General features: G+C 37.9%; 1 protein-coding gene across 2 annotated transcripts; it reads left to right on the top strand.

The window, feature by feature from the left end:
* The first annotated feature begins 18,520 nt into the window (after window positions 1–18,520).
* On the top strand, window positions 18,521–98,617 carry LOC120307701 (bifunctional heparan sulfate N-deacetylase/N-sulfotransferase 3). 2 transcript variants are annotated; one of them, XM_039342722.1, is made up of 14 exons: window positions 18,521–18,833; window positions 23,703–24,821; window positions 50,298–50,385; window positions 55,986–56,140; window positions 60,108–60,293; window positions 64,047–64,175; window positions 83,861–84,043; window positions 85,362–85,458; window positions 86,895–87,018; window positions 88,720–88,894; window positions 89,618–89,788; window positions 92,248–92,357; window positions 95,163–95,265; window positions 96,132–98,617. In XM_039342722.1, the coding sequence occupies exons 2-14, from the start codon at window positions 23,850–23,852 to the stop codon at window positions 96,249–96,251; spliced, it is 2,613 nt and encodes an 870-aa protein (XP_039198656.1). In that variant the 5' UTR covers window positions 18,521–18,833; window positions 23,703–23,849; the 3' UTR covers window positions 96,252–98,617. The 2 variants fall into 2 exon arrangements, with proteins under 2 accessions (XP_039198656.1, XP_039198655.1); XM_039342721.1 differs by lacking the exon at window positions 96,132–98,617 and having other exon boundaries at window positions 95,163–95,889.
* The last annotated feature ends 45,562 nt before the right edge of the window (window positions 98,618–144,179 follow it).

Consider the following 144,179-nt stretch of genomic DNA (forward strand, 5'->3'; position numbering starts at 1 on the left):
TATGCATGGCTGTAAAGAGTTACAGCCAATCACGGTTCAGAGTTCCTCTTTGTCCATAGTCTTAGCCTATAATCCAGGTGGGGCTCTCACCAAATGGTCAGATTAGAGGGGCACCCCATCACTTTATCAACTTTGATTGCTGTTATAAATTCAAGCAAACACCAGAGAAGGGTCCTATTTTATTTTTATCTCTTTTTGTCTTTTGTGCATTGAAACAGAGTTTTGCGTTCCAAAACAAATCCTGTAATACAAATATGAGCAAAGAAAATTGGGTTAGATTGCTTTGAGATGCAATTTCTCTATTTAAAGAGTAATTGGAATTTTTAGAGATAGTTTTTATTTTAATTGGCTGCTTTATACCTTGGCTTTTATTTATTTATATGTTTCTTTTCCTTTTGTTATTATTTATTAATGTATTCTAATGAAATTCTTTTCTTTGTACTTTTTTTAAAAAAAATCCAGTGATCAGCCCAGGAAATTATCATTATTGGAAGGATTAAAATGATAATGGATTGATAAATTTTTCTGTCCCAGTTTTCACAGCTCAGTAATAAGCAAAATAAGCAAATAGAGCAGGGGTGTCAAACTCAATTTCATTGAGGGCCGCATCAGCATTGCGGTTGCCCTCAGGGGGCCAGGTGGGTGTGGCCAGGGTGGGTGCGGCCTACTGGATGGGTGTGGATGGCATGGGTGTGGCTTACTCAGTGGGCATGGCCAGCTCTACACCGTTCGCATCAAGGGTGCCTGTGGGGGCCTGGGCAGGAGTGGGACAGATTGAGGGTTCTGGCAGAAGGGGGTGGGACCAGGGCAAGTGCCAAGGCATGGTCCACTGGAGGAGCCCCACTGTTCCTCTCAGGCCATGCGGGGGGGGGGCTTATGGAGCGAAGACTGAATGTGTTTTAGCATAGATGGCCACCACAAAATTGTACATTGGCTCCCGGCTGGCCTGGGCCAGGGCCAAGGCAGCGGGGGCCGTTCCCTCACTGTTTCCAGGATGGCTTCGCAGGCCACATGAAACCACTTCATGGGCCTCATCCAGCCCCCGGGCCTTATGTCTGACATGTCTGAAATAGAGTATTCCAGACCAGAGCTCGCCTTTCTTTAAAAGTAAAATTTATTGTTTTTTTCTTTACTAAAGATGCAGTATGATTGCCTTAGTGCATGAGAATCACAAACAAAAAATTAAATATCATTACTTCACTTCTTTATGTTTAAGAGCCATAACCTCCCCCCCCCAATCTGATAGAAGTTTATGATATGCGGCTGGGTCACAAGGTGGAAAGACTAATTGAGTTTTCTTTCAGGGATGGGGGCAGGCAGATTTTTAAGATTAACTTTAAACTTTCTAAATTATTTTAGTTCCAATGTAACCTTAAAAAACTGACATGTCAAGAAAGGTGAAGCAAGCAAACAGGGCAGAACATTCATGTGGGAATACCTACAGTGCATCAGAGAATTGGTTTATGTATCAGATTGTAAGTCATTTCATACTTATTCAAGGCTAACTGCCTCATGCTTCTCAGAAAGCATATCGAATTGTAAAATTTAAAAAATGCAGAGGTTTGGCTAGCATCATGGTTGAACACAAATAGCAACAAATCCAGGTACACTGGGGAAATGGTACCGTTAGTCATGCAAGGCATTGGTTAAAATTAAAAGCTCAGTGAGAAGAATAAAACAAAAATGCTGAGAAAGTGAAGTTGATCAGATGTTTTCAGAATTACAAATGTGTACAGTGCTTATGTCATGTGATTGTTCTCCTATACTTTATCTTTCCTAGTTTCTAAAATATGTCATTTTTACTGCACCTGTTTCATTAACCAGCTAGGTAATGTCACCAATACTAGTGAGTGTGGAGTTTGTTCCTTGTTTAAAGACAGTGAGCATCCATTTTACTGGAAGATGTTGTATAGGCAGTCCGCTTCCTTTCCTAGTGTTCTGGATTACTACAGAACATTTGTGCTCCTTTAAATAATCTTATTGCCCAACTTCTCTTGTAGGAAGACAGAAATGCAAGGCTATAGAAAAACAATCCACAGTAACCAAGTAGTCCATTATTAAAGTAACAACCCAACCTCCCACAAAAAGTCCGCCTATACAATGTCTTATAACAACGGGGATACCCATGCAACTTGATCAAAACAAATGTCTGACCACTCAGCTCACTACAGCACAATCAACACAAGCTGTAAAAAAGATAACACTAACATACATGATAAATATGTCATGTATGCTAGTGTTATCTTTTTGCAGCCACACAGCATCATTGTAGCACACAACCCAACTAATGCATTCCAAAACGTAAGTAACCCAAAGGTCCCAGTAGCCCAAGAAGAAAAAACACCTTCAGTATACAGAATAAAGGCTGTAATAGCCATGATTTAGACCCGCGTTTCTCAATGTTTGTGTGACGGGGTTGCCGTCACACAAACGTGCCGCGCATGCGCGGCACGGCGCGCATGTGCGACGCCACCCCCATGCACAGCGTGCATGTGCGGTGTCGCCCCCATGTGTGGCGCGCATGCGCGGCAGCGCCCCCATGCATGGCGCGCGTGGGCGGCGCCGCCCCCTGAGGGGGGAAAATGGCAGATCGCATTGTTTGGCGACCCCCGTAAAATGGTCGATCGACCCCAAATGGGGTTGCGACCCATAGGTTGAGAACCGCTGATTTAGACAATCAAGGAGAAAACTAGCAGAGTACATTCATGGACACCAACCTGCAGTGAAATGACACAGGGAAAACTCCTTAAACATACAAGACAGACTCAACCACAGTTTCAACTGGGAAAGTGTGGGCTTTCTAGACCAAGCCAAATCCAAAATCATTAAACTTGTTATGCAGACAAATCAGCCATCAACAGACGCTTAGAAATAGCCCTATTTACACTTCATTTAAAAGAGACAAGAAACTAAGAAGGAAACAAATTCCACAACATGTCCTCTCCAGTACCCAACACCTAGATAAACTGGGATTAACGCCAGTCAAAAAATCAAGCAGAAAACAATACTCTAGTCAAAGAACTACCCAGGAGAAAACTACACCCACGCTAACACTGGCAGGGGAAGCTACAGTATATAAACAGAGCAAACTACACACTCACTAGCACTGATGATGTTACCTAGTTGGGTAATGAAATGTCTGCAAGAAAACAACCAAGCTTAGCGAGCACCAAGGATGCCACAATTCAGCCCTGTGCTACCCCTCTTCTGCTGTTATTAGATCTTGCAGTTGCAATATGGGAACTGCTGATTTAAACCTCACAAAGATAAAGATCAGGTGGTCTATTTTGGAGAGAGTTCACTGTGATTTCAAAGTTATTTTGCCCCAGTTTCTTTTCTAAATATTTATAACATAGCAGAACAGGGAGATGTGATTTTGTTTATCTCTGGTGTACTGATTTTCTACATGCATGTTGTTTTTAAAATTTAATGTCTGACATCCATTTTGATACAGTTATGATTTATACTGTACAATCTCAATTATTCACACCATACTGTGTACATAGTAAAACTGTTTTCATTTGGAGATCATTTTTTGAGGATTGGGAGGTCACATATATTCAGCTTTGGGAAATATGTATATGTCCTGCATCATAGAGCAAATATTGTTTATTAAATTGGAAATGTTGCCCTTGTCAGTTAACTTGAAATAGCAATTCTTTCAAAGTGTGGCTGCTTTCTATAAGTTGAATTGCAGATCTAAGATACGTCTTTCACTTTTGAGATAATATGCCTCATACTTCATACTCATAAGTATGAATTCTATTACTCATGACTCAGGCTTATCCCACAAAAGACAAACAATAAAGACTGTTGATGCTGCCCAATGGGGGGATTTTTCCCCCACAGTTTGTTTTTTTATTTAAATGATTTGCAGTAATCAGAACAGATTTTAAATCTGAATTCATCCATGAATTTTACATTCAGGAGATAAAAAAAATATTTATTACAAATACTAGTACAATTTAAAATACTCAAAGAGTATCTGGTTAAAGATTCTAGTATAAAATAAAATCTATGTTAAAATCATAATTTGGCAGTCTCTCACTGGCAGGTAAACAACATCACAGACTAAGCAATAATGTAATATTAATCCTTAAATTGTAAAAACCTATAGTTGTGAGGTACTAAAATATAACAGGGTAATATCATCAAAAGATTTGGTGCATTAATTGTATAAAGTTGATATAATGAATTATTCATCAAGTTCCCATGAATCTTTAGTGCCCCTGTGCAGAATCTAGCTACTTTACTATGTCGATCCATTCGTCCTCAAGTAACCACTGAAGATAAAGCGTGTCAGAATGGCCGAGATACCTATTAATTATCGAGAAAATAATTTTTGTTCAAATGTCACAGAGACAGTCTTTCAGCTAATGATATATCCCTTTATATTTGCCATCTAAGGCGGCTGAGGGACCAAATGACATCACACAAGTGAAAAGGCTTTCCAATGATTCACTATCTTTAACTGGCTAGAGATAACTCGTAGGGGTGACATTATACTTAATAGAATCTGGAGCCAGAAACAACGGAGCTTTCTCTAACTCCACTTGCCTCTCTATGTGCTTACCCTTTGTCTCAGGGTTTGTTCTGCCTGATCATAGTCCAACTTGCGTATTGAGGATGGAGACAAGCCTAGTTTAGTAAGGTTGGATTCAACAACCTTGATCCATGACAAGACAAATGTATCTTGGAGAATTATTAGTGCAAGGCCTTGAGGAAAGAAATTAAGTTTTAGCCAAACATTTAAAGACGCTATAAAGATTCTTTCTTCAACTTTTATCAATTCTGTCTCCAGGCGTAGGAGTGTGTTTGAAACACAACAAAGCTTTCTCATAAGATGGATTCCCCAACTGCATCCCCAGAAAATGGCCACAAATTCTTATGGGGGATGGGGATTCTGCTGAAATAATTGGCAAAGGTGATTCAGCAGTCGGTTATCGTCCAGAGACAGAAACGTTCAGGGGGTGTTACAACAATAAAAGACATCTTTCTGTCAATAGAAGTCTAACAAGGCAGTTGACAATTTTAAAAGATTCTAAAAAAAGCTAAATATATGAAATAATTCAGGCATGATTATTATTGGACCTGGAAAAATACTGCAGGGCCTCCCTATTTTTTAATTTTTCCAGGCAGCCATTATTGTCTATTGATTTATGTTTCAGACTCAGGCTGCAAAGAAGAAAGCAAAAGGCCTAGATAGACAGATAGAAGTATGCCTGGGAATGGATGAGGAAGGAAGCTGAAAATAAACTTAATGTGAGAGAAGAGGTTGGAAAAAAAGAATTTCACATATATCTAAAGATGACAGTGCGAAAAGTGGTGAGTGTAATTTAGCTGACAGGTGGTGAAAACATATCTTATGCAAATGGTGCTTGATAGTTAACAGTAGGCAGCATTGTGATAATGGACTTTAATGCCATGGTATCTTATATTTGCTAGGCTGGATGACTGATATCTCTGTAGAATTTCCAGTAAGGAAAGAACAAAGCAAGATACCAAGTTCCAGAAGATGTAATGCAGGACTTGCCAATTGATCTCAAAGGTTTTTTTATAAGAGATATAACAGTATTATGAATATCAAAAGACCCCTGCTCTACTTCAACAAAGAGTATACCAGAACAGATCACTTCAGTAGACTTATCTGCCTCACAAATACAGGTTTCTGTAGCTGAATAAAGCAAAGCAGCATACATCTCTTCCACAGTCTGCTATTTTACTTTGTGAAGTTTTCACAGGAAAACTTCACTCAATTCTCTGTCCAATGGAATTCAAAGATCAGCACAGCATCAGAACATTAATTTTGCAAGCTACAATGAAACCTATGCTGTTTGGAATATTTAGAGGTATTGAAATGGAATCCAGCAACACCAAGTGCAGATTCTAGAGAATTTAAGATAACCTTAACCTGAGGCTTTAAATATTATTTTTAGTTTAAGGATTCAGGGCATAGAAATCATTGGTAAAATGGATATGAATCTCAAAACAGCTTGACTAATCTCTTTAGTAATGGATGAGAGTGCTGGAAATGGGAATGAAAAACTTTGTCAGAGATGTTGCAGGGAAGAATGGAAATTTGTATTCCTGTCAAATGTGGGTCTAAACTAAATATTGTTCAGATATAGCTATAGTAAAACTTCTTCAACTTGAAGCTCAAACACTTCCAGAATAATTCAGACCAATCAAGATAATATCAGTAAATTTTTTCAGCATAAAACCAGGAATTTTAATATCAAAACACAGGAGTTTATAATATTTTACACATTACTGAATGTAACCTACTTTTGATACAATAATCTATATGTTTTTAGGTTTTTTCAAACTCGGAATATAGATTTTTGCCACACATAAGATGTTATTAGGATGATACCATTGGCCATGAAAGATAATCGGAGATCAGCTTATAATTCTTGAGCCAGATATTACTGTCAACCATTCTAGCCCTCTATATAACAGATTCCTTAGAGTTGCATATCAATTTAGGTAGAAAATAATCTGGCTGCCATCAGATTAAAAACGGTTTTGCACGCTCAAACTGTTTCTACTTAGCTCAACTGACAGATGTGGTGTTTTCCCAGTTTCTATTTTAGTGACATTTTCAATTTGTTATTTATATTTTAGTGAGCTGGGGGGGTATAAAATGAAGTTCGATATTTAATCTAGATACTACATTTAATATTCCAGTCAGGAGGGAGTCAAGTAACATTAATATAAATGAATAAGATTCCACTACAAGGGCAGACAGTTCAAGTGATTGTTCTTTATATAAACTGGAAAAATGATGCAGGCTCTTTTGGAGGGAAAAGAGGCAGAGTGAATTGAGAGGATGGATGTTTAGATTGAATCCTAATCCCAACCCTTTATATTTTGCCTTTCTGTCTTGCTGTTGTTTAATTGCAAACAAATTAACAGAACTCTATAAAACTTGAGGGTTGGTTGAGAGAAGAAAAAAAGTATTGTTTCATTAAAACATTAATATGTTGTTTAACAAACGATGGGATAAAATAATCACCAATATATGAAACATTTGCATTTGTCTCGTGACATAAAAGGTGTATGACATTCAAGATCAATCTGTGTTTGCAAATAATAAACCATAATATTTCAAATAAACACTGTATCACATATATCATTATGGGAAAGGCGCACAAAGTTTTCTTTTAGAAGCCGTATCTCTTCTTTTCTGACTTCCTTCTGAAAGCACTTGTTGGTAATACATTTTGTTTATTACATGTATATTGGTAGACTTGGTGTTGCTATTTTCAGCAGAAAATAATGCACGAAATCTCCCAGAGCCTTAATATATATGTGATAAACAGACAGACAGATGCGGGCAGGTAGGCAGACAGACATATAATTGAAACTTGCCACTATGTGATTGACACTTGCCAGTATTCTCCAAAGAAGAAAAATTAAGCCTTCTGTGGGCTATCCCTATGCTAAATCTTGCTTTGACCTTTTTATGGAATCAACAAAAATATCTTTGTTCACATATCATGCTAAACTAAAAGACATCATTATCAAACCAGAACAGCTTGGTTCACATATTGCACTCAGCTAAAAGCAATTATGGTTTATTATCAGGAGTGAAGATTATCATTTATATGATTCTATAACAATCATCAGGGAGGAAATAATGTTTATATTGTATGCGATCATGAAAGAGCCCCTGTTACAACATGGTATATTTTCAATCACATACACTGTGCTAATCTCTGATACAATTGTTTTCTGCTTAATGTGTTATATGGCCCTAGCCACTGAGGCTTCTAAATCATATTTATACAGTACCTTAAATCACATGGCTACTGTGATTTATGTTTTAAAAAATAGTCTGATGTAATGGCTAAAGTGCTGGAGATTATGAATTCTAGGCCTCTCTTAAGCATGAAAGCCAGGTGGGTGACCCTGGGCCTGTCATTTCTCTTAACTCAACCTAACTCACAGCATTGCTGTTGTGAGGAAAATAGGAGACGGAAGGAGTACTAGCTATGTTTGCTGCATGGGATAAAAAAAAATTAACAAATGTTTATTTTTCAGTGTTCTAAGAAAATGGAAATCTTTTGAATTCAGCTTCATCAAACCGATGTAACCAGTGCTTTTTTTCTAAAAAAAAAAAAAAAAAAAGGTGCCAGAACTCACACATGTCATACAACCTGCCTTGCCTACTCCTACAAGGTTCCATCCCAAAAAGGTGCCGGAACTCCGTTCTATGAGAAAAAAAGCCCTGGATGTAACACCTCGGTGTTGTGAGTTTTTTATTTAGGTGGCCAAATATTTCTATTTAGATCAGAGATCCCCAACATTTTTGGCACCAGGGATCAGTTCCATGGAGAGAAGTTTTTCCGTGAACCAGAGGGTGCATGGTTTTGTGTACTACCTGCATCTCGCAAATGGGACTTTGCTTATTTGTGTGGATCGGTTGCTGGCATGCCGCGGCCCAGTACTGGTCCACAGACCAGGGGTTGGGAACCCTTGATTTAGATGACCAAACATTTTGGTAGAATTTTAGAAGAATACAACAAAAAGTGGTTCTGTGTCTTTATAAAATAAAGTAACTGTAATAAATTATTGCATTGTTAGAAGATATGACTAACTGGATGGTCTCCCTTGATTCAAACAACATGTGTAGGAATGAAGGGAGACCCACTTGAAGATTCAGGGGCACTGGTATGGAAACCTGCTTGGCACAAAAAGAAAGCTAGAGTTAGATTCAAAAATGGGATTTCCCTTTTCCTCTCTCTCCTTATTGCTGATTGATGATGGAACAGCTTAAAATTTTACCTAATGTGCTAAGGAGATTTTTAGAGATATTGATTGATCTAATATCCAGGACTTAGACTTATAAATGAAATGAAAATTAGCTATTAGCAGGGCTTTTTTTCTCATAGAATGCCCAGAACGGAGTTCTGGCACCTTTTTGGGATGGAACCTTGTAGGGTATGACGTGTGTGAGTTCCGGCACCTTTTTTTTTTTTTAAGAAAAAAAGCACTGGCTATTAGACTATAGTTTTGAAATGTAATATGGAAAGGGGTTTGTTACAATGAAAGACAGTTTATTAGTAAATGATGAGTTACTAGGACAAGAAATAGAATATACTTCTGAAAATGTAACTATCTGAATAATATGTGTATTTTAGACATGATAACTACTCTGTAATGAAATTAGGGAAATTTGGGTTACCTGAAGTTTAAACATTATGGTTATTAAAGCCTCCAACCCCCTCATCATCTTTGTTGCTCTTCTCTGCACTCTTTCCAGCGTCTCAACATCTTTTTTCATTGTGGTGACCAAAACTGGATGCACTATTCCAAATGTAGTCTTACCAAGACTGTACTAACACTTCACATGATCTTGATTCTATCCCTCAGTTAATGCATCCTAGGATTGCATTGGCTTTTTTGGCAGCTGCCGCATCCTGCTGGCTCATATGTAAGTGATTATCCACTAGGACTCCAAGATCCCTCTCACAGTTATTGCTATTGAACCAAGTTTCATCTAATCTGTACCTGTATATTTGGCTTTTCTTTCTTAAAACCTTACTTTTCTCTACATTGAATTTCATTTTGTTAGATAGGGCCCAGTCTTCAAGTCTGTTAAGATCAATCTGGATCTTGAGTCTATCTTCTGAGATGTTGACTATTTCTACCAGCTTGGTGTCATCTGCAAATTTGATGAGTTCCCCTTCTATTCTCTTATCTAAATCATTTATGATGATATTAAAGAGTATCGAGCCTAAACCAAAATCTTGGGGTACCTCACTGCTTCCTTCCTTCCATGTAGATGTAATTCCATTAAGGATTATACATTAAGTGCAGTTTGTCAGTCAGTTACAAATCCATCTGGTGGTGATGCTGTCTATCTGACATTTTTATAGCTTACCCAGAAATAGGTTGTGGTCTATGTTATCAAATTCCTTACTGAAATCCAAGTCCACGGCATTTTGCTATGTCCACGGCATTTTGCTAATCCACGGCATTTTGCTAATCCACTAATTTAGTCACTTTGTCACAGAACGAAATAAGATTTGTTTGGATCTATTTCTTCCCTTTTTTGAAGATGGGAATCACATCTGCTCTTTCTTAATCATCTGGTAGTTCCCCAGTGCTCTAGGATCTTTGAAAGATATCGTTCAATGGTTCTGAGATCATGTCTGCCAACTCCTTCAGAACTCTGGGATGTAATCCATCAGATCCTGGTGATTTGAACTCGTCTAGAGTGGCCTGGTGTTAGTTGGACTCCTTTTCCAATTTTTAAAATGGTTTTCACAAGGCAAAAACTAATCTTACCATATGAAAACAATCTTTGAATAATCCCAAGCATAGCCAATTGCATTAGTGTGGCAGCAAGGACAAAATGTTGGAAACATTTTCAAAATTATTGCTTGTTAAGCTACTACCTTCTTATCATTTTCAAATCAAAATATATATCGCTTTTTTCTTTCTATCAACTGCAAATATTTTTACACTCCTTTATACTTGTGAAGAAAGCTATAGAACTTCTAATTAAATACTGCCTCCTTAAGCATAACAAAGGTGCTTTAGTCAATTGACTAGGAGCCCAGTATTTTCATTTCTCTTTAATCCTTTCTCTCACATAGCACATTCCTCCAATTTCACTGCCAAGGACCTTTCAATCACACTGACATATATTCAAAACATCTCACTAAAATTAATTCACTCCCAGTTTCCACCACCCAAACTTGATAATGTATTAACTCGAGAAAACTTCTTGAAATCAAGAGCCTGGGTATAATGGCAAGAAAGACAAAATGAGAATTTTTGCTCCTTCCATAAATAACTTTTTTTTCTTAATCAGAAGGATGTATGAAATTTTGGCTGTGACTGTGTGCACACTTACCCATGAGGAAAACTGAATGCATCCAGTGGAACTTTCTTATAGCTAAACAGACATCAGGCTAAATATGTTTTCTATTGTCCCAGAATTTAGATTTAAAATAAGAAAAGACATTTTCACAAATGAAAGAGAATACAGTATATGGCTTTTTAGTTGTTGATTGGGGTGTTAATGGCTGGCTATTAAGTTGTTGATTGTTGTTTCCTTGTGCTGCCAAGCCCTCACCTGCTGATTACTAGATAAACTGGTGGTAAGTCAGCATTCCTGTTGACCAATGAGTGGCCCGTTTCCCAGGCTTCAATCACTTCCCTGATTGTTTTTGTACCTGCTCATCCAACAATCTTAGTAGCTGCAAAATTGAATATATGTCCTTGTTCACTGCGATATAAAGCTACCAATGAATTCAGGTTCTCCTTGTCAGACCGCTTGATTGTGTTCTTGCAATCTGGTAGTTATATTCCTCCCCGTCTTTCTGACATAGTCATAGGGGCAATCCATGCAGGAGATCTGGTAGATTACATTGGAAGTATCTCCCACTTCCAAGTGATCTTTACAATGCATAATCTGTCCTCATAAGGTAGCCTCCTCACTAGACCCTGCATCTTTCCACTGCTGTTTCTGATGTTTGTAAATATGGATGCTCTCCCCTCTCCTTTTTCCAATATTACTTCCTTTGACATGATTTTTTTTTCTTATAATACCATCCTAGCTCTGAGGCTACAATAATCAGAGCAACAGGGGAAAGATTTTCCTTTCATCCTTATGTTCTTCTGTAGCCTCATGGAAAGTTATCTGTAGCAAGGAAGAACTGATTGCCTAATTTCATAAAAACAAAGTAGTCATGTTCTTACATTTTTTTAAAAAAATACAATTGTTTAAAAATTAGAAGAGAAGGGAAGGGAATCTTTGTAGTACTATGAGTCAAACTGGGAAAGCAAAGGGAATCTGCTTCACCCAACCTGGATAGAAACTAAAAAAGTGCCTACTGGAAGAGATAAGGCTTGAAAGTCGCATGAAGACAAGGATGGTTCATTGGCTTAATGGCCATCTTTTGAATTGCTGCCCAGCAATCAAGATAAAGTGGGTACACAGAGCAATTGCAATGAGCTGAGAATAGAAGGAAGAGAATGTCATCTATTCCTGTATTTATAAAGTGGTGAGACGCCCATTCTGTCAATGGCCAAGCAGCAATGTGAATCTGCCTTATGTCCATTTCTGAATTCAGTTCATCTGATAGTGACCATAAAAAGCATATCTGTTGCAATATTAGCATACAGCATCTGTCAAATTTCTTTTTCAGGAAGTTCCATCTGGTCTTTCATCTAAATTTCATGCATGAAAACAGTATTATTTGCTTACACCTTTCAGAGTTATTTATTTTACATACATTTTTTACGGGCATTTTTTTCTACCTATTTTATGTTTAGTTCCTGTAAAATTTGGAAGCTGCACTGAAAGCTTTAGTTAAACAGCTTAATATCTTTATAATGACTACTATCCAGCACAAATCTGAATGCTTTTTGATTCACTGGGATTAGCTCATTCTGCAGGTTTTGGCCTTCAATTCATCATTTCATATGGCAAATATAAGATGAACAGTGCTTCATTTCTTTTCAGGATGAAACTTGTGATCTATTCCTATTACACATCTTCCAATTGTTTACAGGGGCTATTTATGCCCCATTACAAATCATCTGTTACCTACTTAGAAAATATCTATCTTTCTGGTTGAAAACATATTTATCAAAACACAAAATACAACATTAGAACACATACAATAAAATCTAAGCACCCAAGCAGGTAATAACCAGTTTATTAATTGAGAGATACTTTTTAATGGAAAAAGAATGAGTTATCCTGTTACCTAACTCACCCCTCCTCTACTTCCTTTCTCCATTTGGTCTTCTCTCTATTTAGATAGAGAAAGGTCTGTAGAGTTCTTTTATATCAGTAGAGGGAGTTATAAAACTGAAAAAAAGAACCTGAACATCCAGGGTGATAAAAATGTTTTGCAATTACTAAAAACCCTAAAACATAAAATTAAAATAATAAATAGTGAAGTAAAAAAAGGAAACAAAGGAATGTAGTACTTCATATATCATGCAATGCCCAAAGCAAGCCTTGAAGTAACCAAAATGACAGTGTGATCAAGTCAGCTTTTGCATCAAATTATTTTTTTTCATCAATTCCCTACCGTGTTTCCCCAAAAGTTAAGACCTACCACAAAAATAAGTCCTAGCTGGATTTTTGTGGGTGGGTCTAATATAAGCCCTACACCAAGAATAAGCCCTAGGGTTTTTGGGGGGGGGGGATGGAGTTTACCATTTCAGCCAGGCCTCCCGTGGATCGACAGCTGCTTCACCAGAAAGAACAGCTTCATTCTGCAGCTGAGAATGGAGCTCAGCTTCCATTTTACAGTCAGAGGTCTTTCCAGAAGGCTTCTGCAGCCAAGAACCGAGCTACAGATTGTATCCGTAGCTTGGTTCTCAGCTGCAGTGGCCTTCCGGAAAGGCCTGATTGCAAAATGCAGGCCCGAGCGCCATTCTCATCTGTAGGATGAAGCTGCTCCTTTGGCTGCAGGAGAAGTGGGCCAGCTGGGTGGGGCTGTCAGTGCCATTGCAGTGAGATAAGTGGAAAAGACATACACACACACCGAAAATAAGTCCTGGTGCCTCTTTTGGAGGTTAAAAAAAAAAAAAGACCAGATCTTAAAAAAGACACAGTTGGAATAAAATCTGGAATAAATGTACGGTTTCTATCATTCAAATGCTGTAACACTCTATCTAAAAGTTAGATGTAATTATCACAGAGTGCTGACTGATTTAATGCCAATCCAGAGGGAGTAACACAAAATTAAATATTAGCTTTTTTGCTGCTTAGATTCATATTAATTTTATAGTAATTTACTTCTAGTATCACTGATTTCAAGTGATGTGGAAAGATTTAAGGACTTTTGCTGTAGAGAGTAACCATTAATAATTAGTTATCAAAAAAGGAAAATTATGGCCTTTGCTAAATACACATACACGTGTGTGTGTGTGTGTGTGTGTGTGTGTGTGTGTGTTCTGTAAGGATCATTTTCCATGCAACCATTTTAAAACAATCATAAAAGGCTATGAAAAATGTCCATATACATAGCACCATCATTTTTACAGAGCTTTGTGGATCTAAGATGATCCATTATCATTATAGTTTAAAACAACAATGGTAGTCCAAGCGGTTGTATGATACCCGTATCTATACTCACAATGATTCTAGCTCACTGGAAATAGTTCAGCCCAGTTCTTAAGAGCTCTATTTCCATTTCCACAGTCTGTATCAAATGTACTTTGAAATTTATATTTAAATTTGGATGTATTCATTTTATTTTAATTTATCCTTATTTCAAATATTTTTTTCCATCTGCCAATTCTGTTGAAAAGCTTTCACTAGATTGTAAAGAAATTGAAGGAAAATATTCAGTGAGTCTTATGGTTTGTTGTTCAAACTGTGAGCTTTAATTAATTTCCTACAGCTAACTATTTCTTAGTATTTTGATGCTACTAATCTCCTAGGTATTGTACTTACATTAGCATTAGAGCAATAGGTAAAACTGTGCACCTGCAACTGTCTATGATTCTAACTTTGAATATGCTGAGGATATCTGTTTCACATAGGCTAGGTGGTGAGATAGAGATATTATATTATAGAAAGGTTCAATTCATTCTTATTCTTCTTATTCCCTTGTTAATAAAAATGTCAATCAGCTCTGTTTATTATATAGATCCCACTTTTTTCTGATCAAAATGCGGCATTTGATTTAATGGCTACAGTTTGTACCATCACTTGTATATGTCAACAGCTGATCAAAGCAATTTAACTAGTTTTGATAACTTCTTTGTTTTTTTTATCTGTATTAACATATAATTGTACAGTAAACTGAATCATAAAAATAACTCTCAGAGAGGGCATAATACATATGTTGTTTCTCTGCTGGTCTAAGACAGTAATAAAATTTGTACTGAACTGAGTTTACAGACAATGAAATATATATATTTCACAAGTGAAAATTGTGAATATTATTTGTAAGCAATATGTCCTCTTTCCCCCTTTTAAATATTATATATATATATATATATATATATATATATATATATATATATATATATATTATTTAAAAGGGGGAAAGAGGATATATTGCTTACAAATAATATTCACAATTTTCAGTAGGCACTTACAATACATAACAATAGGATCTTCCTGAATATTGGAGGGAGAAAAAAATAATATAGAAAATAGAACCAGTCTAGAGATGGGTAGTTTTCAAGTACAGTGGTATCTTGGTACACAACTGCTTTGAAACTCATCCAATTCCGTACTCAAAGCATTCTGACAAAAAAAATTTGTTCTGGTACTCCTTGTTTGGTACTCAACGCATAAGCTAAAATGTGCAGGTATTGACTGCCTTGTGACTCACTATAATTATTTCTTATGGGAAAAAACTGTTTGGTACTCATTGTTTTTGGTACTAATTGCATTGCCCGGAAACAATTAATGATGAATATTGAGGTACCACTGTAACTGTAAAATGGCAGTCAGCAGGATTTTCTCTCATACTGGTAGCAACTGTCTATAATCAAAATGGGAAAAATTTAGATCAGTAATTCTTAACCTTGGCAACTTTAAGATGTGTGGACTTCAATTCCCAGAATTCCTCAGCCAGACATACTGGGAATTGAAGTCCACACATCTTCGCAAGATGGAGAAACACTGGTCTAGAGCTATCCCATTCCCAAGTCTTTTATGTCCTCATAAGCCCAAATTGAATTTAATTAGTCACAGCCAATACCATTTCAACACTGGAGTCACTTGTGTATGGACAACAACTTCCTTCATCAGTTTGACCACCAATTTCTATCATACTGCAGCTTCAGGAGCAAACATACACAGCAGCAATCCTTAGTTCTGCTTTCTGCAACCAATTGAATAGCTTGATTCTGAAAGGTATCAATTGTTTTGAGAACAGAGCTACTGAAAATACTTGCACTCGGCACAGTTGTCTCTGCTATTTCAGCAACACTTGCAGAAGATACTCCGTATGGATTGACACCTAAAGGCAAGAGCTCATTTTTATTTTCTGGTATCCGTCACCTAAAGCCCAAGTGGCATGAACAAAACAAAGAAAGCCACAAGAAACATTTGTGAAAATGGAAGTTGGAAAATGAAAAAAAAAAACAAGCAAAGGAATACAGCCAATCTATTTTCCATCGAAAAGTTCAAAGAAAAAAAAAAGGAGGATGAATACATTCAAGGAGGACGAATACATTCAGGAATAGCTTGCAGAAAACAGAACGTATCATTCAATGATGTGATGTCTAATAATAAAAGGAGGAAGGGAAAACAAATATTCTATTAGTTTGACCTGCTCTGATCACCTTGCCATTTCTTATTGCTTGTGTAAATGAGCTTATCAGAATGCTTTCTTCTTTCAGTGACGTTTGTTTTATTTATTTCTATATAATACATATATTTATACCCACAGGCCATGTCATTAATATAGCAACATTCATGCCCCTAATTTAACTTACAGGGTTATATTGATAAACAAATAAAATTGTCTGAAATATACTGTTTCATATTATACTTGATGGCAATAGAGTCCATTTGTTAAGCATATATTATCCAAACCCAGTCTAGTATTTTAAATAAAGTTAATATTTTGGTGTTTGTTGTGATAAAAGGTCATAATGTGGATATGTTGTTATGCATATGTAATTTCTCTTGCAGCTCTGGTAGACTAATCCTCAGCTACTGAAAAAAACAGAGAACAATGAATTTTTTCCTCAGACAAAGTTCAGAATCAGAATGATTTTATAATATGGAAGAGAGGTCGCCCTCCTCTAAGCCCCAAATCTCATCCTCCACAATCAGCATTAAAAAAAGAGAGTTCTGCCATTTATATCTGCCATGGTGCTCTGACACTGAACTAAGAGGTCATGCAAGGACATTTTATAAAAATAAAATTGGCATTTAGCTGGTGTCACTGCCACATCCAAGGCTTACATAGGAGGGCTTGTGATACTGATTTGCATAACTCTCAAATCTGTATCTTGCCAAATTGCCAGCAATTCTGCTACATACATAAATATATAATTGAGAGTACATTGATTAAACGTGCCAGACTATGACTGAACTAAACTATGCCTCTTGAGCCATAAAGCTATAGTTAAATAACTATGTGCTGGTCATTGCTTTTTTGTAACCTGATCTCCCTCACAGGAATAAAAAGGAAAATAATAAACGGGTGGGGGGGGATAGGATTTAAAAAATGCGTTGAAAGATCATTTCCCCACTGAATTCTAGATATCAGTGTCAGACTAAATTCTAGATATCAGAAGTAAAGTCAGAAGTAAAGTCTTCATCGTGGTTCATCCAAGCAGGGAATAAATAAGCAACATGGCGACTGCTTTGGGAAGATGGTTACAGTTTATTGAAGAAGCAGAAAGATGGTTCTTGCAGGAAAGAGCAGAGAAGGGCTGAGCACATGGGTAGGTTTTTATACCCTCTAGCCTTTCGTTTGGAATAGTTTCCTGTTCCTGTGGCATGAACTATGAGGCTACTTCTGAGTGCTTTTCTTGGCCTTGATATCTGTGGTTTAATCCTATTATCATATCCTGCTTCCTTGGTGATGGGGCTAATGACTCCTAGAGTTTGGGTGGGGTCTGCAGATTTTAAGTCTCTTTGTCTTGACAAACTTTCTGATGGTTTTACATTTGCATAGGGCTGGCTCCTGTTTGGGATAGTTGGCTCCTGCTTTTAAAAATCCTTTTGAGGAAAATATATATATTTTTCTGCCCTTTTAATATTTCCTTCTCTGGGGCTCTGACTTCCCACATCAGGAATCTTTTAATTTGATTAATACAGCTTGGGAACGCTCTGGGTCTGTTAAATAGGCGTGTATATACACAAGGACCCCTTAAGGAAGGAAAAGAAACCTAATCATTTTTAGCCTTGTCATAATTCTCACACTCGGCTTAAGCAACCCGCCCTAGGATTAGTGCTGAAAAGATTCTTCTTAATACTGTTAAGTTTCTTTTCAAACTCTGCCCTTCCTCAATTCCTCTTATTTTATTTGAAGGTCCTTCTAATTGGTTCAGTTTCCGTTTCCTTGCATATTTCAAGGCGACGCGTGTCCTCTACAGTTGCTCTTTCGCTCAGTGTCCGATTATAGTTCATGATGCGCGCATTTAAACGCCATTGATTCAGAGTATTACTTATGGATTTTACCGGTAGAGAGAGGTATACATGCAGCGGAATGAAAGTCTGCTGGGACTAAACTAGCCCTGAGCAGCAGCCCCGAATCCTTTGTTTCCACGGTACTGTATTCGGGCTCTTGCATTAGAAACCGCGAAGGTTGCTCTCCCTCGCTCACCGTCCGGTTTTTGCAAAAGTCCCACGGCGAGACCAGCCACGCTTCCCCCCAACGGCGCCCAAAGCACCCGAGTCGCTCTTCTCCAAGGCCGCAGTCCCCCCCAAACGCTTATTGGTTAAGTAAGGAAAGCCCTCCACCAATGGAAAGGGGAGCTCGGCCCTCGGTGCTCTGCCCCCTTCTAGAGTGGAAGGTGTTGAGCTGCTTCCCGTCAAAAAGTCTCAGTAGAGGTGGCGGCGGCGGCGGCGGCGGCGGCGGCGGGTGGGCGGCTTTTCCGTGAAGGGGATGCGCCGCCCGCCCTTTCCTTGCCTGCGCGCTTCCCGCCCTCCCGCCCCCTTTTTCCCGGGGAAGCAAGAGCGAGGGGGCCGCTGCCGCGTCTTCTTCAAGTCCTTTCCAGCTCCGCCAGGAAGGCGGTGCGGAGCGACGAGGGCGCCGCTGTCCGCCTCTCTCTGGCCCTTTCTGGGGACGGGGAGCCCCAGGCGGAGAGGAGCGGAAGAGGGACTCCCAAGTTTGAGTGGGCAAAGAGGAGGCGCCCCCCGGGGCTTCGGTGCGCCCCTCCTGCAGGTAAGGGAGGTCCCGGAGGGGCGGCGGTTGATGCTTTCTCCACCGGCTCATCTTCAAACCTGGGTTCCCCTTCCCAGAATAAAAGTTCTTTTTAAATTTATTTTTCTATTCTTCTGTTATTCCCAGAATAAAAAGTTCTTGCGGGGGGGGGGGGGAGGCGGCTTGGTCTCCTGTACAACTGCGCTGGATGTTGCCCTGGAAGGGTTTTTGGACCTGCCGCCGGGGTTAGCCCGCCTGTGGTTCAAGGTTGTGTACCGCGATCTTGGATGCAAAATAGCTGATATGGGGGGGAGGTATATAAGTTATTATTAAGGAATACAATAATTTGCATTAAGCTTTTACTGATTAAGAAATGACTTCGTATGGCTTTTGAAGAGGAAAATCTCCCACCCACCTACACACAAACAAACGCTGTTGTTTAGCAGCTTGCAATTTCATTTTTTAAAATGTTATCTCTGTAAACATCTGCCTTCCTAGTATGGTACCGGGCCCGGTTCACTCTTGGATGGGGTTGTTTTGTTTTGGTTTTTTTGTGAGTCCTTGATGCCCTCTAGTGTTTTGTGAGATTCAGAATTGTTTCATTGGCGTGACAATCAAATGGAACTTTAATCAACCCCGGACCTTACGATGAATATCTTTAAAAAAAAAAAAATCTGAATTTCTAAACATGGTTATGTCTTCTTGTTTACATAGACTTTTTAAGTGAAACAGTAAACTTTTGCTTGCAAGTTACATGGGAGTTTTGAAGCAAGAGATGAACAGAAAATTAAATATTTTAGAAAACTATTTGATATCCAAGTATTTTAGAATATATATTAAAATTAAAGTTCATATAATGAACTTAATATGCAAAAATGAGGTGTGACTAACTGTCTTGGGCAAAAAGGCAGCCAATATATACAAATGTAGACAAAACAGTAGTAGAGAATAAATTGTTTAGCTTTCACCCATACTATTTCCACTTCTTTAGACTTAAAGAGGTGTACTTCTGATTAAAATGAAAGGAACTGAATTATTAAATGTTTTAGTAATGTCATTTGAAAAAGAATGTAATGAACAGGATACATTTCATGATAGTTATTATCTGGATGTTATTTTGAATTTTGGCTGAATTTGAGTCTTCAAGGAACTATTCTGAATTTTGTTTATTTTTTTTCAATCCTGACTTTATCATGTTGATAAATAAGTAAGGACAGCAAATATACCTAATTATCTTTCCTTCTCTTATTTTCCCCATAACAACAACCCTGTGAGGTGCCTGAACCAAAATCACTCAATTGGCTTTCATACCTAAGGCAGGCCTAGAACTTAGAGACAATGGAGTAAACTCATTTGAAAGAACAAACAGTAATTTTAAAACAGATAGAAAGTATAATACAGCTTACCTAGATATGGGAGTTGGAGGCTTCCAATCTGATTTTATTTTACTTTTTAAAATAAATATTGTCCTATTACTTTGAGGGAAAAATATATAGGGGCCTAACACTTTGTACTGCATTTTTAGGCAAGCATGACTGAAGTGTTTCTAGCAATTCCATCCACAGTTGAATAAAATATTTCAATCTAGCTCAGTGGTTCTCAACCTGTGGGTCAGGACCCCATTTGGGGTCGAATGACCATTTCACGGGGGTCGCCAAACAACGCAGTCCACCATTTTTTTTCCCCTTTTCCTTAGCTGTGCTACTCCCTTTTATTCTATTGGCTTTTGAAAGCCAATAGAATAGACTCTCTTGAATAGAGTCTAATTCTATTGGCTTTCAAAAGCCAATAGGAATTGTCCAGGCTGTCTCTGCCCTGCTGAGCCCGCCAAAAGTCCCATTCTGCAAACGGTGCTGCACCAGTTGAGTAGTCCTCGACTTACGACCGGTTGAGTAGTCCTAGACTTATGACCAGTTGGGGGGTCGCAGCATTAAAAAGATTGAGAACCACTGATCTAGCTGAAACAGTTTGCAGCTTCATAGTTGCAATCCTGTTAAGCATGTTTCAGTAAACTCGTTGGGATTGCATTCTTGGTTCCTTGGATCTAAGAGAGATTCAGAGCAAATTTTGTTGGGTCAGCATGTAGCTATGTAGGACTGAAATATTTAGGTTAACACTGTGAAATATGACATTTTTTTACGTTGCTACACTTTCAGGATATTTTGTGTAGGACTTAAACTACAGGCTTAAATACTATTTGTCTTAATTATTTATATTGTAGCTAACGCTACATAGATAAGTGAACTAAACAGCAATACAACTGCAAATATTCATAAAATTTGGTTTAGTTGGGCTATAAGGGGCTATTTGGAGAAATGTATTGTCGTCCTTTATGGAAGACTGGTTGTTCGTCCATCGAATTCGATGAGGACCTTGACATCTTGTGGATTATGGGCCATTAACGATGTATCCATAGGTGGCTAATAAGACCGATGTTAACACGGAATGTTCTGCCACATACTGAGCAAAGAAATGTAGACACTGTTACTTCAGCATTTACTGCAAATATGTACTTAGTGAAGTAGGTATTCCTTAAAAGGAGAGCTGCAGAAAAAATTCACAGGCATGAAATATAAAGCATTTTGTGGATAGTATCAGGTTTAAAAGAATAGGTCTGGGTTATGTGATTCATACCTGATGGATTCATATATGCTGGGAAATTATCAAGTATAAATATTGATTTTTTAAAAAATGTAAATAAACACACACATGTATTCAATAATATGATCACTCTGTGATTATAAATATTCCAAACAAGTAAGATCCAAATACATTTAAGTTTAAAAATACTAGAAAGAGTCCTTTTAATCTTATACTACACAATATATCAAACATTTACTTTATAATTGTATCAGATCAGAAAAGAGGACACAATCAGGCTGATATTAAGATCAATGAAACTTGATTATTTTTTGCATGAGGATTATGTAGGAGCTTTATTTTTTCCATTAAAATCAGTAGGACTTGAAAAAAAAATAATTTTCCTTATCATGTCTTAATGATGTTTATTTTGTATTAGTTTCCTAGCAACAAATGTTGCTTATCCTATTAGCTTATATTAGATGTATTATTTCACATAATTCATATATTAAGCCATACTATATCAATTATCATCCTCATAACTACATTTAATTTGTAATAATTACTGTTTATAATTTTAAAATATTAATTTTTTTTAATGTCTTTTTAAGTTGATGCATTTTACTGCCAAATAGGGCCAAACACAGTGTTGGTTTTCTTAAAAAAATGCTATTCATACACAGTGTTGGTCAGATGAGTTTTAATATCTGTGTACCATTATAGAAAATATTGTGCAATTTATCACCTTTAGTTGAAACATATTTAATTTTAGTCCAGGAAAAAGACTGTGCTTTATTTATTCAATTTACATGGTTGTCCACTCACCACTCCATTTTGGAAAGCTAACAATACTAAAAATAACTGAAAAATACTTCACTAATATAAATCCAACTAGCAGCAGTGATACATCTAATAGTTATATGCCAAGCACAATAGTTCACAAAACTCATATTGATACTTATTGGTGATTCACACAACATTCTGCTCCAGTGTCTAAGGCAGGGGTAGGCAACCTTATCTCTTTTATGACTCGTGGACTTCAACTCCCAGAATTCCTGAGCCAGCCATGCTGAGGGGAAAGGGAGAGGTTTCCAAGCTGAGCCATGCTGGCTCAGGAATTCTGGGAGTTGAAGTCCATGAGTCATAAAAGAGCCCAAGGTTGCCTATCCCTGGTCTAAGGGATGGTCCACATCCAGCATTGTTGGGACTCTCTGAATATTGGGGAAAAGCTGTTCCATAGAGCCATCATATCAAATGTAAAATCACATTCTTGGATATTGTTTGATGGGTGAAATCTGGAAGCATGCCATCCCCGTCTGATTGGACACTGGGGGGAGGGGAGTCTCTAAAGAATCTTGATCCTGTATATTCTCCCAGAGTGCTGAGAAACTTTGGATTTTAAAATACATTATCACTCTCAAGGGTCAATTTGATGGGAAAATGAGAGGAACTTCCTTTCTGGATGCAATGAACTCTGAATTCTGTCTGTCCATCCTTGTCATTTTGCCAGGTATCAAAGGTGAATATTTTTAGGAAGCCTAAAGTTCAGGATTAGAAAATCATCTGAACTTTTGTCTTCTTTTGTTTCCAAGAAAGCTCCTTCTGATTTAAAAAAAAAAAAAGTCACCAATCTTGTTTCTTGCATCACTGACTCAAAGGCCGTAGGATTCCACTAAGTCAGGTAGGCAATCTTGGCTCTTTTATGACTCGTGGACTTCAACTCCCAGAATTCCTGAGCCAGCCATACTAGCTCAGGAATTCTGGGAGTTGAAGTCCACGAGTCATAAAAGAGACAAGGTTGCCTACCCCTACACTAAGTTATACCTGCTATTGAAGAAGATTTTAATTTATTGATTTTTTAAAAAAAATATTTTGTTGTAATGCTTTAATAATTACTTTAACTATATAAATATGAATTATTTTATCTATTTTTATTATATTGATGATAATAAATTTCAGAATTTAAATTATTAAATAAAATATTGTGCCAAATTATGACATACACCAGATAATAAATAATGGTATTTGGTTTGGAATAAAAAGCTTTGTTAATTACTTGCATCAAATGAAGACAAAATTGTTTGATAAATGCCATATAGACTGCAGAAAATGGGAATTGATCCAATACATCTGGGAAGAATCAGCTTGGAGAAGACCGTTTCATGCAACAATTTTGGGAAGAAGACCATTGTAATTCAGTTCTTACTTCAGATTTAATTCCATTGTTATATTAGGTAGTTTTGAGATTATTGTGATCAATTGGTTAAGAGTGGGCGGGAAATTACTTAACTCTCTCTTTTTCCTTTCCAGAATATATTGACCCTGAATTGTACTGAAGACAGAGATACATGCTGCAATGGTGACATAAACTTCTAAAACTGCACTGGAATAAATTCTGAAACTCTTTATAATCTCAATGCACTCACAACTGGAAAGCATCTAGGCCTGACTTACAACATGACTTTTATTGTGAAACTTCATAGACATTTTCAACGAACAGTAATATTATTAGCTACATTTTGTATGGTGAGCATTGTTATTTCAGCCTATTATTTATACAATGGCTACAAACAAGAAAACGAAGTTTCTGAAATTTCTTCAGATGTTGAATGTGGGGATCTTCCAATGCTGCTATCTCCATGGAAGATGATTAAGGCCAGTGAACCATTCAGGACTGACCCTGTTGTGCTTGTATTTGTGGAAAGTCAGTACTCTGTACTTGGTCAGGATATAGTCATGGTATTAGAATCCAGCAGGTTCCAGTATCACATAGAGATTGCTTCTGGGAAAGGTGATCTTCCTGTACTGATAGATAAAAATAAAGGCAAGTATCTTCTAATAATATATGAAAATATTTCTAAATATGTAAATATGGATTCCTGGAATCGGGGCCTTCTAGATAAATACTGTGGGGAATTCAATGTAGGAATAATTGGGTTTCAAAGAAGCAGTGATAACACTTTGCAGACTTTTCAGTTAAAAGGGGCTCCTTTCCAAATCCATAGCAATGTAGGCGTAAAAGATTGTTGCATTAATCCCCATTCTCCTCTGCTCCATCTAACAAAACCATCCAAGCTTGATAAAGGGCCTTTGCTTGGAAGTGACTGGACAGTTTTCCATATAAATCATTCAGCTTACCAACCTGTTGTATTTGCAAAACTAAGAGCACCTGAAAACCTCCCTCCACCCGTTGTTAAAAATGTTCTACATGCAACAGTTATTCATGACTTGGGTCTACACGATGGAATTCAGCGAGTTCTTTTTGGTAACAATTTGAACTTCTGGCTGCACAAGCTCATCTTTATAGATGCTGTCTCATTTTTGACTGGAAAGAGACTTACATTATCCCTGGATAGATACATACTTGTAGACATTGATGACATCTTTGTTGGAAAAGAGGAAACAAGAATGAAAGCCAGTGATGTTCAGGTATGGTATGCCAGAAAGTCTCCTATGATAACGGTGATGTTATCCAAATATTTATTTATTTTTAACGCGAAACCTCTATAGTTAAATAAAGTTTTATTTAAATAGACAACTCCTTTGTGTTCAATATATTCATTTGAAATAAAATCAGTATTTTAATTAAGCCATTGTTTTGTTTTTACATCGGTTAAACCTTTTAATTTAGTAGAGCTAAAGTCTGGCCTTGGTGGGAACCAATAATAGGCTATTATTGCTCAATAGAAATCACATTAGCTTTTTTTTTCAGAATGATTAATCTTGTTGCTTCTTTTTTTTCTATTGGTGAGATATTTTGATATTTAATATCTATATATTAAACTTTGTTATTATGTACTGGATTTTTTTTAAATGAGTCATGTAGAGAAGATAAAATTATAAAGGCAGTAGATTTCCATTTTGTATTCAGGTAGTCCTTGATTTACGACCACAATTGAGCCCCATTTTTATGTTGTTAAGTGAGATATTTGTTAAGTGAGTTTTGCCTCATTTTACAACTTTTCTTGCCACAGTTGCTAAGTGAGTCATTGCAGTTGTTAGTAGCTCGGTTGTTAAGTGAATCTGGCTTCCCCATTGACTTTGCTTGTCAGAAGGTTGTAAAAGATGATCACATGACCCTGGGACACTGCAACTGTCATAAACCAGTTGCCAGGCATCAATCACGTGATCAGGGGGATGCTGCAACAATCATAAGTGTGAAAAACAGTAATAAGTCACCGTTGTACCTTTGAATGGTCACTAAATGAACAGTTGTAAGTCGAGGACTACCTGTAGTTCTATGTGCAATGAACGCATGTATGACTGCCAATAAAATGGGCTGGTGGATCATATCTGCATAACTTTTGCCCTTTCTAAGGTTGATGATATAACCATTTATAGCACGCCATTGAGGGGAGGTTTGAAGTATGTCAAAGCTTACCTATCATTCCTAATGATTCTGAGGTCTGCAGGTAATCAGGCTGAAGACACCAATTTTTTTTTTCATAAATAAATCAGAATCACATGGTGCAGTACTTTAGGATCCAGGTGGGAGATTTCTTCATTAAGTTTAATTTATTGGAGAAATAAAGGTTTGTACATGACAAATTATAGAATTCATTTTATCTTATTTTTATCCCGTTTTTATTATTTTTACAAAATAGCTCAGGGTGACAAACATCCAATACACTTTCCTTCCCCTATTTTCCCCACAACAACAACCTATGAGGTGAGCTGAGAGTGACTGGCCCAAGGTCACCTTAGGTTTTCATGCCTAAGGTGGGACTAGAATTCTCAGTCTCCTGGTTTCCAGTCTTGTGCTTTAACCACTAGACCAGGGATAGGCAACCTTGGCTCTTTTATGACTCATGGACTTTAACTCCCAGAATTCCTGAGCCAGCCATGCTGAGGGGAAAGGGAGAGGTTTCCAAGCTGAGCCATGCTGGCTCAGGAATTCTGGGAGTTGAAGTTCATGAGTCATAAAAGAGCCAAAGTTGTCTACCCCTGGTCTGGACCAAACTGGCTCTAGAATAATATATGCAAAATATTTTTTCATGGAAAGTTATAAATTAAACAAGACATGGCATACTGTACGTAAGAAGGGCATATTTTTTAATTACAGCAAACAACACATAGTTTAAGCTATTCATTACACGCTTCCTACATTATCTGTTCTCAATTTCTGCTTGGTTACTCTAAATTCAGATGTGCTTCTCAGAAAAGTTACTTTCTGTTTTTTAAAATCAGTGTTCTACTTGCTTTTTCTATGGAAAGCTTCCATATTATGAGATTGACTAATATTCTGCAAAGAGCAGACTGACTTAAAAGAAACTATTGCAGTAGACAAGTTAGTTTGGCCTAGTAGAATTCTGGTTCAAAGTATCTAGATAAGACTAAGTTGGTAAGACTCTTTGAAAATCAACAAATCCCTCTAGATATTCAACTTTCCAGAAATTATTCTGGATGGTTCAAAAAATATAGTACATGGATTTTCTCTGTAGCCATCCCCAATAAGCTAACAATTGGTTTAGCACAGCTTTTCAACTTCCTTCCCTCCTCCCATTTCATGCAGACAGATGAAATATTAAGTATGCCATATGTTGTGTTTCAGTTAAAATCTGGATTTATATGAGTAGGTGTAACCTTTAAAGAAAAGTTATTTTTCTGCACTTTAGTTCTCTTGTTTCATTAAGAAAAATTCAATCGTGAAACAGATGGCTAGGGAATAACCTATAAATCTTAAATTTAATCTAAAATCAATCTGGAATTTATCACTTTAATTATTGGGTTTGGTGCATCAGAAAGATTAGGGGTATGAAATTAAAACATAACTATTGATATTCCTTAGCTTAATCACTGAATTTTTAAAATTTGCAATTAGCAGTTAAAGAAGATATGATTATGAAACAGTACATCAGTCAATTCAATTACAAACAATATCATTTGTGACAAGTTTTAAATAGACCTTTAGTGCGTAGTATTTATTTAATAGGCTATCCAACTTGCAAACAAAATTGTGACTTAAAGTATTCTTTTAATATTAGTAGCAGTATTTGAAACTGTCATAGGCATAAGTGCTTTCTACAATGCCTATTTTCATACAAATTATTTTTCCTTTTTTTACGTTTTTCAGTTTACAGATCCTCGGGAAGAACAAATAGCTAAACCTGCAAATCCTATATAGCCTTTCCATGTTTTCTCCTGTAGAATTCAGTACAAGAAGCATAGGTGAAACATCCTTCCCCTATAATAAGCATAGGTGAAACATCCTTCCCCTATAATAATAAGTCAATAATAATAAGTCAAGCTATATTATTAGAAAACATTTACTTGTCCTTGGCTACAGTGTACCTGCAATATAATGCTCTACCTGCAGCATTATCAAATTTCTAGTTGAAATGGAAATCTTAGCATGTACATAAAAATATCCTATGAATGCAGTACATTCCTCATGGGGACTGGTTTTTCAATTATATCATCAGAGGGACTTGTGGGAAGAGAGTGGCTGATAGCTATTTATACATTAAATTTATGAAGGGACATGGTGACTGAACAAGACTCAGCTCTATAATTTTCATTCTTCAATATTCACTTTAAACTAGAACAGTGGTTCTCAACGTTTCTAATGCTGCGACCCCATAATACAGTTCCCCATGTTGTGGTGACCCCCAACCACTTATACATCACCGGGTTCCAGGGGCGTGGCCAAAGACAGGGGGAAAAAAATGGCGGACAGCCTTGTTTGGTGACCCCCGTGAAATGGTCGTTCGACCCCAAATGGGGTCCCGACCCACAGGTTGAGAACCACTGAACTAGAAGTCCTTAATAAAGTAGATTAAAACCAGTGGAAATTTTTCCATTTTGCTACATGGCCTGAGTCTGATATGAAAAACATTTAAAGATCAGTGACTTTCAATGGCAGAACTTGAGCTTGCATTTAAACAATTCATATTAAAAGAAACATGGATAGAAAAATGGCTTCCAATTTTGAACCTGACATGTTCTCTTTATTTTTATTAAAATTAATTCAATTGTTTAAATGCAAGCTCACATTCTGCCAGTGAAAGTGGCTGACTGTTAAATGATCATTTATTTTATTTATAAAAAACACAGAAATTTATAAAAGTATAAGAACCTTAAAAATGCTATAGGGTCTGCACATTGTATAAACTTTCATGATATCACTTGTTGATTGAAAATAATGAAAATTGTTAATTAAAGCAAACTTTGATTACCATTAATATGCCATTGTGGTTTAATATCTGAACAAACAACATGTTCCCAATTTTATCCAAAATAAGAAATTGAAGTTGTTATAAAAAATGTTTTTTTCTTTCATGATATAACTTCTTCCAACTAAGTGTCATGTGTGGTATGAAGTGCCCATGTGGATAGCATTGAGTTATGTTGAAATCAGTTAATATACCATCATCTGCACTAGGCCAACACTCATAGATTTGATTATCAAATGATGCAAAACCATAGTTAATTCCATGGTTTCTTATATAAACCATAACGGCTTGGTTTTACACAATATATTGAGGCCACTATGATATGGTTTATGTAATTCACTAATCCAGAGGCTCCCAACCTTTTGGGCGCCAGGGACTGGTTCCGTGGAGAAAGGTTTTTTCACGGACCAGAGGGGGCGTGGTTTCGTGTGCTGCCTGCATCCCGCGGATGGAACTTTGCTCACACGGCCAGTTTCTGGCATGCCACAGACAAGTGCCAGTCCATGGACCGGGGATTGGGAATCCCTGCAGTAAGCCAAAATCAAATAAATCACCTCATGATTTTATAAACTAAATCAATAGTATTTGTGACCTCATTTGCATTGCAAACTTAGTTATAAAAAAATCAGTAGTATTGGAAGCTAAAAAGGTATATGTGTTGGGGAGAGAATCTGACAAAGTGTGTTGTCTTTCAAGAATTTTCCTATCATTTTCAAAAAATTACTATGAAATTCTGACTTTAAGGTCATTTTTGAACACTACTGTAGAAAGTTCAGCAACTCTTATTTTACACCAGGGAATGTTGAAAAAGTAGAACAGGGAAAATATTTTTTAAAATAATATGTTCTTTTAGAGATGTTAGCAATGAATCTTTATTACTATGAATGTGGAAGTTGTCTTTAGTAGCACAATGGGACTGAGTAGTAGCACGTGGGACTGAGTAAGTCTGGCAACGTTTACGCAAATCATCTGGAAAGCAGTATTTGTACACTATATGAATACCATCTTATTAGATACTGCATTTCGTTTTACCTGTATATCAGAAGTCTGATATGAAAATAGTCTGTAACTGGGTAGGCTGCGCATATTAAATCTCTTTTCATGTCTCATTATAAGTCAGTTCATGAAAGATCAGGTTATCAGCGGTTGTTAATTATGATCTCTTAGGGGCAGAAACAGCTTCCATTTAAATGTGAAGTTGCTAAGGAATACCATTGGGAATTTGTTATTTCACTCATGTCCTGCTTACAAATCTCATATAGACATCTGGTTGGCCACTGTGGAAATAGAATGATGATTTGATCCAGCATGAATCTTCTTATATTTTTAGCAAATCAATATGCTGATACAGAACTTAAGAAATGTAATGGTCATGTGCTGAGAACAGTTAGAGGTCTTACTATAATTGCAGGTATGTGTCAGGGGAAATATCCTCCCCCGCAAAAGTGTTTGCACAAATTCCATTAATGAAATATTAAAGTAAAATAATCAGTGGTGAACAGCTACCACCTCTAATGTTAGTACTGTGGAAAAAAGGATTTGGGTTTTGTACACTATTAACTAGATAGTTGTGAATTCTGAATGTGTTAAAGGAACTAAGGATATCAGAATCAGTACATATACCTAGAATCTCTGATATTAAGAGCTTTAGATTCTTGACTAATAGAAAAATCAGAAACCAATCATTGTTAACTCAGATTATGAATTTAGATTTTCTGACAATTACTATATTATAATTTGTAAATGAAAGAGAAGGAATTCAGCTCTATATTTTACAGTTATTGTTTATCCAGTTCACGTATTTACTTTTTTTTTTTTTAGAAATTAGGATTGCTCATAAATTTGTGAAAAAAACGCAATCAACTTTGCATTGATAATAAGATATATATTCAGAATTTACCATTGTTAGTGATTCTATTAAGATCACCACGTTCATTAGGAGAAAGGTGTGGTGGAGCTATTTTTCCTATTTAGAAGATGTAGGAATATAAAATATAAATATTAAATAAAGTGGTAACAAAACCAAAATGATGTGAAAATAATACAGTTAATTCCCTATCACACTCAGGAAAAAACACACTGGAGTTGGAGAGAGAATCCATGTCTCTTTAAATTAATCTAATTATTATTCCTATTAACACAATATGCAACCCACCTAGTGGGAAACTGCACATCCTTGTTCTTTTTCATAATGTACTGTAAGAATTACTCATCATTCTTTTTTGAGCCCTGACAGGCATAATCAGATTTGTTAATGAGTTCACATTTTACAGCCTCGCACTTTAATTGGACTCTGAAATTTGTCTACCTAGAGCTACTCTAAGGTCAGGAATGTAGTATCTAAGAAAATTGAAATGATATCCCATTGGGATTTTTTAATTATCCCCTATTTTTAATGTTTAAGGTGCCCATTGTCTTACTTAGAAAGTTTCAGTTTGGCAAGACCAACTGTTGAAGGTGATACGAAGGTCAGGCTGGCACATAACTTGTGTAAATGGACATGTAAATTCCAAAACTGGATTGTTAGAATAAATAGAGAAATCTGTGTTGTTTGACAGGCGAAGTACTTTCAGCTTCTATAGATGTTCTGTTCAGAAGCCCTTAAATCCGGACTGTCTAACCTGTGACATACGGTCCACAGGCACCCCTGGACAGCTAGTAATGCAACCCCACAAGATCGTAAATTTTTATATGTGATTTATGTGCATTAACTATATTATATATTTTATATGTGGCCCAAGACAATTTTTCCTTGCTGCACCCCAGATAAGTCATAAATTTGTAGACCCGCGGCCTAAACACTTAGCTTGGTGAGAAGCTAACTACTTCAACACTGTTGAAAGCCAGAGTTATAGTATATGTGGAATATTAAGACTACATTTAGGGTATGTTCACAAAGTGAACATTTATTGACTCAAAAAATTGGCCTTGTATGTACAGTATATTTACCACATACTATTTACTACAAAATGAATTAGCTTAATGACACGTCTTTTGTTTCACTCCCATCAACAGCGGGACTCTTAAAAAATGGATATGGCCAGTTTATTTTTTCCAAATTGAAAACTAAATAAATAAAAAATCAGGAAGCAAAAGTGCATCAAATGAGCTACATATAAGTCCAGTGGTACTCCGGTGTTATTGACTTTCCTTGATCTGACTGTAAGCAATGCATTCCTTAATGTTAGACTTTCATTATAGAATTATGTAGGAAGGTATGTACTGTGACGACAGAATATATAGCAATTTTCTTTTACCCTTTGAAATTAAAAAGCTATCTGTATAAGAGAAATGTATTTGTAAAAACAACTCTTTAATTTGGAATTTAGAAATTTAGAATAAGGTACGGAATTACAGATACGCATCAGTGGATCTTCCAGAAAAATACTGTTTGAACTACCTTAGTTAAGGGCATGGTAAAAAAAAAAAAAAAACCCTCCACTATGTAACAGTTGCCAACTCTAATGTTGAGATTGTGGAGCCTCAGGGCTCTAGCACTGCACAACTAGAGCAAGCTGTGATCTTTGGATGCATTAATGGAGCAAATGTGTCAGTCAGTGCGTGCTTGTGCACTGCACAATGTGTTTGGGTTTGCTGTCTCTCTTTTTCAGCTTGCTTTCTAAAATATTTTCTCAGAAAAGAAAAAATATCCTTTGGAATTTCTATATTAAAGATACGGATACAAGTAAGTTGGCAGCTGCAAATGCAGGCCTCTCTATAAAGCAGATGTCCATATTAACCTATAGTATGTTTTGTACACATGTAAAAACTCTGTTCGCTTGGACTGTACAAAACATTGAAAAAATGTCAGACACAAGGGTGTGAGACCCAAGGATAAATTATGTCTTTGCCCACACAGAGAGCTAGGAACAATGTGTGAAGTAGTTTCAAGAGTCTTCCAAAGATTATGACTATTTTAATGTTTTGAGGAAGGCTGTTCTACTCCTGCTGACATGCTTTGTAACATACATACCACCATTCAGTGTCTGGTTTACAGAAGCTTGAGTAACAAAACTGAAAAGACGTCTTCCCTCCCTGAGATTTTGAGGCAGCTGTTGTCAATCAAAATACAAAATGACAGCATAGATTATGTGAGACAGGCCAAAAGCTTGAAAGTGTTTAGTAGTTTCATGAGGCTGGCTACTGAGAATTTCTATCTTGTAGTAGTGATTCTTAGCTACTGTAGCTAACTAAGGCCTTACTTGCATTGTATTTGGAGAAGACCACATTCAATGCATATCTAATCAGCAAGATCTTATCTGGTTCCCTTCTCTTAATTTTCTAAGTAGAGAATGAACATGCTGAACATGATTATACCTCATAAGAGTCATTCAAATCATGTGTTGGTTGCTGACTGGTGGGTTAACTTAGAATAACAGAGTTGGAAGGGACCTTGTAGGTCATCAAGTCCAGCCCCCTGCTCAAGCAGGCAACTCTATACCATTTCTAACAACTGGCTGCCCAGTCTCTTGAAAGCTTCTAGTGATGAAGCTCCCACAACCTCTGAAGGCAAGCTGTTCCATTGGTTGATTGTTCTCAGTGTCAGAAACTTTCTCCTTATTTCTAGGTTGAATCTCTCCTTGATCAGTTTCCATTCATTGTTCCTTGTCTGGCCTTATGGTGCTTTGGAAAATAGGTAGTCCCCCCTCTTCTCTATGACAGCCCTCAAATATTGGAACACTGCTATAATGTCACTTCTAGGGCTTCTCTTCACTAGATTAGCCGGCCCAGTTCTTGTCACCTTTCTCCGTATGTTTTAGCCTGCAGGCCCCTAATCATCCTTCTTGCTTTCTGTGCACTCTTTCTAGAGTCTCAACATCTTTTTATAGTGTGATGAGCAAAACTGGATGCAGTATTCTATGTGTGGCCTTACTAAGGCTTTATTGAGCAGTACTAGTACCTCATGTGATCGTGATTTAATACCTCTGTTAATGCAATTTAGGATTGCATTGGCTTTTTTGGTGCCTGGAGCACTCTGCTAGCTAATATTTCATTGATTGTCCACTAGGACTCCCAAGATCCCTCTCACAGGTACTGCTATTAAACCAGGTTTCACCTACTCTATACATCAGGGGTAGGCAACCCAAAACACTCAAAGAGCCACTTGGACCCATTTCCCACCGAAAACAAAACACTGGGAGCCGCAAAACCCTTTTGACATTTAAAATGAAGATAAGATTGCACATATCCTTTTTTATCTTTATTTTATGTGTGTGTGTGTGTGTGTGTGTGTGTGTATACACACACACATGTATATATACACACATACACACACATAATAAAGATAAAAGATATATGCAGTATTATCTTCATTTTAGATGTCAAGAGGGTCTCTGTGTGTGTCTCTCTTTCCCTCTTTCTCTCTCCCTCTCTCTCTCTCTCTCTCTCTCTCTCTCTCTCTCTCTCCCTCTCCCTCTCTCCAATCTTCTGCTCACCTGGCAAGCTGGCTTCAAGCTGTTCTCCAACAAGCTCAGGGGTAGGCAACCTTGGCTCTTTTATGACTCATGGACTTCAACTCCCAGAATTCCTGAGTCAGCATAGCTGGGCTAACTAGCTCTCTCCTGCTCTTCTTGCTTCCTGCAGAGACTCAGCAAAGGGAGGAACCCAAAAAGCTTTTCAGCTTGTCAGAGAACACTGTGAGTCTACTCTCTTTTACACACACACACACACACACATACACAGACAGAGAAGCAGGGAAGCGCAAGTGCCTCTCTCTGTCTCTGTTTCTCTCTGCAAATGGCAGAGGAGGCTGGGAGCCACAGTGGAAGGCTCAAAGAGCCGCATGCAGCTCTGGAGCCGCAGGTTGCCGACCTGTGCTATACATGTACTTTTAGTTTTTCTTGCCTAACTGTAAGACTTTACTCTTCATTGAATTTCATTGTTCGATAGGACTCAATGTTCTAGTCTGTCGAGATCCATCTAGGGCAGGAGTGTGAAACTGCTGGCCCCGGGGCCAGACGCATCATCCGGAAGCTGCACCCACCCCATTGCCAGCAATGGCAAACCTGTCCCAATATGTTGCGCGACGTCACGTGACGTCGCGAGTTTGACATGTCTGATCTAGGGTGTTGGCTATTCCTGCCAGCTCAGCGTCGTCTGCAAATTTCTGTGGCTAAGCGAAATATTTGCTAAGTGAGTTTTGCCACTATTTTACAACCTTTATTGCCACAATTAAATGAATCACTACAGTTGTTAAGTTAGGAACACAGTTGTTAGGTGAATCTGGCTTCCCCATTGACTTTTCTTGTCAGAAGGTCGCAAAAGGGGATCACGTGACCCTGGGGCATTGCACTCGTCATAAATATGAGTTAGTTGCCAAGCATCTGAGTTTTGATTACATGATCATTGGGATGCTGTAACGGTCGCATGTGTGAAAAATGGTCATAAGTCACTTTTTTCAGTGCTGAAATTAAATTGCTTATTTAATCATAATGTGTTGAATATATTGTAATTGTTATATGGCTATATCTCCACTGTACCCAATGCAATAAATCACGTAATTCAAATGCTGGGCTTATAGAACACGCTAAGCTAAAATCTAACAAACCATTGCAATATGTATAGTGTTGTATGCAACCATCACCTACTGTAGTCTTAAACCAGACCACAAAATAGCAGTTCTTATGAAAATGCTCTTACATGTCCTGGCAACACTAGTTTGTGACAGTCAAGGGAACTTTACTCTTTTGCATTCAAGAAATACAGCTTGGAAAGTGGCAATGTTGTCCTTCAGTACATGTGGCATGTATGTTTAAGTTAAGAATAATATAAGAAATTTAGCTGCCTTTATTTCTCTGAGGAGTTGGAGAAGGAAAACCAAATTTAAAAATGGCAAGACATACTTTTTAAACTGTCTTTATTGCATCTTGTTTCAGTATAGAAAATAAACCTGTACTTCTCAGGTAATAGGATTTTATTGCTACTATAGTGGTTGTAGTTGTTTTTCCAATGATGCACTGAACTATAAAAAGAAATGGAAACTTCAAGTATTTTATGGTTTGGGCAGCAGGTAGATAAAAAATAAATCCGGAGTCTTTGGCTTTATTTCCAACCAAATTTGTAAGCCATTCTATTCCTTCTGAAGTTCATCCTTCTAAGATACATCTAAGCCAGTGGGGTCGAATGACCATTTCACGGGGGTCACCAAACAACGCAGTCCGCCATTTCCCCCCCCTCCCCGTTTTCCTTAGCTGTGCTACTCCCTTTTATTCTATTGGCTTTTGAAAGCCAATAGAATAGACTCTCTTGAATAGAGTCTAATTCTGTTGGCTTTCAAAAGCCAATAGGAATTGTCCAGGCTGTCTCTGCCCTGCTGAGCCCACCAAAAGTCCCATTCTGCAAACAGTGCTGCACCAGTTGAGTAGTCCTCGACTTACGACCGGTTGAGTAGTTCTCGACTTACGACCGGTTGGGGGTCGCGACATTAAAAAGGTTGAGAACCACTGATCTAAACAAAGAAATGCCCCAACTTAGCTTCCCAAAGCTTCAATTGGAATTCCATAACTTGAAGTTCTAACATAACTATAGGACAGAAGACTGGTTCCTACCTTTTTTTTAATGGGTAGACACATTTGAAATTTTGAGAATACATTATGGAAACCATTATGAAACCAGTCTCACAAAATGGTTTCTATATAATCATGGCCAAACATTCAACAACACTAATAAGTTTCAACTAACTGCTCGTTCTACCCTTCCAGGATGTCTCTTGGTATGTAAATTTAACAAAATCCTATTTCAATTTGCAATATGTTTTGAATTTTCTATGAACAAGCCAACTTTATTTAAATTTGCTATTAGAATTCTGATTCGATGTTTTGATTCATTCAGTGGCATGTTGATACAATTTGCCACTGAATCTTTGAATGGAAGTTTCACACAGCCCTGTTATTTTTCATCCTAATTATTATTTTTTATGGGCCCACTACCCTGGATACTCAGTTTTACTTAAGTGAGATGGGTAGTGTTGAAATTTGATTAAATAAATAAATAAGTCTAGCATTTTTAATTTTCTGAGAGATCCCAAAACATTATGGGAATAAATTGAATTGAAATTAATGTATTGCTTTGTAATGTGTTAGGGCATTGTGATGACTCAGTGGTTAAGATGCTGTCAGCTGACAGCCCAGGTTCAAGACCCAACGGCTGCATGATAGGGTGAGCTCCTATCCTCATCTTGCCATGTCTCTTTTCTGCTCTTCATTTGGTCCTTCTTATAGTCCAGTTTGATCTCTCTGGTATTCAATATCTGGTATTCACTGCATCTTTTTCACTGTCCTTCAGAAATTTTTCAAGTGCCTTTTTTCTTCATGTGTTTTGCAATGTTTAATACATCATGTTCCCTGATAAACTGAGTTTGTCAACATCACTGCGAGGACGAAGGGCATGATTTATTGCCATTACTTTTCTGGTTTTCCTATCCATAGCTTCTATTTTGGCTTGAGGTCAGTCCACTATTCTAGCTGTGTATCTAACAATTGGAATTGCCCAAGTGTTAATTGCCTTGATAAGGCAAGATCTTAATGTATTCACTATTCATTTTCTTCTTGACTTTAATGTTTTTGATGTTGTCAGGCTGAAAGATGCCCAGGTATTTGTAGTGATAATCTTCATTCAGACTCTTGATGTTATTTCCATAAGGCTTCTTGATTCCTTCAATTTTCACTATTTTTCCCTTGTTGATGTTAAATATCACACATTTATCCAGTCCCATATCTTGGCTGCATTTTCGGACAGTGTTAAGCTGCAATTCCATTTTAGATGGTGCTTTTTTTTTTTTCATACAGCTTCAGATCGGCCATGTAAACAGGATAGCCTGGCAGATGTTATGTTTGATAGCCATGGCCTGACTTATTCAATATTATTGACAGGAATCGGTGCAATGACAAGCAGTAATGATGAAAGTGAGTCTTTTTGAAAGATTGTTCTCTTGATATTAATCTCTCCCAGTCTATCACCATTGACTTACAACCATGTCTTCCATTGTGCCATCGATCTTTGCACAAAGCTTCTGATGTTTTTACTGACTGCTGTTATTGCTAGATACTTGATTATTCAATCATCTGGCAAGGACTCAAATGCCTCCTTGTAATCAATCCATGCTACATTCAATTTGGTCTTCGTTCTCTTGCAGTTTTCCAGAATTATTGTGTCAATTAGAAGTTGATGTTTTCATCCTTGTCTGTTTGAGTGGTTTCCTTTCTGCTCAGATGGAAAGAGCTTGTTTTTAACTAGATGCTGTTGGGCTGCATCAGCTACCACACCAGTTAGTAATTTGAAAGTTGTTGGTAAGCAGGCAATTGGCCTAGGTTGCCTGGTGCTGGCCTTTTTGTGATTCATTATCAAGTAGGTTTTGCCAGATGTTAGCCACTCTTCAGCTTCATCTCCTTGCAGTATGTTGTTACACTGTTTGGCAACAAGTAGGTGCAGAGCAATTAGATGTTTCAACCAAAAAACCCCATGCAGTTCATCTTTACCTGGTACTGACCAATTCTTGCTCTTTCTTGCCCTTTTCTCCACCATTTCTGATGTTATTACAAGTTCTTTCATTTCAGCTTCTGTGTTTTTTTTCTCTCCTTTCCACCTTATTTATACAAGCTGTGCTTTTGTTGTACTTCTTTGGGTCATCCCACAGCTATGTGCAGAACCGCACTATTTCTTCTTCACCTGTTGTTGGCTGGTCCATTGCAGTTTTTCTGTTGATGGATTGATTGATAGAAACATTTCTTATTTCTTAAAATGAAAATTCTACCTAAAGTGTGGAATTCGAGCTTCATATCTGCCGATTTTCTTGGTTATGACTGTTATTTGCTGCTTTATTATTTCTAGTGCTTGCTTGATCTTCCTTGTCTCTAGATATTTCTTTTTTTGTTTTTGTTTGTAATTATCATTGTTAAATTTCAACATCAAACATTAAAATACAAACTAACATCAGGGTATTCTTTTGTCTTCTTGTTCTTCATCTCCTTTCCTTTCATTTCTTCTAGCTTCCTTTAATCTGATCTTGATATGCTGATTTTATTTTCCAACCATATTTTTCATTTTAGTGATGTTTGTTTTTTTTTTCATATTTGCATCAAAGATCTTCTATTTTAACTATAGCTGTACAGTTAGTTTGTTTCTTGGAGTGAGTTGGTGTTTACCTTTGATATTACAGTATTGATATCTTTCTTTCTGTTAACAAGCTTCAATGCAAGCAATCTTATTACGTTGTTTTTGTGCCGTTTTAGATGATCAGTTTTTCTTCATTTCTGTTCCTCTTGTTTTGCAGAAAACTTTGTAGAGAAGTCCTTTAATTGCAAAACAAGAAAAGGTAGAGGAAAGGATACCTGGTTTGGGAATGAAAACAGTTCACTCTGGTTTCCTCTACTACCAATTTCCCCTGTTTATATCTGCTGTCTGAGCTACTTTGGGAAGGCTTTTGATTCTTTGCCCTGGATACACCTTTGCAGTTCTTCCATTTTTATTTTTGTGAATACTTTGTGTGGTATTATAAATCAATACTGAACTTTTAGTTTCTGTTCTGCTATTTTTGTTTCTGGATATTATTTTTCTTATTGTGTTTGATTTGTTTATAGCAAACCATAATTTCTTTGTTTTCAGTATATTTGTGACAGGTAAGCAACTTTTCTTCTAGTAGTCCTGCAGTTGCTAGACCTGGTTGGTCAGCCGACAGTTCTTAATATTATGATTCATTGTACAGTCAGCCAGATATTTAGATTGGAGTTGGCATTTTTAGCCATTTATCAAGTCCTTCCCAGGAACCTGCAATAGGGGATATTTTTGTTTGATGATAGTATTCAAGTGGTGCTCCAGTTGTTTTGCAATTGAACCTAAGGTATCTTACTATATTGCACCCAAGGTGCCTGTTGTTATTATTATTCTAGTTCATTGCACAGTCAGCCAAATATTTAGATTTAGCATCTGTTCCTTTTTGTAATATTTTCACAACAATATGAAGTCACATCTGCCTGTTCTTTAGTTGTTGTTGTCCTTCCAATGCATTGAGTTCTTCCAAGAACATAGGATGTCATAATCTATCAGAATAGTGCATGTGTGTGGATCCAAGCAGTGTGGCCTTTTGCGATTAATAGATGGACATTTTGTCAATGTGCAGATTTTTTTAAAATAGAGTGGTTTGTTGGTACTCAACTGCTTTGAAACTCATCAGTTTTTCTTCATGTACTCGACACATTTTGATGTGAAAATTTTGTGCCAGTACTTATCATTCTTTTGGTACTCAATGCAAAAGCTAGAATTTGTTGGTGTCGGCTGCATTGTGACTCACTACTATCCCTTATGGGAAAAATTTGTTTGGTACTTATCATTTTTGGTATTCATCCGCACCTCCCGGAACCAATTAACAATGAGTACTGAAATACCACTGTACTGTGCAAGACATTTGGGTATGGCACCCAATCTTCTGATAACCACTTGGACTTCCACAGCCGGTTTATGCTCTAATGCAGAGGTCCCCAATCTTTTGGGCACCAGGGACCAGTTCCATGGAGAGAGGTTTTTCTACAGACTGGAGGGTGTGTGGTTTTGTATGCTGCCTACATCCCATAGATGGAGTTTTGCTTGTCTGTGCGGACCGGTTGCTGGCATGCCACAGCCTGCTACCGGTCCACGGACCGGAGGTTGGGGACCCCTGCTCTAATGTGTCAGTTTCGGTTTCAGATCTTATTATTATTTAAATTCAGATGCCACTCAACTCTCAATAACTGTGAACAGCTGACAACAATCAAAGAAATTACAATAATAGCACTAAAACATTAAAAATAAAGATCAACAATGATAAATACAATGAAGTGAGGTCTGGTAAGAAGTCACTATTTAGCTCTTCACAACTTAGCTTCCACTCTAGACTATGGGAAAGTAATGAACTGGTGTTTGGAGATCGTTTGGATCTAGCTGGGACAAAACAGGCTGAAGGTAAAGAGAAACAAGAACAGAGTTAAACTTTGCTCAGAAAGAATCTTTGCTAAATCTGGTGATAATTCAGATAATGGCTGATAGTTGCCCTGAAACAGAAGATTTGTAATTTGGGAACCATGGAATTATAGCTGCTACTAAATAGACATAGGGCCTTTGCCCAGTTTCAGATGATACAGTGAATTAAAGGGAGAGAAGGAAAAATAAGTAAGAGTCTTATGTGGATGGTTTTATGGAAATGGCTTTAGAATGATATACATTATATCATTTAATCTAGCATTGCTGTATCATTTAACATTAATTTCAATTTAAGATTATTTGATGCACAATGAAGTAATAGATATGAAATAGAAGTCAGTGGTATATATTACTGTAGCAAACTGAATCATGCTATATAAAATAATTGTACAAGCAAATGAAAAAGCTGCTAGGATGCAAAAGTTATGGAGCAGCTGAATTTGAAACTGGTAATAAAAAGCTCTGTTCAAGTCCCGTGTTTTTCTACACAGAAATCATGAAGGAGAAATATAAGTTAGCGCTTGATTTGAAGCTTGTTTATCTCAGTCTGACATCTGAAGCTGCTGGCAGATCCAGTCTGGTTATAGACATTTTCAGACCTTAGCAAAATGTCAAAACATTGTCTTCTTGACATACAGAGAGAGATTGGAAGCAGAAAAAAAGAGTCTGATCACATTGTTCCTTGATAAAAGGGACTGTGCCCAGCCAGGCATAGGTAATGCAGAAAAGATTCATGGTTAACCTAGCACAGGGAGACAGTTAAATTAATAACAGGAAAGGATATAACTTCAGGATGATTAACTCTTAGGACTAAAGTACCTTGTCACAAACTGAAGCCTTTGAGACAGGTTTGATTACAGTTTCCGTCACCTTCCAGGCTTCAGTAAAACTAGAGGGCAGCAATTTGGGCAGGGTGAAATATCTCTAGGGCAAAGGGGGAAAAAAGCAGGCATATATACATACAGGCACAAGTCTCTTCAAATGTGATATGTTCAAAGGATGCATTGGAATTGTGTTTTGAATATGTCCATTTTTTTTTTTAGAGATTTGGACTAGGTAAATGTGCAAATTGATAGTCATGATTTGTTACCTGGTTTCCAGAATGATTTCAGTCTTATTATGTGGGCCAGCCAGGAGTGTGGTATCCAAATACAGGCACTCATTGAGTTATAATCACAGTTGAGCCCAAAATGTATGTTGCTAAGTGAAACATTTGTTAAGTGGGTTTACTCCATTTTACGACTTTTCTTGCCCCAGTTGCTAAGTGAGTGATTGCATTTGTTAAGTTAGTAACTTGGTTGTGAAGAGAATCTGGATTCCCCATTTATTTATTTATTTATGAGACTTATATACCGCTTTAAGTGCAAGCACTCTCTAAGCGGTGTACACCAGTAAGCAATGTGTGTATGTATGTATGTATGTATGTATATATATATATATATATATATATATATATATATATATATATATATATATATATATATATTTTTACATTGCCCCCAACAATCTGGGTCCTCATTTTACCTACCCCGGAAGGATGGAAGGCTGAGTCAACCTTGAGCCAGTGAGATTTGAACCGCTGACCTGCTGAACACAGTCAGCTAAAGTGGCCTGCAGTACTGCACTCTAACTGCTGCGCCACCTCGGCTCTTTGACCCCATTGACTTTGCTTGTCAGAAGTTTGCAAAAGCTGATGACATGACCCCAGGATACTGCGACCGTCATAAGTATGAACCACATGGATTTTTATCATGTGACCATGGGGGATGGTACAAAGGTCGTAAGTGTGAAAACGGTCATAAGTCACTGTTTTCAATGCTGTTGTAACTTTGAACAGTCACTAAATGAACTGATGTAAGTCGAGTTTTTTTCTGTATTGCAGTTGAGAGGAACATACTAACAATAAAATTTTGTCTATTTAACAAAAAAAATGCGAAGGGAAAAGAGTGATACCTTATTCCAAAAGGTATCATATTTAGTGTTTTAATATTAGCCGTTAATTTGTGCCAATTTTTTGGAGATATCTCTAATAATTTTTGGAACATTATATTTACTCACACACTTATTGGCTTTCTACTCACGTAAATTAGGGAGTGACCCTAACATTTTGAGAACATGTGTTTTCTTAACAGGGGTGTTATTATTTACTATTAATGTCAGTACTATTTTTATTTTATTTTTTTCTTAATATATTGTAAAAAGTTATGTCTATTGCAGGTCTATGACTATAATAAAGTTGTTGTTGTTGTTATTAGTGTTTTAATACCATTACAATTACAGTATTTGTAAGTAATTGTAATGGTATTACACCACTAATGAATAACTCTCCCTGTTTCCTATTCAGTATTTTAAAGATATGATTATAAGTTTAAGGGATCTTCAGACAAACGGCTTTTCAATGATGCAGCTGAGCTGAGTGTGTAACTGAAACAGCCATGTCCCAGTCCGCACTGATTCCATCCAATAGATAATTCTGCCTTTATCTATACATCATATACTTCGCAGCCGTGGAGAATACAGAAAAAACTAAATCTACTGCATGTCATTGATTTCAGGAAATTTACCTTCATCAGCTGGCTCTAGGTTGGAGCTAGCGTCCATCCAGTTACTCATTGTAGGATAAAAACATCCAGAAAAGAATATGTCTCCATATCCTGCTTGTGGGCAGTTCAAAAATATTTGTTTGACTGTGAGGGGGAAAAAAGGCTACACTAAAAATGAATTGTTTTAGGAGGACGGAGCTTATGTACACAAAACCAAATTCAGCTGACCACACATATTGTAATCTGCCAGAGGTTTGCTGCCTCTTTTCACAATTTTTGCAGTGCAGATAGGTACAAATATTGTGTAATATCTAATGACCTGTGTGGATTTTCAACTTGGAGAACTGTGTTTTTATTTATGAAATAGATTAAATATTTATCTTCAGCTTAAATCTAACATCATCAAACTATATTTGAGTTAGAAAATAATGCAGTACAACAGGGTGCTCATTAGTTCTTGTTTAATTGGCCTGAGAATTTTTTTAACCTTTAATTAAGGAATTTAATGAGTTTCAGCAATAGGATAATTAAGTCATCTTAGGTAGTGAGCAGTATCCAAGAACTGATAACAGCAAAGCAGATAAAATTTCAAAGACGGTATTGTTAATTGCATTGCTTTATTCAATAACATTGGTTAGCAATGACTGGCCTATATTTTCCATAATTGGTTTCCTTTCCTCTGGCTTCTAGATATTTTTTTTAATTGTATAAATGAATCAGGCGTATTAAAAAATGTTATCAAGGGACAAATAATCCAGTAATCAAACCCAACTATATCATATGCAATGGGAACGCCAAAAGGAAAGCTTACAGTATGATTTCCAAGAAACTTAGGTATATCTTCATTTTTCATTTTAAATTCTTTTTTTTTCCTTCTAGTGGATCTGGATAAGTAAGAACTGACTTTGACTCAATCTCATCTAGACCAGTGGTTCTCAACCTGTGGGTCGGGACCCCATTTGGGGTTGAACGACCATTTCATGGGGGTCGCCAAACAACGCAGTCCGCCATTTTTTTCCCCTTTTCCTTAGCTGTGCTACTCCCTTTTATTCTATTGGCTTTTGAAAGCCAATAGAATAGACTCTCTTGAATAGAGTCTAATTCTATTGGCTTTCAAAAGCCAATAGGAATTGTCCAGGCTGTCTCTGCCCTGCTGAGCCTGCCAAAAGTCCCATTCTGCAAACGGTGCTGCACCATTTGAGTAGTCCTCGACTTATGACCAGTTGAGTAGTCCTCGACTTACGACCGGTTGGGGGTCGCGGCATTAAAAAGGTTGAGAACCACTGATCTAGACTGAGTACTAGTTTGTGAAATTAAAGAGTTTTCATCAGGTCTTCTGATTGCTAGTTGATGTTAATAGATGCGTTCTGCTAGTCTTTTGCCTATTTGTCCTACGTAGTGGCTGCTGCAGTCTTTTACACTGTATGTAAAGGGGTCCCCAACCCCCGGTCCATGGACCAGTATGGGCTGCGGCATGCCAGCAACTGGTCTGCACAAGCAAGGAAAGCCCCATCCACAGGATGCAGGCAGCACACAAAACCATGCCCCCTCAAGTCCACGGAAAAACTTCTCTCCAAGTAACCAGTCCCTGGTGCCCAAAAGGTTGGGGACCTCTGTCATAGACGATTCCTGTTTTTTCGTCTGGAGTTATGGGTCTTTTGTTTTACTTAAGATGTTTTAGATGATTGATTCCATGTGTTCATAATAATCTGTTGATAGTTTCTGAGATGTATGGCATTTTATTATTTGAGTTGGTTGTGCTATATTGGTTTAAGTAACCAGGCACTTATGATGAAGTTGCATGGATATCCGTTTTGTTGGAAGATGTTGTATAAATAATCTGTTTCCTTTTTCTGCTGTTTCTGCAGTGTGTTTGTGTTTATCTAAATAGAATTTTATATAGCTTCTCTTGTGTGAGAGGTTGGGTTATACTTTGGTAATAAAGCATTGATTGGTGTGAGTGGTTTTTCGGTACGCTTGTGTTTCTAGTTTGCCATCGTAGTCTCTGCTGATCAGGATATCTAGGAAGGATAGTGAGTTGTTTTCTTATTCCCTGGTGAATTGGATTCCTTTGAAGATGTTGTTGATGGCTTTGTGGGTGTTGTCTAATTGGTCCTTTTATATTATGGTGAAGATGTTGTCTATATATCTGATCCATTTTTTGAGTTATATTTGTGGGATGCTTTTGCTTCCAGAGGTTGCATTGCAAACTCTGCTATGAGTCCCAAAAGCAGTAATCCCATAGGTCAGTGATGGTAAACCTTTTAGAGACTGAGTGCCCAAACTGCAACCCAAACCCACTTATGTCTCATCGGGTGCCAGGTGGGTGTGGCCCATTGGGTGGGCATGACCCATTGGTGGTAACAGCAGACTGGGTGGGACTAAAAAGTTCAACCAATTCCAACTTTGCAAGATCTTTTTTTCCCCGCGAGAAGTTGAAATTGATTGATTGATTGAACCTTTTTTTTTTTTTGCACACGGCGGCGGAGGCCTAAAACGAAAAGGTTTTATAAAACTCAGCTGAAGGCCTAGGACTGGGGCGATGGCACGCGTGCCCACAGAGAGGGCTCTGCATGCCTAGGTTTGCCACCATGGCCATAGGTATAACTTTGATTTGTCGATAAGTTTGTCCATCAAATTAAAAGTACGTGGTTATGCAGAGGTTGATAAGATCCGTGATCCTGCATGTTTCAATTTCCTTGTATTCAGTTAAATCGGGTCTCCTGTGGAGCAATGTCATCATAAATTCTTTGGCTAATTCAGGGTCTATGGATGTGAAAAGGGCTGTGACATCAAATCAGACCAGGATTTCATCATCATCTATTGTCATGTCTTTGATTGTCTGAAGGCACGGTAGTGGGGAATTGCTGTAGTGTGTGCTTCTCCCTGTGGGATACTCAAGCTTTTTGTTAATTCTTTCACGATGGTATAGTTAGAGCTCCCTGGTAATGATACAATTGTACAGAGGGATGTGTCAAGCTTGTGTATTTAGGGCAGGGGTGTCAAACTCAATTTCATTGAGGGCCGCATCAGTATTGCAGTTGCCCTTCGGGGGGTCGGGGGGTGTGGCCAGGATGGGTGTACCCTACCAGGTGGGCATGGATGGAGTGGGTGTGGCCTACTGGGTGGGTATGGCCAGCTGTACATTATTTGGGTCAAGGGTGCCTGTGGGGTCCTGGCAGGAGTGGGGCAGATCTGAGGGTCTCTGGGAAAAAGGGGTGGGACCAGGGCAGAGCCCATCAAGCCGGATATGTGAAGTAGGCGAGGGCCATTTGCCGGCCACTTCCAGGCGATGGTCCATTTCTTCATTCCTCACAAAGGGTGACACCTCCCCAGCATGCACCCAGGGGCTGGTTCCTCGCAGTTTCCAGACAGCCTTGTGGAGCTAAGACTGAATGCATTTCAGCATAGATGGCTACCACAAAATTGTACATTGGCTCCTGGCCGGCCTGGGCCAGGGCCAAGGCAGAGGGGGCCGTTCCCTCACTGTTTCCAGGATGGCTTCGTGGCCCACATGAAACGACTTCACGGACTGCATCCGCCCCCAGGCCTTGTGTTTGACATGTCTGATTTATGGGCATCTATAGAAGCATGGGAGGATGGGTCCACAGCTTCTTATCCGCCACTGTTCCTCTTTGGTAATTTGGCCTTTCTTGTGAGGTCACTGAGAGTTTTTTGATCCCGTTGTCTAGTTTCTGGGTTGATGTTCACTGGGATGTAGATTATTTCACTTTTTGTATGTATGGGATCTGTTCATAATGTCTATGGTTTGGAAATAAAACCACATGCAGAAATAGTCTATATTATAATGGTGTTTTCTTTCTATTAAATATGCTTTTTTTGCTGCTTTAAGTAATATTGTAAATAGCTGTGCATACACATAACTTACAGCACTTTCAAAACCATTACCTCTTAAGAACATTTTTCAGAACAGATGATAGTATCTTTTCTTTTGTTAATAAAAAGCAGAACAAATGGTTTTCTGAGGTCGCTACGTAACTGCACAAAATAATACTAATGTTTTATTCCGTCAGCTTTATAATACACCTGTCATTTAGGAAGTTTGACCACCCCTTTGAATGCCAGTAAAGTTCTTGGATTTTGTTTCAACATTTTCTGTTTATAGTAGCACATCATATTTGGCTGAGGGCTGCGAAAAAATACAAGTGTGCATCTACTTTGTATTTTATAAAGTATTTACACTATATGCAAAATAAATGTATCCAACTGTCCAAGAACAGATTATAAAGTATAGTTATCTGCAGTGTTTAATCTGTGTAGGTCAGTTCATGGAGATAAATACTCAGACGTGCAATTCATAAGGGTAAGTGAAAAGGATATTACAGGTAGTCCTCAACATACAACCACAATTGAGTTTCTGTTGCTAAGTGAGACACTTGTTAAGTGAGTTTTGCCCCATTTTACAAACTTTCTTGCTATAGTTGTTCAGTGAATAACTGCAGTTATTAAGTTAGTAACATGGTTGTTAAGTGAATCTGCTTCCCCATTGACTTTGCTTGTCGGTAGGTCACAAAAGGGGATCACGTGACACGGCAACTGTCATAAATATGAACCAGTTGCCGAGCATCTAAATTTCGATCATGTGACCATGGGGATGCTGCAACGGTCGTGTGAAAAATGGTCATAAATCACTTTTTGCAGTGCCGCTGTAACTTTGAACGGTCACTAAATGAACTGCTGTAATTTGAGGACTACCTGTATAAAGTATCTCGAGAACTTACACTGAATATTGCAGAGCATTTAGAAATGAAATTTAGTTTCTCCCTCCCGCTTTTTCTGCCTCCACATGAAAGCGTTCGCATTCTGAGGCGGTCACAGAGAAACAGTGAAATATTCCCTGCCATCTGCTGTTCTATATTTTTCATAAGCTTTAACATTTTGATTTTAGAACCTAAATGAGAAGTAAAATGTCAAGTCATCCAGAAAATAATCAGAGGCATAACAACCAAAATGTTAACTAAGCTTGTCTATTAAGAATATGGTTTCTAAGTGACCAGCATCTCCAGTTTAGAAGGTACTACTCTATGCTATGTTTTCTACTTAATTACACAAATTAAGAATCAATTGGTAAATTTTTTGCACAGTTTTAAAATCATGTGCAGTAATCTGAAAGTTTGCTTTATTTTTTAAAAAAATCTTTAGTATTTGGGAAAGTTACTAATTGTAAGGGAAAAGTAAATTTGGCATCTGCAAGAGACGCTTGTTTGTTGTGAAAACTATTAGCTTTCTAATTAGTGTCTTGTACCTCATTAGGAATTCGAGGTTTTGGTCAGTCAAATACAAGTAGTCCTCGACTTAAAACAGCTCATTTAGAGACTGTTCAAAGTTACAACGGCACTGAAAAAAGTTACTTATAACCATTTTTCATACTTGCGACCATTGCAGCCTCCCCGAGGTCATGTGATCAAAGTTCAGACACTTGGCACCTGACTCATATTTATGACCGTTGCAGTATCCCAGGTGATCATGTGAACCCCTTTTGTGGCGTTCTCACAAGCAAAGTTGGTGGGGAAGCCAATTAACAACCGTGTTATGAGAAAGTTTGTAAAATGGGGCAAAAGTCACTTAACAGCTGTCTCACTTAGCAACATAAATTTTGGACTCAATTATTGTCGTAAGTTGAGGACTACCTGTACTGATTTGGTAACTAGAGATTTAGCATCATGTATCTATCTAGTCTTCAGGGGCAATTTAGCTTTGTATTTCTGTTTCAGCCGTGGGCATCAGCTAGAGCAGGGATAGGCAACCTTGGCTCTTTTATGACTCGTGGGCTTCAACTCCCAGAATTCCTGAGTTAGCGCTGGCTCAGGAATTCTGGGAGTTGAAGTCCACGAGTCATAAAAGAGCCAAGGTTGCCTACCCCTGAACTAAGGGAACATGTTACAGGCATAAGATGGTCAGTATGGTATATGCAGCTAACGTAATGTCCCAGGAGCCCAGAGAATGGGAAAATGCCAAACATAAGTCTACGCATTTTAATTGATTGTTGCGGGATTTGGCTCTGCTGCTTTATTCAAAGCAGAAATGTTCCCAAGTTTATTAGACTTTTTCCTAAAGTTATTAGGCAAATCCTAAAGAAACCATTGCAAGCAGAGGCTAATTTTATTGCTTCTTATTTATCAGGAGGGACATTCAGGGCGTTTTGAAATGCCATTCCAAGAATAAAAGCACACTGCACTTTTTTCTTCTTTAATTTTATTCTGCTTTCCACTCGACTTTGTTTTTAACACACCAACCTTTATCTGTAGTTTGATAGGAAAGATAAAATCCAACTTACAGGTAGCCCTCAACGTACGACCACAACTGAGCCCAAAATTTATGTTGCTAAGTGAAAAATTTGTTAAGTGACCGTTGCTCCATTTTATGACTTTTCTTGCCACAGTTGTTAAGTGAATCACTGCAGTTATTAAATTAGTAACGTGGCTGTTAAGTCAGTCTAGCTTCCCCATTGACTTTGCTTGTCAGAAAGTTGCAAAAGGTGATCATATGACCCCAGGATGCGGCAACCGTCGTAAGTGTGAATCAGTTGTCAAGCATCCAAATGTAAATCAATTGACCATGGGAATGCTGAAATGGTCATAAGTCACTTTTTTCAGTGCTGTTGTAATTTTGAACAGTCACTAAGTGAACTATTGTAAGTCGAGGACTACCTGTATTCCCAACATTTAATTTTATAATATATGAAAGTATTGGATCACTTAAAAAAATTATAGGGTTTCGCAGATACAATTTATGAATGGTCTGGGAAAGATGAAGATTCTTCTTTTTAAACTTGGTATGTTGCAGGGGTCTTCAAACTTGGCCCTTTTATGACTTGTGGACTTCAACTCCCAGAATTCCTCAGCCAGCATGTCTGGCTGAGAAATTCTGGGAGTTGAAGTCCACAAGTCATAAAAGGGCCAAATTTGAAGAAACCTGGCATTGTCTACAAGTCTCCAATCTTTCCCCATTGTGGCTTAATTCTGACTAAAACTCTTCAGAGGGTTCCTCAGAAAGAAGCGTCATCAGAGATCCAGCTTCATTTTAATGTCTGTTGATAAGAAAAAATAAAACTGAATAAAAATAAAATTTCTGAATTGCTGGTATTTAATCAGAGGTTAAGAAATTTGAGGGAAGGTGCTTTGAAGGTAAGCAGTTTGCTTCTGTTATACAGCCCTGAAAAGTGTAACCTGCATTTAGTATGTATCTAATGCATTTTAATTTCTATTTTATTTCAGGCTCTGCTTGATACTCAGAACCTTCTAAGAGCTCAAATTACAAATTTTACTTTCAATCTGGGATTTTCAGGGAAATTTTACCACACAGGTAAAAATTATTTTCCATTTGTGCACTGCAGATAATTGGAATTTGTTTTAGGTGGCTTCACTTTATGCTATTAAATGAAATGAAAGAAAAGACCTTTGGGACCATTTAAAAAAAGAAAGATTCCTTCAGCAGAATAAAGCTAAAAAAAATTAACAAACTCTTCCTTATGTACAATGTTGTACTTAGCTGTGAGACTGTTGTATTATCTATAGGGATATCATAATTTTAACATTCTGACAGTTTAGTGATGATGCTATCTCATGGACCATGTTAAAATAGTTTGTGTGGATAACAATAATATAGTTAGTAGTATACTACAGTAGAGCAAATAGTAGGGAAATACATAGGAAAGGTTTCTCTTAAACATTTGATCTGAGGGCAAAAAAGAGACTTGACAACTGAGATTTCTAATTCAGAATGTAATAATCTGATGCCCTGCAATCTGTAGACTTACCAATACATATTAGCCATGCTGAAAAATATTTTGAGGAATTAACCTAGCATATCTGCAGGATACGACTCTGGAAAAAGCTTTCTTATATTGAAAAATAGACCCAATATGTACACTTAGTACGTCATGTAGAAATTCTATTCCAGTGATGGTGAACCTTTTAGAGACCGAGGGGAAACTTCAGTGCAACAGGAATTTTATTGTAGCCTTCCCCAGATCTGTGCCTTGCAATAACCCTGTCTGAGCTCTGCGGGCAGTTCCTTTGACCCACGACGTTTGATCTGCTACAGTATGCATTTTTAGCTGTGAGGCCTTCTATAGAGAGATGTGTGCCTTTCCCAATCATGTCCAATCAATTTAATTTATCACAGGTCACTCTAATCAAGGTGTAGAAACATGTCAGCAACAATCAAGAGAAATGGGAGACACTTGAGGTAACTTTCAAGTGTTGTTGCAAAGGGTCTGAATACTTATGCCAATGTGCTATTTCAGTTTTTTTCTTTTTAAAAAATTTATAGACATTTCTAAAATTCTGTTTTCATTTTGTCATTATGGGGTACAGAGTGTAGATTAGTGAGAAAAAAATGAATTTCAACAACTGTAGAATAGTAATAGTATTAAAGTTGGAAGGGACTTTGGAGGTCATCTAGTCCAACCCCCTGCTCAGGCAGGAAACCCTACACCATTTCGGACAAATGGCTGTCCAGTCTCTTCTTAAAACTTCCAGTGTTGGAGCATTTACTGCTTCTGGAGGCAGGCTGTTCCACTGATTAATTGTTCTCACTGTCAGGAAGTTTCTCCTTAGTTCTAGGTTGCTTCTCTCCTTGATGAGTTTCCACCCGTTGCTTCTTGTCCTGCCTTCAGGTGCTTTGGAACATAGCTTAATTCCCTCTTCTTTATGGCAGCCCCTGAGATATTGGAATACTGCTATCATGTCCCCCCTTGTCCTTCTCTTCGTTAAACTAGACATACCCAATTCTAGCAACCGTTCCTTATATGTTTTAGCCTCCAGTCCCCTAATCATCTTTGTTGCTCTTCTCTGTACTCTTTCTAGGGTCTCAACATCTTTTTTACATCGTGGTGACCAAAACTGGATGCAGTATTCCAGGTGTGGCCTTACCAAGGCATTGAAGAGTGATATTAATACTTCACGTGATCTTGATTCTATCCCTCTGTTAATGCAGCCTAGCACTGTGTTGGCCTTTTTGGCAGCTGCAGCACACTGCTGGCTCATATTTAGGTGATTGTCTACTAGGACTCCGAGGTCCCTCTCACAGTTACTACTATTGAGCATGGTGCCACCTATTCTGTACTTGTGCATTTTGTTTTTCTTGCCTAAATGTAGAACCTTGCTTTTTTCACCATTGAATTTCATTTTGTTAGTTAGTGCCCAGTGTTCAAGTCTGTCCAGATCCTTCTGTACCTGAAGCCTGTCTTCTGGAGTGTTGGCTAGTCCTGCCAGCTTGGTGTCATCTGCAAATTTGATGAGTTCCCCATCTATCCCTTCATCCAAATCGTTGATGAAGATGTTGAAGAGTAATGGGCCCAGAACAGAGCCCTGGGGCACCCCACTACACACTTCCCTCCATATAGATGCAGTTCCATTGAGGACCACTCGCTGAGTACGGCCGGTCAGCCAGCTACGGATCCATCTGGTGGTGGTTCTGTCTACCCCACATTTTTCTATCTTGTCAAGTAGTAGGTTGTGATCTACTTTATCAAATGCCTTACTGAAGTCCAATTAAATTATGTCCACAGCATTCCTCTGATCCACTAATTTTGTCACTTGGTCAAAGAATGCAATAAGATTTGTCTGGCATGATCTATTTTTGACAAACCCGTGTTGGCTTTTAATAATGACTTTGTTTGCCTCTAGGTGTTCGTTGATTCGTTGTTTGATTATCTTTTCCAGGATCTTCCCAGGTATTGAGGTCAGGCTGATAGGTCTGTAATTTCCTGGATCCATTTTTTTTCCTTTTTTGAGGAGGGGAACTACATCAGCTCTTTTCCAGTCCTCTGGTAGTTCCCCTGTGTTCCAGGATCTTTGAAAAATATAGTTCAGTGGCTCCGATATCACATCTGCCAGTTCCTTGAGAACTCTGGGGTGTAATCCATCTGGTCCTGGCAATTTGAACTCATCTAGGCTGGACAGGTGCTCACTAACCATTTTCTTGCCTATCTTAACTTGTGTTTCTATTTTGTTTTTGATGGCACTATTTTTGATAGGTTGGTCTGTTTTTTCCCTTTTGTGTAAAGACAGACGCAAAAAATGAGTTAAATAGTTCTGCTTTCTCCCTGTTGCTTGTCACCTTCTTGCCACTTCCACCCACTAATGGACCAATCATTTCCTTCACTTTTTTCTTGTTTTTTACATGTTGAAAGAAGCTTTTTTTGTTATTTTTGACTTTGGTCGCAAGCCTTAGTTTATTTTGAGCCTTGGCTTTCTTCACTTCATCTTTGCAGGCTCGGGCTATTTACTGATATTCTGACTTAGTTATGTTCCCCTCTTTCCACTTTCTATATTTGTCCTTTTTATCTTTCAATTTGTCAGAGAGTTCTTTATGCATCCATGCTGGTTTCTTTTGGGAGCTGTTGTTTTTCCTCTTTGTTGGTATTGTGCTAGACTGTGCTTTTATTATCTCATTTTTCAAAATTTTCCAAGCTTCTTGAGTTGTTTTCCCCTTATAATAAAAACTGACAAAAGTGAAGGGGGGATCTGAATGCTTTCTGAATGCACTGTATCAAGATTATACTATGCAAAAAAGTCATTGTGATTGTGCTGTCATCACAACAACAATTTACAGTGATTATGATGAGAAGCTCATCAAGGACTTAATTAATTTATCTCATATACAGAACACAGACACTATTCAGCCTCTTAGGGACTTCTGAAATTATACATCTACATAATTATCTGAATGTATCTCTTTAAGTTGCCTCATCCCTGAAGTAGCCATATTGTTCTGTCATAGAGTCATCGGTTTTAATGAACTACTAAAATGTAATGATCCCAAGCAGGCTGCTATATCAGTTTGGCTGCCTGAACTGCCATTTCCTTTCTGAACAGCCAATGAAGAGACTGGGAATAGATAGTATTTAAGATATATAAAATGATATTTATTGAAAGCTGTAGGAAATCGATGCTTGTGATTTCAATGTTCTGCACAAGCTTTCAGTCCCATTCACACAATAAGTATTTAATGAATGGGACAGATTCACCCATTAAGGTTTAAGAATAAAGCAATTATTTATAGCTGAGACCGGTTGTGATTTACTCTGTGGTGTCATGTCAATTTGTAAATTAACCACTATACCTTAAGATAAACTTGGACCATTCACCTCTGGCAAACAGAGCTAAAAGGCTTTTTCAGAAGCTGCTTTTCATATCTGCTTCAAGATCGCTTTTTGACAGGAAACATCATATAAGTTTGGAAAAAGGGATGCTAGTTAAAAATAACTTTCTTGAAGGAAAATATTCATATGAAAAACTTTATGGGTTTATGTAATTGAAGTGTATATTACAGATTTTTTTACAATAGTAGTAGTAGTAGTAGTAGTAGTAGTAGTAGTAGTAAAGTTGGAAGGGACCTTGGAGGTCATCTAGTCCAACCCCCTGCTAAGGCAGGAAACCCTACACCATTTCGGACAAATGGCTGTCCAGTCTCTTCTTAAAAACTTCCAGTGTTGAAGCACTCACCGCTTCTGGAGGCAGGTTGTTCCACTGGTTAATTGTTCTAATTGTCAGGAAGTTTCTCCTTAGTTCTAGGTTGCTTCTCTCCTTGATTAGTTTCCACCCGTTGCTTCTTATCCTGCCTTCAGGCGTTATGGAAAATAGCTTGACTCCCTCTTCTTTGTGGCAGCCCCTGAGATATTGGAAGACTGCTATCATGTCCCCCCTCGTCCTTCTCTTCATTAAACTAGACATACCCAATTCCAGTAGCCGTTCCGTATATGATTAGTCCCCTAATCATCTTTATTGCTCTTCTCTGTACTCTTTCTAGAGTCTCAACCTCTTTTTTACATCACGGTGACCAAAACTGGATGCCATATTCCAAGTGTGGCCTTACCAAGGCATTGTAAAGTGGTATTAACACTTATGTTAGTACTTAGCAAGGCTAAAGTCAGGCTTTGGTATTAAAAATATAAAACTTTGCCCATTATATTCTGACAATAGTAAACTTGTATTTATATAAAAACTTTGTGGAATTAAATATAATCAATGTATTCTTAACATATGTAGCAAGTGCTGTTGAATATGTATTTTAGCAAGCTGTAGACCTCAAGAGAAGCAAAATAGATTTATAGTAAGAATGTGATATTTTAAGTGTAATCATAAATTATGTCATGTTTACTCAGGAGCTGGACATGTAAATTAACAGAACAATTTACTTCAGCAAAATATACACTTTCAGTTGTAATTATAATTACTCTTCATAGTTCAATTCAGCTTATTGCAATCATAGACCAGTACAAGCAGAGTGTTCTGTGAATATATACAGATTATCTTAGATGATAAACAAAATAAAATGTAAAGCAAAGTTAAAATACATTTATAAAACAACCCAACAAACATCTATGAGATCCAGGATACAGCCTACAATATGTTAAATTATAATGTAGACACCTTCAGTTGTGACACACAGTAGAGATGCTTGCAAATTATGGCTTTCAGTTATTAAATAAGCAGATATACTGCTTTAATATGCAAATATATTTAAATCAACTATGGTCTTTAACTAAATCAACCTTCTTTTTAAATTATATATTTATCATTCAGTGGCTTATACTTCTGCCCTAATCCTTACTACTTCTGAGTGGTCATTCTGGGAAATATGCCTATCACTGTAGTAGGAATCCAATTATAGGAATCTCCATTACAATCATAGACCTATCACTGTAATAGGAATCCAGTCATAGGAATGTCTGTTACAATCATAGACCAGATTACAGTCAGAATACCTGTTCTTAATACTTGTTGCGTTCTGTCTCAGATAATTGGCTGCTTATGAATTGTTGCTATGAATTTGAGATTGATTTGATCTTTCTGCTGTAATTTGTTGCAATTTAAATGTTAATCATGCTTCCAATAATTGTGACAAAGTTCTTTCAAAAATGGGAATATTATTTAATACATTATTTATTTCTACAGGCACTGTAGAAGAAGATGAAGGAGATGATTTATTGTTGGGGTCTGTTGATGAATTCTGGTGGTTTCCTCATATGTGGAGTCACATGCAACCTCATCTGTTCCATAATGAATCTTCACTAGTGGAGCAAATGATTCTCAACAAAAAATTTGCCTTAGTGAGTTAAATTCATAAATCACAGATTTAGTAGAAATGATATATAACTGATACAGAGTACAAAGTATTTAAATTAAGCATCCCACCTTAAAAATTGAAATTGTCTTGAAGTACAACTTTAATTTATCAATTCCAGCTTAGTTATGCTGCCACTAGATGAAATAATAGAATTATAGAGCAGAGTCATTTATGTTACAGAATATCTGTGTACCTAACACTCCAGTAACCGTGGCTGCAATTTATTAAAAGAATCCTCCATACAAATGCATGCCCATCACACTGTTGTTCCCTTTTGAAGTAAGCAGAACTGTGCATCGTACTGAAACAGAATGAAAAGCAGTGAGCAAAATAAATTAAATGCATAAAATAAGAGAAAAGAAAAAGATTTAACTCATCCTAGAATACCCCAACACCGTTCATTAAACCACTTCATATCTTTCTTGTTTCCACCACATCTTTATACCATTTCATAAATTGCCTCTAAACTTCTCACTTCTCCCTTTTTGAGGAACTTCTTACTCCTACAACTTCTCACCAGTTTACAACTTTCTTAGTCTTCCCTTTTTCCTTTTGATCCATTCAAGTATTTGTACTATGATTCAGTATCCATTCTCTCATTCTGTATTATCCAAATTAACCACAGAACGCTTCTTTCATAATGATCACTTAGTTTATATTTAATCTACATTCAATTCATCACCCATTTATAGATGATAACACAATCATTTAAATTTATTTGAGAAACTTTCCTCACATCCGACCACATTATACACACTGATTTCTCCATCCATTATCCTTATGTTTAGTAAACATACTCCCAAGATAGATGGATTCATATAATGATATAGATTAGAGTTGGTATAATTTTTCATTATGTTTAAATACCTTGTAATTACGACCACATTTTCCCTGTCAAACACAACTTCCCGAGTTCTTAATACATTAATTTTCAAGTCCATATGTCTTTTTGCATCAGGCAATCTGTCTAACATTCGCAACAAATCATTCAGTTCCTCAGCCAAGAACAAGGCATTTGCCTGTGTACAAAAATACATACACATGCATATTCGAAATCACACCTCTGAGATCACAAAAATGATTCCTTATATATGTTCCGTACATATAGTTGGATGAAACAGTTGGTTAAATTTTGTCACACACAACTTGGACTCTGAGGAGTCTGATGCTAAAGAGATTCACGGTATGGATGACACTCCGAAGAATCAGCAAAGTACCTGAGGCCGACACTGCTGACAGTCATTTGGAGCAACTGAATAGGAAGCAGATGACAAGGATCTGAGGAGCAGCCCAGTGCACATCACACCCTTTAACAAAAATAAGTAGCATTCAGCACTGTTCATAATTAATTCCCACCAAGGGGTTGCTTTATATAAAGCTAAGATGTACCTATGGTGCATCTTTCTTGGGGACAACCACTCTAGCCTAGAACCTACAAAGTCATGCCTCAGAACTCTTGGATCCTGAAATTCTGCTACTCTGATCTCGGATCAGCTGTTGAACTTCCTATGAATCCCTTGGATTTTGGATCACGGCCTGATAAGCTATTGTTCGATGTTTTAGAGTTAGACTCATTTTCAGGCAAATTTGTTTGTGTGTACTTTGCTCAAATGTGCACGTGACACCAAACGTACTCACCCTGACAGCCATTGCCTTCGTGTTTTTATGAAGTAACTGTTGAAGCCTGTGGTATATGCTTGTTCTGAAACAGGACAAAGCGTACATTTAAATGAAATCAGTTCTCAGCAAGTGAAGCAGCAAATGTGTGGAAAAGCCTGAAGAATATGTTTGGATACAGCAGACCTCCCTCCCTTGTGGAAGAGAATCGGCAACTGGCAGATGATCTGTATGTGCTCCACTGCACTGTGGGTTTGAGAGGAGATCCCTATCAACTATCACTACCCTCCCCATATTAAATATACCAACAATAGCCAAATCTCCTACACTTATCTCCATTCCTCTGGGGGCCCCACCTCTGATGATCTTAGAAAAAGACGTGCGAGGTCTGTTTTATAGGCAAAAGATAGGAAAAACACCAGGCCAAGGCCTTTCCTTCTTGAAAGCCTGGGCTGATCAACTGGCCCCCATCTTTACTGCATCTTTAATAAATCACTGGAAATGTGTTATGTTCTTTCTTGCTTCAAATGTTCTACTATCAAATGTTCTACTTCTCAAGAAACCTTCCATCACAGAGCTGAGTGACTACAGAACGGTTGCTAGACCGATTGCTCTGACACTTGTAGTTGTGAGGATTGAACTGCCAAACTGCTGGCAGTGAGCAGAAGTAGCCTACAGTATTGCATACCACTGTGCCACCATGGCTCCTAAGGCACAGAATTTCCAAAATTGTATTCATTTTCATCTTTGGACTCTTTCAGTTAGTATTTCCCAGACAGGCTAGGGGAACAATAATGGCACTACTTGAATCATCAGACACAGATGCGGGCTTCACATAAATATTAAACAAATCAATAGACTGTTTGCTTTTTTTCATTTCCCAATCCATCCTGTACATGTGTCATTTTTTGGCGGTCTGCCATTCAAATACTGGACATGTCTGACCCTGGATAGTTTCTCCTGATTTATGCAAAGCAGTTAGGTGCTGCCACCTACCCAAAGATCGTTCTCCATACAAAACACTGAAAGTACTTGTCTTAATTACTGTAAGTATAAATGATAGTCATTGTCACTATATAAAGAATATAGTTTCATGCATTGTTATTGAATATACTCACTTTGCAATAACTGAGAAAATTCTGATTTTTCAAAAGTAATATTGATGCTTGATTGATTGATTATATTTTTAATTATACCTGAAAATTGAAATATCCATTTTATAAACATACAGAGTGTATCCTACATTTTAAAAAATCTAAAAAGTTGCATCCAAGTGCTATATTAATACTCCTATACATTTCAAATTATTTCCACAGCAATACATACCCCAATTTTAAATAATTATACAAAGAGGTCAGATGGAGGTCCAATGAAAAGAAGTGCCATTAGCACTAACAATAATGAGAGTTATGTAGAAATACAGTTCCACTGTGTTTATTATAAATGACTTCCAAACAAGATTTTCTTGCATCCGATCAAAAACCCTTCAATTTTCTGAAATCCGTAAAAATACTTTGCACCCTAAAGCCAATCTAAAGCTAGTGTTCCCATACAATGTATTATGTATACACTAACCATTAGAACCAGAGAGAGGCATTTAAAACATAATTTTTAAAACAAACCTAATATTACATTACATCACTCTTGCTGTAATTCACACAAAAATTGGAGTTATGTAGAAACAAAGCTGTATTGATTATTGTGCAACAAGCAGTGTTCCTTGAGAAAACTTGTATTTCGGTTCATCAAAAAAAGCATTAAGAAGAAACTCGGTGCCAATCAGCATATTGCCTTGGCATTTATTAGACATTTAAATTTAAGCAGGCAAAAAAAGTATTCAAAATTTCACAGGAGTCTCCATGTTAAGCTTTAAAGCATATGCCTTACAGTGGGAACTGATTTGCCATTATCGGAGAAACTGGGTGTTCAACCAAGATTTAAAAATAAACTACTTATTTTAATTAACAAGATGGCCCTAGGAGGGGTTTATTTGCATATTAGCAGATAAAATGTTTTGATAGGAAAACATATATAAATGTTATACGATTTTACATTATCACATCAAAAGAGAAATCTTGTTGGCATGCTGGTTGAACTACAGCTAAATTAAGCTCATGGAGATAGAGCAAAGAAAACAGAAAGCCTATAAAATATTGCACCATATCCTAGATAAAACAGGAAGTGTACAAAGCTAAAGAAGCTTTGCATGTAGGTCTTGAAATTGACCTGAATAATTGCATTGTTTGGATAAGTTCATACTTTTGTAGGAGGACGTGCTCATATGTGTGCATTGATTCCTATCCTTCATATAGGATTTTATTTTGCTGTTTCAGGAACATGGCATCCCAACTGATATGGGATATGCTGTGGCTCCACACCATTCCGGCGTCTATCCTGTTCATGTTCAACTTTATGATGCCTGGAAAAAAGTTTGGAATATCAAAATCACCAGTACAGAAGAATATCCACATCTAAAACCTGCACGGTACAGAAGAGGTTTCATTCACAAAAGCATCATGGTGAGCTATGTTTTTGGTTGGTTGGTTGGTTGGTTGGTTGGTTGGTTGGTTGGTTTTTTATCCTGGCTTTTCTGATTATATGTCAATATATATTATACATTATAAGTATTATTATACCAAATGTTCACATTATCTGAAGAGCTATTTTTCGTTTATTATGCCCTACCACCAGATTGTAATGTATTTCAGCGCCCTTTATGTTAAAATGGCTTCAAAGATGGTTTGAAATTTTTAAACTTGTCAAAATGTGGCTAGCATGGCTGAAAAGCAGTTAGAGCTGGATGCTCAGCCATCTCTTTTACCTAACCATTGATTCTATACTCAGTTGAAGAGGCTGATGTTAACTTTAAGGATTATGGATGGGAACCTCCGTCTTAAAACTGCCTGTTTATTGAGGGGATGGTACTTTGAGATCAAATTCAGAGACTTTTCTAAGTATCTCATTGCTATTAGAAATATATTTGGTAGCCTTGGAGTGCAAATCTGAGTGTATAGCTGTATATATTTTAGTTTTATTACATATCAGTGTTTAGGATATTGAGTTAAATTGTTAAAAGTATGCAAAGCATTGTCAAGCAGAGAAAGTTAAAGTACTAGGTACATATAATGTTAATGTTATATTTATACATAAACATTCATAGTTTAAATGAAAAATATCTTCTGTCTGAAAGTGGTTGGATGGGCCTATCCTATTTTATGGTAATAGTACTAAAGTTGCTGAAATTACTATGTTTTTTCTGGTTATTTATAGATCTCATCAGTAAGTATTTGGAGTTTTGTCCCACTCTTTGTATCATTTATACTTAAATGAACTTCACTTGTTTTCCCAGTCATCTTTTTAAAGAGATCCTTCTGGTGTATGTTTGGTATTTACCATCCTGAACCATTATCTACAAATTTGGCCTGCTCCATCTTTAATCCTAAATGAATTTAAAAACCACCAGTCCCAGTCCAGAAGCCTGTGGATCAATATTTTCTTCTATTCACAAAAATGATGATTTATACTTAGTCTTTGAGATGTTTTTTCTACCCAATTACTTATCCAATTTTTTTTATAATCTTCCCTTTTTTTGCTATTACATTTATGCACCACCTTTTATTGATAGAAACACTACAATATCTAACAACAAATTAAAAATAATATAAAATGTAATAATAAATAATGATACATAAAATGTAATAATAAACTCAGCATAATTTGTTTTTTGAAAGCTTCATTTTTATTCCTAAATAATTTGAGAGTTGGTTCCTAACACACACACACACACACATACACTCCCTCCCTCCCCCCCATCTCTCTCTCTCTCCCTCCCCCCCCCTCTCTCTCTCTCTATCTATCTATATATATATATATATATATATGTAGGTCTTTGGTTGTTCGGGTTTTCTCCCGCGTAAAATTGGAAGTGTCTTGGCGACGTTTCGACGAAGTCCCATTCGTCATCTTCAGGCTGGTGTTTTCAGCTTCGTGCTTTGAGCACGAAGCTGAAAACACACCAGCCTGAAGATGACGAATGGGACTTCGTCGAAACGTCGCCAAGACACTTCCAATTTTACGCGGGAGAAAACCCGAACAACCAAAGACCTACATACAAATACCCGCGAAAACCTCAGAAAACAAATATATATATATATATATATATATATATATATATATATATATATATATATATATATATATATATATGATATTTGTCAATAATATCATTAAAAATCCTGGGTATAATCATACTGCAAAAAACAAACCAAACATGAACACCAGGAAAAATTTAAACTAGAAAAGTTTAATAAATTACCAAGCTTTCGTCGGAAAACTACCGACATCGTCAGGGCTTAATGTTAGTCAATAGGAGAAACTCGGCTCCTGGACCTCGTCACCAGTCCTAGCCGATTGGGCTGTGTTTTAAACGTATCCTTAGTGTTGATATTTATACTTTTTCTACTCCCCTTATCTGTATATGTATCACTACTCACCCCCTCATTACAGGTTCTTAAACCAAACGACACCCTCCCCCCCTTTTTTTGGCTAGCCATTGCCTCCGTGCTCCTTCCCCCCTTTTTCTTGCTATACGCTTTATCCAAGTTCCCGTTGTTATTTCTCCCCCCATTGGGCTGTGTGTTGGGTGTCTCCTCCTGCTCTTTTCCTTCCGTTCTCCTCCCCCCATCTACGTGGGTGTAATCCATGTATGTATCATTCCTCTTGGCTTCTACTCCCTTCACCCCTTTTTCGGTGCTCTTTGTATCCGTATCATCTCGAGCGTCGCTTCATGATTTTTGTTGGGATCCACGGTTCCTGCTCAATGCTGGGCGTCCGCGTTTGCCTCCCACGGGGGCTCCATCATGCTGCATGCGTGGATCCACATGTTCTTCACCCATGGTCCTACGCATGCATACCGAATGGGCTGATGGAGTAACTTTCTTCCCTCTTAAGAGCAAGCGAGCTGTCATCGTGGGGCTGCCAGTTCCATATCCAAGCGGCCCCCCCGGCTCTGTCCCCACCGCCTCCGTGTCTCAATGACGCAGTGCCCGTCATTGATATTATATTAGAAAGTGCCATAGCTTGAAAACCATATAATAAACAACCTCTTCCTACTTATCAAATAGCAATCTTCTGGCAACAAGAATCTTTATGAGGAACTTTGTCAAAGGCTTTTAAAAATCCAGGCACATAAATTTGAAAAGTCCATATGCCAGCTGACACTGTCAAAGATATCTTGAAAGTTGAGTTAGTATTTCCTTTGGTGGCATCCACGCTGACTTTCCATCAACATGTCTTATTTCTCTACACTATTACTTTTTAGGTATAACAAAAACAATTCCAAACCATTCTAAATAATTAATTTTTAAAAAAACAAATTACTGGGTGTACAGAAAATCTATCACACCTCTTCATGTAGGTCCTCTATAAAAATATTCTATTTCCACTATACATATTGGCATGCTGTTATGGAATAGTCTAGTGATCTCATAGATAGTGAACCATTCTTTAATAAAACTGACTGACAATAATATGCTGGTTGGAAGAATCCTATATTTTAAGGGTTGTTTTACTGACAAATGATCACTTTTTGATCATTTATTTGAAAGGCTATTTCTTCCAAGTCCAATATCAGACAAAGAGATGGAAAAAAAGAGAAAGCAACAGGAGTTTTGAAGTTATCCCTCAAGGGTTAATAATTGGAGAATGCAGGCAAACATATCACCTAATTATAATACCGTGGAATTTATTTTATTTTTATTTAAAAGTCTAACAATTATTTTTAAATTGGCAACTACATGTATGTATTAACTTATATGCAGATCTACTATATACAGCATTTTTGAATGGTGCTTTTTTAAAAATTTCCCACTCTTTTAATGATATGTAGGTGGTCTTTCTTCCTGACAAATGTGCTGTTTATTTTGTGTGGTTTCATATTTTGAAATAACATTAAAATAATAGTCAAGTCTATAAAATATAGTTCAGACTTATAGAGGAGAATTATAAGGGTAAGCTCCTATTACTTGCCCCAGCTCCTGCTCAACTAGCAGTTTGAAAGCATGCAAACGCAAATAGATTAATAGGTATCACTTCAATGGGAACGTAACAGCATTCTGTGCACCTTTAGCATATATCCATGCTGGTCACATAACCACAGACAATGTCTTCAAACATTGGCCAAGACACAGAGATGTAGCACTGTGTCCTAGAGTCATTAGCTAGCTGATGCATTCTTTTTCCTTTTCTTTATTATTGTATATAATCTTGTACAGGTTCTTCCTCGACAAACCTGTGGCCTTTTTACTCATACAATTTTCTACAAGGAGTATCCTGGTGGTCCAAAAGAACTAAACAAAAGTATACAGGGCGGAGAATTATTTTTCACAGTAGTTCTCAATCCAGTAAGTAGTTTAAATTATTTGAACAAAGATAATTTCTGAGCATACCTTAAGAAATATTAATAGCATTGTTTCATTCTTTTTCTTTAGTTGTATTGATGCTGTATTCAGTAGTACTTGTAAATATTATACAAAGTTTGAATAATCTCCATAATTTATTAATATTTACTATTCTTCTTATTACTTTAAGCCAATGATGTTAGCATGTATTTTTGGAACAATAAACACAATTGAAATGACACTAAATGGTCATCCTACAAATTTCTTCTACAAATTCTACAAATTTCAGGTTATAAATAAATTATTTTAATTACATAGAATTTTCTTCTTGTTGTTGTTCCATATCCATTATCGGACGTTGGTGATCATGTTGGCGATAGACGGTAATAAAATATCCTTTTCATGTCTACAACAATATATTTATATGGATTTCACTATAATTGAATATCTATATAATCAGGATTTCAGGTTAAGCTAAATTTTGGTGATTCGGGTTTTCAGCCATTCTAGCAACTGCAGGGATCATGAGGTCATAGCCGAGAAGCATTCTGGTATCAAGGATATGGCTAATTGCACAATTCTGTTCCATGGTCATTGAATGTGTTCCACTTTAAAAAAAAACAGCTTAATGAAAATGAGAATCCAGTTCAAATAAGTATGCAAGGAGCAGTGTGGTTCTTTTTTACAACCCCCAACCCCACCAAGTTTCCCACATGTTAGAATTGACTAATGTGTAGGTGTGTAGGAAAAATTTTAACATTTAAAAATATTAGTAGCTTTTGCAGGTCACATCTTCCAGTCTGGATGTATCCCCATTGTGAGCAGAAATGAACAGAATTGGTTTTTTTAATATTCATTCTACATAAAACATCTATTGCTGTTATTCACCTTTTATAGTTTAAGAATAAATGTATTAGAAATATTTTAAGGGGGAAAATGGAACCTAATTTTAGACACACAGAATTGTATAAAAATTGATAATGAAGTCTGTACCATTAGGATAAAAGTGGCTTTCAAGGACAAATGAGGTATTCATATAATGAAAAGAGATGTCACGTTTCTTAGGGTTGTTTTTTTTTCAGTATATCCAAAACATATAAATTACACATTACCATTTGTGAACATTTGAACATTTCAGTTTTTCTCAAGCATTATAACTTTCCAATTATTCAGACTAAGGAATGTAAGGCCTATTGAGAAAACCATTCTTTGCTAAATCTATTTACCAGAAATGGAAGAGCTTTTGTGCTGAAATAGTTCATCTAGCAAATTCCTAATATGTGCGCATTTATGTGGAATTGGTTTATGCTCCCCATATTGCTGGCTGATAGTAGCTATAAAATTATTCTGGCAGTAAAGCCCGTTATGTTCATAAAGCATGTAGACTGTTTAAATTCCATCATGTTGTATAAAGGGCATTGGGAGTTCATAGCACATCTAGTTTTAATACTAGCTACCTCTATGAAAAGTATGATCTACCTGATCAGGTAGACCTGATAAAGTAATCAATGCCAGGGGACATTTTAATTTACAAAGTGGAAAAAAGAAAAGCTTTCCTATTACTGATGCTGTTTAAAGAGGGGGCATGTTTTAAAAAAATGCAAGTTTGTTCCATTCTTGATGAAAATTTTCACCTAGGTTACCATAGGTGTATATTACAGAACACCCTATCCAAACAGAACAAATAGATGAACTTTTTGCCAGTTAGCTAAGGTCTTCCGGAAGCACACTGGCCACAACCTAAACCTCTAAATAGAAACAATCGTTGGCTCCGTTTGTTGAGAAAGATATAATTTTATTAGGGTGTATTAATAAGGTGTACTGCAATATTTCATAGCCAGAACTGAGAATTGTTCACTCAAATTCCTAAGTTCTACTTTCAACACATAAAAAGCAAGAAAAAAGTCAAGGAGACAATCGGTGCACTGCTTTTGATAAGTTGAACTATTCTCTTCTTTTGTGCAAAGACAGATGCAAAGAATGAATTAAGCAGTTCCACTTTCTCCCTGCTACCTCTCACCGCCTTGCTAGGCCCTATCCAAAAAAAATGCAATTCAGTGTAGAGAAAAGTAAGGTTTTATACTTAGGCAAGAAAAACCAAATGCACAGGTTAGGTTAGGTAGTACAACAGCAGTAATTGTGAGAGGGACCTAGGTGTCCTAGTGGACAATCACTTAAATATGAGCCAGCAATGTGCTGCAGCTGCCAAAAAAAGCCAATGCAATCCTAGGCTATATCAACAGAGGGACAGAATCAAGATCACATGAAGTGTTAGTACCACTTTATACTGCGCTAGTGGAATACTACATCCAGTTCTGGTCACACGATATAAAAAAGATGTTGAAACTCTAGAAAGTGTGCAGAGAAGAGCAACAAAGATGATTTGGGGACTGGAAGCTAAAGCGTATGATGAATGTTTGCAGAACCTTGTATGTGTAGTATAATGAAAAGAAGGACTGGGGTGATATCATAGCAATCTTCCAATATTTGAGGGACTGTCACAGAAATGGGAGGCTACCACCATTCCGATATTATTGGACTACCTTTTAGACGGACTAAACGGGACTGTCTCACAATACCATCCGTAGGCAGATCGCAGCATTATCCACTGTCCTCATTTGCGAGGATCAGGTACAGCTATCTCATCATCCAGCTGTTACGGCCTTCCTTAAGGGAGCCGTTAATACAGGTCCCCCTGTAGTACACAGATATCCCACATGGGACCTGCCAAGGGTTCTGCAGGTTCTTACCAGTTCACCATTTGAACCCATCAGATCTTGTTCACTACACTTCCTTTCATTGAAAGTAGCCTTTTTGATAGCCATCACCTCAGCAAGACGCATCTCGGAACTTGCTGCACTCTCGATCAGGGAGGATCTTTGTGTTTTTCTGGATGACAGAGTGATCCTAAAATTGGACCCTTCTTTCCTTCCGAAAGTCAATACTAGCTTCCACAGGTATCAAGATCTGATTCTTCCGGACTTTTGTCCGCGACCTTCTCACTGTCTTGTAAGATTGTGGCATACATAGACGTACGCAGGGCTTTGCATCACTATGTGAAGCGAACCGCTGCATTTTGAAGATCGGAGGCCTTGTTTGTGTCTTTCCAACCTTCTTCCATGGGTCTGAAAGTATCATCCTCGACCATTGGTAGATGGAATAGGGCCTGCATCTCTCACGCTTACAGGACTCAGTCTCTTCCTGTTCCTCCTCACATCACTGCTCATTCTACATGTAGCGCTGCTACATCTGCGGCCTGGTCCACTCAGGCCTCGATTGAGAAAATTTGCAGGGCAGCCACCTGGACTTCCCCCTCTTCAGAGCACCTGAGGGCAAGACTAGAAGTAACAGATGGAAGCTTATCAAAGAGAGATCCAACCTATACTATGGAGAAGTTTCCTGACGGTGAGAACAATTAACCAGTGGAACAACCTGCCTCCAGAAGTTGTAGGTGCTCCATCACTGGAAGTTTTTAAGAAGAAATAGAATAGCCATTTTTCTGGAAAGGTATACGGTTTCCTACTCGAGCAGGGAGTTGGACTAGAAGACCTCCAAGGTCTGTTCTGTTCTATTCTGTTCTATTTTTGATATATACGAATTCTTAAATTTGGGATGTCTGAGTAATTAACACTACCTACTTTGCTTTACTTTGGACATGACAGTTGACAATTTATTTCATATCTTATTACTTCAAGAATTGCCGACTACCATTGTGGGTATGTCTTTCTTTTCAAGTAATTTTGACAGCACTCTGCCAGTTTTCTGTGACAAGCCTTCCTTGTGGATCCATTGCTAGAATTTTGTATGTTTAAGCATTTATTCTCTACTTTTATTTCCCTGGGCCATTTCATTTCTAGAACGTAAGGGATGTAAAGAGTGTGAATCTTTTGCACAGCAGAACAGTTGCTATAATAATTTTGTTACATTTTTTTAGAAATGACAGAAATTACATGGGTCATTGTATATTTTGTTGCTCCAGCAATGCTAAAAGTCTTACGTATATTCATTAGATATTGATGTGAAAGAACAAGTCTCGAGGTGACCAGACTGAAAGCATTGAGGATAATGTCTGGTTTAGAAAATTTACATCCAGGGGCTATCGAGTCTTCAACCTGTTGATTCAAAATGTTTGCTGCACAAGTAATCGACATTAAACATCTCCCTCAGAACCCATAAGCAAAGGGATATTTTTTTAAAGAATGATGCAAAGTAATTATGCTTTCACAGTGCAAAGATCATTTCAGTAATGTGTTTCAACTTAATAATAAACATTAAATTATCTGAAAAATAAAATGTGATATCCAGATAGTTAGTATTTCCTTTTGTTAAATTTAACTTTTTGAATGCTTTATGTTCATTAAGTATTTGGATGTTATGCTAAATTTGTTGTTAGTTGCAAAATCGTGTCCGACCCATCACAACCCCATAGACAACGTTCCTCCAGGCTTTCCTGTCCTCTACCACCTTCTGGAGTCCATTTAAGCTCACGCCTACTGCTTCAGTGACTCCATCCAGCCACCTCATTCTCTGTCGTCCCCTTATTCTATTGCCCTCAATCTTTCCCAGCATTAGGCTCTTCTCCAGTGAGTCCTTCCTTCTCATTAGGTGGCCAAAGTACTTGAGTTTCAACTTCAGGATCTGGCCTTCTAAAGAGCAGTCAGGGTTGATCTCCTCTACGACTGACCGGTTTGATCGCCTTGCAGTCCAGGGGACTCACAGGAGTCTTCTCCAGCAACATAGTTCAAAGGCCTCGATTCTTTTGCGCTCAGCCTTTCTTATGATCCTTCATGGATTACTGCCTTGTCGTGGTAAAGGGGCTTGTGTAACTCAAGCTATGAGCTATGCCGTACAGGGCCACCCAAGACAGACAGGTCATAGCAGAGAGTTCTGACAAAATGTGATCCAAAATGTGAAAGAATGTTGATAAAATTGTCCTGTTAGATACAGTAAATACATAGGTGGGTATTTTTGCATGCATGTATGTATTCTGCTTTTACTTAGGTTCCAATGCTTTCTGGCCATAGCTGGTTCCCATGGTCTCTACTCAAAATAGCAAGCAGTCAAATGTAGCAGTTTCTGAACAATAATTTGTTCCTGCAAAACAGTTTACATGCCTTAATCTCAATAGTAACTTATTAGAGTAACCTAACTGAAGACACCTCGGTTTTGTTGTCCTTGGAATCTTTTGCTATATATTTTTGTGTAGATACTAAAAAAAAAAGTTGTCATCATTATTCATGCCTGGGTTTTATCTGTGACTCTATAAAGGTTGGAAAAACTACTGCAGTGAAAACATTTGAAATACCTTTCTGTACTGCATATGAATGCTGGTAGAATGCATAGGAATATCTGAATACCAATGGTCCAGACAACAATCAGATAAGCAATTTTAGACCACACTGTGCCTATGAAAAATCTTTATTTCAGCCTTTATCAGTCTGGTGTCCTCTAGATAAGTTGCACTTCAACATGCCAATGTACGAAGTAGCAGGATTTAAAACATCTACAGGGAACCAGATAGGAAAAAAATATTTTAATCGTCCCTGCTTACCTCAGAAAGCTAATTCACAGCTCAGTCATTAGGCTCTAAGCCAGGGGTGTCAAACTTACAACATCACAGACCTGTTGTGATGTATTTTGACTTTTTTTCCATTGCCGGCAATGGGGTGGGTGCGATTTTGGCATGACGCATCCGGCCCATGGGCCAGCAGTTTAACATCCCTGCTCTCACCCATGATTCCTAGGCTAGAGATGGCTACTGTATAAACAAATCACAACCATCTAGGGCTCCTGAGGGACGCATTAAGTATTGGTTAATTTGAAAAGGCAAGAAGAAGCCTTCAAAAAATATCAACTTTTCTAACATGTTTACACTGCAATGCAATGGGCAGACAGTCAGCTCTTTTGAATGACATTCCATTTTTATCTCATAAAGATTTTTTGTCTCTGAGTTTTCCTCCAAGTCAAACATAAAACATAAAAGTTGAATTAAGTGCCTAGAGATTAAAGATGTATTACCAAGCTTAGGTGTGAAGTCTATTATAAGATATTTTAGGATAAAATAGAATAACAGAGTTGGAAGGGACCTTGGAGGTCTTCTAGTCCAGCCCCAGGTTCGAGCAGGAAACATTATACCATTTCAGACAAATGATTGTCCAAGCTCTTTTTATATATATGTGTGTGTGTGTGTGTGTGTGTGTGTGTGTGTGTGTGTGTGTGTGTAGGTCTTTGGTTGTTCGGGTTTTCTCCCGCGTAAAATTGGAAGTGTCTTGGCGACGTTTCGACGAAGTCCCATTCGTCATCTTCAGCCTGGTGTTTTCAGCTTCGTGCTTCAAGCAGCAATGTGTGGTCTTAGCTGTTTCTTCCTTTTAACTGCCAGTGGGGGTATGAACTGATTGGGTGGGAGCTTGGCTGTGTTCTGATTGGGTGGAGGTGTGTTCTGATTGGTTAGGGACTTGGCTGTGCTCTGATTGGCTGGGGGGTTGGCTGTGCTCTGATTGGCTGGGGGGTTGGCTGTGCTCTGATTGGCTGGGGGAGTGTTCTGTTTGGTTGTGCTCAGGTTAGTCTGAGTTGCAGAGGGGTTTAAGATTTTGGGCTGCCTTGCTATTTTTTGGCTTCGCGTTCGTGGTCGTGCCTGCTCTTCATGGAGGGTGTCAGTTTGCTTCATGTATGGATTGGAGGGGTTTAAAGTGGTAATGATGCAGCTGTGGTCTGGCTTCTGGTTTGTGGTCGTGCCTCATCATCGGTGTGGCTTTGGGTTTGTTTTTTGCGTGGATGTGTGGTGGTGACATCCTGTGTGGTTTTTGTGAGTGTGGGTCTGGTATCATTTTTTGTGTTAGGGAGTCGTTTGTCAATAAGGGCGGGTTTCCAAATGGCTGGTAGGCGGGAGGTATCATCTCGCTTGTTCATGCTGTGTGGGCGTTTTTCTATCTCGATGGCTTCTCTGATTATTCTGTTATTAAAATGTTCACTTTTGGCAATGGTTCTGGTATTTTTAAAGTCAATTTCATGTCCTGTGGCTTTAAGGTGTTGGACCAGGGAAGATGTTGGTTCCTCTTTTTTGACTGAGTTCTTATGTTCTTCAATGCGTGCACTTATTCTTCTGTTGGTTTGTCCGATGTATGTGGTGGGACAAGTGGTGCATGGGATTTCGTATACTCCTTGATTTTCTAATTCAATTTTATCTTTGGGGTTTCTAAGGATGGTGGATATTTTTCTGTTTGTGCAGAATGCTGTTTTGATGTTGTGTTTATGGAGGATCTTACTGATTCTGTCTGTGGTGCCTTTTATGTATGGGAGGAGGGCTTTACCGTTTTCTTGTTCTTTGTCTTGGATTTTAGTGGGGGTTTCTTTTTGGATTAGGTTTGTAATCTTATTTCTATGGAATCCATTGGATGTTAGTACATTGGTGAGAGTGTGTAGTTCGGTTTTTAGGTGTTGTTCGTCAGCTAAGCGTTTTGTTCTGGAGATGAGTGTCTTGGCTACAGAGTTGATCTGTGCTGGGTGGTGGTATGAGAGAGCGTGCAGATAGTGGTTTGTGTGTGTTTTCTTCTGGTAGATGGTGTGTCCTAGGGAGCCATTGGATTTCTTGTAGACTAAGACATCCAGGAAGGGAAGTTGGTTGTTAGCTTCTGTTTCCATGGTGAACTGTATTTTGGGGTGTAGGCTGTTGAGGTGTGTGAGGAAGTTGTCCAGTTTTTCTTTCCCATGTGGCCAGATTATGAAGGTGTCGTCTACGTATCTGAGCCAGAGTTTGGGTTTGTGATCCGATTTTTCTAGAGCTTGGGTTTCAAAGTGTTCCATGTAGAGGTTGGCAATGACAGGTGAGAGGGGTGATCCCATGGGTGCTCCTTCTGTTTGTTTGTATTTTTGTCCATTATAGATGAAGTATGTGTTGGATAGGCAGTGGTTGGTCAGATCTAAGATGTGTTTGGGAGGGTTATATTTGTTTTGAATAGCTGTCAAGGCTTCTTTGATAGGCACTTGGGTGAAGAGGGATATGACATCGAAGCTCACTAGTAGGTCGCTGGTCTGTAAGTTTTGTTTCTTTATGATCTCTATAAACTGGAATGAGTTTTTTACGTGTGAGGTGATGGATTCTGCATAGGGCTGTAGTTGTTTGGTGAGAAATTTGGCTAGGTTTTGTAGAGGTGAGCCTATGGAGCTGACTATAGGTCTGAGTGGGGTTCCTTCTTTGTGTATCTTGGGGAGACCATAGAGTTTGGGGCATCTGGATGATTTCTCTCTGGGAATGATTCTTTGCTGGATCTCTTCGCTAATGGGGGAGGCTTTTATTTTGGATCTGGTGGTTTTTTCCAGGTAGGTGGTGGGATCTGTATTTAGGGGTTTGTATGTGGAGTCTTGGAGTAGGTTGGTTAATTTGGTTTGGTAGTCAGATGTGTTCATAACCACCGTGGCGTTGCCCTTGTCTGCTGGTAGGATTATTATGCTGGTGTCTTCTTTCAGGTTACGTAGTGCTGTCTGTTCCTCTTTGGGTAAGTTGCTTTTGGGTGGCTTGCTGGTGCAGAGGATGTTGGTGATTTCGAGTCTGATTCTGTTAGCGTCGTCGGGGTTGATTTTGGTCAGGCTGGTTTCAACTCCACATATAATGGTTTCAGTGGGGATGTGTTTGGGAGCGACTGCAAAGTTGAATCCTTTGGAAAGGACATTGGTTTCGGCTTTGGTGAGGATCCTATCTGAGATGTTATGCACTGTTTGTTTCATGTGTGGCTGTGAGGGAGGAGGGGTTTGTTTCTGGCGTTCTTGTAGTCTTCGGAGTTTGTTGGTGTATGTATCTGTCTTGAGGGTGGTCTGTGTTTCGGCTCTCCAGACGGCGAGTTGTTTGGATTTGTCCCAAAGTGCGGGGTGGATCTTATTGCTGAGTTTGAGGTGGAGTGTGAGGAGATCTTTGTTAATTCGGTCTAGGAGGAATCTTTTTGTGTGAAGATTCATTGTTATTTTTAATTTCCTCGTGGTTTAAGATCATTGTTGTTTGAATTAGTTGCAACATCTCATACATCTCTTCCTGGAAAGTATTTGTTTTTTCTTTATATTCTTCCTGCAGATCTCTGATTTTCCAATCTCTTCTTAAAAACTTCCAGTGTTGGAGCATCCACAACTTCCAGAGGCAAGTCGTTCCACTGATTAATTGTTCTCACTGTCAGGAAATTTCTCCTTAGTTCAAAGTTGCTTCTTTCCTTGATTTGTTTCCATCCATTGCTTGTTGTGCTGCCTTCATACATGAAGGATAATATACATGAAATCTTTTGAGTCTTCTTAGGCATCTGTTCCATAAATTCCAAGCTATAAATTACTGCAATTGAAACCTTTTAAGGTTATGCCTTTCTGAGTTTTGAGTATTAGAATAAAGACTGAACTTTTAAGATAGATTTATTTGGGACTTAGTAATTTATTTAATTTATTCTAGAGTGCTTTTAACTTCTATAATTCCAACAGGAACTTAGACACAGTCATATGGCCAGGCTTGAATAACCAGCAGTGTTCTTACAAGTCTTGCCAAAAGTAGGTCAGGCGAATCAATCAATCAACCTGAATCAATCTGATATATTAGATTTCCTCCTGTCCTGTCCCTGTTGTCTTCCCTAGGTGGTCTTTTCATTGCTCCTGCACACATGTGACTCTCTTCCCTTTGTTTTTGACTTTAATGGATTTTTCAGAATTAGTTACAAACTTGGTAAATTGGAGATTTTTCATATATTTTGATTATACCTGCATATTTCCAAAATCATTTGAAATCTTCACTAAGCTTCCAGGTATTTTCTATAATAATGCCAGTTTGATTTTCTAGATTTCATCTTCCAATATTAGTAATTTGTTTTTCAGTAGGCTCCATTTTGAGCAACTAGCCAGTGTTTTTGCCTCTTCTTCCCAAGCATCCATTGCCAATTTTTTTACTTTTTCCAAAAACTTTGAATTCTTCTGCATTATTTCTTGTTCCTGAGCCTGTCCCCTATTATATAAAGAATATACATATATATAGTATGTACATTCATATACATATATTCAGGCAGCTTCTCTAAATCTCTAGGCCTGTTATTCCTTTCTATGCAGGATCAGCTTGTATACCTCACAAAAGCTGATTGTTAAATTTGTCTGGCATATTAAAAGCCAGCTGAGAGCAGAGCTGAGCCACAATATCTAGAGTCTGATCAGCTGTTTAGCATCTAATGGCCCAGCATGACAGCAAAATGGATCAGTACTATGGATGAGGCCTGAGGCACTAGAATATTTTGCCTGTTAAACATTTACCACCACATTACTGCCTGAAGCTCATACTCTAGATACAACAGTCAGTATGGCTTACTCTGTTCCTGTATTTCATATGTTCAGGGTTATATCATGATGATAAAGCATGCACAATTATTATTATTATTTTACTGCATTGGCAGGTGTCAGCCAGCAGCCTTGTTTCAGCTTGTGGACTCTCTCAAAAGAAGAGATTAGCAAATAAATCTCCCACCTGGCATTATGTGACCAAATTGCACAACACTTTGCTGATAAAAATAATTAGATTTGTCTTATCTTTGAATGTGCACAGACAGATAGGGTAGATAGGGCAATATATTGCAGAATTAATACAGAGTCTGTCACTGCAGGTGGGATCCATGTCCCACCTAGCTTCTTAGGTGGGGATTAGAGACAAGATCTAAGAAATGATTAATGCCTCACTGAGGTGCTTTTTGACTCCTTCAACAAGGCTCTTATTAATAGGTTTTTTTTTCTCAATCAGACTATTTTTGATTACTATGTTACTTATATGTAAGGGTGTAGGTCTATACATATGTTGTATATAGAATGTTTAAATGTGTGTTATGTATGTGTACACTTTGAGAGCAAGCTAATAAATTTCATTTTTAATGTGTGCCATTGTGTCCACAGTAAAAAATGACAACAAAGGTTGTCTGTCTGTCTGTCTGTCTGCCTATCTATCTATCTATCTATCTATCTATCTATCTATCACAATCTGGTATCCAATCTCTTCTTTTGAGGAGTTCATTGAGATTTCCAAAGTCCTTTATCTGTCAGGATGTAGATCTGGGTTGCTCTGAAAACCACCTGGAACCCACAATTGGCATATAGTGGGAAAACCTGATTGCTGACAGGTGACAACTGCTGGGAGCATATTACGCCTATACGGATTGCTGATACAACTTGCAAGTTCTAGTTTTGACCGACAATTCCCTATGTCATTTCACTTCAAGCAACTTTGGGGACCATCTTCTTCAGTCAGAATGAACACATCCAGTGGACACATCAGAGGAAATTTCTGTGAGATACGGAGCTGAGGCAAAAAGATGGTGCTTTTCTGTGGTAGCATCAACTTTGTAGAAAAGTCTCATTTGTAGTTATTAGGTTTGCCCCCTCCCATCAATGTCCTTTTAGAATGCAGAAAAGATAGATTGTTTCAAAGAACCTTTGGAATTTGAACTTTGTTTTGCTGATATGTTATTCATGACAGGTTGTGTAGTATTAATTTAGAACGACTGGTTAAGGCGTGACTATTGCTGAGGTGGTTTCAGCTTTAACTATGGCCATTTTAATGTTTATAGTTACTATGGATATTTTATTATACATATTGTTGTACGTGTTGTAAGTGGTAGGTGTTGGTGTTATAAATCATAATGAAATTGGCTACGTTTATTAATAAACTGCACATGGTAGAACATTATTATTATCAACATTGCCTCAGAATACGATAATGATAATTTCCACTGTCATTATTCCAAATTACTGGATCTTACGGGAAGGCTACTTAACAGGATATTATCACTGCATAAATGTGTATATGATTATACGGCATTCTATTCTTTTCTGTCTCTTTGACCTTTGGTGAGCCACGACAATCATTTTATTATAAGAGAAAATTGACAGTCCAGTCCTGCTCTTTGGCTCTTAGATAAAGACTTCAGTCGAAATCAACTGTCTCTTTCTACCTACAAGCCCTGTCCCATATAGGGTGCTGTTACTAGGGATTTTCACCGTTCCATTGTTTGGAGCACCTGGATTGAAAACAACCTTTAAAAATACGTGTTTTCTTTAATATAATTTTATTAAAATTTTATATTAGAAAACTATGGAACATAAAAGAAAAAGTTGAAAAAAGATATGAAAGAACCAAAGAAAAAAATGACACATAAAAGAAAGAAATACATCTATACATGCAATTTTCAATGTTCATTGCAGCAGTTACAAACATAGTAATTACCATTTCTAACCTCCCAAATTACATGTTCCCTTCTTCCCACAAAGGAAGGGATTTCCTTTGATCAATCAATCCCAAAAATCACCAATTCATTTTTATCCATTTTTCAGCAAAAAGTCCACAAAGGGTTTTCAGTATTTTACAAAGTAATTGTTGCTCTATTCTTTTTTTAAAAAAATGTATGTCTTCTTGTAAGAATTGTTCGTGTCAGATAACTTTTGTAAAGGGATTATCTATGTCGATTTATCAGTAAATATATCCAATAGTTGTAAACCACAGAGCTGTGAGTGGGGAATACAGATGCAAAGAGTTTTCTTTTATCCTCAGGCGCTGAGAGCAGTGTTTTCTGTTATCCATCTTTAAAAAATGAATTCCTGTCACCAATTTAGGCAAATATATTCAAGCATAGCTAGAAGACTAATTCATTATTCTGTCACTTTGTAAGTCTAATGGAACAAGAGCAGCTGTTGCTAAGTCTCTGAATACCTAAGATGGAACTCTTTTGAGTAATAGGATGGCAAAATCAGGGACTCTACACAGTGTACACAATGCCAAATTAATTGGAAAATAGATGGGCTGAAAGTTAAACATACTCTTGTGGCCTGTAAACATTTGTTCTGCATCTAAAATAACTTTGTTATGTTTAATTGAATGGGTTTTTGCTTCCAGCCCACAAATGAATCTTTAAACATCAATTATTTCATTTTTTAAAAAAAAAATCCTTGCAGGGTTATATGACATTACTTCTATTCTTTGTGCACATTAAGCAAAATGTGATGTGACTTTAATGCCACAATTAGGCTCAGGACAAAAAATATGTCAGGAAGATGTTGAACAACTTGAGAATGTGCTGGTAGAATAGCTTAAAGCCAATTTAACTTTGTTTCTCCATTTCTCCTATAACTGACTTATTTCATTTAATTATTTTTAAAAAGGGAATTATTACTACCAATGTTTCACAATTCTGAAAGCAGTATAAAAGAAATTAGTATCAACCATTAATATCAGTATCTTTATTAATTTTCAGAGTTCAGTTGTAAAATCTGGGCAAGAATGTTATGCATTTTTCATACTTCCTGTAATGTTGCTTTAGAATCCAAAGACCTAATAGCCACATATAAATAAGCTTTCTCATTGTTTTAGAGCCATATTAAGGTGCTCTATCTCTAAGATATCTGAATGAATTTGTTGATAGGTGTGATACAGAATCTCCTTTGCCATAGCACCTCATATTAGAATTCCTCAAAGTGGAAGTTAAATTAGGTCTATACTTGATGTTTATGGTGATTTACTGGATGTACAGTAGATGGTTATCCATCTCACATAAAGTAATTTTGGGCATTAATATAATAAAAACATCATTACAAAAACAAAATAAAAAACTGACAACCCATCAAAAGAATAATGGCTATCAAATATAAGCCAATTAAACAACACTTTCATACAACCACTGATCTGACCTATGCCTGAAAGTTAAGCCTAGTCTTAATAATTTTGCAGAAACAAGGCTAGTCTAATCAGATCTTCCAAAAGAAAGTGCTGCTACAGAGAAGGCATGCTTTCTGGATCCCTCCAAGTGATACTTCTTAATCAACAGGATTTTGAGCATTGCCCTTTTGCAAGTTCTCATGGGGTAGGTAGAAACAACTGGGTGGAAAAATGGTCCTTCAACTAAAGCTCCATGCTGTAAAGGACTTTATGGGTAGCAATGAACATCTTGAATTGTCTGCAGAAGTCTACTGGAAGCTAGTGCAACTCATGGCCCAAAGATCTAGTATAAGAGTACTGAGGTACACCCATAATTGTTCACTCTGCTGCATTCTGGACGAATTGAAGTTTTGTGTTCGTCAAGAATAGACCCATATAGAATATGGGCAAAAGCCCGAATTGACTATCTACCTCCTGATCCGGGAATAAGCGCATGCTCTTTAGAAGGCCAAATTTTTCACTATTTAGAAAATAGTGAAAACATTCTTGTTCTGTCAATTTTTTAATGAGAAATTAGCTTATTCATATTAGCTGATTTCATGCATTACAATAAGAATGTTTTTTCAAAGACAAAGAATAACGCACTTGATTGATTACCACTGGTACTTCCATGCTGTTTCAATCAAGTGTACCTAAATAAGTAACAGTATAATAATAAGGTCAAGGACAATCTAGCAAATCATAGGCATTAATTCCATTCTAGTTCTATAAAATTAAAGTAAATAATAGCGCCCTGTACCTCCTAGGTTTCAAATTATCGGATCCTTGTCACAAAATGTTTGCTTGAATATCTAACCTTTTAACAACTTACTGAATATTAAGAGGATGCAGTTCATATCTGTAAAAGTAGCAGGCATTGTCTCCTGCCACAATTCACAGGGATGGGCATTCTTAACACACTTTGGGTAGGAATATTGTATTTCAAACAAGCATCTCACATCTTAAGCCATGTAGGATTTTATACATTTTTATCAGCATCTTGAATTGCACCCAATGACAAATTGGTAACTAATACAGTTTAGTGACTATATGAACCATCACTAAATACAGTTTAGTGGCTATATGAATCATCATGTTCTTCACCATCTGCAGTTTCCAGGTGATATTTAGGTACAATCCCAGATAAAGCAAAATACGGAAGTTGAATAATGAGATGACAAGTTATGAATAACCATAATCAAGTTGTCTAGTCCTAAATGGTCATAACCAGAGCACCAGCCTAAACTGGGCAAAATCACAGTTCCAGCCTATTTAATTGAGCTGATTTAATTCAGAAAACATCTTCCAAATTATGAACCTGAAGAGGGAGCTTTTTATTTTTAGCTTTCTATTTTAAAGTTACAACTCCACTGTTAAAGAGAGTGAACCTGTCAGCTGCAAAGCTGACAGGCTAAGTTTGAGGCTGTTCAAGAGTTGAGCTCCTGTTACTTGCCCCAGCTCCTGCTCACCCAGCAGTTCAAAAGCAGGCAAATGTGAGTAGATAAATAGGTGCCACTTCAGTAGGAAGTTAACATAATTCCGTGCACTTCAGCTTATAGTCAGGCTGGCCACATGAACACAACAAAAGTGTCTTCGGACAGCACTGGCTCCCTTGGCAAAGAAACAGATGAGCGCCACCCCCTAGAGTCAGATACAACTGGACAAGGGAAACCTTTACCTTACCTTTTACATTTTCATCACAGAATAAGAGTTGTTACTTCCAAGGTCCAGAATGTGCAAAGTCCCAAAAGAAGACTTTGTGCCATTTCCTTTTTATGTTGTAAAAAAGCAGGCATTCTGGCAAGAAGACAAAATGATTATATGGCTTACAAAGGGAAGATCTGAAATAGAAAAGCGGAATCGGAAAACTATGCAATTGTTGCTCTGAAAAAAGGAAAAAGCCATGAAATAGTTGCCTCTTTCTTGCCAATGACCATATGAAAATCTTATTTATAACAATTTCTTCTTTAACTTCCTTTATTTATTTCCAGAGAAAATAAACAACCCCTAACATTCAAATTTATTTTGGAGAAAGGAAAAAAAAGGATAAATACATTTTAATCTAAACATACATACATATATACATACATACATATATACATATGTCGTGAAAATGGTAAATAAATCCGAGCACCAAGATAAAATCATAAGCAAAACTGTTTAATCTACAAAAGTACTTCCGGATAAGCGAACTCCCGGATCCCGTGTTTTATACTCTGACGATGTCGGTCGTTTGGCCGACGAAAGCTCAGTACTTTTGTAGATTAAACAATTTTCTTTATGATTTTATCCTGGTGCTTGGATTTATTTACCATTTTCACGACATTTGTATACCCGGGATTTGTGTTTTTAATATAATTAAGGACATATATACATATACATACATACATACATACATACTGCTGTAAAATTTGCATAAAAATACGACTCCTAGGCATGTCTATGGTACAAATAAAATACGAACACCAGGAGAGTATAAATATAAAAATATACTGCCAAGCTTTCGTTTGGAAACTCCAAACATCATCAGGGCTAAGGAGCCAGTAAACAATGATGACTTAAATGGGTTTTGCCGGCATCTGCAGCCGGCTCATGGACCGCGTCACCGGTCCCGGCCGGTTAATTAGTGTTCCAGATGTTTCTTTATTACTCTCCTTACGCTTCCTTCTATGGTTCTTCTGGATCGTTCCTTCCACTATCTCATTACTGGCATTCATCTCCACCACCACCCCTTTATCCTTATTTCCTTCCATAGTACTGACCCTCCTCCCCTTTTTGTTTTCATTTTCCACCCTGGGGGCATCTGTTTCTCCTCTATCAGTGTTACAAGCTTCCCTGGGCTCACAGACACTCCCCCCCACACACGCTTTTCTCAATCCCTGCTCCACACCCTTTTTTCTCACTCCTCCACTGTCATGAGTAACTTTCATACGGGTGTTGCATATTTGGGGGTCTATGCCCTCCTCCTCCATCCTGGCAATCTTCGTGTCGACAGTTCTCCACCGTTCCATGTGTGGAAGATCCAGCATGAGGACTCTGCAGCCTGACGCTGTGGGTAGGGGGGAGAAGAAGAACGAAAGCACGGCTCGATTGCCTAGGCATATGATGAAAGGGAGAGACACGGTGTTCTGCCTGGACCCTCTGCAGACAAGGAATACCCCCACCAACAATACAGCCCCCCCCCCCGGGATGAACACTTTGAAGTCCCCCCAAAGACGAGCACAGGAGAGGAGAGTGAGAATGCGGGGAATCAGAATGCAGAGATCTGGAGACCTGGTGTCCGCCTGAATACCGTTCCTATCAGCAACGGGGAAGAGCATGCAATAGGGAGGAGGGGGGATGATGAATTGAGAGACGGAGTTAGCCCCCAATCACCCAGCAAACAAATGGAACGGTGGAGAACTGTCGACACGAAGATTGCCAGGACGGAGGTGGAGGGCATAGACCCCCAAATATGCAACACCCATATGAAAGTTACTCATGACAGTGGAGGAGTGAGAAGAAAGGGAAAGCATTCAGAGAGAGAATAATCATGCAGATGTGGATTGGGAGAAGGAGAAGGGGAAATGCAAACCACTAGATAAACCCGATGGAGAGAACAGAGACAATCAGAGAGGCAAGGAGGTTGCTCTACTTACTTTAGAGCTCAAAGAAAAGGGCGCAGACTTTGGCTTGCTTATAAGAGACTCTCTCACTCCCTGGCGTTTTAAGCCCTGAGGATGCCGGCAGGTGACGGCGAAAGCTTTTTAAATTAAACTTTTATAGTTTTATTACCCTGGTGCTCACCTTATTTTGAATATGAATGCTCCCAGGGTTCATATTTTTAATGCTATTAACCATATATATGAAGTCCCATTCGTCATCTTCAGGCTGGTGTTTTCAGCTTCATGCTTCGAGCAGCAATGTGTGGTCTTAGCTGTTTCTTCCTTTTAACTGCCAGTGGGGGTATGAACTGATTGGGTGGGAGCTTGGCTGTGCTCTGATTGGGTGGAGGTGTGTTCTGATTGGTTATATATATTCATTCTCTGAGGTTTTCGCGGGTTTTTGTATGTAGGTCTTTGGTTATTTGGGTTTTCTCCCGCGTCAAATTGGAAGTGTCTTGGCGACGTTTCGACGAAGTCTCATTCGTCATCTTCAGGCTGGTGTTTTCAGCTTCGTGCTTCTAGGAGCACGAAGCCAAAAACACCAGCCTGAAGATGACAAATGAGACTTCATAGAAACGTCACCAAGACACTTCCAATTTGACGTGGGAGAAAACCCGAATAACCAAAGACCTACATATATATATAAACAAGCTGAAATGCTATCATGTCAAGGCTTTTTTTAAAAAAATGATAGATTTAAAGGTAGGTAAGGTTGGAAGAATTTATTTAGTCCTGACTTTTGTTTGATGCATTAGAAGAATGATAGCAGCCAAAATGTGCAACTGAAAAAGACATTTGGTTAAAAAAAAAATTGGCCAGAACATATTGTTTACTTGACTGTGATAAGTCAAGGTATCCTTTGGATTGTTTCATCCTGGTTAACCATTGTGCTTTCCCTGCCTAATTGTTTTGATACTTGTGTTGTTGTTTGCCACCCAGAGTCATCTTTATTCAGTTCACTTCAAAAGAAGAAGAAAATGTTTCTATTCTATAGCATTCTAAGACTACATTGAAATTCCCATCAGGGGAAAAAATAATACTATTTTACCTGAACTACCAACTTTTACAGTTTCTGTCCCTTTTCTTCTTTTAGTACAATGTTAAAGGTGTTGGCAGAAAGAGAATTATTGAGAAGTAAACTGACATTATAAATATCAAAGGTCATAAAGGAGTGAGAAGAAAAAGTAGCTGTTAAAAATCAAGTTTATATTCCATAGGGAAATTTTCCTGTATAGTACCTTCAAAAATAACAGTTCAGTTTTTAGTCTGCTAATGTTTTAAGGACTATTTTTTTTAAAAAAATGAAAGAGTTATATATGTGGAAGATTCCTTGCCTAAAAAGAAAATTCTTTCTTCTCCACATAAGTATAAGTTTGGCATTCAGTTGAGGAACTGTGTCCTTCTCTTCATCATTAGAGAATAATAAAGGGTTTACTCCAAACTCTGGCTGGGGAATTATGGGAGTTGAAGTCCACACATCTTAAGGGCCCCTATTTTGAAAAACACTGCTTGAGAACAAGGGCTACGGAGCAAAACCAAGCAAAACGTTAGTCTTAAGATTATATTGCTTCATGTAATCTATTTGTATTGCTGCCCAATTTTTGGGAGACCATTCCCTAAAAGAATTGACAGAGCCGATGTCTTTTGGAACAGGCTTTATTGTTGGTTCATTTTGATTAATAATTTGTTTATTTAGTGGTATTAGTTTTGTTATTTTATTTACATTAAATGCATTGATTTTATTCTTGCTCTGTTATTACGTTGTTAGAGATATTGATGGTTCATGATATACTAAGATAATAACAGCAACAATAGCAATAGCAATAATAATAAACAAATAATAAATGACTTTCATCTACTGCTGCCAGTGCATGTGCTATGATCAGTTGCATCAGTTCTGGGTCAAAGTGATTAAGTGGCTTGTAGATTTCTGAGTAAAGTTTCCTTCTTATTTTTATGTATGAAGTAATAGTTGGGTTTCCATACTGTGTCATTTTAAATAACAGCTTAAAATATTCTTGTTCAAATGCACCTTGAAAGAATTAGACTTCCTTTCAAATGGATCTTAAATACTCAACATTGTTTTCATTGTTTAGTTTATTATTTGAACTTACGTTTATTGAGTATTATTTTTAATTTTGGTTGTGCATCCTTTTGGGCTACGTCAGATAATAAGAAAAATAATATCATCCATGGTACTTGAGCTGACTGATCACCAATACCTGTAAGTGTAAGTAATAGGAAAAAGCTTAGTGCCCTATTCTTATGTAGGTCAGTTTAAAAAGCAATCACATTTTCCATGTTATTTTACTGCCATCTAGTGATAGAATTAAATATTTTTTTTGTCTTTTAAGATCAGTATTTTTATGACTCACCTGTCTAATTATGGCAATGATCGATTGGGTTTATACACCTTTGCCAATCTGGCCAATTTTGTTCAAAGCTGGACCAACTTAAAGCTGCAGACTCTACCTCCATTTCAATTGGCTCACAAATACTTTGAACTCTTTCCAGAGCAAAAGGACCCACTCTGGCAGGTAAGACATGCACTGCAAGAGTCCTGTCGTTTTAGCCACTGTAAACTTTAAATTTAGCATATGTAATCAAGTATTATTGATGGAAAGCATATAATGTGTACATGATAAAGAATGAGGTGTTTTCTCTGCTTTATTTTTTATTCCTATTAATGCTGATGTAGTTTTTAACTGCTTCAATGTTGATAGTAGCAATATTGAAAATATGAAAACATAATATGAAAAAAATGCAATAGTATTCTATGGTCACATCAGTCAGAATAAAGCTGAAAGGGACCTTGGAGGTCTTCTAGTCCAACCCTCTGCTGAAGCAGAAAACCCTAGACCAGCGGCCCCACCTTTTGGGCACCAGGGACCATTTCCATGGAGAGAAGTTTTCTGCAGATCAGAGAGTGCATGGTTTCACGTGCTGCCTGCATCCCACAAATGGGGCTTCACTTGTTTGTGTAGCCCGATTTCTGGGATGCCACAGACTAGTGCTGGTCTCCTAGCCATTCCAGACAAGTGGCTGTCCACCCTTCTTAAAAGCCTCCAGTGATGGAGCATGCACAATTTCTGAAGGCCAGCTGTTCCACTACTTAATTGTTCTCACTGTCTTGATTAGTTTCCATCCGTTGTTTCTTGTCTTACATTCTTGGAAAATAAATTGACACCCCCCCCCCTTCTTTGTGGCAGCCCCTCAAATACTGGAATATTGCTATCATGTCACCCCTAGTCCTTCTTAATCACAATAAGAAACAATTTGTCTTATACAAAGTATTTGAGCTAGAGAAATCTTCATGAATAAAGGAGAATAAAGCAGTAAAAGTAACGACTGGCATGTATTACTTCGGTCTTCTAAAGTATATACAATGAATATATACAACTCACATTTGCCAAAAATGAAAGTTCTAACATATCTAAAAGTGCACTTTACAAAAGGCTCTCAAATCTTCTGTTTAAATCACAGCCTTAAATATTAGATTTTAATATTTAATATCTTAAATATTAAGAAAGTATCATGTAACTCAGAGGGATATTCATGAATAATCATGCAAGAAGGATAATATTAAGCCATAAATTATTCTAGTATCTTAATAAAAATAAAAAATGGTCTATATTTAGAGTAGAATAAAATAAGCTCATAATTGTAAAGGAATAGTATTATTAATAGCAATATTCATTTTTTATTTTTCATAGATTAATAAGTTAAGACTTATTTTTCACTAGATGTATTTGGCTTCTGTATTTTCTTCAGTACAGCTAAACACTCGATTAGTGTTGCATAGATCAGTGCTAAAAAACTGAAAACTAATATAAGATCACTTTTCTCTCAATTTAGAATCCTTGTGATGACAAACGACATAGAGATATCTGGTCTAAAGAAAAAACTTGTGATCGTTTACCAAAATTCCTGGTTATTGGACCACAAAAAACTGGTAAAAACTTTATAAGGGTGTGATTCAAGAATAGAAGCATGTGGCCTGGGATTGTATGCCAATAACTTTTTCATATTGTTATAACTCCATCTCTCAAGACATGTAAAGCCAAGATGTTTGGACTTTTTAAATTATTTTTTAAATTGGAATGGGGGCAACAAACTCTCATTGGATCCCCAATGAATCCTGAAACAACAATAGATTCTGGTCATGCCCTCTTTGGGGAGTACCATGTATGGTATAGTTCTTGAAACCACAGCCATGCTGTCACCTGCTTCTCAAGCAAGAGCTATGAGTCTAGGACAGGGGTCGGCCACTTGGACCCATTTCCCAGAGAAAAGAAAACACTGGGAGCCACAAAACGTGTGCACACACACATGCGAGGGGGGGGGAGAGCTTGATTTAAGAGTTTAATTAAAAAGAAATAGAGGCTGCTGTGCATGAGTTCTCTCCCTCCCTCCCTCTCTCTCTCTCCCTCTCTTTATCTCCCTCCCTCTCTCTCTCTCTCTCCCTCTCTCTCCGATCTTCTGACAAGCTGACACACATTCTCTCCTGCCCTTGGTCTGTCAGTCCTCTTCCCCCACTCAGTGTGTGTGTGTGAGAGAGAGAGAGTGAGGCCATGTGTGTATGTGTGTGTGAGAGAGAGCTGCTGTTTCCTGCTGAGATGCAGCAAAGGCAGGAGCCCCACCCAATAAGCTTGTCAGCTTGTCCAAGAACAGCGTGAGGCCACTCTCTCTTTTTTACACACAGAGAGAGAGAGAGGGAGGGAGAGAGCGCAAGTGCCTCTCTCTCTCTCTCTCTCAATGGCAGAGGAGGCTGGGAGCCGCAGGAGAAAGCTCAAAGAGCCACATGCAGCTCCCAAGCCGCAAGTTGCCAACCCGTGGTCTAGGAGGACCTTCAAATTCTGTACCAGCTCAACCAGAAAGAGAACCTCATCCAGAGTCAAAGATGACATATTTCCAGGGCCTGGGGTGGAGGCAAAAAGCCAAACTGCTTCAGGGTTGAGTGTTGTCCTTTTGTTTTCATGCCGAACCCAAAAGTTTCCTTTTAGTGACTTTGCAATGTTTTACACAAAAACATTAAAGCACTTTATCTTGATTCGTTTTCCCATGTAGATGCTGCCTCAATAAAAGTCAAAGAAAGCTGTTTGTTTCTTTGTTTGTTTTTCTTTAAAATACTTTGCTTTGCCAGATTCAATCTGAGTCAGTCACCGCGAACCACAGGTTATAAGTGACCGACCCAGATTGGATCTTGCAACATTATCCTAGGACACCTATATTTGCCTTCATACTTTGTTTTGCTTTCTACTTTGTTTTATTTGCTAGTGTAAATGCGATGCTTACTAAAGGAGCTGTTTAACTCTACATGAAATAAGGATCTGATTGACAGAGTGCAGAAGTTTCATCTCAACTCTTGGACTGTTACTCTTTTTGCAGGCACAACAGCATTATATTTGTTCCTGATCATGCATCCTTCCATCATTAGTAACTCCCCCAGCCCCAAAACCTTTGAGGAGGTACAGTTCTTTAATAGAAATAACTACCACAGGGGGATTGATTGGTAAGATGGGCTACTAGTATGAATCTAAATCATTCTGTATTATGCACAATACAAAAAAAACATGCCGTATCTAATGTGTGCAACTTAGTATGAACTTTTACAATTCTTCTAAAAATTCTGTGTGTATAAGGTAGTCCTCAGCAGCAAGTATCATTTTTCCTGTTTTTGCTTGGAAATTGGAATCTATATAAACAGGGAATTGCATTAATTGTGCAAGGACTCGAAAATTAATTAAAAAGTCAGCTGCATATTATTGTGGTGTAAATGCAAATATCTAAGCGGTCAAAAGTCTGAGTTTCCATTAAAAAATTAAATAAATTTTTATTTACTGAAGCAATATATTGAAATAGGAGTGAAAAGTCTGCTACATTTTTCATAGAAATTTCTAAGCACTTCCACAATTTCAAATAAATATTTTCTATATGTACTGCGGTATATGGTATTCCAACTTCATGGGTCAACATCTCATTTCTTTTTAAATGAGCATACTTGAATCTGGCTTAACCAAGCCATTTCTTTTTCCTCCTCTCTGAAACTTTCATACCTTCCCCACACAAAATAATGTTCACTGAAATCAGTGCACTTACTTATTGGAAAATGGAAAGTGAGTTATAGCTTAATAGTATTTCAAACAAGTTACTTTTTATTATACCAAGTCCGCTAACATACATAAGTCATATTTCTACAAGTCCCATAAAATGAAAGTAGAAAGTGTTACTAAAAAAAATACTTTAAAATTTTCATTTTGAAGACAAACTCTATACCATTGGTGGCAAACCTATAGCACGGGTGCCAGAGGCGGCACTCGGAGCCCTCTCTGTGGCGTTGCCCCAGCTTTGCCTCCCCCGCGATCCCCTCCTCTCCAACAGCTCCCCTGAAGGAGAGTCACCCTCAAGTGTGGCCCACACGGAGCAGCGCAGCCAAGGACATGGCAGCCAGGCAGCGTAGACAAGACTCTGCCTTCACACCCCATTATGCAGTTGATGCTGCAGGGTGCGGGCAGAGGGTGTGGCCGCCATAGTGCTGCTGGGCTTCCTGGGCGACCGGCGGGCCCTGGAGGCGGTGTGTGGTCCTGTGGGCAGGCAGGATGGGGGCAGAGCGGGGGCGGGGCAGGGGGTGGAGTGGGGACGGGGCCAGTTTTTTGGGCACTCGGTCTCTACAAGATTTGCCATTACTGCTCTATACCATGGACTTTTAACTTTTAACAAGGGTAGTGGCAAAGACAATATGTAAGTACTATTTGAATCAATGCAAGAGCCCTGAAAACAAATGGAAATTTTGGTTGTATCACTTCACAGCTGCGATATATGTAACGCATTCTAACTAGCTTTGTAAAATGTCAAAAATTACAAGCAGATTTTTATATGACGTAAAAACCCCTTGCTGTTTCTTTGTCATAAAGATGATAGAGTTACTGCTGAATCTGACCAGTTTAAATCTAACTCAAAGCAAATCACATCCAGATCTCCTTTTCTAAAGTTAACTTAAGATGTAATACTTTCTGTTTAGAAAATACAATTACTGTAGGTAGAGAACTACAAAGCTGAAAAATCACTTGACAGTGTTCTATTTATAATTGGTTTTCACATATATGCAAGGTAGCAAAAATGATATGCTTTGCTAGAAAAATAGCTTTAATATACCCAGCATAACCTTTTCCCCCATATAATGCTGTACTGAAATATTTTTCATATTTTGTAGGTATATGGAATTCTTTCCTACACCATCCAATGTAACCACTGATTTTCTCTTTGAGAAGAGTGCTAATTATTTTCATTCTGAAGAAGCCCCTAGACGAGCTGCTTCTTTAATTCCTAAGGCAAAAATCATAACTATTCTCATTGATCCATCAGATCGAGCGTATTCCTGGTATCAGGTATAAATTTTAACAAAATGCAACTTCTATGTGTATGCATGATAAATTATGATGGTTTGCTTCTGTTATTCATTGCGCGCCATAATTATAGTCAGAAGTATGGATTATTATTGGCAAGTCCATAATTGATAGACTTAAAAACTGTCAATGAAAGCTTTTTGATCCCTTCTTTAATTGTAATTCAGATGTTTATTGGGCAGAAAGCCATCTTACTGAGAATTGACTGCTACAATTTAAGAATAAACATACTCAGCAAACAGAAGTCAACAATTTTTTCAAAACATCAAGCAAGAAAAAGCTTTATTGCTAAAACAGAAAATATAACTGTTATTTTGCTAAGATTCTGTCAAACAATAAAATGTCTTATCAAATGAAATAAATCAGATTGTTCCTTTTTCAATTTTTTATTTATTTTTTATTCAAGAGTTGAAATACAAAAAACAACCAGGATCCATCTTCCAGATTGTTATGCTTAAAAACATTGAAACAAATATTATAAGTATTACATTTTACATACTTTTGCTTCTGTATTCTTCTATACTGGTTAATCTAACCCTTGCTAGTATTAAATCCAGCAAAATGCTTGCTTTGTATTTGGCCTTGAATCAAGGAGGTACAGTAGCTGCGTTGGAAGGTGAATACTCAGAAATGAAGAAGCAGTTGTATATTCTGAACTTGAACTAACTTTGCCTTACAGTTGACATCCGTAAATTTGTTTTTCAGCACCAAAGATTTCATAAAGACCCAGCCGCTCTAAAATTTTCATTTTATCAAGTGATCACTGCAGGACATCATGCTTCACCAGAACTTAAGATCCTGCAGAAGAAATGTCTGATACCAGGATGGTTTGCCATTCACATAGAAAGATGGTTAACTTATTTTCCGTCTTATCAGGTAAACAGCATTATGTCTCAAACTATTCAGAATGTAATGAGTAGGCAGCATTTTTAGTGCTCACAAGTTTTTTAGTTTGTTTTTTTCTGGGCCAGAGCAATAGATTGCCTCAGCAAAACTTCACCTGCACATTGTTCTATTAAGTGGTGCCAGCCTGCATTCCAGGGACTGCAGCTGATCTAAAGGTGGCCCACCCATGCTGCATCCATTCCCTTTGTTATTCATTTTATTCTATTATGTGGGATATTCATGAATTTGCATCTGAGTGTAGATTGTCCAAAACCTGAATAATATGCCCTTGTACAACCTGTATATTTCTTGGCCTGACAGACTCAATTTTCCTTCTCTCTTTTAAAGAACACTTTCTGCTTATGTAATCGTTTTAAAATTCTAGCTCAGTGATGGCGAACTTTAGAGACCGAGTGCCAAACTGTAACCCAAAACCCATTTATTTATCGCAAAGTGCCAGGGCTGCATCAGCATTGTGATGCCCTCGGGGGGAGGACAGGGAGGCCCCTCTGAGTGCCGCCTCTAGCACACAAAAGCTGGGGGCGCAAAAAATGGGTCATTGCTGCAAGGCGCAAAAACAGCCGCCGCCGCACTGCGGGGTGGAGATACAAAACGCTGCATCATGCAAAAACAGGGCAGGGCTAGTGAGTATCACACAGGCACTAGCCCCACCCCATTTGCAGTGCAAAATGCTTCCCCCTCCCTTTTCTTCCAGTCCAACAATGGTTGGTGAGCTCTGCTCTACCACCTCTAGTCGAGCTTGCTAGTCGGCCGCTTCGCCTCCTTTGTGGTGGATGGGGCTCCTGCTGTGGCCAGCGGTGGCAGCCTGATGGACCTGCTGCTGGCGGTGGTGCGCATGCCAACAGAGAGGGCTCTGCGTGCCACCTCTGGAATGCATGCCATAGGTTCGCCACCACTGTTCTAGCTGTTTCAAGCAGGACCAGCTTAATGAGGTTTCATGCTTTAGGCCACTACTATTCTTCATTGCTGTCATCCTGTAGCTCCTACCAAAGACAATATCTGGTTCAAACAGTACATATCCCACTGTCTGTTAACTAGGGTAGAGTTGAAAATGATACTTGATCCCTCAACTGTCCCAAATCTTAAGTACAGTTGGTTTAGATACTAGAGAAAACTGGTCAATCATATTCAGGAAAGTCCAGTTGCCTTTTGAAAAGTACCTTTAGACCAGAGGTAGGCCACCTTGGCTCTTTTATGACTCGTGGACTTCAACTCCCAGAATTCCTGAGCCAGCATGGCTAAGCTTGGAAACCTCTCCCTTTCCCCTCACCATGGCTGGCTCAGGAATTCTGGGAATTGAAGTCCACGAGTCATAAAAGAGCCAAGGTTGCCTACCCCTGCTTTAGACTCAACCGTATTGCAAAGGGAGTATGTTACAGGTCCAGGCAACTGAGTTTCCCATTATGCCTCCAACAATAAGTGTCCCATCCATGATTGGTAATCTGTAACTTATTTATTTACTTAGTGTATGGCATCTACAGAGGTCATGCAATCACTGATGTACAAATTCAACTTAAATAAAGCATCAGCAAATATATATATGTATATATATAAGATGTGGACAATACAGTATATTAAATTAAGATAAAACCATAATGAAATCACTATAATATGGAGCCATAGAATTGCCATAGGATAGATGTTACAGTATAATTCAATATCTAAGGAAGTTAACCATCTAACTGCTTCTGGTATGGTTGCCATGAGATCATCCCAGGTGCCTTGAAGTTTCCTGAGTAGACTTTCTTCAACTATATGTGTTCTAGTTGTTCTGGAGCATCACAGTTGCATTGTGGATTCTCAGCCCTCCCCCACTTAAAGAGCTTTGCCTTAGTTCTGGCATGGCCTGTCCTGATCCTATTCAGGTGGCTCCATATTTTTCAAGACAACCGCATTCCTGGAAATGGATTTGTTGGATCTATGTTATTTGTTGGTTGGGATTATTAAAAGTTGCCCATCCTAATCACCATTCTTCATCTAGATCGTAAGACTGTGATATGTTATCCCAAATTGGATTCCTAGACTTAAGCCTGGTGAAAGGTAGTGAGTCTAATATTTTCACGCATTGGAAGATAAGCATATTTTTATAGTTTGCCATTTTGAAATTTGCGTATACATTTTTCAAGGTAAATCACATTTAATTTCTTACTAATCGATTTGGTTTCTCTTGAAACCTCATTTTATTTCTCAGTCACTAGTGGTATATCAAGCAGTTTCCAATTCAGATCAATTTCATGTAATGAAATCAACATTGATGAAATGTCAAATAAATATGAATGGATTTAAACCTTATTCAATTTGTACATCCTTTCCTTTTTAAAACTGTACTTCACATACGTGAAAAAATAAGCTTCAAGTTGCTGTTTATAAAATCTTGAATGCAGAATTGATTGTTGGTTGTTGTTTTTTCTTTCTTTCTTTCTTTGCAGTTACTAATTATTGATGGACAGCAATTGAGAAATGACCCAGCTATAGTAATGGAAGAAGTGCAGAGATTTCTTGGAGTTACTCCTCATTATAATTATTCAGAAGCTTTAACGTGAGTTAAGTTGTTGATTTAACGTATTATATACAATTAAATTGTACAGAATAAATAAAGCAATTCATACAATTGTAATTTGGCTTGATAAATCAAAATATGCATAAATATTTTATACCTTCACATAAGCTATGTTTGAATCAGGCAGTCCATAATTAATGCTTATTTTTCTAAGCTAAGAAATTGGGGTTACAAGATTTGGAAGAAAGAGAAAATTATGATTAGAAATATTCTGTTTTACTTCTACAAAAAGAATATAAAAGAGCAATGTACATGGATACACATACAAAGGAATACACACCTTGGTCAAATATCCTATTTAAAAGCCATAGTATAATTTTTTATTTATTTCTTCTCTCTAAAACATTTTTTAAACCCTTTTTCTCAAAAAGATATACTTCTAACATTTCTTTTGGAAGTACATTCCCAAAGAAACAATTAATATATCAATCAATGAATGATAAATCATTGTACTTAATAACAAGTATATTATTAATTTGATAATATCAGCATTATAGTTTGGGATTTGCTCAAATACTACTCCATTAAACCAGAAGAATGCTAGCAACTATTCACCACCATTGAATTTCCATAAATCTTCCTTTAAAATGAATAAACTGAAGTATTTCAGAGTGGGCAGAAGCTGAGATAAAGGAAGGACTGCATCTGGTAAACTGTTTCTACCTTTTAAACTGGCAAATAGAATGATATGCCTTTTTTCCACTCATTTTTCCACTTACAGCAAAAGATTTTTCATCCAAAAGCAAGAAGAACCAAAACTCATCTTTTTTTCCTTTGACAGAAAAATACAATGCTAACATCATTCACATGGCATCCAGGGTGTCTAATAAATAATTACACACAGAGACCATTTGAACTTAAACCATTTATTCCCTTGCCCTTAAAAAGAGATTGATAACCTTGGTCTGTGTCTTTGTATGGGATCTTGATATCTGTTCTCATAAGAAACACTCAGAATAATATGGTGTCCATTCCTAGCTCTGTTTCGTGCCTCGGAATCAACTCTGCTTTTGTTTGTTTGTTTTCTTGTGGCATGTATAGCAAATTGAGTTTAATTACTGAGAGATAAAGTTGATTGTCGGCAAAAAATGGATCAAATTCACTTCTAGAGCAGTTCTGTTCAGTTTTCTACTTCTTTTACTTCAGAGTGCTTAACCTGAAATACTGTGAATTATTACCAGCTGCATCTAAATCAGTGGTTCTCAACCTGTGGGTCAGGACCCCATTTGGGGTCGAACGACCATTTCATGGGGGTTGCCAAACAATGCAGTCCGCCATTTTTTCCCCCTTTTCCTTAGCTGTGCTACTCCCTTTTATTCTATTGGCTTTTGAAAGCCAATAGAATAGACTCTCTTGAATAGAGTCTAATTCTATTTGCTTTCAAAAGCCAGTAGGAATTGTCCAGGCTGTCTCTGCCCTGCTGAGCCCGCCAAAAGTCCCATTCTGCAAACGGTGCTGCACCAGTTGAGTAGTCCTCAACTTACGACCAGTTGAGTAGTCCTCAACTTACGACTGGTTGGGGGTCGCAGCATTAAAAAGGTTGAAAACCACTGATCTAAATCAAAGTGCTTGTCTTTCTTTCTTGGGCAAAATGATTTGTTAAAATGTTTCCATTTAAAACAGCTCATTTTTTCAAAAGCTCTTATTTCATTCCAGCCCTCTTACTTTTTTGAATTTGGATATTCTTATTTCAGTTTACAAGCTAGCAAATAACCAATCAATTTTGCTGAAACCAATGACACCAAACGTGGTGCACGTTTGTTACAAATATAATCCATAGAATGAGGTAGTGTAAACCTAGAACACGCAGTAATCTCTTAAGCATCCCACTGTTGTGTTTGTGAGGAGGCAGGGACAATGTACTAGTTATTTCTTTCAAGAAATGTGCTGATCATTGACTTAGTACAATATGCAAACCAAGCTAATATTGTATATGATATCAACTCCTATGTTGGCATTGAGCATGATAATCGTTGTTATATATTATCAATAGATTATCAAGATAATCATTGATACATATGCATAAATGTGAACATTAGGAACATTTTATGTATCACAACTTGTAAATTATGTATAGAAGATAGAAATACATAAAATCAATCCATGTATATGTATTTTAATGCTTTACAATCTAATTTTCTTGACTTGGAAAATCCTGAGAATTAATTACATGGTCTGCCAAACTTTTTGATTAAGAAATCTTAAAATATATTCTCTACAACTTTATATATATATTCTTTATAACTCTGTTACACTGTGCCAAATTGGAAGAATAGTGAGTCAGGTTATCAATCTGTTTTGGCCTTGCAAAAACTTCCTGGCAAAAAAATATCCATTCTATCCTGGAGATTCCAGATACCATACCTGAAATATGAAAAATCATATGCTCAATCATTAAGGTGTAGATTTATCTTGTATTTTATGTCATTTGATTTCTCTTATGAGCGATAGTCTTTTTCCTGCTCTTCTACTTCCCAGCTGTGAGGGAAATAGCTGATACCAGGAGAATAAAGAAGTCAGGCAAACCATTTTTTGTTCCTTCTGTCACTATATTCTGGACCTCCATTAAAAAATATAAATGAGAGTAATAACTATGTCCTTCCTATAGGACAGAACAAGATAGTAGCTGGCTGAATTACTGGCTCCAGTCATGTTAATTCCGTCTGGAGGTCATAAAGAGTAGGCTAAAGGTTATGCAGACAAGGCAATAAAAAGGGTTGACTATCATTTGCCTAACTAGGAAATGAAAGCATTTATTGAGTTTAAATGTAGTATATGTTTCAGGTTTGACTCACACAAAGGTTTTTGGTGTCAACTTCTGGAAGAAGGAAAAACAAAATGTCTTGGAAAGAGCAAAGGGAGAAAATACCCTCCAATGGACTCTGAGGTAAACCCTTATTTTAGATGTACAATGGATAAAGTCCACTATGTTGAAATACAACACATTTTGTGGGGGGAAACTTTGCCCTTTAAATTTGTGGCACTTAAAAATGTGTTGCTGGTACTGGATTGTGCCCATTTAGGACACAATCACATATGGATTGTCATTAAAAATTACTTAGTATTTAGCAGAAATAATTAATTTTATCTGATCTTACTTGCTAATCATGCATAATCTGCTCCCATTCTACTGAGGCTGATTGCCTCTATATTTATTTTGAGGAAAAATGTAGAATATTCAAAGAAATAGAATCTTATGTGCCAATCTATAAGTTAAGAGGTTTTCCTATAAATCAGAAAGTCAAATCATTCAATGTTAAAATATATTAGCTGGACTAGTTGAAAAGTTGTGCTGAGAATAATTATTGGTTTCATGCATTGATTTCATTCATTTCATGCCACAACCCCACAAGATGCTCAGCAGATTTAATATACATTTAACATATTCATACTAAAGAGTATTGACAGAACTATTTCAAAAATGGGTTGAAAATCACTGATCAGTTGTTTGGGAAGGGGAAGTACTAAGCCTGCATTTTATGCTTCTTGAGCTTATAAGTCAAGTGTAATATTTTAAAAAGGACACAAATGTGCAACCTAGATACTGAAATTAAAAGGGAAATCATATATACTTTCTCATCTTTCTTCCTGGTATGCAATCTCTGCTAGATGGATAAGAATTTTTGTGTGTTCATTAGTTATCTACTAATATTTATATATTTTTTTCAAATGCAAATAAGTGAAAAGGTAGAAGTATAAATAAAGCAACTGCATTATTTCACTAAATAAAATGTCAGCTTTTGTATCCATCAGTGCAGGGTTTTTCTGTCAAGCTACTACAGAGATCACAATGTGGAACTATCAAAGCTTCTACACAAGTTGGGACAACCACTACCATCGTGGCTGAGACAGGAGTTGCAAAAAGTGAGATAGCACAAGGACTCTTCTTGACTTAAAATACGAGCAATCTTAAGTTTCCAAGAAACTTTATCAGAACTAAAGGTCTTCAACCGGAAACAAAAGATTGAGATATGTGTGTTATATTGGCAACTGGAGTCTAAAAAATTATATGCATTTATCTCTAACAGTACATGGGTTTCATAACAATAGAAGAATAGATGGATGTAGCACAAAGCTTAATCTATCATGACCTTCACCTCTGTCGGAAAATGCATCATGTAACTCCTATTCAATGCAATAGGGTTGGTAAATGGATTATTCTTAGAGACCACCCTGTACATGTGGCATCAAGCAGCAAGTTTCAAATATTTGGGTTAAATTTCAAGAGAAGATCTATATAATAATTCAAAAACAGAACAAATATTTACAATTTTATATAGTTTATTCCTATCACTTTAATAATATTGTCTCTCTCTCTCTCTCTCTCTCTCTCTCTCTCTCTCTCTCTCTCTCTCTCTCTCTCTCTCTCATGTTGATTTTGTAAATTACCCCCTCTGCTCAGTTTTCAAATAGTTGAATTACAATGGTGACTTTTTTAAAAGGTGACAGAAATGTAGCACAAAATGCCAAGCTTACTCCCACTTCACAATTCTGGTTTCAAAACATAGAACCAGATTTTAAATCGGTGAATGTGGAGTAAAAATAGGTATTATTTTAAAAAGTAAGGATTCCTCCCATTTGGCCTAAATTCTGGGAATAACATCATCACAATAAAGAAGCAGTTTGCCACTGCCTTCTTCCAGAACTTTTTTTTTTTTTTTTTTTTGAGATTTCTCAGTCCAACTCATGGCTCTGGCATTTTCTGGTTGCTTCCATCTAAGTTTGACACTACTTAGTTATTGAGATCAGACAATGAGTAATATTAGTAGGTAAGAATTACCATTACTGGAATATGTGTCTATGAGAATACATTGTGTCTATTCATCATGTCATCAGAATTGGGAGTTTTCGTGGCTGTGAAGATTTCTAGAAGAGATGGATGGGTGCCTTAACTCAGCTGCTATGCTAAAACAGGGCAAAAAATACATATCCATCTGGATATGGATATGGATCAGGAAAAGTGCTAGTGTTCGTTCCATTATCCTTTGGGAGATATTGTTTTGTAATGTAAATGAGTTACATATTAAAACCAAGAGCTTATAGGATGCTAACATGCCCACCGGTCCCTCAGTTGTCACCAGCTTTTACATTCACACAACTGTTTATGTACAGAGATCCCACAGTCCTGATTGACAGCAAGAAAACGGAATATGTTCACAAACCACTTTCAACAGAGTGTTGATAAAGTTATATTGATTTAAGTATGCAATTGCTTCTTTCTCGCTTGTACCCCATCCCTTCCATATTTAGATCACAATTTAAAAGAAAAAGATCAAGAGAAAGAAGATGAAAATCAAACATTTTTATGCTTTCTGTTCTACCTGGGGAAAGCATTGGACATATCCATCCTATTATTAAGCCCACAATTGATACTAATCAATCAAATAAAAGCTAATAAAGCATATAAAAATAAATTTAAACAAATAATGTGCTCTTTTGCCTTCAAAAGCAATATGCACAATTTTCATTTTAAAGATGTGACGAAATTTTGGCTGGTATTAAGTAGCAATGATCAATGTTTTAGAAGACTACAAAGATTAAATACTATTACAAGCCAAATTTACCTTACTACCATTTGTCCCATGGTGCTTCACATCAAAACAATATTGTCAGTATTGGTTGAATATAAGCTAAAATATATACAAGGAATAAAAACATTGTTCTGTTCTACTGAAATCCATATAGTTAATTAAATATATAAAAAGTTGCCTAGCCAAAGTTAACATTTTCTTAGTTTAAATATTCTCTAAAAACACTTCAAATTGGTGTGGGCTGAAAGACATCCACAGTTTAGAAAACTTTACAGAGTAGGAAGCGTCTTTAGCTTTAGCCCAATTTCCATCAACTATTAGAAATCAGCACTTTAATATGATGTACAAGATTTTCTACTGTACCTCTGTCATTACCTTTTGTGAACAAATGTAAAATTGTTCTTGGACATGTATGCAATCTCCTGTTCATTTGTGAAAAGATTTTTTGCTGAAGAGTGATTCACTTCCCCCTTTATACTGTAAAGGTGCAGTCATTCCTGCACAATATGATAGAACTGCAGATAACTTTTATGTGGGTTTTTTTTCTTGATGGTATCTGAGTAATGGGATCTTATTAGCTGTTTGCATAAAGCGGTGGTTCTCAACCTGTGGATTGGGACCCCATTTGGGGTCGAACAACCATTTCACGGGGGTCGCCAAACAACGCAGTCTGCCATTTTTTCCCCTTTTCCTTAGCTGTGCTACTCCCTTTTATTCTATTGGCTTTTGAAAGCCAATAGAATAGACTCTCTTGAATAGAGTCTAATTCTATTGGCTTTCAAAAGCCAATAGGAATTGTCCAGGCTGTCTCTGCCCTGCTGAGCCCGCCAAAAGTCCCATTCTGCAAACGGTGCTGCACCAGTTGAGTAGTCCTCAACTTACAACCAGTTGAGTAGTCCTCGACTTACGACCGGTTGGGGGTCGCGGCATTAAAAAGGTTGAGAACCGCTGGCATAAAGAGAGAGTACATCAAAAACCGTGTTTCTATCAAGCGGCCCCTTCTAGATACGGGCTGAGAAATTTTGAGTGTTTAATTCAATACATCTAGAGGTATGAGGAAAGGCTACCCTAAAATATTAAGTTCCTAAAGAATTACTCTGCGATATTCAGCAGTTCTGTAGCAGGTTTCTGAATAAACATTACAATATGAGCCAGTATTCTGTAAATTTTGGTCTTAAAGCATTCAAAAAAATTACATCAGCATCTAATATCTTGCTTAAGTGAGAGTTCATGCCAATGTAGGCATATGTGCATATATACCCACAAAAAGAGAGACATAAGTGTATTTCACAAATCCTTCATAGTAATTTACAGAATAATATTGATGTGACTTGAGTTGGCTGTAAGAAACAGATGAAAATAAAAATCAATGTTAAAACAATCTGTCAGATATGTTAAAGGGAGTCAGGTAAAAGGAATAGAAACACGGATATTAATTACATATTCCAAGAAAAATGCATATTTTTCTATTGCAATATTTGCCGAGTTCTGCACATCAGAAAGCTAATATTAATATATTGTACAGATTATACTTTATTATTGCTAAAACGTGAAGCTTCCTCAGGAAGAATAAAATATTTCAGTGTTGATAGATGTAATATTCTCCTCATTCACATTGAATGAAAATCTATGGAAATGTATTTCTCAATATTTTTAAAATAAAATAAAACTGGACATTATTCTGCTAGTAGCATGATTTATGCACCAATAAATTGAGAAATGTTTTAGGTGTGCTAAAGTTATACCCACATTCCATTAGAACAGTACCAGACATGCTTTTAATGAGCAGCATAAATCGGATTGTAAAGTCATATTTTTGCTTTATAGCTCATATTTAATTGATCATATTTAAATGATTTAAGGTCATAAATGCTTGCATATCGCTAACATTTTTAGATCATAGAAATCCTTGCCCTAGTGATGAATAAATGTCACTATGATTTCTGCCTGATATTTAATCCACTTTATGAACGTTCAATGATGTTGCCGGTTCATCTACAGGAAAGTTATATTCTTTTCTTGGAAACTTGGGAAAAGACACAAAACTACTGTTTTAAGATATGGTCCAAAACATTTAGTTCTGTTTCTAGTATAAAGCCAGGAATATATTTCCTCATTTTCATGCAAACATGTTGTTGTTGTTGTTAATTGCAAAGTCGTGTCCGACCCATCGCGACCTCATGGACAACGTTCCTCCAGGCCTTCCTGTCCTCTACCATCTTCTAGAGTCCATTTAAGCTCACGCCTACTGCTTCAGTGACTCCATCCAGCCATTTCATTCTCTGTCGTCCCCTTCTTCTATTGCCCTCAATCTTTCCCAGCATTAGGCCCTTCCTTCTCATTAGGTGGCCAAAGTATTTGAGTTTCAGCTTCAGGATCTGGCCTTCTAAATGCAAACATATAATACTAGATAAAAAAAATTAACTGGGCTAATACAGGGGAAAATGGGCTCATGCTGAATTTCATATTTTATCCCAAAACAAAGAGTCATTCTATTTCTTTAACCTGCACGGATTTTGAAACAGGTTGTTGTTGTTTTAATGAGTATCTTGCAAGTGTTTTATAATGTTTGCACAGAAGTAAAAAGTATTCTCAAAAATTGCTACTCAAGTGCATGTAAATTTAACTGACGATTGAGCAAAGATTTTTTACTTAGATCTCCCCCTTGAGATAAGAAGATAGAAAAGATTCTTGGAGCAGCATCAGAATTCTATATTTGTTTAGGAAAGATTTTTAAAAAAGATAAACAATAGTAAGAAATATTATTTCTGCGGGATCCAATCTGGGCCGGTCATCAGGACCCGAGGTTTAGTCTTCTGGAGCCCGTCCTCAGAAACTTCTCTGTCACCAGAACATAGGATGGGCTCCCACATGAGTCCAAAAGCTCAGAAGATAAAACCTCTGATCATGGCAACCGACCCAGATTGGATCCTGCAACATTATCCTGGGACACGTATTTTTGCTTTCATTTGTGATATTCTTTTTCAACTTTTCAATTACTAGCCCTCCAGATGGGTCAGGCTAGTAATCCCATCATCCTTGGACAACCTGCTAGTCATTCAGAGAGTAGAGAATAACTACTGCAACCTTTTGAACACATCAATTGCAAGCCCAATCTCATTCACAAATTTCTGATTCCAATAAACATGAATTTACTGTGTACAGACAGTCCTCAGCTTAGGACTACAGTTGGGACCACAATTTCTGTTGCTAAGCAAGGCAGTTGTCAAGCGAGTCTTACACAAGCGTGGTTGTTTGTAATTTTTAAGTGAATCATGTGGTTGCTAAATGAATCCAGTTTCTTCCATTTACTTTGTAAATATATGCTGGTTGCTAAGCACACAAATTTCGATCATGTCACTGTGGGGGGTGCTGAGACTGGTAAGTCATTTTTTCCAATGCTGCTGTAACACTGAACTGTTGCTGAATGAATGGTTGTAAGCCCAGGACTATCTGTAAGGAATTATTTCCATAAGTATTATATCTTTAAAAATTGGAGTGTTATTAGATATGTTGAGAATACATATACACAGGCGTATTTTTCTGTCTACAATTTCAGAAATAGGGCGATGGATGTCTTGAACTCGGGATCGCCTTCTGTGACAAAGTTGGTATTTACCAAAACTTAAGCATACCTATGATATGTGGCATGATGGTATGTATGTTCCTTGCTCTAGGTCAGGGGTAGGCAACCTTGGCTCTTTTATGACTCGTGGACTTCAACTCCCAGAATTCCTGAGCCAGCCATGCTGAGGGGAAGGGAGAGGTTTCCAAGCTGAGCCATGCTGGCTCAGGAATTCTGGGAGTTGAAGTCCACAAGTCATAAAAGAGCCAAGGTTGTCTACCCATGCTCTAGGTGAAGTTATTTTTGTCCTGGACAAAATTAAATCCTGTCTATAATAAATTCACATCTAGTTTTATTGTCACCCCATAAATATATTTTCTTTTTCTATAAATGCAGTAATCTGACCATATTCACCCTGTCCGTTTCATTTTTTTAAAAAGTGTCACCTTTTTGCCTGCATATTGATTTAATGTAATTAATTCCCTGCCTTTCAATTCAGTAAAAACTCTTAAAAGAACATTTAGAATAAAAGACCAGGAAGAATTTAATAATAACAAAACAAACAAACTTCAGTGCAAATTACAAACTTGAGAGAAAATACATGGTTTAGCCTGATATTCCTTGCCAGAGTTGGCATCAAATTTTTCTGGGAAGGACTTTATACATCTAAGGCAGGGGTGTCAAGCTGCCGGCCCGCGGGCCAGACGCATCATCTGGAATCCGCAGTCACCCCATTGCTGGCAATGGCAAAACCGTTCCGATATGTTGCGCGACATCACATGACATCGCAAGTTTGACATGTCTGATCTAAGGCAAGGCCCTCTCTTCAATGTTCATCCTCCCATCATTAATCATCAAAGGCTAGATCAATAAGAAAATTATTTTAAGTATAAATCACGTGACAGTAAAAGTTCTGACAGATACTAAGAACCCAGACAACAATGGGAGATTTGAAATTTTTTAAAAAAAATCTTTAAATTGCCTTTGCTAAACCATAGAAAAACCATAATAGGGCTTGTATCCTGCTTGTTAGATTTCCATTAGTTATCTGGTTGAGAATAGAAATGCTGAATGTGATAGATTTTTGATCTGGTATAAATAGTTGTTCTGAACTATTCTAACTCTGTAACATGGATATATTTCAAGTTGTTAATTCCACTTCATTATCAAGGCCTTGTAATTATCAGATGTTTTGAAATCTGTGAATTGATACAGTATAATGTATTAAAGAAGCTCACTCCAATCAAATCCAGCAACAAGGACACAGAAGAGGAGATATAATAAACTTGAAAAGATTTGATTCAGATTGGAGACTGAGGATTTGAAGAAAGCATGAGTCAGTTCAAGTTTAACTTCATTCAAACTGCAGTAAAAGTCCATTAAAAGAAGATTTGTATCCACTGAAAGAAAAATCAAATATTGTAGTAGAAGCTGCCTGATTGACTGGGGCAGAATAAGATGCAAGTTGCAGGTATTTTTTTGCAGGTATTCACCCTGCTGGGTTTCAAGTAATGCTTTAAAAAAAGTAACGCCCTCCTTTTCCCTTTGCTTTTATGGAAGCTAACCATTCACATGACATTAAAAAAAAATATTGTTATGTTTCCATCCATGGAGTGCCAGGCTGCCTCTGGTTACTTCGCTTTTTTTGGAATGCCAAGAGAGTTGACAAGCTTGAGTCCACTCATCACTGGTTGTGCCAAGCTGTATGGGCCACACTTTGGCAAAGCTTGGCATTTCCTTGGCAGGACTTTAAACAATGTATGGAATGTAGATTTTTGTTTCTTCTAATTGCTGACTTTTTGGGATATCTGGTTGGCAAGCCTGGCTCCTCCTGAAAAGGAGAACTCCGTCATCATCAGAGTTGTAATATGCTGCCACTATTATATAGCCAGAGTCTCCAGACTTGGCAACTTTCAGACTTGTGGACTTCAATTTCCACAATACCCCAACCAGCCAATTCTGGGAGCTGAAGTCCACAAGTCTTAAAAGTTCCCAAGTTTGGAGATCCCAGCTATACACCAAAATAACCAGGTACAGAAGAATCATGATGGCAGAGCAAGATTCACAGGTAGCCCACAGAGCAAGTGGCATTTGTAGTTTGTCCACGTACACAACATAATACATTTTTGGAGCAACACGTGTCAGTAATGGCTCACCACCATTCACTCCTTGTAAAGAGCTTTAAATAAAGCCTCTGAATTTAATTTGACTCCTGGTGAATGAATTGTGTGGTATTTCTGGCAGCATTATAAAAACATCTTGCTATATCCTTCTTCCAAGTTTTTTTATACTCCCCAGTCTAGCCAACATCTATCCAAACAATAACCAAGCTAATAGGGCTTAACTTCTGAGACCAACCAAGGTCAGCTAAGACCAGCTGTGCCTTCGCATCAAAATTCTGAAATTTCCTCAAATTGATGCAGAATTCAAAAGTACGGTTTGATCCAAGTGTGTGTCCTGAAACTGAACTTTTCTTTAGAATATTGGGTGCTGACCTGAACCACCAGGGCCAGCACAGAAATGTAATATCCCATTAAGCACAAGAGAAAGCAAAATGAAAGCCTGCAGGTGACCTCATTAAAGAAAATAAGATAATCAAAGAAAAATCAAATGCTAATTCCCAGATCCCTTGTTCCAAGAAGGAATGAAACAAACCTGAGGGACCAGGAATAATGTTAGTTTTTAGAAATTGCACAACAAATTGGATCAATCTTAATTATGTCCCCTATTCCCAAAAGGTGTAAAACAAGCTTTCGTGGCCTGGCCTAATATTAGCTGTAGTTATTAACTAAGCCATAGTTCCTTATTCCAAAACAGTAACTTTTGACTTCTTAAAATCAATATAACTTGTCGAGACTCATTATCATACCCCCACAAAACTGCCTTAAATGAAAGCCTTAACAACTAAGGCCAATCCATTTACTCAGAGTTGATTTGATACCTGCCAAGGGCAAATTAGGTTCTTTGTAGTTTCTGTTTTATCTTTATTTTTTTTACAAACTGTACTCTAAAGATAGACAATCAGAACAGCACAGATGATGAAAGAGGATTTCCAAGTGATTTGGAAAGAAAACCATAATACAAGAAGCCAAGATATGAGTAACCAGAAGAAAGTCCAGGACACACAGCTGCTAAATTAAGAAACAAGCTTGCTTAATGAAGAATTGCAATGTTGCACTGAACCTTCGCACAGCTATTTCTTTTTAGAACCACTGTCTGCATCCAATCGACTATGTCTGGATACTTCAGCTATCTGTAGATTTAGGGGTCAGGTGCCCTGGAAGTCAGAAGTTTTATTTCAAGAGCATCATACCTCAGCCAAATAATTTTCCAGGATTCTTTTCAGGCCATAATGGCCTCATCGCTTCCACGCCATTTGTCCAAGATAAAGAACAGGCTTCTCATTTGCCCATTGTTGTCAAAATTGCATTTTCACAGCTTTTCCAGAAACTTTCAGACAATAATAACCCCATTTCTTCTGAGTTACCCTGAAAGTGGTTAAAACAAGACAAGTGTTTGCAAAGAAAAATACAAATACATTAAAATTCCTCCTCTACCCCTCATACTGTACACATATTTTTTCCAGCTATTCATTTAGACAAGAGTGATGGTACCATCTAGAAGGTATCCCTATATGAAAGGAAATAGGCTGATCACCCAAATACAGAGAAAATTAAGATGAAGATGCTTCAGTCATATTTCTAGCCACGAAGGGATTGCAACCAGGCCCTGGAAACAACCAGCAAGCACACAGGTGCACACGCATCCTCACTTGCACAAGCAGCGGGCAGGTGCCTGCGCACACTCCATTTGCATGAGCAACAGGCACATGTATGCGCCGCTCATACAAATGGAGCTGCATGCACGCACATATTTGTTGGCCACTAGCGTAGAACCATCCCCTCTCCCCCCCCCCCATGCCAGTCTACAAAGCTGGAAGTGTTGGGGAACTCTGTTCTAGAGTGCTCAAATGTATCCATGGTGGTGAATAATTTAAGACTTAAAAGCAGAGCGATCACCAATTCTTCTAGAAGCCTCATAGCCCATATAATATTCATAAATTACAATAAAAATCTAAACCATTAGATAGCAGTTTTCTGGATCTTTTTGCTATCATTCAGGTAGTATGAAGTCAGATATGGTAGCTTAAAACTGTATTCATTCTACCAAATGCTGGAAGTAAGCCATATAAAAAGGCTGTTTTATCCCAGTGCAGTGTTTTTCAGCTTGCCAACTTCAAGATGTGTTCAGTTCAATCTTCAGAATATCCCATTCTCACATTTTAAAGTCGACAAGTTTGAAAAATTCTGCCCTAAGCTTTCGAAATTCTGACAGCTAAAATAATTTATTAGATAGTCATTAGATAGTCCACTCTGGTGCCCTTTTGATTATTCTTTTTCTGTACTTAAAATTGAGCTCCTTTTAGTTCCCAGGTTCAAATTGCAAATTTTTTATTTGTCCTTAAGTGTTGACTTTTGCTGTGTTTATTTCAGGATTTTCTGTTCTGATGTCAGAAGTCTAGATCCATAACTAGTTCATTATCTGTTTGTCAGAAGAGATTATTCTTGGTGAGTCACGAAAGAAGCAATTGACTTTTTACATTTCTGTGCTCTTTGATGAAAGGCAACAATTTTATGGTAGAAGAGTTTAACAAATGTATTTTAACAACATTATTTCATCTATATAACCCAGAGTAATTCCTAATGGCTTTTGAATTGAAAAGAAATGCCTTACTAGTGTTAATTGTTCCAGTCAGAATGAACAAAAATCAGAAGAAATAAATAACATCAAGGAGCATCCAGGGTAAAAAGAATCATTCTTAAAACCAAAGAGAGAGAAGAAAAATAAAACTTTCACAAATTGTTGTGAGTTAGGCTTGTAAATACATTAGCTGGCATGCAGATTACACAGCAGTCTGGAAATATTGAATTGAATTATTGGAACAGCTGAACCGGGTAACTTTTGTGTAAGTGGTCAAATGCTATATATTTTGTATGTGGACACAAGAATTATTTTAGATAATCTGAATCTGAATGCTCTTCATTGCTGGATCTGATAGTTTAAATGAAGCTATCAACCTGGCTTCAAACTGAAATTACAAAAAAGAGTTTCTCAATAAGAATATATTATTTGCTAAAAGCAGACGGATTTTAATATAAAGACAACAAAACACGTTAATCAGGTATCAACAGCTAGCGTCACATTGGACAACCTTTTGCAGGCTTTGAAGCTAAGCTGGTTCTAGGGTGGGTGATAGTTAGGAACCATCCCAGAACTATAAGCTGGAATGGTGTCAAAAGCATTCCAGAAGAAGACAGCGACAAGTTGTCATATGATAACACTTGTTATTTTTGTGTGGGTGTGCGATATCTACTATTGCCACATGATGTCTCCATTTCTTCAGTCATTTCTTTGCTCTTTAGATCCAATGGTTTGATTTGAAACTGACTATAAAAACAAAACCTGGGTGAAACAACATCTTAACAGTCTTTTTGAGTGGTTCATTTCTAAAACATACATTTCTCCTCCATAACTTTCCTGGCAGTTGTCTATTATTCCAGAGCCCATCTCCCTTAAAATGTTCAGATTGCTGCACAGATAGTAACTATGTATTTGCTACAAAGGCCTATCAAATTTACAGACGACACCAAGCTGGCAGGAATAGCCAACACTCCAGAAGATAGGTTTAAGATACATAAAGAGATACATAAAACCATGCACGTCATAGATAACAGGGTGACACAGAGTTTTTCTCCCTAACTCTCTCACAATCATACAACTAAGTCATTTCATGGAACTAAATGTGGGGGATCAGGACCAGCAAAAGAAAATCTTTTTCGTCCCATGGTGCATCATCAAATTTGCAGACAATACCAAGCTGGCAGGAATAGCCAACACTCCAGAAGACAGGCTTAGGATACAGGAGGATCTGGACAGAGTTGAACACTGGGCGCTATCTAACAAAATGAAATTCAATGGTGAAAAAAGTAAGGTTCTACATTTAGGCAAGAAAAACCAAATGTACAGGTATAGTATAGGGGGTACCTTGCTCAATAGTAGTAACTGTGAGAGGGATCTCGGAGTCCTAGTGGACAATCAATTAAATATGAGCAAGCAGTGTGCTGCAGCTGCCAAAAAAGCCAATACAGTGCTAGGCTGCATTAACAGAGGGATAGAATCAAGATCACGTGAAGCATTAATACCATGTTACAATGGCTTGGTAAGGCCACACTTGGAATACTGCATCCAGTTTTGGTCACCACGATGCAAAAAAGATGCTGAGACTCTAAAAAGAGTACAGAGAAGAGCAACAAAGATGATTAGGGGACTGGAGGCTAAAGCATATAAGGAACGGCTGCTGGAATTGGGTATGTCTAGTTTAATGAAGAGAAGGATGAGGGGGGACATGATAGCAGTCTTCCAATATCTCAGCCGCTGCCACAAAGAAGAGGGAGTCAAGCTATTCTCCAAAGCACCTCAAGGCAGGACAGGAAGCAACGGATGGAAACTAACTAAAGAGAGAAGCAACCTAGAACTAAGGAAAAACTTCCTGACAGTTAGAACAATTAACCAGTGGAACAACCTGCCTCCAGAAACAGTGAATGCTCCAACACTGGAAGTTTTCAAGAAGAGACTGGACAGCCATTTGTCTGAAATGGTATAGGGTTTCCTGCCTAAGCAGGAGGTTGGACTAGATGACTTCCAAGGTCCCTTCCAACTTTGATCATCGCACAGTCAGCCAGATGTTCAGACTGGATTTGGCATTTTGTCTACCTATCGAGTCCTTACCCAGGACCTGGGATAGGCAGATGTGGATGTTTGATGGTATTACAGGTATCGTCGCAGGATGGAAGCAGTTCCTAGTAAGGCCGCCTTTTGCAATTGACTAAGAGCGAATTTGTCAATGCCAATGGTGTTCAAGTGGTGCTCCAGTTGTTTTGGGATTGCACCCAAGAAGCCTATTACTATTGGTACTATCCTTGCTTGCTTTTGCCACAGTCTTTCTATTTCTATTTGTAGGTCTTTGTATTTTGTTATCTTCTCCAGCTCTTTCTCTTCTATTCTGCTGTCTCCAGGCACTGCCACATCCACTATACAGACTTTTTTGTCTTTCTTATTGACAATTGTTAAGTCTGGGGTGTTATGTTTAACAATTGTCGATATTATTATTATTATTATTATTATTATTATTATTATTATTATTATTATTATTATTTTCCGTATAATGTAATTAATGTCGATCAATAAAAATCTAAGAACTGCCATGCTTACCTGCTACCCCTAACAGATATTTTGCTTTTAGAAACTAAAAAAAAATATCATCCTTTGGTACCATGGGCACCGACACCATGAGCGGTGGTGGCACAATGGTTAGAATGCAGCATTGCAGGGTAACTCTGCCGACTGCCAGCAGTTCGATCCTGGCTGGCTCAAGGTTGATTCAGTCTTCCATCCTTCCGAGGTCAGTAAAATGAGGACCCAGATTGTTAAAGACAATATGCTGACTCTGTAAACTGCTTAGAAAGGGCTGTAAAGCACTATGAAGCAGTAATATAAATCTAAGTGCTATCGTTATTGCTAGTATCTGTGCAGGCTGAAGTTGATAAAGTTTACATTAGTAGCTGCACCACTTTGGGAAAGGTTGATGGCGGCATGATGAAGACACAGAGCAGGCTTAAGCTTTGGAATGAAGATGGGATATAAATCTAATAAATAAATAAATAAGTCCTCCACTAAAAAAAAATGAAGAGATTATAGAACCTTGGTTTAACCTTTTAACCTGATTTCTTCTTGAAGTAGAAGACATAAATAACATGTAAAAGTCATGAGGAAAGTTATATGGAGGGGATCAGGTTGGGAAAAGAGAATAGAGTTTCTTTGATGTTTTTTTTTATTAAAGCCAAAACAGGAAATTTTTACTGATAATTTTCCTGTCTAAAAATATGATGCAATGAGAATACTCATAGCAAAAACAACAATTAAAAAAATATCCTTTCATTCATATAATTTATTCTTATCCAGCTACCACCTTGTGATCGTTTCAAATTTCAATACAATTTTGGAAGAAATATTATCGTTAAGTATCTCAATGTGTTGTTAAATTATATTCCTAAAACTTGGAATCTTATCAAGACCTTTGGATTTTTAAATATGCAGAATGAAACAATTAAATGGACATTAAGCACCTGTGCATTAATTCAGCCTTCCAGACCCTTCCTGGCTCAGATGATAAGGATAGGATTCAACTCTGAACATATGTGAAAGGATAATAATCCTATTACCCTGGAATTTGAGAGAATTTGTTTCCAAAGTGGGTTGACTTCACCGGATTTATACCTATGACAGCAGTGTATTATTTTACACAACTTGGAACTCAAATTGAGAGAGAAATTGCTCTTTGAATAACAGAATAAAAGCAATGGAAGGGACCTTGGAGATCTTAACCCCCTGCTCAAGTAGGAGACCTTATATCATTTTAGATAAATTGCTCTTTTTTAAAGCTTCCAGTGATGAATCGCCCACAGCTTCTGGAGGCAACTGTTCCACTGGTTAAAAGATCTCACTCTCTGAAAGTTTCCCCTTAGTTCTAGGTGGAATCTCTCTTTGATAAGCTTCCATATTTACTTCTGGTCTTGCCCTCAGGTGCTTTGGAGGTTGACCCCACCCCCATCTCTGTGGCAGCCCCTCAAATATTGGAAGATTGCTATCATATCAATTTTTTGAAAGCATACCCAAAACGTCTGAAGGCAAGCCATTCCATGGTTACTTGTCCTCACTGTTAGGAAGTTTCTCCTCTTCATAAGATAATTTCTCTTCTTCATAATAATGATTATGGACTTCTTCCGCAGAACAGAACACTGAGTATATTTCTTTCCATGAACAATTCTCTGATAATTTCTGGGCTCACACTAGCTATATTTTGGACCTGTTCTAACAAAATTCACGGTGGCTGCAGGTACTTCTCAATTTGAGACCACAAGTGGAACCAGAATTTCCATTGCTAAGCAAGGGAGCTGCTAAGTGAGTCATGCTTTAAGCACCAGGAAAATCAGGAGATCCAGACAGTTCAAATGGGCATAAAGATTTATTGTAAGCTTAAGCTTTCTACAAGAATCTGAACTACTAACAGCCTAGGGAAATTAGCGGGAGATAAGAGTAGAAATAATTCAAGATCTCTTGTGGTGCGAAGGTACTCATAACTGATGACACAATTGACCCCTCCCTCGGGTTCAGCCTGGTCATTTCCTGCATTATGCCTGATTTTACAACCTTTTTTGCCATAGATGTTAAGCAAATCATTCCAGTTGTTAAGTGAATCATGTGGCCATTAAGCAAATACAGCTCCTTTCATTGACTTTGCTTTCTGAAAGCCAGCTGGGAAGGTCACAAATGGTGATCACATGACTCTGGGACATTGCAACCATTGCAAATACATGCTGGTTGTCAAAATTTTGATTACGTGATCATGGGGATGCTGCAACAATCGTAAGTGTGACAACCAGTCGTAATTCATTTTTTTCAATGCTGTTGTAACTTTGAACAGTTGCTAAAAGAATGGTTGTAAGTCGAGGACTAAGCACTTATGTTATCAAGCATTGCTAGTCAATGCTAACTCTCTAATACTCACCTCTGTGTATTAATGATTCACCTGTGGAGGTGGTTAGCAGCATCAAGTTTCTGGGTATGCAGCTAACAAGTAGGCTAGCTTGATTGCTCAACAGTGAGACACTGGTGAAGCGGGCACAGCAGAGCCTGCATTTTTTGTGTCTCGTGAGAAAAGCACATCTTCCTTCCCCTGTCCTGACCACTTTCTACAGAGAGAGGATCGAGAGCATCCTGTCAATTGCATTACAATCTGGTTTGGAAGCATCACTGCATCAGAAAAGAAGGCGGTGCAGAGAGTGGTGAGGATGGCAGAAAATATTATTGGCAGTTCACTTCCTTCTACCCAGGACATAGCATATAAGTGATGCTTAAGCAACATCTGCAAGATTGTCTGGAACACTATACATCCTCTTCATAACCTGTTTTCTTTGTTAACTTCTGGGAGGAAGTTTCACGGTATCCGAAGCAGAATATCCAGATTCAGCCACAGTTTTTTTCCATACAGTATAAACCTTGTGAACTCTAAAGCTTTCTCTTTCCGCTGTGTATTCAAGATGGACAATGATTAATATTTATATGTTATTTATGCATATGTTGTAAACAGCTTCCTCTTTCCGCTATAGGTTCAAAATGGACAGTGCTTAATATTTATATGTAAATATATGAATGGTATGTGTGTGTGGGTGTGTTTGTATGTGTATGTATGTGTATGCATGTATATATGTGTGTTATTTATATGTATGGGTAGATATTCTTCTTCTGAAAGCAGGCAACAGAATTTCATTTTTAATGTGGGCCAGTGTGCTCTCAGTAAAAAATGACAATAAAGCTTGTCTTGTCTTGTCTTGTCTCATTTCACCTCACCCCACCTTACCTTATCTTACTTTACCTTATTTTACTCTTCTGGAATCAGAACAGAATGCTTCTATATGCCCAACTATAGGACATCAACAAAAGGATCCGATGGAGCACTTAAGGAAATTGATTTTATGGAAGAAGTCTTCTTTATCAGAGCTTGCTTCAGAGTGTGTACCAGTCAGAAGTTTCAAACTGGAGACTGAGTGGGGTCAAGTACTACCAGTGGAGCAATACAGCTAATGAAATCTCCACTCCTACCCTTCAAAATATCATTTCTAATAGCAATGCCAGATCTTGCTAACCCCCCTTTAAAACATCAGCACTACATTTAATCCTTGTTTACAGCTGTCCAAATTCCAGCAGTAACATATTAACCTGCTTTTCCTCTTGCAAATCTCTTGTTCTCCCTCATCTCTTAAACAATTAACATTTTACAGATCCTAAGAAATAATTTCAAGCTTTTGTCAGATCGTTTTAAGATTTCTTATATTCAACTATAAATCTGAAAAACTGCCGACAGCAAGATATGATGTATGCTTGCTCATACCATCTGGCAGAAAGGATTCCTATCGGGAATTGAAGAAATCTAAAGTCTTATGTGAAAATCAATTTGGCATACACAACCACAAATAAAGAGGCAAAATTAAAATAGCAGATGAATGGACAAATTCCAGATGTCTGCTCGTAGCATAACTATGCTTTAACATCTGTTGCTATACAAATCTTATAAACCTTGATAACACGCCAAACATACATATTACACACTTCTTTCTGAAATATAGAATTATCCATTGTTTTATGCCTTTGGTGAGATTGTGGGTTTATGTACATGCATGAATCTATATATTCACATGCCTTTCCTTTCATATCTACTTCAAGCATATGGTAAATTTAATCCTCAATTACACAACTATAACTCATATATAGCACCCATAATCCTATCTATTCAGTAGTAAATCCAACTCATTCAGTGGAAAGGACTCCTCAGTATGACTATAGAGCAATGTTTTTCAACCATGGCAACTTTAAGACATCTGGACTTCAGTTCCCAGAATCTGGGAGTTAAAGTCTAGAGGTCTTAAAGTTGCCAAGGTTGAGAAGAAAAGTGTAGAGATTGCAACCACAGATACAACGGGGGGGGGGGGGGGGAAATACATCAATCTGGAAAGATTTAGAAATAAAGTAAATCAGCTTGTAAATATGTTAATAATCTCATGAAATGAAATGCTGGACTTCTTTTTAAAGTGTATCCCTAAATTGCAATAAATTATAGGAATGGATTGTATTACTTTGTATGGATACATTTTTCCTGCCAAAACCTTTCATTAAAATCATTAGGAAATCAGCACACTCTCTAAATCTTGTGCCCTGAAATTTTGTTCCTCTAGTTTTCTGTGTGGAGCAGTGATCCTGCTTACATGTATAAGCCTCTTCCCAAAATTAAACTCCATCAAATTTGTGTGTGGTCACAATCCATAGTTTCAATACACTTGGTCTAGATCAGGGGTGTCAAACTGCCAGCCTGCAGGCTGGATGCATCACGCCAAACCCATGCCCATCCCATTGTCGGCAATGGGGAAAAAGTCACGATACATCGTGACATGTCACGTGACGTTGCGAGTTTGACACCCCTGGTCTAGATTCATAAGAAGGAAGCCCTAGACTAAATCTTCATGAAAAATATTTTCCTTTTTTTATCCATATAATTAATCTGCTATTTTTTTAAGTCAAGAAAATCATATAAAGCACAGTCCTCATTATGTTAAGAATCCTTCCCATTTGCATCTCACTATGAGACAAACATGCCAGAAACTATTTATCTATCTAAACATCCCTACAAACACACTCTTGATATTGCTCCAGTCCTTATTTAAGACAGCTTTTTACAGCATGTAAAAGAAAGCTTTTCCTGTTTATTGCATTTATGATAAATATTGTAAAAAAAAAAAGCTAATTACACCTGAAAGTAATTTTCTTACTATTAGATCAGGACTGTAGATTTATTGCCTTCCAAATTCTCCTATATGTTTAAAAGTACAATTGGTCTTGTCTATGTTTGTCTAGTGCAGATATGTCAAACTCGCGACATCAAGTGATGTCGCGCAACGTATCGGGACGGTTTTGCCATTGCTGGCAATAGGGTGGGCACTGCTTCCAGATGATGCGTCCGGCCCACAGGCCAGCAGTTTGATACCCCTGGTCTAATGTAATAGACATAAAATTGGTATAAAAAACTTACACAGTATAGTAGTATTTTTCGTCCATTAACAGAACGCTGGTTATGTAAAAATCGTAAATAGTATAGGTTTGAAAGAATCTCTTATTAATTCAGAAGATCTAAGGCATAAAAGCCCAATATACTCCTACATACCAAGTGACTACATTATTATTTTACGCAAACCAAAAAGTGGAGATTTTTACCTAATAAAGAAATTTGTCGATATGACACAAATAACTGTATTTATGTAAAATGAGTCAGAAAAGGTTGGAAATTTTTCCAATGAATCACTCTTAACTGCTTGTATCATTACAGCAAAATGTTTTGTGAAAGGAAGCAGCTTATCCCTAAATCATTCTAGCTTTAAAATGCCACTCATCTTGGTCATGTTTTAATATTCTAAGATTAATAATTTCAATTAATGATACCTCTTAATCCTGTTATTTGATATATAAGGCATATGAAATTAGCTTTGCATTTCAATAAAGCATAAAGTATTACATAGAATATTTAAGTATTAAAGTATTAATTATATAAAGGACAGAGTAAGAAAAACTGTATTCTTTTCACATATTTGAAAATTCTATTAATATAAACTATTTTAATAAAGTCTGGTGGCAACGGACTTCCACCAAACTGCTTTATATATAAATTTTAAAAATTATATAAATACTTCCAAGTATTTATTTAAGTTTTAGTTTATGTACTAAAAATGTGTGATTGAGTTACAATCAATTCCAATCATTATTTCAATTTCAGATAGTGATTTACTTCAGTGTGGGGCTTTTTTTACTGCATAAATTGTTCTGATTCAATTTGATTTGAATTGAATTCAAGAATTCTGTTTTTACATATGCAGAAAAGTCATCCAAAATGACAAAATCAATAGGAGGTATTTGACTCAACAATTGGAAAAGGACTGTTGGTTTGATTCAGAAATCCGATCTGATTTAGAAATTCACTATTCGTCTATTGACAGCCATACAGATTTTATAGAAGTGATGAAAAAGAGTGAAAACAAGACATTTTCTCATAAGATTTCAGTCTCTTATTTGCCTGTGTGTAAAGTTCAGGTTCTCAAGCCCTTTGTTCAGGAGATCTAACATGTCAAAATCAAGCCATCATCTTGTATTATGTCTATTGTTTCATTTGAACTATTATAGTTTTATAAAACCATCAAGGCACAGATGCTTAATTACTGTATGTCTGACGCATCACTTTAATTGATGAAGTAATTCAGGGTAGCTTTATCTTTATAATAATTGTCTGATGGTGTGATTTTTGAAAGGATTTATTTTTTCCATTACTTGTTGTCTTAATACTAGCATTTTCTTTTAGCATGCAGTGGTCTGCTTACCTAGCCTTGGTTAATTGACTGCTTTTGTAAATTCTATTTTGAGAAAAATAATCTTGTTCCTTAACTTAGCTCAGCTTAACCTTTTTTGTTCTGTTGTTGTTTATTAAGGCAGCAAGTTGAGAGGCACCTGAGAGCTGAGACTTTATGAGTATCAATACTGCAATCAAAAGTCATCTCAAAATCAAAGAAATAACTATCATGCTATCACATTGCAAGTTTCTCTCCCTACATACTGGAATGTAACATCACCACACAAGAGCAAAAGAGGTGGAGCTTGAATTATGATGCAAGACTCATTTCATCCTTTGTCCTTTCCTAATGTACGCTTAGGGCTATCATTCCCAAATTTCCCCAATATACAGTTATCCTTTAGAACAGCGGTTCTCAACCTGTGGGTCGGGACCCCATTTGGGGTTGAACGACCATTTCACGGGGGTCGCCAAACAACGCAGTCCACCATTTTTTCCCCCTTTTCCTTAGCTGTGCTACTCCCTTTTATTCTATTGGCTTTTGAAAGCCAATAGAATAGACTCTCTTGAATAGAGTCTAATTCTATTGGCTTTCAAAAGCCAATAGGAATTGTCCAGGCTGTCTCTGCCTGCTGAGCCCGCCAAAAGTCCCATTCTGCAAACGGTGCTGCAAGTTGTCTGCAGCGAAGGCGAGCTGTCTGGAAGTTTCCACCCCTCCCTGCTGAGCAACTACTAAAAATGTAAGTAAAAGAGGGCCAGGGGTGGGAGGTGGGAGGCCAGTGGGCGCAGGGAGGGTTGCTGGTGCGCGTGGGGCCCAGCGGGTGCCTTATCTCCCTTGGGCTGGACCAGCTGGTGGCCCAGCCAGTGGTTGGCCTGCACCATCTCTGCCGCTTTCCAACTACGCCTCAGCTGGCACAGGGGGCAGCACCACACATGCACGGCGCTCCCATGCAGGGAAAGTCCTCGACTTACGACCGGTTGGGGGTCACGGCATTAAAAAGGTTGAGAACCACTGCTTTAGAATGTACTCAACATATTTCTAATTTTCTGCAACAAACTCTATGTTTTCATTTAAAAACTATTCATTTTAAAATCCAGTGCATTCAAAATTAGGTATATACCGACTAAAGATAATTACTATAACTGCCCTAAATGCTCTTAAATGAGAAAGAAAAAACTGACAACTTCAGTATCTTTTTAAAGCAATTAGGAATTAGGAATGGAACAGCCTGTAACAGATATACATTGGAAAAATGATCCCTAGCTGTAATGTTGTTACCTCTTACAGCAATCAGGAAAGTGGCGAGGAGACAAAGGGACAGCTAGACAGTAATTTAATACTGTCAATGAATATCTCAGGGATGTTGCTATCAAAAGTAAGTCTTACATTAGGATTGTATAGTTGATTTTTTAAAAAATAATAATTTAAAATTAGATTATTGGAGCTAATCTGTTTTAATGGTTTGAAGTACTGAAAGTAAAGCCCATTAACCTGCCTGAATAACTAGGGAGAGGATTTTTTTCCCCCTCCAGAATGATGCAAAGGTTTGTAAAGGTAGAGTTAATACATCTATCCAAGCTGAAACAGTCTTGTTCAACTTTCAATAATAGCTAGAGCAGTGGTTCTCAACTTTTTTAATGCCACGACCCCCCAACCAGTCGTAAGTCGAGGACTAAACAACCGGTCGTAAGTCAAGGACTATCCAACCGGTCGTAAGTCGAGGACTTTCCCTGCCCGGGAGCGCCGCGCATGTGTGGTGCTGCCCCCTGCACCGGCCAAAGTGTAGCTGGCAAGGGGCAGCAACGGCGCAGGGCGACCACCGGCTGGGCCACCAGCTGGCCCACCCCAAGGAAGGTAAGGCACCCGCCGGGCCCCACGTGCGCCAGCAACCCTCCCTGCACCCGCTGGCCTCCCACCTCCCACCCCTGGCCCTCTTTTACTTACATTTTTAGTAGTTGCTCAGCAGGGAGGGGTGGAAACTTCCAGACAGCTCGCCTTCGCTGCAGACAACTTGCAACACCGTTTGCAGAATGGGACTTTTGGCGGGCTCAGCAGGGCAGAGACAGCCTGGACAATTCCTATTGGCTTTTGAAAGCCAATAGAATTAGACTCTATTCAAGAGAGTCTATTCTATTGGCTTTCAAAAGCCAATAGAATAAAAGGGAGTAGCACAGCTAAGGAAAAGGGGGGAAAATAGTGGACTGCATTGTTTGGCGACCCCCGTGAAATGGTCGTTCGACCCCAAATGGGGTCCCAACCCACAGGTTGAGAACTACTGAGCTAGAGAGATAATCATGTTGCTCAGGCATGGATTTCAGGATAATATTCTGGAACTGGCTTTGAGACGTGCTTAGCAGGCAGAAGGGAAACCTGCAAGGGAGGACCAGAAGAACAAGATGGCAGGGGTGACAGCATGATTGAAGACCTGCCCTTTTGTATGAAAGCACAGGGCAGGGCTTTGATGAAGTAGCTCTGCCCATCACCTTGGCTGTGTTGCTGCTTTCCTACAGACATCTCAGCCATGATGGGAGAAGGACACGTTTTGGCAGTTCTTCGAGACATAGCTCTTGGCCATGATTCCTGAAAATGGCTGGTATACTTTCCTGTCATTTTGAGCTGAAAAACACATGACACCTGGAAATAGAATATAAGCCAAGTATTTTAGTGTCATAACCCTCCCATTCACTCCATGATGGGGTTGAGAGGTGGGTACAGGAAAGGTAATTACAGCAGAAGAAAAGGACTGGGAATGTTGATTTAGGGGCTGTTGAGGGAGGTCATTAAGTGCACCTATTTGTTGCTGTTCAGTTGCTAAGTCATGTTCAAATTTTTGTGACCCACATGGATCATAGCACACCATCCCCCCCCCCGTCCTCTACTGTCTCCTTGAGTCGGCCCAAACTCATGTCCACTGTGTTGATGACACTATGTAAACATCTCATCCTCTGCCATCATCCTTCTCCTTTTGTACGCCTATAGAGGTATTATCCGATATTGAGATTATGATTTTGGAGCCTGTTAGAGAGGAAGTGGTTAGCTTTGAAATGCGCTCTGTGAGTAATGGACATAAAGGAATGGAGAGGAAGAGAACAAAATTAGGATGATGACAGATAATATGAAGCATGCAATAAGGTTTACAGAGAAGAAAAGGTTGGCTATTTGAGGACTAACTCTTTTTTGGGTCAGCTGCCTAACCTCAGAAGCCAGAAGATTAGACCATCAAGTTCTGGCTGGTGCTACAGGTCTGCCTGTAATTGTGGACAAGAGAACAGACGTGCCTTGAATTACCAAAATCTAAGAGGTTGAATGGGGAAGTATTCTCCTTTTTGAAACACGTTCATCTGGGTTCTCAAATTTAAACAGCAGTGACCCCAGATCAAGGAAATCCATGTTTGGAGAGTTCTACAGGCAAAAGTAGTTTTCCACAGACAACCAGGCATGTAACCTTGGATGAGTGGCAGTCTAGTACAGCTTTTGCACAGCTCCAGTTGTGCTCCAATTTCAACTGAAGCAAAAGGTTTTATTGACAGTTTCTCATGCCCTTCATACTTCCTATCTTAGCTCTCCAGAAGCTACAGCTGATTTAAAATACAGCAACTCATTTTAAATTTATATTGCTTTAATTGATGTGATTTCTGTATAAAAAAACTTCAATAATTCAAGCAGTCAGTACTTGATTGACAGCTTTTTGTGTTTTCAATTTTAGATTCAATTTTATAATTTTTCAGCTTTTCAGGTGAACCAGTAATGCTGTAGCCAAAGTGTAATACTTTTATACAGTTATTCCGTTTAATGTGATAATTGGTAACTTATAAGCTCACAATCACAACCAATGTTAAGCTCCAACAATTAAAGCTTATTCCTGCTAAAATCAGCAGGACACGGAAAGATGTTCTTAGTTTTGGTTTAATTGTGCTCACTGTTGTTTAATCATTTCACCCTTTGTTTAATATGACTCTATGTGCAAGAATAAAATATATTTCCTGGGTCTTCAGTTTTATATTCAGCTACAAAATTTCATGCTGTTTCTCTCTTGCTAACGTGCATAAGAGTATTTTTACCCAGAGGCCTTGTGCATCCTGATGTCAATACCAGGAACTTTACAAATTAGATAGTATGGATGAAAACCAATACATTTTTAATAGTAATGCCTATAGCTGAAATTTCCCTCCTAGTACTTTCGTTGCTTCCTGCTGCTAGAAGCAAGAGCTATCCTACATTAAAGAAATATTGACAGCTCCTCGTATAGATTGATGTCTGTTTCTCTTTTTGATTTGGAGGCATTGACGGATTAGAAGAGAGCTGGCAAACTAAAGCTCAGTTCAAATAAGAAACTGATAGAAGATTCCCTACCCCAGAAATTAGGACTTTCTTTGCAAGTTAGAATACTATCTCTGAAGGAACAGATATGTAACTGGAGGGCCCTCCTTAATTCCTTAGTTTGATAAGCAAGCCCTCTCTCCATTTCAGTTGATATACCAGCTACAACTCTAGCTTAGCCTGAAGGGTAAGTATCTTAATAACTTTACAAGAGGATTACTTCAATCAGTCTTCACATGCTATAATTTAAATACATTTAGCTATATAAATATACATTTATATACAAACATATATGCACTTATTTATAAGTGGGACTTCGATGATTATCATCTTTGGCACCATTGAAATTTGTTGAAGATATTACTAACTCTGTGCAAGGCTATTCTTGAAAATGTTCTGTAAACATTTACAGAATACTGTTGTCTGATTGTTAATTAGGGTAGCCAACCCATGAGCCCACTCCTAAAAGCACTGCATGGCTTCTTAAGAGCTGCTAAACCCAATCTAAGGACTTTACACTACCCAATAAAATCTTGACATGGACTTAACCCAACTACTTAAAAGAAAACTTTTTCAGTATCTTTCAATTCACATAGTAAGATCAGCTAGAGAGACTATACTAATGTGGAATAATAAACAATCACTAGAATAATGATGTGTCTGCATAATTATTGAAATAGTGCTGTGTTAGTAGTATGTGACTAACCTAATGTGCATTACACTTGGATATAACGTATGTAGTAAACTCTCCATTGTATACCCATGAGAAACGAACCTAATGTATTACAATGTATATTTCAATGTGTGTTCCTTTGTTCCTGAGAAAAGGAAGTATAAAACTGAAGTCTGAACCCGCCCTCAGGGTTCAGAATTGCTTGTTGTTATTGCTTCTGAACCTGCACAATAAATCTCTCTGCTAAAACCCTCTGGAATTCGTAAGAGTCTTTTCGTTTTCCACAAGACTACCTATGGCCTTGCAGTTTAGCTCACAGTGTAGTGGCCTCCACTGCAGTGGTGGAATTCAAATACCTGAACAACCGTTCTCTTATTTGATGCAGGCCTGGGCCTCTAAGGCCTAGAATGGACTTCCGGAAGTGGCATCCATGCACTTCCAGTGAGCCGTTCTAGGCCTGGGAGGCCTCCTCCAGTCCTCCAAGGCCTAGAACAGACTTCCGGAAGTGGCATCCATGCATTTCTGGTGAGCCGTTCTGTAGTAATCAGTGCTCAGTCATTGCAGGGTGCAAATATGGCTGCTGGCACGCAGCAGTTTATTGTTTATATACAGTTTACAAGCAGCAAAAGTTTCTACATGACAATAGCATTTCATTGATTAAACTCCTAGCCAATCCTTAAGAATATAGAAGCCAAAGGCCAGAAACAGGGAGCAATTTGGCAATAACATCTTGTTGGTGTGAGCTAGCTGCTATCAAACAGGCAAAGTCATTGCACAAGCTGCACACTTTCACATCGCCATGGTGATGTGAAGGGAGGAGATTAGATCTAGAGAAGAAGAGGCACACAGGCTTTGGAGGGGCAGTGTTCTGCACACGACCTCAGCCTTGCCCCCACCTCTACACCGTTCTAGGCCTGGGAGGCTTCGTCCAGGCTTCTGAGGCCTAGACTGGACTTCTGGAAGCCAGCCGGTTCTCCAAATGCAGCAAAATTTAGCTACCGGTTCTACTGAACTGGTGCGAACTAGCTGAATCCTACCACTGCTCCACTGCCTTTCTCAGATCAGTGTTTGAAATGGTTTTCTGAGTACTCAAGCCCCTTTATACAAACCAGTGAGATACTGTACATCACATCATTGTTTCCAAATTCTAAACAGCATTAAATTTAGCATGCTTCAACTCTCTTCCCACAATAGTTTTGGAGTGCAGATATAAAAATGTTCCCTGTGAACCAAGAACATGCTGTGGACAAGGGGCTGTAGAAACTACAACTCATGTTCTGCCATACTGTATCCTCTATAAGGGCTTAAGGATCCATCTTATAACTCTTTATCTGCTAAAACACCCAGGAAATTCTTATCTTTTTTATGTACAGTTGTTATCTATCAATGATTTAGTCTTCCTGATTGTAGCTAAATGTTGTTATACTGCCTATAAAATTTTGTCAGTATCCACTGACAAAACCACCACCAATTGTAATATTTTATCTTGTTTTGTTTTTGTTTTATTTTTATGTTTAATGTCTTTTTGTTTGCAATTCTGGCAGGTGATCATAATAAAAATATTATTTATTTAGATCAGTGTTTCCCAACCTTTGCAACTTTAAGATGTGAAAATTCCCAAAATTCCCTAGCTAGTGCTGGGGAATTCTGATTACTGAATAATGATAATAGAAATGTAATAATTATAGAAATACTGTGGAATTCTGGGAGTTGAAGTTCACACATCCTTAAGTTTCTGAGGTTCTCTTAAATAACAAAGAAAGATATGCTTCCTATTACTGAGGTAGGATAACAATAATTTCAGGCCAGCCTAGAATTTTCAAAATGAACACAGTTTTATTTTTTATTATTACTGTTTGATGAAGATGCATTTAAAATTGCTTTTATTGCTTTTTTTGTTACCCATCTTGGAACAAATAAATAAATTATTACTAATTAATAATAATTCTGTTTGCACTACTAGTCATTTCTCATTACAACCTATAGGAAAGAAATGTAGTTTGCATAGCTTCATTGACCAAAACCTTATCAATGTCCATAATGTTTTTGGATCCTGACACCTGGCTGACTTGCCGTACTCAGAGTGTGGTCCTCAATGGAACCACATCTACATGGAGGGAAGTGTGTAGTGGGGTGCCCCAGGGCTCTGTTCTAGGCCCAGTGCTCTTCAACATCTTCATCAATGATCTGGACGAGGAGATAGATGGGGAACTCATCAAATTTGCAGACGACACCAAGCTGGCAGGAATAGCCAACACTCCAGAAGACAGGCTTAGGATACAGAAGGATCTGGACAGACTTGAACATTGGGCGCTATCTAACAAAATGAAATTCAATGGTGAAAAAAGTAAGTTTCTACATTTAGACAAGAAAAACCAAATGTACAGGTATAGTATAGGGGGTACCTTGCTCAATAGTAGTAACTGTGTGAGGTATCTCGGAGTCCTAGTGGACAATCATTTAAATATGAGCCAGCAGTGTGATGCAGCTGCGAAAAAAGCCAACACAGTGATAGGTTGCATTAACAGAGGGATAGAATCAAGATCACATGAAGTATTAATACCACTTTACAATGCCTTGGTAAGGCACACTTGGAATATTGCATCCAGTTTTGGTCACCGTGATGTAAAAAAGATGTTGAGACTCTAGAAAGAGTACAGAAAAGAGCAACAAAGATAATTAGGGGACTGGAGGCTAAAACATATAAGGAACGGTTGCTGGAATTGGGTATGTCTAGTTTAACGAAGAGAAGGACGAGGGGGGACATGATAGCTGTGTTCCAATATCTCAGGGGCTGCCCCAAAGAAGAGGGAGTCAAGCTATTTTCCAAAACGCCTGAAGGCAGGACAAGAAGCAACGGGTGGAAACTAACCAAAGAGAGAAGCAACCTAGAACTAAGGAGAAACTTTCTGACAGTTAGAACAATTAACCAGTGGAACAACCTGCCTCCAGAAGCGGTGAACGCGCCAACACCGGAAGTTTTTAAGAAGAGACTGGACAGCCATTTGTCTGAAATGGTATAGGGTTTCCTGCCTGAGCAGGGGGTTGGACTAGATGACCTCCAAGGTCCCTTCCAACTTTATTATTATTATTATTACCTCTAAGTATATTTCATATTAAAGTCTGCAGGGGGAAGTTGGAGAGGTTTTCAGTTTTGCTGAGTATACCTACAACCATCACTTCATTTGCAAGGTTTCTAGTTGTGAGTTTTACATGAATTCCCTTTTTATTTTTAATAGGTGAAATTGTTCCACTGATTTGGAAGAGTCATTTCAGAACTTGCAGGAATAGCACCTCTCAGCTATTTATTATAGAAGCCACATCTTTGTTTTCAGGATTCTGGGTGAATCTGAAAAAGATGTAGTTGCCTTAATTAAACGAATCATTAAAATGGTGCATCTTTAGTACAACTTTTAAAGCAGGGTTTTCATTTTGTACTGAAGTGGGAGCTGAGAAAAAGAGATGTCTGCTTTAATGAATAGCAGCAAAATGGGATGCTTCTATAAGATCCAAAGTACTCCTGAATAATTTTCCAAAGCATGCACAGATCTAGTGAATGGAAATATATAGCATATCTGAATACTAGAAATGTTGCAAAAAGGCACAGATTTGTAGTCACAAATTATTTTCCTCTCCACATAAAGCAGGAGTAGGGAACCATGGCTCTTTTATGACTCGTGGCCTTCAACTCCCATGCTGCCTCAGGAATTCTGGGAATTGAAGTCCACAAGTCATAAATGGGCTATGGTTTCCCATCCCTGACATAAAGCTTTAATGCCTGTTTAGAATTGAAATTTCATTTGGATTCAGTAGGGAATGGATCTGAGAAAAATAATATATAATCGAATGTAATTCTATTTCTACAATTTTAAAATTAGCAAAAGCTGAAGCAGAATTCAAGTCTTTAGGCATTGATTCATTTTATTAACTGGCTGAGTCAGATGGAATTATCAAAGATGCCTTAGACAGAACACTGTCTTTGGACATAACGGTACAGTAGCTGTAGGAATGTAATATTCCTCACACCTCACCACGTGGATAAGAGCTTTCTTCTCTTATGTCAAATATTCTGACCAATTTGTGCAGGTGTATATGTGCAGAACTTGTGTACCTTAAATTCAAATGCTGGAGTCATACAGTGTGGTTTACCTTTTCTGTTAAGAGCAGTTCTTTGAAAAGAAAAATTTCCTGGTGAATTCATTATCAGCCTTCAGTCCCACCCCTTGCAGTTGCTATATACAATAACAGGATTACTTCTCAAGAGTTTGCTCAGTTGTGAGGAAAAATAATTGCATTCAGTCAGAAACCAGCACTGCTAGAACCAAGGTAAGAAAACCATCTTCCTACTTCATACGTACTGATAATACACTGTTGAAATTTAAGTGATGTTTGTTCAAAGATGTATAAGCTATTATAAGTTTAACTGTAGTGAAATAGAAAGAAAGGGAATGGATTAGAGCAGTTCACTTTTATAGAGAAACATCTGATTGTGGACAAATGTGAGGGTTTTCCAATTTAATGGAAAATAATTTACTACAAGAAACAAGCTGGACATTCATAAATCAGAGTAATAATTTCAACTACTTTTATTATACGTGTTTCTGTATGTGTGGGATTTGAAACAAAAGGTTTGAGTTTTGTCTGTGAACTATTCTTCAAAACTGCCTATTCCAAATATCAATGAAGATTATGTGACTTGTACATAATTTTCAACTGGGTAACCTTTTCATAATTTTAGTTTGTGATGTTTAAAAATATTTTTTGATTCTCTGTTAGGCAATGGACTGAGCACTCAGCATCTTTCTAAGAGACTAAATGGGTTAAGTTTAATAAGCTAATGGCATAGCAGCATTTGCAAAACCCAGCTAATCAGTAAAGTGACAAATGGAATAATCTGTGCTCTTCGGGGTGAAGAGTTAATCGAATGAACAGACTTTTTTTTTTACATTCCTAATGGATACCTTCATTTCAATCTTTTTAAAGTAATAGGTACTCATTCTTAATTCAAAGTCTCTATGTTTTTCAGCCAGTTGCTTTTAGCTGGGGCAAAGGTCTCAGATATTTATATTTTGGAGATGAAAATTGTCAATATAATGTATGAAACATATATTTATAACTGTAAATAGACCTTATTAACCTATACTTGGAATTACAATGATATTCAGGAAGTAGAAGCATTAAGTAAAAGTCAAGAGCTATAATAGAGCTGCATATTTGGTCCCATTTTTTAAAGTTTCAGTACTCGGTATATACAGTATAGAATGATACACTAGGAACAGCCAGATAGCTTCTTTCAAAGAACAAAAATAAGGCATTGTTTTGCATTCAAGAAATGGGGCTGAGACTGAGAACACTCATATTCAGGGATCCCCATAGTTGATTTTGGATTAGATGAACTCAGAAGACTATTGTAAAGATAAAATGTCTATTAAAAATATACCACCATAAAGCACATTAAAAAACAAAAGAAAGGCCTAAATGTAAGAATACCTATTTTAAAAAACATCTAAAGTTAAACATTTCTAAATCCTATTGATTTCAGTGAAAGAAAATTTCTGTTATTGAAATCAGCAACTTTGGTCTACCGCATGATTCAATGGATTATTCTTTAATCCTTCCCATTTTAAGTATATAATAAAAGACAAACACATATACAATATACAGTAGTAGTATCTTTGATCTAAGATCTGGGACTGAAATGTATGGAAGCCTCTTAATACAACGACGAGCAACATGGAGGCTTATTCTACAAGCAAGACACAATGGTGTTGAAATGATAAAACAGATCAAAAATGGACTAAACATCCACATCTGAAATCATTACTATCGGGAAAATCCATATTTCCAACATTTAATTTCCTGCATATATATCATGAAATAAATGGAGATAATTTGGAACAAATTCCATTTCCCCAGTGAGGATGAGCTAGTTTGAGCCTATTCTTTTCTGATTCTCCATGAAATTCCATTCCTAATATGCTTTGCAGAGTTCTGCCCTGTAAGACTAAAACCAGAAAAATAGTTTATACAAAATGATTGAGAAAGGGGTAGTAGAGGCAGTAATGAATTCATGTCCCAATTGCAGGATTGGGAAGGACGGGGAAAAGTGTGGAATAGATGGGTGTGTTGGAGAGAATCAAGATCACGTGAAGTATTAATACCACTTTACAATGCCTTGGTAAGGCCACACTTGGGATACTGCATCCAGTTTTGGTCACCACGATGTAAAAGACTCTGAGACTCTAGAAAGAGTACAGAGAAGAGCAACAAAGATGATTAGGGGACGGTTGCTGGAATTGGGTATGTCTAGTTTATCTCAGGGGCTGCCACAAAGAAGAGGGAGTTTTCCAAAACGCCTGAAAGCAGGACAAGAAGCAACGGGTGGAAACTAAACAACGAGAGAAGCAACCTAGAACTAAGGAGAAACTTCCTGACAGTTAGAACAATTAACCAGTGGAACAACCTTCCTCCAGAAGCGGTGAATGCTCCAACACTGGAAGTTTTTAAGAAGAGACTGGACAGCCATTTGTCTGAAATGGTATAGGGCAGCGGTTCTCAACCTATGGGTCACTTTGGGGTTGATCGACCATTTTTCGAGGGTCGCCAAAGAAGGCGATCCGCCATTTTCTCCCCTCAGGGGGCGGCGCCACGCATGCGCGCCGCGCATGGGGGCGGCACCGCGCATGCGCAGAACGTTTGTGTGACGGGGGTCGCCGTCACACAAACGTTGAGAACCACTGGTATAGGGGTTCCTGCCTGAGCAGGGGGTTGGATTAGATGATCTCCAAGGTCCCTTCCAACATCATCATCATCATCATCATCATCATCATCATCATCATTATTATTATTATTATTATTATTATTATTTAATATTACTAGTTTTTTATCGCTTACCATCACCCACTATCCTGTTCTAATAGATGTATGATGTTATTTTGTTGGTTGCTTTACCTGGTCACTCTAGCTTTTCTTTATTTTGTAGAGGAGCTTTTAAATGTATTTCCATCTCAATCACAATATTTAGAAAAGGAATGTCATATTTTTTTTATAAACATCCTTTTCCCATAAAAGCCTTTTAACCCATTTATCAGAAATTGGCCTTGGTGCTTGGTGTGTGTGTACATGTGTGTGAGTATACGTATACCTATAAAGTTATATATGTATATACAGGTAGTCCTCAACTTATGACCAGAACTGAGCCCCAATTTTTTGTTGCTAAATGAGACATTTGTTAAGTAAGTTTTGCCCCATATTGAAGCTTTAGAGCTTCCATGAATAATGTGATTTTTCTTCATTTAATCTAGAAGATATTATTTAGGTGCAAAATATACTTAGTTTTCTCCAGCAATATAAGTTGAAGGCATCTGTTTTGTTTCATCAACCTTTGTGATAGTCTAACTTTCACAGCCATATGTTGCAACTGGGAAAGGCCTTGGTCTTGGCAATATGGAGCTCTTTATTGTCATATGAAAGAACATTAAAAAGAATGTATTTGCACTTGCTCTCTGAAATGATGTAGTCTGCTGTATTATGTTGGACTGCACTCCTTCATTTATAAATCAGACTTGAATGTTAGTAAATTTCTACTGCAAAGTATTGGGTTGTAGCAGTAACATGCAATCATCTATTTATCTATCTATCTATCTATCTATCTATCTATCTATCTATCTATCTATCTATCTATCTATCATCTTGATGCTTGAAACTTCTTTTTTTTTCAACCATCCAAAGCCTCTTTAGGACTGTCTCAAAGCTCCTCTGGGTTGTTGCTTTTCTTTTTCAAAATAATGGGAAATTTTACCATCAGATTTCAGTAACTGTAATCATAAAGATTTTTGTGGGTGAGAGTGCAAAGAGAAGTTCAGAGGCCACATGTGGCCAAGATCTCAGGTTGCCCAATTCCAGCGCTGAGGAATTTAAAACCAGAACTGGCTTTGATGTGTGGAATCAATCATAGACCCACATAAAGTGGGGTGGGATACAAATATATTTAAAAAAACATATGAAAACAATAATTACACAAAAGTAAAAACACAAAAATATACCTAAAAAGCATTGCTCCTAGAAGCACGAAGCCGAAAACACCAGCCTGAAGATGACGAATGAGACTTTGTCAAAATGTCGCCAAGACACTTCCAATTTGACGTGGGAGAAAACCCGAATAACCAAAGACCTACATACAAACACCCGCGAAAACCTCAGAAAACATATATATATATATATACGTGTATACACATACATACACTATACACATATACATTTGGATGGATGGATGGATGGATGGATGGATGGATGGATGGATGGATAGATGGTTGGTTGGTTGGTTGGTTGGATGGATGGATGGATGGATGGATGGATGACGGACGGACGGACGGACGGACGGACAGACAGACAGATAGAACAAAAATCTAAAAAAATCCATAAGGAAGGGGTAAAAACATTCAATACCAAAAAGTGAGTTAACATATGACTCAATTATTTAAATTAAGGCTAGTTTGCTGCACTGATCATCATCTGATGTATTTTAAGTGCTACTGCACTTTTCTGTGTTTTTAGTGGGGTTAGGATTTAGTAGGGTGAGTATCACAGGCCCTTTTTTAAACCATGCCCAATTCGATTGACCCAGATTCAAGAGAGGCACAAAAGCATCAGACCTTGGATGGCTGGTTTCTTTATTGCCCCCCTATACATCTTAGGAGATGTTTCATTTTGTAAAAACAATCATGCAAACATAATATGTGAGTGCTTCCTAATTCTATTCTATTAATACCTTTATTCATTACTATGGTAATTATTAATATACTATTACTCTTCAATTACTATTACTATGACAATGTTTATATTATTACATAATACCATATTACAATTGCTTATACAGGTAGTCTTCAACTTACAACAATTCATTTAGTGACTATTCAAAGTTACAAAGGCACTGAAAAAAGTGACTTTTGACTGTTTTTCACACTTACGACCATTACAACATACCCACGGTCACGTGATCAACATTCAGATGCTTGGCAACTGGTCTGTATTTATGACTGTTGCAGTGTCCAGGGGTCATGTGATAACTTTTTGCAATCTTCTAACATGCAACGTCAATGGGGAAGCCAGTTTCACTTAACAACTGTGTTACTAATTTAACAAGTGCAGTGATTCACTTAACAACTGTCACCAGGAAAGTCTTAAAATGGGATATAACTCACTTAACAAACGTCTCAGCAACAGAAATTTGGGACTCAATTGTGACGGTAGGTCGAGGACTACTTGTATACTATGCGCTATCCCAGTGGTTCTCAACCTGTGGTCCATGAAACCCAGGGGGACGCAATGTTGTCACTGGGGGTCTGCCAAGAAATTGTTGAAGAAATTGTTATGATTTAAATCTTGAATTAAGTCCTGGGGGTCCGTGGCCATCATCGGTGGCCACAAAAGCTATTTAAGGTCCATGGTGAAAAAGATATTGAAAACCATGGCTCTGTGCCAAGGGTCTGCAACCTTGACAATTTTAAGACTTATGGACTTCAGTTCCCAGAATTCCTCAGCTGGCTGAGAAATTCTGGGAGCTGAAGTCCACAAATCTTGAAGTCATCAAGGTTGCAGACCCCTGCTCTATAGACTAGCCAAACCCCAGTCCTGTAGCCAGTCTTTGTATTGTGGGCTTGAACATGTTTGTTTTACTTTCTTCCCTCCCCTGACAATTTCTGTAGGATCTTCAGTTCCCTAAATATAATTAAATTTAACCAATATAATAATAGTGTACTTGGAAGGAAGGTTAGTATCAATATTCCTGAATAATTCATAAAGGAGGGATTTGTTTATAATTACATTGTATTTATATAGAAAGAGCTCTCTGTTTCATTTATTTATTTAAAACAAATTTAATAAATAAATGTATATAGAAAGGCCTCTCTACATCAGCCACTAGTTTTATTCCATATTATCCTGGCCTTTCTCCACAGATTTTAGAGGTGTCATTTACATTCCCATTTATCTTGTCAACAACACATGAAATAGATTAGGTGAGTGTTAGCAGCTCACCCAAGGTCAGTGAATGAGCTTTTTGGCAGAGTAGACATTTGAACTGAGGTGTCCATGATAGTAGCCTGATGCTATCTACAATATCACATTGAGTTTCTTTATACGATCTCTTTGTCAGGTACTTCTGTTGAATTGTCCATGTGTGAGTGTTTAAGTATCCAAAACCTCACCAGTAAAACATGCACACATCTGCTTGAATTCATCTTTGTCAGAAAATGCATTGCCACTATGGGTCTGCTGTGCTGAGTGAGCAACTTTCACGTGGAAGTTGAACAGGGATTGTAAAGAAACTGGAACACATGTTTGAAGGATAGCAAAGGTCAGGAGATAGAAGCAGCAGAGGTTTTTGAATAACAGCTAAAGAAACTGAGGTGGACAGATGACTGCTGCGTGAACAGAAATATTTAACCTCAAATATCCTTCGATTCAGGCAATCAGTGTAGATCACTCATGCATTTCCAAGACCATTGGCTACCAGCACTGTATTTATGTGGGATCTTACCTTTTACATGAAAATGGTAATGGTCTCATTAACTGACTAACATCATATATAATTGGTTTTAGATATTTGTTACATTCCTGGCACCACTTTTGTTATAACAGAGACTTTTGCTGGTGGAAATGGTGCCAACAGTTATCAAAAACTACTAGATTTTTCTAAAATCATTCCACTTGCAAAAATTAATTCAGTATTGTATTACTTCCATGATCACTAGAAATCTGCCAATGTCTTACAGTACATGCATCAGAATTCATTTGGGTACTGTCACAACTATATGTATGAAATGGAATTATAAACAGAATAGATATGGAAAAAGCATAAAAGGAAAATAGCTGACAGCACAAAATCTCCAGCTAATGTCTTATCCATTTATTTAAAAACAACACACTTACAGGAGGAGAAGAAGGATAAAACACAAATTCTAGCCCTCTTCTTATGCTAGACTCCAAGAACCATAGAGTTGGAAAGTGCTCTTTCGACTAGATAGTCAAATTCCCCATTTGGGTCACAACTAATGATCAAATGAGGATAAATTGTCCAAATATTTGCCTTTTACTATTACACACTTCTGACACTTAAATATTGCGACCTGGTTCCAATAGCCCATTGTAAAGGCATTGCCATCTTTTACTTGAGGCACTGCTCAGAGTGAATTAATCACCTGATTCCTAGTTTCCTCAAATTAGAAGTTTATCTAGCACAAGGTTTGATACATAAAAAGATATTTAGGACAATAGCAATAGCACTTAGACTTATATGCCACTTCAAAGTGCTTTACAGCTCTCTCTAAGCGGTTTGCAGTCAGTATACAGTCCTGATTGCTGAATGAAAGTGCACACAGGAATTCCTATTTTTCCAAGTAGGATCTACAATCTGGAGCAGTCTTCCTCTATATCCTAAGTTGATCAACTCAGTGATAGCATTCAGAAGATTGTGAAGTACAAACTCTTCTATAGGGTCTTTGGGGAAAGATTTCATGCCATCTGAAACTGGATTTTATTAGCTAGTTTATGTAGTTACTATCTGCTTTTAAATATTTGTTGCTATTACAGATGCTTTATTCTGCATAAAATTTTCTGTCTGTCTTCAATTCAGTCTTGACTCCTGCTCTGTAATTTTCTTGACAAGGTTTCGGAAATGGATTGCTATCACCTTTTCTTTCCTTAGACTGAAAAAGAATGACTGGCCCAAGATCACCCAGCTGGCTTTATGCCTGAGGCAGGACTGGAACTCAGAGATTCCTGATGTCTTACTTTAACCACTAGATCAAACTGCCTCTCTTGTTGTCATAGTCAACTGCCATTTTATAATGTATAAGTTTGATTAATACAAAGGCAGCAAAGAGAAGTTTCTTTATTGTTATGCTGCCATCTAGGAATGGCCCTCATTTTTGCAACTCAGGTGGAAATACTCATGCTGTGGTAAGCGCTATGGTTGCAGGCTAATTCACTGCTCACTGCCACGAGTTCGATCCTGGTCAGCTGAAGGTTGACTCAGCCTTCCATCCTTCTGAGGTTGGTAAAATGAGGTCCCAGGTTGTTGGGGGCAATGTGCTGACTTTGTAAGCCATTTAGAGCAGTGGTTCTCAATCTTTTTAATGCCGCGACCCCCAACCGGTTGTAAGTCGAGGACTACTCAACCGGTCGTAAGTCGAGGACTACTCAACTGGTGCAGCACTGTTTGCAGAATGGGACTTTTGGCGGGCTCAGCAGGGCAGAGACAGCCTGGACAATTCCTATTGGCTTTTGAAAGCCAATAGAATTAGACTCTATTCAAGAGAGTCTATTCTATTGGCTTTCAAAAGCCAATAGAATAAAAGGGAGTAGCACAGCTAAGGAAAAGGGGGAAAAAATGGCGGACTGCGTTGTTTGGCGACCCCCATGAAATGGTCATTCGACCCCAAATGGGGTCCCGACCCACAGGTTGAGAACCACTGTCCTAAAGAAATACGGACACTACCATTAAAAATCTCAGTCCATTTTAATAATCTTGAAGAAAGTTCAGGAGATTAAGTCAGAACATTATAACAACTGCTATTCTTGTGGGAGGAGGAAAAGGTTGCACGCATTTCAGTAAAATAAAATTATATGAAGTGCATTGTGAGTAACCTAGAAAGCAGTAAGGCTATGAAGTTCTCCCCAGAACACATGCACAGAGACACCTAGTTTTTACAGCTTCATAGAATCCATTTTAAATCTCCTTAAATCTTATAAGATTTACACAAATGCTACAATTTAAAGAGCAGACTTCATATGTTATATACACACATATATATAAGCACATACATAGAAGCAGTCGTTTCAGAAGAGGCTGTTAAAAAGACCTTGTTTCTTTGTTCTCTCCCTAAAGTGTTGTGCATTTTTTCAGTTATCTTTTGGGATTCTCTCACTTAGCAATAACATTTTCCCTCTATAATCTCAGTGTTTCATTGTGCCTATACTTTTATTTTGGATGGTCAAATCATGAAAATTATACGTTTCCGCTAAAAAGTCACTAGACTTTTATTTTAAGGAGACCTGAGTTAACAACAGGCCTGATGATATTTTAAAAGTTACTCATCTATAACATACCATGCAAATGTTGTGAATTTCTCCATTTATATACATAGTTCAGATAAATAGCAATTTTAAGCAGGCTACGAAAAAAAAATATAAATTGGCCAGATTTGTTGCCAAAGATTGTTGTCTGGGGTATCAGATAATGCTATCTTTTTCAATGACATGCATACTCTCATGCTGATAGAAACTGAAATAAAGTGGGCACAGAAGAAGTATAGGTGTGTTCAGTGGTGGGATGCAAATATGTGAACAACCGGTTCTCTGTGTGGATGCCGCTTCCGGAAGTCCATTCTGGGTCTGGGCAACAAAAAATTAGCTACCGGTTCTGCCAAAGTGATGCGTACTGGCTGAATCCCACCACTGGGTGTGTTTCCAGATACAGAAATCCTCTTCTTTGAAAAAAATAATCCCAAAATATGTAACTTGCCTTCCTTGTAAATAAAAGCACAGGGCACTGAGAATTAAGAATGCTGAGTTGTGGAATGGTAATGCAATTTATATTTTAAAAAGTAGAAATCAAATAGTGAGACAATTCGAGGCCTCTAACAACCTTGCAGTACTATTCAAGAGGAAACTATTCCCATTAGAAAGTAGGGTGGGATATAAAACCTTTATGGTGGAATCTGCTTGTTTATACTTTAATTTCCTTAGTTAGAAAAAAGCCCACCCAAACACTATAGGACAGTGGTGGCGAACCTATGGCACACGTGCCAGAGGCGGCACTCAGAGCCCTCTCTGTGGGCACGCGTGCTATGCCCTGGAGATGACAACTGTTCTCTTCAACCAGCCGCCCACTAACTCTCCAAGGTCCCACATGGCCGGATGCATGCGCTCACTGGTCTCTGTGTGCGGGGGCCAATAGTGTCAGGCAGCAGCCGCCCCGACCCCTGCCTCACCTTGCCCTGTGACAATCGCAATCCCGCCCTACCTCACCTTGCCTCACCTCACCCCGCAGCACGAGCCTCCTGCCCACTACCCCACCCACCAGCATGGGCCTCCTGCCCACCACCCCAGCCATCACAGACCTCCTGGATCTCCCTCAACTCTGCCCAGCCCCCACAGGCATCACTCCCCATGAGCAACAATGAGCTGGCCACACCCACCCTGGCCATGCCCACCCATCTGCCATGACTACTGTAGCCACACCCACCCACTGGGCCATGCCCACCCATTGGGCAACGCCCACCCACCGGGCCACATCCACCCAGCACCTGGCAATACATAAGTGGTTTTGGGTTGCAGTTTGGGCACTCAGTCTCTAAAAGTTTCGCCATTACTGCTATAGGATTATAAGTAATTTTAGCTGAAGTCCTACTGAAACAATTCATATTGATTGTATTTACCTTTGAAATTCAGATATTAAAACCATTTCTGATTCCAATTTTTCTTTTAAGTTGTGTATTTCTTGACTTAAGCACCTTAATAAAAACATAAGGACATGTTTTTGCCTTTCCTCTACAAAAATAAAACCGATTTGTTTGATAAGTCCATATCTCACCTTCTGCCCCCCTCCTGAGCTAAGATAGCTTGGCATAAACCCAAAGATGCCATTGACCAAGAATTCCTGAGATAATTCTTTCTGGATTGATATTAGAGAGTTCTGTATGATTTTTTCCCCTATTTCTCACAACAGCAAAGAAAGTTGTTATCTATATACAACTTTTTGTCATCAACTATTCAGTTGTGTCTGACCCTCGGCCACTCTTGGATCAACACTCTCCATGCCCCTCTCTCGCATGGCTGGCTGGGGAATTCTGGGAGTTGAAGTCCACCCACCTTAAAGTTGCCAAGGTTGGGAAACACTGCTTTACAGTATCCAGCCACCAGATGTTGTGATTCCTCTCCAGCCAGTGGATCCGGCAGCTGAGTCTGAGGACTCAGATGAGGAGGAGGGGCCTGGAGTGACATAGGAGTCAGAGGAAGGCTCTGAGGAGCCCCAAGACTCACAGTCGAGGAGCCTGGCCCCTCTATCACGCTCGGACAGAGACACAGCTGTTTTGGGACTCTGAGTTGGGTGACAAAGAGGAACAGCTGGGACCGATCCCGGATGCACAGATGCGCAGAGAAGAGAGTTGAGCAAGACAGAGGAAGACAGTGGGGCAGCTTGAGAGGCAAAGGAAGCTACACCCTGGCTGGATTATGAAGGGGGAAGGTGTGGGAAGTGCTGGTTGACAAGGCAACCATTCACGCTGAGGATTGTGTTTTTGTGGATTGTGTTGCTTACCTCTGAAGTCTTGAACATTGAGTCAGGTGTGTAAAAATAAAATGGGTTTGTTTTTTCTTGTCAGTCCTGCCTGGTTCCATGAAGAGGGGTTTCTTCTTGTGAGTAAAGCAGTTGAGCAAATACTCACGTAGGCTGGGACAGAACACCAGATACTAGGGCAGTCCTTTCTCCTTTTTCCACTGATCACTCCCAGCATGATTGACTTTTTGAGTGAAATAGCTGTCATGACATGACCAAAGTATGACAGCCTCAGTATGGGGATTTTGGCTTCAAGTAATATTTTGGGTGAGGTTCAGTCTAGGACTTCTTTTTGGTTATTATGAATGGGATGTGTAATAGTCACCACCAGTACCACAGTCCAAAGGTGTTCACCCTTCTCTTGTCTGCCTTTTTCAGAGTCCAAGTTTCATAGCCATAAGTAGCATTTGGAAAAATTATTGCATTAACTAATCTGCATTTAGTTGTGAAGCTGATGTCTTTACTCTTTCAGATGTTATTCATGCAGGATGTTGCAGTTCTTCCAAGATCTACATGCCTTCTGATCTCAAGGCTGCAGTCACCATTTTGGTTTATTTTAGAGCCCAGGAAGATGAATTCATTATAATTAAAATAGAATAGAGCTGGAAGTGACCTCAGGCAGGAGACCCTATAGCAGTGTTTCTCAACCTTGACAATTTTAAGGCATGTGGACTTCAACTCCCAGAATTCCACAGCCAGCAATGCTGGCTGTGGAATTCTGGGAGTTGAAGTCCACATGCCTTCAAATTGTCAAGGTTGAGAAACACTTTCCTATAGCATTTCAGAGAAGTGACTGTCCAGTCTCTTCTTTGAAACCTCCAGTGAGGAAGCACCCACAACTTCTGAAGGCAAGCCGTTCCACTGGTTAATTGTTCTGACTACTAGGAAGTATCTCCTTAATTCCAGGTTGCTTTTCTCCTTGATTAGTTGTTTCTTGTTCTGCTCTTACTGTTTCAATTGTCTCATTGTCGATCTGCACTCTAACTGTTGTGATTCCGTGCCAGTCTGTGTTCCCAACAGCTGAATCCGGGGAATCTGAGGAGGAGGTGGAGGAGGTATTTGGAGGGCCATCAGGGTCAGAGGGAGGCTCTGATGAATTACAAGACTCACGGTTTGATGAAGAGCCTGGGCCCTCCAATCGTGTTTCGGATGAAGCTCAGCTGTGTGGGAGAATGAGTCAGACTTGGAGGATTCACACCTGATGGACATGATTGATGCTCGTAGATGCAGGCAATTAGCTAGAGCAGATCAGCAGCAGTCAATACAACAACTCCAGGGGAGGAGGAGAAGGCATTGAGAAGCCACACCTTGGGACTGCTTTATAAAAAGGGAAGGTGTGGGCGGTGCTGGTTGCTGAAGGCAACCGTTTGTAAAGAACTTCCAAGGATCGTAGTCTGTTTTGTTTTATCAGTGAATTTCTTGTTTAAACTCCTGCTCTGTTTGCTTTTGTAACCAATTATCTGTTAGGAAAGTATTCTGTGTTTTTGTTTTGGAGAAAAACTTATCAGGACTCTTTTGAAAATAAAAAGAGGTTGGTTTTCCCAGCCTACCGTTTAAGAGGGGTTTGTTCTTGTGACGTAACAAGGACGGACATAGGCTGGGACAGAACACTAACCTGTTGTTCTCTGCAGTTGTCATTATCTTTGTTTTCTTGATGTTAAGGTACAGACCAATTTTTTCACTTTCATCTTGGACTTTCAGGATTCGCCACTCCAGATCCTCCTTGCTTTCTGCAATGTTATATCATCTGCATATCAGAGGCTGTTGGTATTCCATTAGGATATGGAATTTAATAGCTGAAACAGTGAAGTGCACAATAGTCTAGAACACACAGCTGTAGTTGATTAATTAGAGAGTGCTGACTCATGCATAAGGCAATACGCTCTGATTGGTTGCTGTAAGTATACGGGGGTTTTTTCCTTTCCCCCCCCCCTCATTTTTCTTCTGTGTGTTCTGTATACTGTTTGATTTACTTCATGATGTTCCTCTATTCCTGACTATCTTGTATTTTTCCTTTTCTGGATGATGACAGAGATTGCTGTAAACCTGAGTGTTAAATATATTTATATTTATATAAAAATTACAAGTTTGTGTCTGTGTCTCCGACTTCATCTGGACAGCTGTTGTGCAATTCCATGACATATTCCTACAGTACCACTGACTTTAATCCCTTTTTAATTTTTATTTTAAATTTTAAAGACACGACTTTTAATTATTAATAAATACAATATTCAATACTTGGAGCTAACCTAGCCTTCTAAGAATTTCATGGATATATATGATGAAAACGCCCAGACAAGTATTCATGGTAAGCTGCCAGAAATTCTGATGTCTCCATGCCAAATGTTTTTCCTTTCCCTCTGAATCCAATTTAAATAAATGTTCCAAGTCAGTTTTATTTTTGGTATCTAGTATTTCAAGAAATAGCTGTTTAATAGAAAAAATATCTCAGAATAATTAGAAACAACATTTTGGACAAGGTGGACATGAAATTCATTGGGCCTAATCTGCTAGATATGCTGAATGGAACTGTTTTAAGATTCTTTATATGTTTACCCGGAACTTACTATTCCAAGTAAAGAGAGAGAGGGCTGGAAGTGTGTTAAAACTAAGATTTAAGCCTGTTAAGCTTAATAAATTTTAAGCATAGCCAATATCCTTTGAAAAAAGACAATATTATATAAAATTTGTACATGGAAATGAACAATAGTTGGACTGAATTTGACCATCTAAACAGCTTTTTTATAAATATAAGATTATAGGTTTTTTTCCTAAAATGAGAATGAGACATAAAATTATTTTTTAAAAAATCACTGCATTGAATGATCCAAAGTAGTTGCTTTACTTTTTGGTTCACAGAAATAGCTTTGCAGGAACAGCACACATCTTCAGTAAGGAAAGTGACACAAACTCCTTATACATGTGTTCTCTAACATAAACATTCATTATTGGGGCATAGAAACTTATAACAAGCCAAACCAAATGAACAGCAGCCCTGTTTTAGATTCCAGAGTGGACTCTCCAGAGGTTTAATTAGGGATCTTCTTCTTGCAGAACAAGTTGGTTGGTGCTAAGCCATGGCAAACCATGTAGACGTATGCCTTTGTGCAGGTAAAGTTCTTTCAAATGAAAAGCAATATACTGTAGATCCCTTATGAAATTATAAAGAATATATAATTCTGCTTACTACTAGGTTACAAGTGCTTTGCACCAAAAGCTATATGCAGATGATTGGATTGGATTAGGATTGCACGATAGACATAACTGTTCATCCAGAGATATTGTTGCATCCATACGCCAATAGAAATGCATTGGTTATGTCTACAAATGCATAGCCATTCAATTTGTTGGAACCAATTTCAATAAAAAGCAAATAAGTAACAGGATGAAAGAAGCTCTAGAATTCCCTGGAGCCACAGAAGTTCTCATCCGCAGTGTTAAAGCTGAAGGCCCTATTGTTGCCATACAGGACCACTTTGCCTACATTAGTTCTACCAGATAGAAAACCTGTAAATGATTTTTTTTTTACTTTAAATCTCCTCCAAATTATTTTTGAAATATGCCACTGCTATGAAACCCCCAACATTCTTGGTAGTCAGCATAAAGGGAGTTAATCTGAGAAAAGTGTTGGGGTAAGAAGGTGAGAGGTCAAGTGAAAGAGAGAGAAACAACTTGGTAAGCAAAGTGTGGGGGAGGCTATTTCATTTGAAAATACCAAATGAAGACCAAGGATTGCCAAGGAAAATATGAAAAATTTTCATTAGAGAAAGAATACCAGCAAGCGATGAATAGGAGATTTATTCTTCAGTTGTAGGTAGCGGAAGTTGTTTGAGATGAGAAGCCACACTAGGTCCTATTTTCAGCCTAAAATCAACAGGGCATTTTAGCGAAATTTTATTTTGGAGAGACCAGCATTGCTTCCGTAAGGTAACACCAGCAAATTACTAGGTGTTTCTTTTCTCAACGCTTTTCTCTTCATTTGCCAGTATAAGCTTCCTTTTATCACTCTAACTACTACCTGGCAAAGGTCAAGAAAAGTTTAAGAGCATAACAGCACAAGAAAAACCCTGCTAGATCATGCCATAGGAGAGCATTTTGTGTCACATAATGGCCATCTTCCCTGGACTGGAAGATGACAAATCCCTTCCATTGTTAGTTCTCAGAAATCAAAATAGAATGCATCGTGCTTGTGATTCAAGAAATGGTAAACATCCATTGATGTAAGTAACCACTGTTAATTTGATTCTCAATGAACATCTCCAATCTGTCTTTTTAAAAAAACAATCCAAATTTGCTGCCATTGCCACAATTGTACTGTTACGGACCATGGGACGAAAAAGATTTCCTTCTGCTGCTCCTGATCCCCCATATTTAGTTCCATGAAATGACTTAGTTGTATGCAGTGCTTTTTTTGTAAAAAAAAAAAAAAAAAAAAGGTGCCGGAACTCACACACGTCATACAACCCGTCTTGCCTACCCTACAAGGTTCCATCCAAAAAAGGTGCCGGAACTCCGTTCTGGGCGTTCTATGAGAAAAAAAGCCCTGGTTGTATGATTGTGAGAGAGTTAGGGAGAAAAACTCTGTGTCACCCCGTTATCTATGATGTGCGTGGTTTTATGTATCTCTTTATGCCTCTCTTTTTCTTCTTGTCTCAACTGCTGTAAACTCACCAGCAGCCTCCTAATTTTGGTTCCTCGTATTTTGATATCTTTTCCAATATTTAGTGATCGGAACTGTACATAACACTTCAAATGTAATTTTAACCATAGATTGATATAAGGGTGTTATTATATTAACAGTTCAGTTCTGAATGCTTTTCTAATGATTAGCAAATTTGCTTCTTCAACAATTACATTGCTCTTAGTAGATTTTATATGCAAAACAATAAATTGCTGATGCTGTAGATCTAACTTGTATTTTTACTAGCACAGAATTACTGTTCTCTTCATAATGTATAACAATTTAAATGAAACACATCTAGTTATATTTATTATTTCCTGCAATTTGGTACACTCTAGAGCCATGGTGGCGAACCTATGGCACGCAGGCCACAGGTGCCACAGGTGGGCACGCGCGCCATCGCCCCAGTCCTAAGCCTTCAGCTGGGTTTTATAAAACCTTTTCGCTTTAGGCCTCCGCCACCATGTGCAAAAAAAAAAGATTCATTCAATCAATCAATTTCAACTTCTCACGGAAAAAAAAAAGATTTCGCAAAGTTGGAATTGATTGAACTTTTTAGTCCCATCCAGTCTGCCATTACCACTGCAGCCATGCCCACCCAATGGGCCACACCTACCCAATGGGCCACGCCCACCCGGCACCCAACAATACATAAGTGGGTTTTGGGTTGCAGTTTGGGCACTCGGTCTCTAAAAGATTTGCCATCACTGCTCTAGAGTAATGGATTTGTAGCTTTAGTAGGCAGCAGATAAACTAATGCATTTAAGCTTTCATAGATAATATACCAGGCAAGCTGAAATAAATAAAAATAAGGGAATTTTGTTGGTGTGGAGTAGGGAATCTAACTTTCTTGAAGAAGAAGGTGGATTGCCTCCTCTGCTGGAAGCTATTGCTGGGCCCAACAGTTCTGAATAATTTTTTTTTTCAATCTCCAACCTCCATTTTTTTGGGTAGTCAGGGGTAATTTTAGAGCCCTGGAAGAAATTAATTAACTTAATTAAATGGAGTCTCTTCAATCATGCTGAAACGGGATTGGCCACACTTGATAAACAGTTTTGGAGGAGCTGGGTCAGGGGTGGTGCAACCATTCTGGTCCTTCTTCTCTCTTAGCAGCTTTCAATACCATAGATCAGTGAGGGTGAACCTTTTAGACACCGAGTGCCCAGAAACCGCCCTGCCCCCACTCCCGCTCGCCGCCTCCCCATCCCACTCCACCAGCCTGCAGGGCCACCTACCGCCTCCATGGCCTGTCACAGATCACCCAGGCAGCCTTGCAGTGCCATGGCAGCCACGCCCTCCACCTGCACCCCACAGCATCATCTGATTGCGATGGGGTGCAAGGGTGGAGTCTTGTCCCCACTGCCCGGCTGCTATATCCTTGGCTGTGCTGCTGTGCGTGGGCCACGCCCAGGGGCGATTCTCCTCCGGACGGCTGCTGGGGAGGAGGGGGCTGTGGGGGGAAGGCAGGGCTGGGGCAACGGCACGCATGCCCATAGACAGGGCTCAGTGCCACTTCTGGCACGCGTGCCATAGGTTCACCACCGCTGCCATAGATCATGGTACCAGCTATAGGATTTAGGAGTGAAGCTACACAGTATTATGGTGTTACATGGTGTTAGTTCTCTTTCTTTTTCTGTGTTTGGTTTCAGTTGGCAGAGAGTGAAAGATTGAGCCCAAAGCTTCTGATGTGTCAGGTGCCATAAAGCTCCTCCTGTTTAATATCTACATGAGAGGACTGTGTGGGTGAGGCCATGTGCAGGGTGGGGGGGTCAGATGTTATCAGCATGTTGATGATATCCAGGTGTGTCTCTCAACTTTGAACTGAAGGGCCTGTCTCAGTTCCTGGAGGATGTAGCGTATTTGTATGAGGAGGAGGAGGAGGAGGAGGAGGAGGAGGAGGAGGATACTCAGGCTCTATGCTAACAAGGTAAAGTGGCTGTGTTTATTTAGGCCATCTGAAACCAGAGACTTTCCATCTTCGGTTCTGAATGAAGTTGCACTTCCTGTATTTGAGATTGATGGATAATTTGGGGTCTTTCTGAACTTTGAGCTGCTGTTTGAGGAGCAGATGGCAGTTATAGTCAGGGAGGCCTTTACAAATCTTCTTCTGGTATGCCATTTTGGATTAAGAGGGCCTGCAAACAATCACTCGTGCTTTGATCATCACACTGTGGATTATTCTAAATGAGAGTGCCCTCGGAACACTCAGAAACTTTAACTGGTCCAGAATACGGCACTACAAGCAACTATGGATATGATACATGAGCCCACGTAACACCTCTGTTTCATGAGCTATACTGAGTTAGCAGAAGGCCTCCAAGTAAATTAAAGGTACATTGGTTATCATTTGGAAAATCTTCATTTCAAAGGGACTGTTTATCTGAAGTACCATCTATCTCTGTAGCATCTGTTTATTCTGTTCAAATCAATAACATTGCCATGCGTCAAGTCCCATTAATTAAATAAGCAAGCCCTTAAAACCTGAGTCATCCCTTAGCCATCAGGTAGTGGCAACAGCAGATACCTGGTGGGAAGTTTTTATGCCTAAAGGGTGTGTTTCTATGGCTCTTCCTTGGATATACAACATACTTTTCTCTTTCATAATGCTCCAAACTGCTGTAATTGTGTCTCCTATCTAGAAATGTTTTGAAGTCTAATTGAATCATAAACAAATACATTATTCTGTTAGAATGTTCCCATTGTATTTGTCACATAGCTCATGCAGTAGAGAGGTTAGAAGTTCCCATCTCCCAAAATTCAAATAATTGAGTATTACAGAACAATAATGCTCTATTAATACATGCACTGAATGTATTGCTGAGTTGCTTTATTTTAGAAGTGCACCAAGGAGATGCAACTCTTCACAAAAGAAGCAGAATGATGCCCATATTCATTTAAATAAATAGTACATTTCCTTACTTCGAGATAACAGTGAAAAAGCAGTAGCAGTTTCCTCCATTCATCCAACATCGTTCTTTTTTTCCTAACAGATGGATACATAACAATTACCTTCCAAACCGTAAAGATAAATAAATATGTGGTGCAAAGACATTGTATAAATAGTCTAATAAGAGTAGGTCTCACTTGTATGATGCTAATAATGACGCAGAGAGTTGATTGGTTCAAAGAATCTGATGCCAAATAAGTTGTAGTAAGTACCATAGGTAGAAAGATGAACAGATCCTTCCAAATCATAGGAAATTCTAACAGAGATCAAAGATCTTTTACTGTTGATTGTTACAGGCTGAAACGTGAGTTGTAATCCAAAACATATATATTCCCAAATTTAATAACCTGGTAAATCCTAAGGCTCTTTTGGCCCTCTTATTAAGGAGATGAAAAACTATGAGGTATTACTAAAAGATTTTCTGTAAGCAGTGATGGGATTCAAATATGTGAATAACCGGTTTTCTGTGTGGATGCCACTTCCAGAAGTCCATTCTGGGCCTGGGCAACAAAAAATTAGCTATCGGTCTGCCGAAGTGATACGTATCAGCTGAATCCCACCACTGTCTGTAAGGAATATTGACACGCTGTGTATAAAGTACTTTGAAAACAAGAGAAAATGGCAACAGAAGATGAAGCTTTGAGCGATGTGGTATATATTTTAAAAATTTGGTCTAAAAATTCATGCACAATGTTGCTCATGAATTTTAATTTTCTGTGCAAAGCAAATCAGAAA

This window comes from Crotalus tigris, unplaced genomic scaffold (assembly GCF_016545835.1).
Source record: "Crotalus tigris isolate CLP2741 ecotype Arizona unplaced genomic scaffold, ASM1654583v1 scf7180000017804.1919176, whole genome shotgun sequence".
Lineage (NCBI taxonomy): Eukaryota > Metazoa > Chordata > Lepidosauria > Squamata > Viperidae > Crotalus > Crotalus tigris.

What these genes read in the sequence shown, in the direction of transcription:
- LOC120307701 (XM_039342721.1), top strand. Translation starts at nt 23,850, where the DNA reads ATGACTTTTATTGTGAAACTTCATAGACATTTTCAACGAACAGTAATA. An exon ending in TCACAGTAGTTCTCAATCCA is followed by an intron (nt 64,176 to 83,860) that starts GTAAGTAGTTTA and finishes TTGTCTTTTAAG; the next exon opens with ATCAGTATTTTTATGACTCA. An exon ending in AAAAGGACCCACTCTGGCAG is followed by an intron (nt 84,044 to 85,361) that starts GTAAGACATGCA and finishes CTCTCAATTTAG; the next exon opens with AATCCTTGTGATGACAAACG.